At 39.3% G+C, this 121,896-nt stretch overlaps 2 protein-coding genes across 3 annotated transcripts; one reads left to right on the top strand and one right to left on the bottom strand.

The window, feature by feature from the left end:
* Positions 1 to 1,327: 1,327 nt before the first annotated feature.
* Positions 1,328 to 114,578, bottom strand: LOC134527862 (vacuolar protein sorting-associated protein 53 homolog). Of its 2 annotated transcripts, XM_063360841.1 has the most exons (16): positions 114,354 to 114,578; positions 110,321 to 110,506; positions 108,778 to 108,992; positions 104,355 to 104,475; positions 100,725 to 100,870; positions 54,132 to 54,347; positions 48,799 to 48,961; positions 45,423 to 45,616; positions 44,625 to 44,849; positions 42,885 to 43,034; positions 35,526 to 35,651; positions 26,247 to 26,325; positions 22,683 to 22,831; positions 15,450 to 15,605; positions 12,761 to 12,917; positions 1,328 to 12,501 (listed from the first exon to the last, which is right to left on the bottom strand). In XM_063360841.1, the coding sequence occupies exons 1-16, from the start codon at positions 114,435 to 114,437 to the stop codon at positions 12,349 to 12,351; spliced, it is 2,520 nt and encodes an 839-aa protein (XP_063216911.1). In that variant the 5' UTR covers positions 114,438 to 114,578; the 3' UTR covers positions 1,328 to 12,348. The 2 variants fall into 2 exon arrangements, with proteins under 2 accessions (XP_063216911.1, XP_063216912.1); XM_063360842.1 differs by lacking the exons at positions 108,778 to 108,992; positions 110,321 to 110,506; positions 114,354 to 114,578 and adding an exon at positions 105,780 to 106,416.
* On the top strand, positions 18,676 to 21,327 carry LOC134527864 (piggyBac transposable element-derived protein 3-like). The gene is made up of 2 exons (XM_063360843.1): positions 18,676 to 18,712; positions 19,113 to 21,327. Exons 1-2 carry the CDS (start codon positions 18,685 to 18,687, stop codon positions 20,813 to 20,815), a joined length of 1,731 nt encoding a protein of 576 aa, XP_063216913.1. The 5' UTR covers positions 18,676 to 18,684; the 3' UTR covers positions 20,816 to 21,327.
* Positions 114,579 to 121,896: the final 7,318 nt, after the last annotated feature.

Raw genomic sequence — 121,896 nt, 5'->3', positions numbered from 1 at the left:
CAGCTAAACTCAGTCTTGTAAAACTAATTTATCTGATTGATCTGATTCATCTTGTCAACTGTTGAGGGCGGGCTATAGATGGCCACACTCCGTCTCCAGCCTTTACTGGGAAATCCCCTTCTACAGGGGTGGGCCTGCTTGGTTTCTTGCCCCTGTTTCAGTGTGAGAATGGTATTAGTGTGGTTGAATACTCACTCGGAGAGTTAGTTGCCTTGGTGGGACTGGTGCAGGTGCAGTTGTCATAAAGTATAGAGTTTCCCCTCATTTTTTCAGTCCAGAAATGAACATTCGAGAGTTACATACATTAGTTTATTCCCAGGATGCACAGGCATGGGCTACAGCCTCCCCTTACCCACTGGTCTAGGACCAACATACTTTCCCTACTGATACGTTTTGTAGCTAGGCAGGTCCTAGGTCTGACTATAGTCTCTTGTCACTGCTCTACAACTCTCTCTGCTCGCTACTATGGCTGAGGCCAGACACGGTTTGTGCAAACTTATGATACTCTTCATGCTGGATGCTGCCGCGGGCAGTCAAACGTCTGTCCTGATGGCTCGGCTGCTGAAAGCTAACTCGGCTGCCTTGTGGTGTCTTGCCCAGGGCTGGTCTTATTTACCATTTCTGAGGGCTAGTGTATGACGTAGGAAAGGGTGGGTTTTTTATAATCGCCGGCTGCTTCCTAGAGTTCTCAGATGCACCACAGTGGCCATGCACACTCGGTCTGCCTGGTGGGAGAGGGGAGGGTTGTTCCTCAGCACGGTTGCCCAGGGCAACCAGAGATGAGTGTGGCCATTCGACAATGGGCGATGTGATCCTGGACAAATGTCGTGGGCTATCTTGCCCATCTGCCATGGCCCGCACACATATTTACGAAGAGAGGAGCTGACGGCTTAGTAACCAAAGGCATGCTCAGCATGTAGCACATCACAAATTTAAAAAATGTGTTATCGCACAAACACTGTTAAAACCAACATGGCCTCTTTCGGTTCATTTCTTTCCCCTAACTATAAACTTTTAAAGCCTTACAAGACAAATCACATTTAGAAACAGTTAAATTTTAAGTACTTTCAATATTAAGAACCAAAATTATGGTTTCTTCAGGTAATTTGTAATAAGAATTCAGTGTAGGTATTTTTAAAAATGTCTTCCAAAAAAATTGTTTGTAAAATCATTTTGTAAATGATTCTTTACGCTTCACAAATTCCCCCCCCCCCCCCCTCCTTTTTTTTTAAATAAAAATTCAATTTATACTTTCGATGTGTTTGAAAGCTTCAAATACCTACCAACAAATATTAATGGGTATTACATTGTTATGAAAAATACAGCATTTATTTTTTTTAATATAAAAATATAATTTAATACTGACAACATTCACACAGAATGTTACAAACTTCTTGACAAGTAATTCAAAACTGCAGACATACAACATAACTCGAGACTTGAGACATATTGCTCCCGAGGACACGCTGGAGGATCAGATTCATGAGGTTCATGCCCGTCTAGGATCCACACAAGCACTGGCGCTCACACTCTGCTTCAGCCACCATGGGAAATTGGGACTACTGAAGACAAGCTGTAGTGAGCGATTGTGACACAATTATTCAGGCAAAGTTTTACCGTATTTACCTTAAAGTAATAACATACTGGATATAATGTGAACCCAAACTTTTTGATGAGTTAGTGAAAAAGACATTGTTTGGACTTGTGATGTTTTTAAATTTGTGTAAATATGTTGGGACTTTGAGATATTCCTTAAATCAAGACTGTGTTTGAACTTCCCGCGCTACTGGCTGCGGTAGCGCCACTAGCTGGCAGTGCCGGCAACTAGTCAGTCTTTGTTATCGCGCCGCCGCGGTAAGTCGTTCCGTCAGGAAGATGGTGTTATCAGTCCACAGTCAAAACATTTGGTCCTCCGGGCCGGATCTTGCCGGCGTGTTTAGTCTTTCAAGAAATAGTTTCGTAGGTGTTTAGTTTACTTCGTCGGCGTGCGTCGATATGCGTCGTTCAGTTCGAGTGTGGTCCGTTGACGTCTGAAGTGCATTGATCATATTTGTTTTGTACTCTGATGCAATTAACTTGCTCGTGTAAATGCATCAGACGTGAAGCACCCTATTGTTGTGTTTGTCACGGATTTGGAAATTATCGTATTTTTCCTGAGTGCGCCGCGCCGCGCCGCGCCGAGACTTTAACCTCTCCTTTGTATTACGTCGCCGTCCTTTATCATTGTTCAGGGTCCGTGACCTTTCCCTTGTTTGTCCCCTCGTCTCCTTTGGCCATAGTGTCTCGTCGCTGCCTTTGTCCTTTAGTATCCCATCGCTGCCTTTGTCCTTTAGTGTCCTGTCGCTGCCTTTGTCCTTTAGTGTCCTGTCGCTGCCTTTGTCCTTTAGTGTCCTGTCGCTGCCTTTGTCCTTTAGTGTCCTGTCGCTGCCTTTGTCCTTTAGTGTCCTGTCGCTGCCTTGTTCGCCGTACCCCGCAGTTGCCTTTGTCCGTTGCATGACGTCACAGTTCTTTGTTTCAATGAATAAAGATTACGTGTTTTGACACAATAACAGTACATCATGGCACACGTTCGGTCGGCGTTATTGCGCCTTAGACTTGCTGAAGACCGGGTTAAACGTGCGGCGGACCTTGCACACACTGCGGCGGGGGACCCGAATAAAAGGGGCCTATTTCTTGCAACGGCTCGTGATCTTGCTTCAGTGAAAACTGGTTTTGATGCAGACTATCTCGCTGTGGAGGCTGCAGCGGACCCAGCTACGGGTTTCGATCCTGAAGCCCATGTAGCTCGCATAATCTCATTTGAAAATTACTATTATTCAGCGATGGCCGCCGTGGAGTCCTTCACTATTGAAGAGAGCGCTAGAGACTTAAAGGAGCAGACAAAGAGTATTTCATCCGGGAATTCTCACGTTGCTCTACCAAAAATAGTGCTGCCACATTTCAATGGCAACCCTAGGGAGTGGATGAATTTTGCCAACCTGTTCACCACTCTTGTGACAACGAATGCCAACCTTACTGAGGTTGAGAGACTAGTGTACCTCAAAACCGCACTAAGTGATGAGCCACTTCAGTTGATTCAGTCGTTGACAATCACAGACGTGAATTTTAAAGTAGCCTGGTAATTACTCACTGATCGGTATGACAACAAACGCTTAATCATATCGGTTCATGTTGAAGCCCTTCTGCAGGCACCCTTTGCATCTGCTAATGCACCAGCATCACTTCGACATCTTTTAACGGTTATCACGGAAAATGTGGCAGCATTGGCCGCACTTGATGTCCCAGTCAGTCAGTGGGATTTAATATTGCTTCCTATTCTCTGCAAGCGATTAGATGTGGTACTTCAAACCCAGTGGGAAATGACACTCACCGGTCAAGACCTACCATCCTTGGCCAAGTTCACCGAATACCTGGAAAAGCACTGTCGTGCTCAAGAGGCTGTGATATCATCCAGGGGAAAGGTACCAACAACACAGATCACTCGGCAGAAAAATTTCCCCTCTTTTGCACCTGTTCGTAAGTCTGTTCTGCCTAAATACCAAAGTGCAAATACCTTCCTTGCCAAATCAGAGACACACTCCTGCCAAATGTGCAGCAGTGCTCACTCATTGTTTAAGTGCTCTAAATTCAATCAGCTTAGCCCAACAGAGAGATACTCTGTAGTCAGACAACCTAGACTATGTTTTAACTGCCTTAGATCATCACATCAAGCAAAAAACTGCCTCGTGGGTTCATCTTGTCGCCATTGTGGTTCGCGTCATCATTCACTTTTACATTTTGAGGACGAAACTTGTGAGGATGAACAAGGTGATGCTGCTCCCGACTCTGCAGAGGGACAGTCGACTGTACACGACGTAAATCCAACCTCAACATTATCCACTGTCACCTCTTGTAGTGCTGTGCACTCAGTGTCAACAGTCCTGTTGTCGACAGCCCAGGTTCAGATTCATGACGTGCGTGGAAACCCACATACGTTTCGGGCCCTGCTAGACTCTGCCAGCCAGGCCAGTTTTATCAGTGAAAGATGTTTTCAGTGTTTGAGTCTGCCTCGCAAAAATGCTCACCTACCCATAGAGGGTTTATCCAATACACCAGTGAATGTTGCCAAGTCTTACACTTCTTTGGTAATTAGTCCAGTTGGTGAAGACAGTCCTCGGTTTACTCTCGATGCCTTCATCCTTCCACGAATTGCTAATAGCTTGCCCAGTGTTCAGTTGCCTTCTGACACTCGTCAGTCTGTTATTCACCTCAAGCTAGCGGATCCCTCATTTGATATCCCTGGTGCTGTAGATTTGCTTCTTGGAGCCGACTTGTTTCCACAATTATTGACTGGTGGTAAGTTAGAAGGCTCTCCCATGGCCCTCAACTCAGTACTGGGATGGGTCCTTATGGGAAAAGTGGAGACAGCATCTTGTAGAACTGCAACCTTTGTCACATCCATGGTGACCACCATTTCCCCCTTGGAGGAAGTAATGAAAAGGTTTTGGGAGCTGGAGGAATTTCCACACACACACTACCTCTCCCAAGATGACACTGTATGTGAAGAACTGTTCAAGAAAACACATTGTAGAAGTGCTGAGGGGCGGTATAGTGTTGCCCTGCCGTTCAGGAATCCTGAACCCGAATTGGGAACCTCTCGATCCCTTGCATTGAGCAGGTTTGAGCGTTTGGAGAGGCGACTGAGTGACAATGTTCCACTTCATGGAATGTATTCAGATTTCATGAAGGATTATTTGATGGCAGGCCACATGGAAAAGGTTCCAAAGTCACAGATTGATTGCTCTACTTCCTTTTACATTCCTCATCACTGCATAATCAAGCCAGACAGTTCAACCACCAAACTTCGTGTAGTCTTCGATGCATCAGCCAAAGGTTCAACTGGAGTATCTCTCAATGATGAACTGCTCACGGGACCCAAGCTGCAGCAAGACATTGTTAAGGTACTAAGTAACTTCCGCCTTCACCCAGTGGTGTTTACCGCTGACATAAAGCAAATGTACAGGCAGATAGGTGTGCACAGAGAGCATCAAGATTTTCGACGAATTGTGTGGCGGTTCAATAAATCGGAACCAGTTGAAGATTATCGACTGAAAACCGTGACGTATGGAGTGTCCTCAGCACCTTACTTAGCAATTCGCACCCTGCATCAACTTGCTGCTGATGAGCGGGAACAGTTTCCTACTGCTTCAAGGACACTCTTGTCAGATATCTATGTGGATGATGTTGTGACGGGAGCTGACTCAGTAGATGCAGCCTTGGAACTTCAGCGAGAACTCATGACACTTCTCGATAAAGGTGGGTTCATGTTACGCAAATTCATGAGTAATAATCCTGTGCTCCTAGAGTGGCTCCCTCCCAATGCTGTTCAACTGCCAAGGCCATTCTCCATGGACCAAGACAGTGAAGTAATAGTAAAGGTATTTGGGCTGCAATGGAACCCACTCTCGGACACCTACTCGTACAATGTCCAGGCTAGCTCTGAATCACCAACAAAACGTTCTATCTTGTCTAATTTGGCTCGCGTATTTGATCCTCTTGGTTTCCTGACACCCTTGACCATGTTCGCGAAGAGCCTCATCCAGGAATTATGGCTGAAGAAACTGGATTGGGATACAGTTCCACCGCCTGAGATTGTAAGAGTGTGGGAATGTTTCAGTAAAGACTTGCCACACTTGTCGTCCCTTACAGTTCCCAGACATGTCAAAGGCTGTTCAGATTGCTCTTATGAACTTCATGGATTCTGTGACAGCTCTGACAAGGGTTATGCAGCTGTTGTGTACCTGCGTGTGAGTTGTAAGGGTGATGTGAAAGTACATATCTTGGTTGCGAAGTCAAAGGTCGCACCTGTCAAGGTAGTTTCATTGCCTCGTTTAGAGTTATGTGGTGCTTTAGTGTTGGCTCGGTTGCTGCAGCATACTCTGGCAATTTACAAACACCATATTAAGCTTCAGTCCATAACTGCCTGGACTGACTCCCAAGTTGTTCTGGCCTGAGTCAATACTGCGCCACATCAGTTGAAGACTTTTGTGGCAAACAGAGTAAGTGAAATTCAAGACTGCACTGAAACCTCCTGGTGGCGACATGTACGTTCCGAAGACAACCCAGCAGACTGTGCCTCTCGAGGCTTGCTTCCTGTAGACTTGCTGAACCACTCGTTGTGGTGGTGTGGTCCACAGTGGCTAAGACATCAACCCTCTCAGTGGCCTGTCCAAATAGCATTTGATGACATGGCACCTGATTCAGTGGTGCTAGAGAAAAAGAACCTCACTCTCATCAGTGTTGTAACACCTCATCAGTGTGATCAACTGCTGGAACGATGTAGTCGTCTGTCAAGACTGCTTCATGTAACGTGCTACGTGTTGCGATTCATTCACAACTGCCGTGCCAAGCAGGCGAAGTTAGTAGGTCAGATTGGTACTCATGAGATAAAAGGGGCAATGATGTTTTGGGTCAAACGAGTGCAAGCTATTGTTTTTGAGGGTGATATTACAGCTCTAAAAAATGATAAGTGTACATCCCCACAGCTTCGTAAACTGGTCCCATTCCTCGATCCCTCTGGAACGGTCAGGGTGGGCGGTCGTTTGCCTCAGTCTAGTTTGCCCTTTGAGCACAAACATCCCATTCTGTTGCCAAAAACTCATCGATTCACAGATCTCATCATTAGTCATTACCACGAACTTAACCAGCACCCTGGACTACAAACTCTGCAAGGCATTCTCAGAGAAACCTTCTGGATCATTGCAGACAAGCAAGCAATACGTCGTAGTTTAGGTCGTTGCCTTAAATGTTTCAAGGCTAGACCCTCTACTCAAGCCCCATTAATGGGTGATCTCCCAGCCATGAGAGTTCAACAGGTGAAGCCCTTTTCCAAGGCAGGAGTGGACTATGCGGGTCCCTTCACCATAAAAATGGCACGTATTCGTCGACCTACCCTATTAAAGGCCTACATGTGCATCTTTGTATGCTGTACAACTAAGGCAGTGCATGTGGAACTGGCATCAGATCTGTCCACTGAAGTTTTCATTGGAGCTTACAAGCGCTTTCTTGCTCGCCGGGGCCGATCATCAGACATTTATAGTGACTGTGGGACAAATTTTGTCGGAGCTCGCAATCATTTGCAAGAATTACAGCAGCTGTTGTCGTCATCAGAACACCAGAAAGGTGTTACAGAATCTCTGCAGCCACTTGGAGTGACATGGCATTTCAACCCCCCGTCTGCCCCGCACTTTGGTGGGCTATGGGAGGCAGGGGTGAAGTCCTTCAAGACACACCTCAGGCGAGTTATTGGCGAGCAGGTACTGACGTACGAGGAACTGTACACGGCCTTGGTGCAAGTGGAAGCGATCCTAAATTCAAGACCACTATGCCCACTGAGTTCAGATCCAAATGATCTGAAGGCTCTCACTCCAGGCCATTTTCTAACCCTTGAACCCTTGGTCGCGCTGCCTGAACCCACCTTGGAAGCCATCCCCATTGGCCGTCTGCAGCGTTTTCAGCTGGTGGAACGTCTGCACCAAGACTTTTGGAAGCGTTGGCACCAAGACTACCTCCACACGCTGCAGCAGCGTGGCAAGTGGTCTCGACAAGACAGACCTATGGTACCAGATCAACTAGTGCTGCTCAAGGATGACAGGATCCCCCCCTTGCAGTGGCGTTTAGGACGCATCATTCAACTGCATCCAGGAAATGACAATATTCCTCATGTTGCGACTGTCCGCACCTCTAATGGGATGGTCAAGCGTCCTGTTGTAAAACTTTGCCCCCTGCAGTGCCGGCAACTAGTCAGTCTTTGTTATCGCGCCGCCGCGGTAAGTCGTTCCGTCAGGAAGATGGTGTTATCAGTCCACAGTCAAAACAGACATTATGGAGTGTAAACCATAATTCAGGTACATAGACCTACAAAATTATTTTAAATAGTAAATTTATTCCAGATTTACTTGAGCTTTTCTGGTACCCCTTTCGTCACTAGAGTTAGTTACGTGGCCTCTCTTCAAAAACCATGTGGCAGTAAGAAAAGAAAAAAAAAGTGAGCAAGTCTTTCAGTGCTTGCTTGTGATGTGCAATGTCTAACCTCTGTAACGAGCAAACTCACGTGTTCTTATGTTGCAAATACACTTATACTATAAAACTTAGGCCTCGGACACGAAATTTAACGTAGAATTCTTATAAATAATGCAGAGTGTGATAAATATAAGCAAATTGTGTTTCCAACTACATTTTATAGATGCAAATCACACGTAGTTTCTGCACCCGCTGCTAAAATTTGCTTTTGGAGCAACTACGTTGACTGTCGAATCATTCAATTTGCCGAGCAAAATTTTTTTTTAGCTATATAATGAAATTGGTTCAGATAAAAGCGAAAAAGACTTGAAAAAATACTAAATCCTGGTTATGGGCCTTATTTTTGACAAACAATTATATTAAAGTACTGCCCATCTTGTTAAAATTAATTTAACAATTAATATATAAAGTTTCCCTTTGTACTTCTAAACTTTGGTTCATCCAATACATACTCTTGAAAGCACTCAAGGGACTTGCATTACACCTTTAGCTTAATTTCTCTGCTATATAATGTTATAGTTACCGCTGAAATCTCATAGTCGCTCCATGCACGAGAAGACTTCACGCCAGTTCACAGCCTTGCACTTAGAGGCGATACCGCACTAGAAACACCAGTGAATGTTGCACTTATCATCCCGCCTCACTATCACAGTATACCCCTGACTAGGCGGGCAAATTATTGTATTTACCATCATAAAAAAAAGTAAACAAAGGTGTTTAGCAAAACCCAGACTTTTTCCTCATGTAATATTTCCATAAAAACCAAGACAAAATTTTTTTTATGTGAATTCCTAATAATACACAACTTTGTCTTGCCAATTCTTCAATTCTGTGGCAGAATTTCTTGAACAGTAACAAAGGCATATAACCTATGTACAAGATGCTGTTTATTACATAATAATTCAGAGGTATGTTCAGACACAGAATTCAGTCTCACTTGCCATAAAATTCAACTCTGCTCAAACATACTTGGCACAACAATACAACAAAAACTGACCAATACAATATAAATAAAGCCAAGATTATATGGTTTTATGCAAAATCACGAATTTTTAAGTGAAATTCACCCCAAACCACGAAAAATGCGAAATATTTGCTTATCACAAAATAAGACCTTAATTTTGAATTAAATCTTAAACTACCGACCATTGGTTCGTAAGCATCTCTTTGTAGAAAAAATGATCATCATCCCACTGCAGTGTGGTTAATGCGTTAATGATTTGCCTATCCTCAAAAATTAGAAAAGCTGAGGTCCGTGGTCGGAGTTAGGTTAGGGTCTGTTCAATTTACTTTGTTAACACGCTTCTCTACCAGAGATAACGTACCACTAACAATTGACAGTTGAAAACTAAATTTAACAGGATACCAAACATAACAGTGTGAAGATTTTCATCAGCACTGTATTTGCTGCACCATTCGCAAAAAAAACACAAACGAAAACTGCAAAGATAAAATAACTATGTTAGATAATAAAAATAAACACTTACATTAATAAAAAACTTATTAGATTGACTTTCCCTGTATAACAATTTCAAGCATTGGTTTTTCTTGAACAATTTTTGTGGTGTTAGCGCACGTGCTGAAAAAGTGATTTTTTGCTTCAACTCCAGTATTTACTATTTTTTGGTATCTATGGGCTTTGTTTACAAATGACATGCATAAACAAAATATACATTTTTTAATCATACCAAAAAACAAAACTACTGCAGCATCACATGCGGATGAGTTTAAGAATAAAGATCAGTATGTCAGTGATTGAAAAATACATTTTTTGTAAATATTGCAACTGATTTTTGGAGCATGAACGCAAGGAAACAGTAAACAAGCAAGCACATCATCAGTGACAAGCATGTAAAAGCAGAACGATCCTCATTCACTCTGAAACGACAGCTTTCTATCCCAGAAGCAGGAGTGGCACAAGTATGCACAAAGAACAAAAAGATTTTGTTCTCAAAACTGTTGAAGCCTTTGTAGTTGCAGGTATTTCTTGAGAAACTTGACAACAGGAAGCTGACTGCATGGACGCAGAAGCATGCAAGTGGTGCTGGTGATCTTCCAACAGCAGATTGGATGATGAAAATGTACATTCCCCTACTTAGAGGGAACAAAGAATATGAAATCATAAAGCAGCAGCTCATGGGACAAGTAGTAGTCATACTAGCACATGAAACTACTGACAATATCTTGTTTAAAATTTTGGGACCAGGTGGTGAACAAGGGGCTTCTTGTGTCCTTGATGCAGCCAATGCTGTTTGTTGTTCTCTGGCAGTGATTGATATGTGCTCTAAATATGAAGTTAAAGAGGAAAACATATGTATTTGCATATGTTACAGGCAAGGCCAGATTCATGATAAAATCTGCTGGCACCCTTGAAGGTGAATTTGGTGATCATATGTACCACATACAATGTTGGGCCGATAAAGCAAACACTCTCGGGCAGAAATGGAATGAACTGCACCTCTTGTTTGCAGGTAAGATGGCCTTCCTTAACACCAGAAACAGGAGGCAAGCATACCTTGAATTCCTACTCCAGAAACACGGATAAAAGAAGGCTCTGGTCAGGTTTTTCCTGAGGCCTGTTGTTACACGATGAAAAACGTGGTGTGTATCTGTTTCATACCTCGCACCCCATCTGCATGACATTGTGGAATTATTTGAGCAGCTCAGTGAAGAACACTGGTAATAAATGTATCAAGGGACGTCAGAAGGAAGAGTTGCAATTTCTTGAGGCCACTCTGATATTTGTGGCTCAGAACTATAACATCTTTGTAGAGCTGATTCATTTTCTTGAAGGATCAAAACACGTTAATGCTCATCAGCTCTGTACAAAATTGAGTAAATCTCAAACTGCTCTCGACGTTTTGGCTAAGAGAATATTTCCTGAAAATGTTGAAAACATTTTTGCTGAAAAGAAAGAGCCGTTCAAGAACACAGCTAAACTGTCTTGTAAAACTAATTGATCTGATTCATCTGATTCATCTTGTCAACTGTTTCTGGGAATCTGTGCTATAATGAATCCTCAATGTAGGAAACTTCATGTGGAAGATAAAGAATTCCAGAAACATGTTGGAAGATGCAGAAGACCTTTGTAGCAACAGGTTACATAATGCTCCAAAACCAGGTTTCCAAAGAGCAGAAGAAACTGCATGTGAATCACATAGACATGGTGGACATTCTGTGTAGAATGAAAGCGGATTATCCTAAATTCGCAGCTGTTGCTTTAAAGTTAATAGGATACCTGCAACTAATGTGGACTCGGAAATATTGTTTTGAAATATTCCGTAGTTGTTAGTGACAGAAGAAGATCTCTGAAAACAGAGAATGCTGAACGGTTGACATTGGTGGCTTTCTCATGAACTAAAGTATATTGTACAAAAAGAACAAATGTTTAACTGTACTTTCAATTTTCATTTATTTATGACTTTCTCCTCAACTCAGGAACATTACAGAAGAATACTAAATGTTTTAGTTTTCAGTTTTTGTTTACTCTCATCAACATATATTGTTTATTAACATGCATATTTTAAGTGCTTGTTGAAGCATTCAAGTAACACAACTTGTGCTTAGTGTGGACATGTTATTACATGTATTTTAATTTTTTATGACGATAAAAACAAAATCCACAATTCTTAATAACAAAAAGTGCTTTTTTATAACACCATAAAATCTTGGCTATAAATATGAATGACCCAGTTAATGGCTAATCGATAAACGATACACGATGAGCATACTTCTAACCATTTTATTTAAATTCCCTGACATACCATACAGTTCCCTGACTATCTGGAATTTTTCCAGAAATTTAAAACTCGTCTAGTCTAGGTTTTTATCTGAAACTATATATACTGTATGAAAAAAATCACTAAAGGAAGGAGGTAGCACCTACCGAACCAACAAGTGTTCCCAGCAGAAAATGTCACGTCATCTCATGATTGTGAAATCTTTTTGACTCGCAGCATGCTATAGTTTCCTAAGCGATGCCTTGCCGCAAGGTAGTGTAAGCTTTGCTAACTGAATGGGAGAATGAGTCTTGTACGCACACAGTTACAGTGCATTCACTTATCCCAATAAGTTGACTATTAGGCCAGGTGGGAATGGTGGCGATATCAGAAGCGCAGTACAAAATGTTCAGATGCCGGCATGCACTAATAAACTAGGAAGTCTCAACAGCATCGGACCATTAGAGGGGCAGGTGACATGAGGATGGAGCACTGGTGGGGTAACAGGAAGCACCCCCACGGGACTGCGACCCTGTTCGCCCTGGCCAGAGGGCAGTGGTCGGGATGGCTACAGCCTCTTCTTGATGAGCTTCTCCAGCTTCTTGATGTGGCTGGACTCATGTTCAGGGCTGCGCACCGCCGTGTCATGGCCCGCGCCCATGCCCGGGCGCTCACTGCGCAGCAGGTCCAGCAAGTGCGCCTGTTCGCTGCGGCGCAGGCCCTGCTGGCACAGAACCATGCATCAGGACAAGCCTTCAGCTTCCCTACAACTATTTTCACCTCCAACAAAGCACCACGCTACTGTGGAAACACCCTAATTGTTTGTGATTAATTTTCCTATTTGAGTGTCTGGCTGACAGCAAGACATCAAGAGATAAGAAAACACAGAATGGGGAAAGTATCGCCGGGGCCTGAAACGAGGAACAAGCCCTGGAACGATATCAGGAACTGGGGCATGGGCACACATGGCGGCAGCTCACCTTCATGTCGAGCACCTTCTGGAACTCCTGGGCATCCGACTCGGGCAGCAACTTGGCGTACTGGTCGACGAAGGCACGCGCCGGTTCCGTGGGCGCCATCACCACCTTCAGGATCATCTCCGCCTTCGTCATGCCCTTCACCACTATCTTCGTGAAGCTGCGCACAACACGAGTCACTACTGTAGCCGAATCATGTACCCAACACCGTTTTCAGTACACACATATTATGTACTTACTGTGTCCAGTAAATTCCTGACTTCTCTAGGTCTATCATAATTTTTTCTCTGATCAAGATACATGTAATGTACCCACAGAAAACAACCCATTTCCATTTTTGTGCTATTCTCTAACATTGCTATAGTCACACCACACTTATGGAATCTTCAATGTGGTTAGAAAAATTATTAAACAGTATCAAAATTCCTGGGAACTATGCAACAAGTGATATTTCTTACATCATACTCAGAAGCACCATTACAGATGGATCTCAACATTATGAATAGAAATGTGACAGCTCAATAATTTGACACAACAGTATTGCAACATAACAAAGACTGAACCCAAAAACAACATGCAAGACACAGTTAACAGGTTACTGATACAGGATTATCATTTGTCAATTTTGTTTCTCAGGTAAAACGGTAGTAAAACCTTGTTCGCACAGCGCTGTTTAATTGACTACCTCTCTATTACGACCCCTTTTCGAGGAACAATGAATAATTTATGTCAAAAAGACCAAAATTTGAATGAAATCTACCAAAAATTCATTTGGAAACATGATGCTCTCTGTTTCTCATTGCCAGCACTGTAGAGCACAGGACGCAGTAAACCCCCCTCCCTCTGACTAACCCTCTTCTCCATCCTACCCCAGATAACAGTTCCATTGTGCCACATGTCTTCCAGCCATACGCCCGGTGCCCAGCAGCCAACTATTGTGATATCGTTCGCTCTTGGACACCCTACCCTCTCACTGATTGCTTCTGTTATTACAATTTGGATTTACTCTATTTTAGATCTCTCTTGGTTTTTGATCACTGTTTGCTGATGACTTATTGGGTTTTTTGTTTGATTTGGTGAACGATTCATAATTTTTTTGGACAATTTAGTGAACTTGGTGATTTTGTCAACTGTTGTTGACAACCCACACATTTTATTTTAAAAAATATATACAGACTTCTGATTTGTGTAAAATGACTATAAAGTAGGGGTGTGCAGGAAACAAAAACACTTAGTTTAAGTCAGGTTAGGGGGAAAAAATTGTGAGATCTCAAATCAGAATCACTAATATTTTTTTTATGTTGTGCAGGGTAAAAAAATTACAGAATATATTTGGGAAATTTTTTATGGTTAATCATGTTGAGGGTTTTTACTGTCCACTACTTTCAGAGACGTAAATTGAGAGAAAATTAATACAAAAAAAGACTTATTTAACATGGTTGGTCAAAGACATAACTGGGTTTCTTAAATTTACTGAGTAGAGAGTTAAAATTATATTACAACTGTCAGCAAACTGATAAAAGGTGTGGCTGGCTGATAGTTGTTTGCATTCAAAACATTGCACAATAACTTGTACCAATTCTGTAGAAAAAACATGTGGCTATAAACTTAAGGCATAAGTACTCTGTTATCCTGATACTCTATGGCATGTTTTTCGAGCACATATACACATATACAACCCCCTAGTGTTATAACTGCCACCGGGGATGTTTATCTTGACAGCTCAAGAAATTATCTCTTCCCATGAGTTGACAAAAAAAAATGTTGCTTCATTCAGAGAACAAAAACACCTTTGCCCCTTTTACACAAGCCTGACACACACTGCACAACTGGCTGCTGTCCTCCCTTGCTCCCCCCCCTCTCCCCCTAAACTGTCTCGCCTGCTCACAGAGTGATGGCAAGGCGAACCTTCTTGACCTCTCAGGCACAGTATATAGCTACGATCTACGTCTAATAAATTAAAATATCAATAAATATTCCTTTAATTTGCCTTATGAAATTTCTCACTAAAATGCACTGTTGCACCATGCACCGAGCCATGCTTATGCTCGTTTTGGTAACAGTTGGTGGTCCAATATGTTTTTCATAGGTATCTTTCCTTTTCGGAAGGCGTCTGCTGTTAAAACAAATTTATATTTAATTTAGAAAACTTGTGAATTTCGTGCCAGAAATGACTAAACAAAGACTTGGTGTGAAGAATGGTACATTTTGACATATAGGGGTAGGGATGAGTCAATTGGCCCAAAAAGTTTATTATGCCACCCCTATTAAAACCAGTGACGTAGCCAGGATTTGTGTATAGGGGGTGTTAAGAAGCATGGCCCCTCCGTATTAAAGCTGGGGGGTCCGGGGATCCTCCGCCGGGAAAATTACGATTTTAAGGTGTAAAATAGTGCTATTTTAGCAGTTTTCCATTCTTAAATTTAAATATTGTAATGGTAAAAATTTTATTAATTTTAATATGAAATTTGTTTGAGTGATGAATAAGAAATTAATTAAAGATTTGGAGCTAAGGGGGGAGGGGGGGGGAGTTGAACCCCTAACCCCCCCCCCCCCCGGCTTCACCCCTGATTACAACTCTATTTCCGAAAACCATGAAGGGTGTTAACAATTAAGTTTTACTGCAATTTGTTCTGCAAACAAACACAAGTTTGAAGCCAGCATGCAGGGAAGGAAGGGGAAGGGCTCTCACCTGGAGGGGGCCTTGCGGGCGACCTGGGAGCCGATGGTGGGCAGGTCCAGCAGCACAGTCTTCAGCATGTGCGTGTCCAACAGCAGCTGCTCCGCACCCACCGTGCTGATGGGCTTGCACTTGTAGATGTGGTTGATGAACTTGGGGATGAACGAGCTGCAACACCATCACACGGTGGTGGGGCAACGCACTCCCATAAATGCATCGTCTCACACCGCCAGCATGCGGCTCACCACAAGCACATGCCTGGCCTGTGCCGTCGTGAGTCGCCACATCTGCGGACCTTACTGTCGACAAGACTTAGCCCCACCGGTCACGGGTCGGACACAAGTCTTCCTTTAATTTGAAAATCCGATTTGATTTCCAATCAGCACCTCAAATCCACACCTCCAACTTGAATATCAAGAACTCCGGAGTGTACAATAAAATAATACCAGGGCAAAAACAAAAAAAAAAATAATAATAATATTTAACCTTTTTTCACATCTTAAAAATATAAATAGTTCCCACTTCTGTTACTTGTCCAAATGTTCCCTGCAGTGCTTAGCAAACATTCCGAGTGCACTGTACCGGGCAGCAAATTCAAAACATTAATCTGTGAGTTTCTGCAGGATAAATGCAGGCCAAGTAAAATACATAGGTATTATAGTAATTTAATTCCTAATTATTTTAAAACCCGGACTGAGTTCCGGAAACTACAGCTGAGTCACGCCAGTAGCTTCAGGTCAGTTCAGTTCGAAATTCACGAACATTGTACTCGACAGGATGAAAACCAACAAGTATTTTACTAAAAATACACTAACTACTAATACATTTGTTTGATAATACTGTACTTTGAAATATACATGTTTGTGATTAAACTAAAGACTAGGCCTATACATATTTAATTCTGCTACAAATTAATACACAGTAAGTGGTTTGTATCCCTTACACTTGATTAATGTTAGTAAAAATCATACAAGGATTAATAAATAGCACATAAATTTATGTTTATAATTAAAAACTAGTGATATCATCTTTCATTAGATACTAGCAAATACCAGCGGCTCTGCTCGGTCAATTTCAGGGTATTGCTGATACGTGATACTTTACCATAGTAAGAAACATATGTTGTTAAATTCAGTTGATTTTACTAAATAAATATACACAATAAAATGACAGGTAAATATAAGATTTAATTCATAATTAAACCATTTAAGAGTGACATTTTTAAAGTGTTAGTGTGTACATATGTTTAATTTTGAGTTTAGATTAAGTTCTCAATCTTATAGCTCTCATTTAAGTGTATTCAAGAATATATTTTACCGTAATAACATCATCCTAAATTCCCTTTAATTTTGAAGCAGCCATGGCACTTTTTCATTTTGTTTAGATTATGTCATTTTTTTACTCATATAATTGCATTTACTTTGGTCAAAGTTATCCTAAGAATACATAATTAAAGATTTTCACCTTAATATAGATACCTATATTATTTTAACAATTTTTTTAATAATCTACATAATTCTATAACATTCTGTAACATTATAAAATATTCTGTATCATTCTACAGAATTCTATAACCTTCTGGAACATACTCCAACATTCTCAAACGTTCAGGAACATTCTGGCCAGTCATGGCCACTCCAGCACTTGATTCCCAGCTGCTTCCCCAACTTCCCATAAGTTCATTGGTGCGATGCCCTCTTTTGACACTCATATTTTCGAGCCAAACCCCTGCATTTGCAAACCAGATGGAGGGCTACCATACCATATAACCCCAATGAGCTGCAGGAGTGTTTTGCGGAGATATAGCGGAACACACAGACAACCACACTTACATTTACTATATATACTGATTAAAAATTTCCTTGTGTTTTACTTAGGTTTCTCTGTCTTCCAGATTGTACCTGTCCGAAGGAACCCTGCCTTAAAAAAAAAAATAGCGGAATAAAATTGTGAAAATAATACTGGAATAAACTTTTTTCTTGGTTGTATTTACAAATTTTATTTCGGTTATTTGATAGTACGTATATGTGCAGATGTTGAAATGAAATCAAATATAGAAAAAGAACCAGATTATACATTATTCTTCAACATGAGTAAGTTTCTGCATGCATTATTTATTTTTACCTATTCTTTATTTTATTACATCTTAAAAATGACTTAACAAAAAAAAAACCAAGCCTAGACTCAAAGGAATAACTACGAAACTCAGCTCGCCTACACTCAACTAAAAAATTTGTAGACTTGTCCATCTATAAAATTTTCCTTCAATATTTTCCCTAAATTGAAAACTATGTGTTTGATGATTCAGACTGGACATGAAAAAGTTACAAAAATATCACAAATGCTGTTTCTCATTACTTCCTTAAAAAACAACTTTAGTCAAAAGGATTTTTGAAACGTGTATCTTGAGGTATGTCAAACATTAGTGTTTAATCTTCCAAATAGTTGCAAAATCATCACCGATCACTGATGCAACTGTTCGAGAAAAAATGAGTCTCTTGCATCCTTTCATGCATCCTTGTGGACTTCAAAAAGTTTGTGGTGATTATTTTTTTAAATAAAAAAAAATGTAATGATAGTCTTTTGCTTAGCCAGCTAGCTACTGACTACACCCTTTTAAGTTCATCTTTTACCGCCAAATAATTAACTTGAACAGATAAAAATTGAAAATGTCCTGAAAATTTAACGTGAAAATTTTGTAAATGCAATAAAATTCAAGCTAAATAAGTATTTCTTTGTTGATGCACCAGGTTGGATTAGCGTTTAAAGAATTTAGATATCCTTCCGTGGCTAGCTTCTCACGGAATGCATCCTTGAAGTTACAGGATGCCTTAGTTATGGATGTGCAGGTAAAGGACATATCATTAATATCCTGAAACAGCTCAATTTTTATGATTCTGTACACAGACTCTATTTTTAAGATTTTCTGTAAAACTAATAGTATTCTCAGTACTGGTGTAGACTTCTGCCATTATTTTTTCAGCACTCTTAAATTTGCCACAGTAGTATTTAACATATCAATATTTCCACTAAATGATTTAACATAAATACACTCCACTTAACCCTTTCGGTCACCATGTCCACTGGAATGGACACAACATATTTAAATTTATTATTGTTCTTTGGCAATGAATGATTGCCTGTGTTTGCATGTCATGTGTTCTCTATGGATTACTTTTTCACTCTTTTACGTCATCTTTGGCATTTTGCTTCTTCTTCTATGAACTATCTTGTTTTGATTACTGTCATGGCAGCCTCAACAACATCAAAGTCTGGTTAGTAATATTTTTATTTTTTCTATTATTCATTATGTTATATTTTTGAATGCTAATATTTTTTTCCCTGTTCTAGATTAATCAAAGTTATGATTTATATATTGTTAATAAAAGTTTATTGACAAATGTAGGAAATTATAAGGTATTAATTAATGTCCACTGGAATGGACATTGTTACTAGAAATAGGTTTGAAAATGTCATGCCCAATTTGTATATATTGTACATAGTTTATTTTTTATGCATTTTCAGTTATTTAAATGTGTGTTTATATCCAGAAATACAAACCTTTATGTACTGTGACACCACTTATACATTTACATGCTTGATTTATAGCCATGCAGTTTTTTTCCTGCCTATTTTTCACATTGTTAGCTGTAAATAATGGTTATGTTATTTCAGAACTGAGAAAAAAGCTGAGTACAGCTGGCCTTACAGTAGACGAGATTCTGTCAGCTCTAGAATGCAGTGACATATCAGAAATAGAGGACTTGTTGAGCGACGACGAGAATGAAAATAAGGAAATGTTTTTTCCGGCATCTCAGGCCTATCGCAGACGAGAAGGGGCAGCTTCTCCAGACCCTGTTGATGAAGACCAGGCTGCTGAGGAAGAAAAGGCTGCTGAGGAAGAACAGGCTGCTGAGGAAGAACAGGCTGCGGATGAAGAAATAAACAAAACTAATCATGCGATGCAGGAAGCTAATGCAACACATTCATCTCTAACACATGATAGGTTACCTTTCATTGCGAAGGAGAACATCAATTGGAAACCTAGAGGCGTTCTCTTTGTCACTCCCCCAATGAATTTTGATGCAAGCCACACATATGAAGAGTTGCTAACACCCTTAGAGTACTTTCTCCGCTATGTTACAGACGAAATGTTTGAAACTATGGCAATGTGTACTAATATCTATGCTCATCAAAGTAATTGTACAAATTTTCAGTGCTGTGATGCAGCAGAAATAAAAAAATTTGTTGGGCTCCACATTATGATGGGATGTTTAGGTCTTCCAAGAACAAGATTGTATTGGGATACAGCTATGGATATTCCATTATTCAGTACCATGATCATCAACAGATTCTTCAAGTTGCGCTCCAATTTACATTGTGTAGACAACTTAGAAAAGGAAGAGAGCAATACGGACCGTTTCTGGAAGATACGGCCACTTGTAAATACAATTCGTAAAAGATGTCTTGAACTTAAACTAGAACACCAGCTTGCTATTGATGAGAAAATGGCTCCTTTTAAAGGAAAACTAAATGTTCTGCAGTATGTCAGAGGAAAACCTAACCCATGGGGAGTGAAGATATTTGTGTTATCTGGCAGGAGTGGACTCTGTTATGATTTCTTACTGTATCAAGGATCAACCACAGAAATTGATACAGTGTTATCTTCTAAATTTGGCCTAGCAGCATCTGTTGTTTTGCATCTAACTCAAAGAATAGATACACTAAACCATCACTTATTCTTTGATAACTATTTTTCTTCCTACAATCTTCTGAACTGTCTGAAATCTAGAGGCATTTGGGCTGCATGTACCGCGAGAGTTAATAGGTTTGCAGCTCCCCCTCTAATGTGTGACTCTGAAATGAAGAAGAAAGAAAGAGGATACTCAGAAGAAGTGCTAAGTGAAGATGGCGTTGTGATGACCAAATGGCTCGACAGTAAAACAGTACTCATGGCTTCTAACTTTGTTGGGAAGGGAGATATGGATAAAGTACGCAGATGGGATAAAAAGAATGCAACATATGTTTACATACCTAGACCTGAAGTTATCAGACTCTATAATAATTCAATGGGGGGTGTTGATAAACTTGATTTCTTAATTAGCCTCTACAGAATCAGCACTCGTTGCAAGAAATGGACCATGAAGTTGATTTTCCATTTCATTGATCTAGCTATTACAAATGCCTGGCTTGAGTATGTCACATCTGCAAAACAGAACCATGTACCTGCCAAAGAAATAATGGACTTGTTGCATTTTAGGCTCAGAGTATCGGAAGCGCTAGTGAAATGTGGAACCAAAAAAACTGTTGTAAAAGGGGAAGACCCAGCAGCAGTTCGCCCTTTGAGCAAGCTCCAGAGATCAAAAAGAAGCGCATGAGAGAATCACGACCAATCCCAGAAGTTCAACATGATCAATGTGGCCATTTTCCTGAATATTCAACAAAAAAAATAAGCAGGTCGCTGCAAGAAGATTGGGTGCATGAAAAAAACATTTTGGAAGTGTTCCAAATGTGACGTGTCCCTGTGCTTACAGAAAGAACGTAACTGTTTCATGTTGTTCCATCAGTAATATTCTATATATGTGTTTTACTTCTTCAAGAAATACTCAATTGGTATTGCAATTTATAACAATTGTATGTTTTTGTAACTTTTTAGTTTAGGACCTTAAATCAGAAAATGGGACTTACTGTAATAATGTCCATCCCAATGGACAATACATAATCTATTAGAGTAATTTTGGCCATCATGATGGACATGCTGTAATGGACAAATTATTATTGTGGTATTTTCTGTAAAAATATATATTATATCTTATTACTTTACTATTAAAAAAAATACCCTCAAAATTTTTTTTATGTCTTTTTGTAAAATACTGACCGAAAGGGTTAAAATGCTAAGCATTAATTTTATTTTGGATCAGGGGTGTAGTATGTTTTTTTAACACTTTTTAATGAAAAATTGTGCATGGCTTATTCTGGTAAATGCTATATCACAAATGTTGATGAGTTTGCCTTCAGATATAGGATGATGTCAATAGTGTAATCAGCACACCGTCAGTAAACCCCAAACTACATGCACCTTAGAATCAAATACATTTGGCGTATTAAGACACCTTTAATAGAGAACAGATAATATGGTAAATAAAGATAAACATATAATACCGAAATACAAGGCAAAACATGAAAACACGAAATGCATTTAATTAAACGATCTAAATCTGTCTATAAACATCACTAGGAAATTCCAAAGGAAAATGGTCTTCCAACATTACATATTAATGGTATTGTAATACTGTATTTACCTGAATATAATGCAATGATTTTTACCAAAATTGTGGAAAATAAAAGTGGGGGTCCTATTATAATCACAAACTTGTATCTTGCGATAGAGAACAGCTTAGTTGAAAAACTATATGCTCTGCCTGTAAACTGCATCACATATACCACTATAGTCCTGGGCTTCCTGAGTCACTGAACAGGCACTGGGAGTGCAGGGTGAGGGAGGGAGTGCCTTCCCCTTCTTTTCACGGTGGCTGCTGGCTGCCTCTTCTCCTCCCAAATGACTGAACTACAGCCATAAAACCCTATTTTTTCTAACTACGGCTTGATGTTTCAAAAGAAACTATGTAAATCACTCTTCAGACGAAAGTGACACAAAAAAGGGTGTAGTAAATATGGAATACATATAAAAATTTTAATAATTTTCAAGGGCTATGCACTTAAATTACAAGTTCCAATCCATAGCGTCTTTTTTATAAACTCATTATCAAAATGTTTCGGGTCACATTTAATTCAGACGCATTATTTTTGGGTAAGTACGTTATTATGACAGTGTCAAAAAGTAAATTTCAATTTCAAACAATTTCAGCATCAGAAAGAAATTATATCCACACAAATGGTCACATATATTTTTGTTTGACTAGGCAACTGTAAAAAAATTAATGTAAGTTAATGATCTTGTTTTGAATCATAAATGTGTTGTGTGCTACAATGAGCATGTGTATACAATGTGATAAGTTATACATGTGTACAACATTCATAAAGATAAAAACTCTGGGAACATATTTTTAAAAATTCTTAAATTTTTAACAAAATAACTGGTTAAAATGTACAACCCTATCACAATTTGGCTCTAGCCACTGACTGTACGGCGATCACCATCATCTGATCTCAAAAATGCAGGAGAAAGGCCTGTCCTATGCTACCTGCTAGCTCGTGCAAGCCAGAGGTGTGGGAGGCACTCACTTGGCGAACTTGACGCAGAACTGGGTGAAGTACTTGCGCGACGACGCGAGGTTGTCACGTATGCTCGGCACGGTCTGCTTGAGGTGCGATGTGACGGCAGTGACGTAGCCGCTCTGGTCGCCCACCGTGTCGATGTTCTGCCAGGAGATCTGTGACACAGTAACTCACAGATAGTTTACCCTCTACTTCAGTCAACTCACAACTTTACAACATAATTATAACTATCATACCAAGTGACTTTCATACCTAACACACATGTTACTTTTAGTAATTTTGTCAAATATTTAACAATATCACCACTATGTTCTGAAAACTCCAAACAGGTAGCCTATTTTAAATTACACATTACACATTTTTGAACATGTTTTTGCAATTAAATATTACATCCAAACTGACTATTTTATTTTTCATTTATTACAACTCACAATAATTGACTTGAAGTATAACCAAACACAATTTTGCTACTACTGAGTTTGCAGTGAGGTATAACTTGATATAAAAAACTGAGAAAAATGGTTTACCATTATTTTTAAACTTTGTCAATTTGTTTAACTAATTATTACCTATAGTTCAATTAGCTTTCAAGAGTTTCATAAATGACACTTAAAAAAAACACTTGGACACTATGGTGTCTAGTTTATTTCAAATAAAGTTTAAAGAGCAGCGAAATGTTGCTGTACAAATAGAATTTAGCCTTGCTAACCGAAACTTTATAGTAAACTCCCGGTATACCGCGCCCCGATAGATCGCGGAATCGGGTATATCGCGGGTCAAACCATGTCCCCCAATCAGAAATTAATAATAATAATAATAATAACAACAACAGTAGAACCTCGTTAATTCGTGATGGTCGGGACCGAGATAATCACGGATTACCGAATTTCACGGACTAGCGATTAAAAGCCCGGAAGGTCTTGTCAAGCTTCTGAGACACCGGCGTGCAGCTGGGTTAAGGCCAAGGTCATGTGACGTAACATCTACCGAGGCTTACTGCGCCTTGGTAGCAGATGGATAAAAAATAGTAAACTCTCCATTATTCGTGTTAATTGGGACCCGCCGATGCCCGGATAATTAAAATCCTGTAAAAAAAAAGTAATAAACACGGATAATCCGTTCACGGTAAGGGCCGTCTTCGAATTAGTCTCGGCTTAAAAAAATACGGCACTGCCTAGCCATTAGTTCACGGTCATTTACAACAGCCGAAGAGAGAAAGATAAGATTGTGCTGAACTTGCACACATAAATTTTGGGTAGCCCCCCCCCCCCCCCCCCCCTTATCAAAACTTCGTCCAGCCGAATGCCAGCCAGACACGTCACTCGCCAGGCGCCTGCCGTGCATTGGCGGGTGGAAACAAACAAAGGGAGACGGGAAGCAGAAGTCAGGACATCCCCCTCAAGTTTAAAGAGTGACAAATGTGACAGCTGAAAGGGGGGCGACACAAAGAGTCGGTACAAACTTCGTTGCAGAGTTTGGCGGCCCATGCGAAGGCTTGCAGTGTTTGCCGGCCGCCGGCCCGCGTGACGTTAATTTTAGGCGCTGACAATATTTACTTCTCTTTTTTTTTTCTGCACTTTTAAATCGTCCCGGATTATCCGATTCCCGAATTAGCGCGTCACGGATTAACGAGGTTCTACTGTAATAATAATGCAATAAATGGTTGACAGCCGATTAGGATAATTTTGCGTTGTCACTAACAAACTAAGCAACGGGCAGAAAAAAGCCTAGGCGTAGAAAATGTCCGCAGTGAAATTCTAAACAAGATATCTCCGTAAATAATTCCTCTATCTTGTAGTGTTTTCAAATTATGGTCCAATCCAGCCCAGTGTTATTTTCTGAAACACTAGTTCTTAACATTTTTTTTAACCCACAAATAAAGCATCGGCAGGGGACCCGATAAAGCCCACCGTCCAGCGACATTATCCAGCGTGACTCGGCTGGGGATTGATTTTGGATAGGTTTGGTTGACGGCAAGCGCTGGGAGGGGAGAGGCGAGCCGAGAATATGCGACCAAGACACCCGGGTAGACGGGAGGAGTGGACTATAAGCGCCAGAGATGAGAGGGGCGATTAAGCCGAAAGGGGGGAAGTCTGGTGACCTTGAGTAGTTCACTCATTTCCGTCGGCACACTTCTCGTGGTCACGTGTGTTGACAAGCGGAGACATATAAATGTTTTGTTATAACTTGAACCTACATACGTAATATTATTCGTTGTATTATACACGTTCATCTTTTTACTTTGGTATAATGTTTTAACATTAAATAGTAAAGTAAATCAGCTAGCGTATTTTTAATCTTTGCCGAGGAATTCCCAGTGGTCCAATACTTACGTGAACCATACTGTACCACTTTTGCCGTGAGGTAGTAAACAAGCCCCGGAAATGTTTATGTGTAGCGGCCTCCCGACCTTTAACCAGAGGCTGGGGAATATAACACTTGCCGATCCGAGCCACACACACTCAGCAACTCGACACAGCGTTTGATGGAATAAGTAAAGACAACGTTTAACAGACTTTTTAATACGGCGCCACTTATTGCGCTAGAATTATTTTGGCGCAATTTTTGTATCCCACATGTGACCATTTATAATTTAATGTAAGCATGGATAACAAAGATTAGCCACTTTACACGATAGACGATTCTTTATTTTATATTGTACGAATGCTAGAATCGTTTTTCACGTATCTGCTGCATACTTCTGCAAAAGACACGCTATCTGTAAGTACGTAAATCTAGAATTTTTATTTTGTCAATCAAACTCGGTACTTTGCGATTCATATTCGGTTTGAAGTATTACTATGGCCTTTCTATTTAGAAGACTTTGACCACAGAATCGTGTGTAACCGCACACACTGCCCTTACTTTGTTACGGACACTCAGACGAAGCAGATACTGTGGCTGACACCACGAGACTGGCAGCAGCTTGTGTGCCGCACGTGTGTATGGCGGCGTGTGGCGCGCTCGTAGGCCGTGCGACAAACTGTGCGCGGCATGCGGAAAAAAAAATCAACATTTAATATTTATCTTTAAAATTTATTATTTTTATTTTTTCACCCGCGTTTAGTGAAAACTGCGGATGCAAAGTCCGCACAAAGGCGGGCCGTCTATACTGTGCGTGCTTGCCGACCTATTAGAACACAGGCGGTGTTTTATGACTTTTGACCTTGGTCACATCGAAACATCGCGGTTATGCAACAACGCGGGTAAAAGTTATGTCCCCCGACAACCGCGTTAAATAGGGAGTGTACTGTACGTGAATGTTCTTAATTCTGTTTTATTCTGAACGGTAATATACTAAAGCAAAATACCACATATATTCGACTAAGAATTTATTCGCACTCAATTCAAAAATGTTACTATTCGACTCAGAAATATTTGACCACCAAAATAAACTATTCACACACCCCTAAAAAGCATAAATTAATATTGTAACATCATGTATGTTAAATACTGTACAATAAGAACAAAACCTTTAACACTAAAATGTTCAATTTTAAAAAAATGAAACTGACCTAAATCCAAACCATAAATGTTATCTACAGCATTAGCTAAGGATAAGAAACCCACCTTGTTCATGGCCAGCAACGCCGGCTCGCATGCCGCCTCCAGGTCCTGCACCAACAGCTGGATGCAGTTCGAGATCACGCTGCAGAGAGAGGCAGACATTGCAACCAATCAGTCACAGCCACGTTGGCGAACCACACCAGCGGTTCAGCTCCCATGCCTCAATCTGGGTTTGGGCACTTGCTCAGGTCGACGTTCATGGACTGGCGTGACTACAATGACTGTTGCATCTGTAAACTGTTTATTAGTGATCAGCCAATCTCCAATGATCTTGAATCTGAATAGCTAAGATTACTTTGAATCTGCTCCTTGCATTTGAATCTCTGTCTCCAAGGTAAAAAAAAAAAAAAAAAAAAAAAAAAAAAAAAAAAAAAAAAAAAAAAAAAAATGGTTGTCTGTAAAGTTGGTTTACGGACGATAGTTTAACGTGACGTCATAACAAAACATTGATGAAATGATTGATCCAGAAGAAAATGAAATATCCAATTCGGCCCGAGACTGAGCCGTAATAGGTTTTTACAACCAAACCATTTAGGCATTAAAAATATTATATTCTTTGAGGAAGTAATTTTTTTTTTAATTTTTCTATCTTTTGTATAATAAAATCTACCTCTGCATACTTTTAAGAATAAAATTGAATCATTTTTATTGAATTATCACTATTTTGTATGGATAAAAAAAGGAGTGACATTTTTGTGTTGTCATCATTTGTGGTTTTTTTTTTTTTTTTTTTTCATTCTCTTAGAACATTTTTCTTTGTTTTTCTTTGTTTGTTGACCATATTCCTGTTTCGGAATATTTTGTGGTGTTCATATCCTTGTTGACAACAGCAATTGTTTGCTTAATTTTGTGTGTTTTTTGTCTTTTTTGGGTATTTTTATTTATTTATTAGTTTTTCTTCAACAGAAAAAGTTCTTAGCAATGGCGTATGTCCAAAAACTTACATCAAGTCATGCACTCCCATTGCACAAATCTTTTAAAGATAACATTTATAATCTTCACATGAACTAAGGAACATTACAGATGAATACTGAATGTTTCAGTTGCAGTTTTTTGTTTAACTTACTCTCATCAATGTATGAAGTAGGGGTGCACGAGTAGCATATTTTAATTCTGAGTCGAGTCGTGCAAAAAATACAGTACATATTTCAAAGTCACTTTATGGTTTGGAATTTTCCTTGTACGGTTAAGTAACAGTAAATAGTGGCACAAAAGTAAACACAGTACATAGTATCTCATGATGGTTTTTGATTCAACTATCATAGAGCTAACTGCATAATAGTTTAAAATCCCTACATAAAGTATTAAGATTTACACAAAAATGTGTAAGCAACTAGTACCTGTTAGTAAAAAAAAATAGAATGAACTGTGTCAAATTATATTATGTAGCACAAGGTAAATAAAATACATTTGTCTAGTTGCTTTGCAGTTAAAGACTATATATTTTGGATATTAATTTGGAACATTAAAATGAAAATAAATTTTCACCCAGATATTTATTGCTATTTTAAATATTCAAGTTCATCATAAAGGCTGTATGTACAATTTATGCTCGGTGGGTGCAGTAGCAGTGCTACATTTAATTTGCCCAATTATATATCAGGCTATTTACGGTAACTATGGTGCAACTGTGGTAGTCATTGTGTTTCTGTAATAACTATGGTACTTCTACAGTAACTGCATTTATTTTTGATAACTATTATGTTTGTGTGGTAACTATGGTGCTTCATCCGTGTTTATTCGTCACTATTGTTCATTTGTCTTCACTTCACGTACACCATTATTATTTTCAGTTAGGCTGATGGTAATAGACGTGTATTTCATACGTTTATTTCTTTTCAATGATGCACAGTATAAATACTATTTATGTGGAAAAGGATATTTGAAGCCCATTTTAAGAAACAGTTGTTACTGCAGCAAAACTGCTACAAATTTTTAAGTATGGTGTTACATAGAAGTTATAATTTCTATGTTTGTAGTATAGGTTAACATAAACAAAATAATAATGATGATGCACTAAATGACCACAAAAACATTCAAACAAAAATTTATAATCATAAATGCATAAGAGATTATATTAAAATATATACAAAAATATATATAAAATCAATACTCATCACTAGCATATTCAATACTTAATCATGAATACTGTTAATAATAATGAAATGGTGGGAGAATACAAGTATCTCATGCTAAAGTACTTAAAAACAAATACTCTTATAATCAGTTCTATGTCAACTAATCACATTTTCTACTAAACTGTGTTGTACTAGCTTCAAAAATACTAGGTAAATAATCCTAGATTACTCCATGTTTGTATTAGTGATGTTTCATGAGTGTTTCATTATTTCCCTGGTTAACAAATCAAATTTTTTGAGCTTTAAAATTAGGCTTCAGTCGAGTATTTAAAACTCAACTCGACTGGAAGTTTCGAGTACTCATGCACCCCTAGTAGGAAGTATTGTTTTATGTACAGATTTTAAGTATTTAATTTTTATTGGTGATAAAAATGAAAACCACTATTTTTAAAAACCATTTTATTTTCTTATAACACCATCTCACATTGGGTCTAGCTATGTAAAACAGCTTAAAAAATATATTATTCTTGCCCTGTGATGTCACTAAAAATTAAAATTACAGCTAAAAAAAAAACAACCTTTTGGCACAGCCTAAAGGCATAGGTAGATTACAAAGTACCTTTTCCTTCTGGAAATGTTCTGGTAACTTCTGTAAACATCTGGACAATTTTAAGAACTTAATGTACATGACATCCTATATGTTCTACAATATACCAAATTGAACGATAAAACCTTTTTCTCATATTCCATGGAGTAAAAATGTTCAAAATGTTTTGAACTCACATTCAGCATTGAACAGCTTACATCAAATTTCATTTTAGGCTTACTAATGTAACTATGATTTTTTTTTTCTCTTTCAAACACTATTTTTGATCCCTTGCACTAATACGTCGTTGTATAAAAATTTTGTTTGCAACAAGTTGACGTCGACTGGGGCTGCGCCTTCCTTAAGCCCGATGTGCATCACGTCTCGCCCGGTCCCTCTCCTCCCACCATCTCCCTGTTTCAAACCGCCCGCCGAGTGAGTGTGTGTGTGTGCATGCGTGCATGTTTGTCCACCCTGCAAGAGGCGATTGGAGTCTGTGCCACGCACCCCTATAATAATACTGAGGGCTACTCGGCTGTGGATCCCGACAGTCTCTGATGGAACTGGGCGCCACCACGTGTAAGGGCACGTGGACCCCGGCTAAACCTCTCTCTCAGGGTGTGACGTGACCCGAGCGAGGCGAGTTACCAGCCCTATTTCTGTTGCTTGGAGTATTGACTGACCCTGCCTAGCCCGATCTTAAGGCGCTGGGTACGCCTCACACCTAGCTATAGTAAGGAAGTACCACGTGGTCAGTAAAGAATACTCACAGTACTAGATTTTATGCCTTTTATTCCTTCCGCCCGATCTCACATACATGATTACGTTACACTGTTAAAATGCCGAGGCACGGACCAGATTAGATGAAGTTAGCTCACTCTCGTGGCTACACACAAAGTCTCTACGTAGGAAGATTAGTGAAAGTCTCTAAGCGAGAAATACGATTAGTTAAACAGCCCGCCGGTTGAGAGACGCCCCGGGGATAAAATGAAAAGGTTTTTGGAGATTACTTTACATGCCAGAATTACTCGATCAAAGTTTAGCAAGAGATGAAGTCCCCGGGTTGCAGACGCGTGCGCTCCCGACCGGTGGTGATGACGGACTCACTCGAGCGCAGCGTCGCTCGCGCTAATATCGTGCGCCAGCGATTGCGCCACGCCCGGGCAGGGTTACTCAGCGGCCTCGTGCCTCGACGGTGGAAGAACACAGCAGAAAGTTCTTATACACTAAGGTGGCTCTTTCGAGACCTTTCTAGCCTTGTCCAAGTCTGTGCCTGTTCGGGTTCGCCCGGGCAGCGTCCCTAACTCCGAACAACAGCGACACAAGTGACACTGATGACACACCCAGCACTGGGACTAGAGAATAAGAATTATAAAGGAGTGTATATAAAATAAATTCAGAAAAGGGGCGTCGCACTGACTCGAAATGCCTCCTTGCATCCTGGCACACAGTTTTAACACACACTTCCACACACGCCCATGTCCGTCGGTGGTGGACAAAAAAAAGGGGGGGGGGGGGGGGGGGGGGAACGAAAAGAGAGGAAGGGAATGACATCTGGCCAGGCTCAAGGGGGCGGAGCCCCGGTTGACGTCAATACTTAAATTTAAATAGTTTGTAATTTCATATATTTTATTCAGCTTAAGTAAGGATTGAGCAGCTCAATGCGCAAACACTTTCAGAACGCACCAAGACGCGGGAAGTTTATGTTTAGAACTTAATTAATAATTGCCAATACAAGTAAATGTTATTTTTCTGTAATAAGTAATTGTAATTTATTATTCAATGCTCGAGAGGTTCTGTTGTGTTATCAGTCTCATCACGTAAATATAAACGGCCTAACGGTAATTAAACTGCTTCCTGCCGCCATGACACCTAGACGACCGCCAGTCTATCTCGATCGCCACCCGGAGCAGGATGCAGGGCCCACTATGGTTACTTCTCGTGAGTTAAGGAGCGTGCCCACCGCTGAGAGTGGGCGGCTAGGCCAGATTCTAGTAGTTACAGGGTTGCGAGCCTCGTCGCAGTTGGGCTACATCACGACCCTGAGAGGTGATAGCCGGGTCCACGTGCCCTATATTTAGTCGACGCTCACACACAGTGTGACTCTTTTCAACCCCAGTGCAATAGCTGTGTTAAAGATAACATTAAAATTGTTTAAAATAAATTCAAACAAATTTGATACTAAGGAAGTTTTGAATTATTTTTATTTCAACCCACCTTTTTATGGTAATAGTTTGTTTCATCAAAAAATGTTTCAGCCAATTCATATTGTTTAGAATTTTTGTCAAAAACTGTAACAGATTTTATATTAAGTCTACTAAAAAGTTATTTTATTTATTCTTTTTTGTTCAACCCATGAATTTTACAACCCCTAACAATAATGGTTGTTCTTATAAAAAAAATTACTTAGGATGAAAGTTTAAGATTTTTTTTTTCACAATAAATAATAATGGACTTAATAGAGTACATTATAAACGCTCAATTCGTTTATAGATAAGTAAATTGATTTTAATTAACTTAACAAATTATGTACACAAGTTATATTTCTCGAATACGTGCGAGTGAAGCCTAAATTTTATTTCTTTTATGATTTAAATATCAGTAGGGAAAGTATTGATTGGTTATTCATTTTTTCTATGGATTTTATAAGTCTGATATTGTCACGGTCTGAAAATTTCTTTACTTTTTTTTCTTAAATTAATTTTACTTTTGTATCTCGTCGGGTTAACGTGTTGGTGTACGTGCACGTTTCCAGGCTCGGCCGGTTGATTTCGACACACGGGTAGCGGAATATAGGTTGCTGCAATGGTAGTTTGCAGGCACCTCGGGCTTTTTTTCGAGGCTGCGTGGTTTGCCGATTCTCGCGGGCCGCTGGCCAGGGCTCACCGAGAGATTGCACCACGTTGTTCCAAAAAACCAGCTGCGCTGCGCTAGTTTCTTGTTTGCCGTTTTGTTAGTTCTGCCACGCGAGGCTTTTGCGTACTCGTTTCGAGGACTCTGTCCTGATTAGTGTTGCCATCTTGCGTCCGAGTTTGGAAACGTGGGCAGAAACAATCAAGCAGCGTGAGAGGAGAGGGGAAGTGGGGAGGTAGGCTTTCACAGCCAGGGACTGTGAACGTGGCTCTTTTGTTTTACCTTGTGGAGGGGGTCGGGCACCTCTCTCGGCTTTTTGTTTGCGCTGCTGCTGTTTTTCGGAGTGGCCTAGTTTTGTAGTTAAAACCTCCTTTCAGGGAGGGACCTAGGCTTTTTGCCTGGGGACCTCTCTGGAAGGCGGGTCCACGTCGGTTTGAAACAACTTTTCTCCGTCTCAAGTCAGAGGGTAAGTGGTTAGTCATGGCTCGTCCGCCACAATCTTTTCCCGGGCGGTCTCCGTCCCGATTATAAATTAAATGTTGTAGTTTAAAGTAACTTAGCTTTTAGTATTATCTTTTATTCTTTGTTTTTGATAATGTAGTTAAAGGTAAACAGACGCAGTACCTGGTTGCTGCGAGTAGTTATGTGCCGGGTTGTAGCACAACTAATCTGAGTGGGTGCTAATGGCTAGCGGGCAGCCATGTTATGTAGTAAAGCGTGCTTAGTGAGTACACTGGAGTAATTTAACGTATTGTTTTTTTTTTATTCATGAATCTAATTGTTAACTTATTTGTTATTCATTTATTTGTTAAACATTTCCCAGAGTTTAATTATTGTTATCCTAGTATGTGGTCTAGTAAATAAAATCTGTACTTGAATGATTTAATAATGTTTCTTTTCAGTGTATAAATCTTACCCTACACTCCCTGTATGGGGAGAAGACTTGGTCTCGGGTACAGGAGCTCTACCATCTTAATCAACCCCCAATGTTATAGCTTATCTATTGTTTTATGTATAGGAGTACGTGGGATGTCTGGCGGAGTCCCGCCACAATATTTCAAATTTAGCGCTGTCATCTTCTTCCTTTCTCCTACTAGGTTTTTTTTAATATAAATTGCTTCGTCGTTGGTTGTCAAAATAATTAGTTTTTAGTTAAAACGTTTGAAGGATTCTAGGCTTTTTAAAAAAGATCTCCGAAGAGACTAGACATATATTCAGGTTGAACGGTTATTTTCTCCTGAAATACTATAAATTGATTCGGGACAACCGCGGAGTGCGTTCTATAGATGACGACGACGAGTTTATAGTAACTTCTGCACTTTTAGTGACGGAATTAGGTAAATTTCCGAACATCAAGAGAACATTCAACCACATCGGTCGTTACGGTTGTTGGTGATTAACTATGAGAAAGACATTTAAAATCTTCGGAATGACTCTGGAAGGAAGACGTCTGACGCTTCTAGCGTTTGTCAGTGCCGACCTTGACACCCGGAGGACGAGTCCTTGCCGTGACGACATCCCGCTATCATCGGACGTGGCCGTGTCTTCTTCTGCGAGCAGACCGTTTGGTGAGGTTCATCTGTTCTGGTATTACCACTTTCCAGAGCCAGAGGGACGTCAAGTCGCTGCGGAACGAGACGTCGAATTCGCTGTAGCATTAGACATTCTTTTCAGTTTGAATCCATTGCCTACCCGAATCCAGGAAGAGTCCCAGTAGTCCTGAACCATCGCTTGTGTTCTCCGAAATACTAGTTTAGTCGGTAGACTGTTGACGGTGAATTAGACCATTCTCTACACGCAAAACGTATGTTGAAATACAACTAGTTAGGAAAGGCTATACTCTTACGTACTAAAAGAAAGTTTAACTCTCACAGTAACATTAAATTATAATTCTAATTTAAATGTTAATTATAAATATATTGTGACTCTGGTTACTGTGTGAATTAAACAAAATTAAGTTCTAATTGTGCGAAAGATCCTTTTTCATTTGTCTAATTTATAAGTCAGTAGTCTAAAGGCGCCCTTAACATATAAATTTATACACCGACTAAGGTTCGCTGTAAATAGCACTGGCAGTCAATGGCAGTGAGGTATTCCTTAATAGAATCTGGATACTAATACATCAAGTCATTGAGGAAAATATTAGGTACCAGACGATTAGCATCTACCAACGATAGCTTATTCGACGGTCTTAGTAATTTCCATACTGCCAGCATATCTGTTGGCCCACCAGATGTGTCAAGCCAGAAGCTGAGGCATTTCAAAATTGGCTACAGCAGTTTGAGGTGGGTAGCGTACACACAGAACATGGTACGAGAATTATTATTTTTTAAATTCTAACTTTGCTTTTTTTTTTAACCCTTTTGCAGCAATGGTTCATTTTATCAAAAACTTATTTTAGACATAAGATTTACAAATAATTTGAATGGATTAGTTGGTGTGCCTACTAAAGGAAATATTAATTTTCTTTTGTGCTCCAACCCTTATTTTTTCCATCCTTTTAAGTTATGATTGGTTGTATAAAAATTTTATTTAGACAAGAGTTTTTGGTATTACTTCTACGATTTTATAATATGTTAAAATGGATGTGATACTTTGCATACTATGGGAGTTATAGCGATTTTCCTGTTTTCAAAAACTTTCCCAATTTCTACCCCTTTAGTTTGATTTTGCCCATGAACAAACTCGACCAAGATTTTCCATTACTAATTTTTATGCATTAGTTTGGAAGTGATTTGGGAAAAATTAATTCAGTCATTTTGATGGAAAAAATGTGATAAATATAGATGTTAAATATATCTATAAACTTTTGAGTTGACTATGATTTTGGGGTCTATATGCATGAAAACAAAAACTATATAAACATTTAACCACCATGATAACGGTTACAAAGGGTATTATTTCTTCGAAATCACCCAAAAAACTGTAACTTCCTAGACGACACAGACCTAATCCCACTTACACATGGATAATATACGAGACAAAAATTCTCGTTCATTACCCAGCAGTTTGAATAAAGTCAAAGATAAAAAGTCTATTAAGTAATGAGTAAGGATACATTTTGTTGATGTTGTGAGACAATTCATAATACTATTATAATTTGTTGCAGTATAATAAATTATCTGAAGTGAAATCTCTGAAAAAAAAATTCATATTTGAAATTGCAGAAAAACTACTAGAGATTTAAACAAATTTTATTAGTAACTCCTAGGAGAGGATAATTATGGTTCCGAGAAATAACCTTTGAAAAGATGTAGACGAGGGTAGGGAGAGGTGGGGATGCGCTATATCACTTGTGGAAAGTGTCTGCTCCAGGAAAAGACCTATTGGGGTTCAGAGAAGTGACGATTGGTATTGTGTGTAGCAGCTCACTTGTGTTAAGTATCCTGCTCCCAAGACTCATTGGGGCTTGGAAAAGTGTCAATGGGTATAGTGTGTGGCAGCTGCCATTGGAACATGTTCTGCTCCAGGAAAGGGCTCATTGGGACCAGGTTATGCGACAAGATGTAAAGAGGGTGAAGGATCGTTTGTGGAAATTGTCCTGCTCCAGGAAAGGCCTATTGGGGCTCAGAGAAGTGACGATTGGTATTGAGGGTAACAGCTCACTTGTGTACAGTATCCTGCTCCCGGGAGAGACAAATTGAGGCTCAGAAAAGTGTCAAGGGGTATAGAGTGTGGCAGCTCCCATTCAAACATGTCATGCTCCTGGAATAGGCTCATTGGGACTAGGTTACATGACGAGGGGTAAAGAGGGTGGCAGCTTACTTGTGGAACATGTCCTGCTCCTGGGAGAGGCTGATCTTGTCGCGCAGGTTAGCGTCCACCTTCTCTTTCAGCTTTTCCTCGAGCTGCTGGGTGGTCTCCAGGCAGTACTCGGCCGTTGTCAGGATGCTATGTCCGGACAACAATAACCCAAGTCGCAAGCCATCCAGGTCCAACACTTTACACACATTCAATACCATGGGCTGCGAATACCTTGTCAACCAAATTTATCTACTTTTAAGAACATTGTATTACAACTTTTCTGTTTCACAACAATTTTTCAAAATAAGAAAAAATTAAACGTATTACAATATTGATGTACTATTTGCAGGAACTTACCTTTTCAAAGATTATTTCAACATGATTTGTGAGAATAGTCGCTAACTATGTATTTATCTTTATTGTGCAAAGAACAACTGCAATGAAGCATGCAAATTACAAAAAGCAAGTTAGCAAATGGCAGCTGGGAATTAAAGCTTTGTAACTTCCAGCAAAGTACTGTTTATTTCGTTATAATTTCATGACAGATCTACAGTTTGGTTGATTTTTCATGAACTTGGTGACTTCGAGACTATAGACACCTTTTGTATGGTCGCAAAGCATTCTAACACGTCACTCCGGTATAGCGAAGGTCATGTATTTGATCCCTTCACCCAAACATTACTAATTAAAATTGACAATGTTAAGTCTTTTAAAACCATTAAATAAACACTTTATCAAATCATAGAACTAGAGATAGGCATGTAGATTCTTCTGTGCTTCGATTCCACAGATTCTACCTGGAATCGGAACCGTCAACTCCCAAGCAGTAAGGAGGAACTGTACCATATAAGGCATTGTATATTTATAGTGGTAGGTTGTAAGAACTGTTGATAATTTGGATGCAAAATAGATTCACATAAATTGATTCTAGCCACAATTTTTTATTTTCCGACCAATAAACTCACAAAGTGTACGCAACTCACCTAGCACTAATATACCAAAAAGGCGATAAATTATTTTAAGGTTAGATCACAACCACAATCACCTATATTAATCCGTTTTACTACTAACCAAAATTACATTTTTGTACCAAAATTACATTTTTGTGCTTGCAGGGAAAACATTGTAAACTCATTTCAATATACTAATAACAGCTTTATTTCATTAATACAACATAAGCAATTTTTCTCTCCATTTGCTAAAATTATATCGTTTACTTCCAATGTCAAAGAGCAATCATGACACCATGTTGAAGTCAATAATTTAATCCAGGCTGGCCTACCGTGTTATTCATGAATTTTTTAGTTTAATTTTTTTAGTTTTTCATATACAGTAGAACCCCGATTATCCGCGACTCGATCATCCGATTCGCGGATTAACCGGGATTTATGTCCATCAAGTCCAATTTTTTAATTACATATAACCAATGATTCAACATGTATGTAAATGTTCAAATACTTTGCAAAATGTATGTTGGGCAAAGTATTTTGACTCAGTCATGTTTATATACACAGAAAGTTAAAAAAATACTATTATATACATACTATTTTTGTCTTCCATGTTACGTGAATAGATTATACACTGGTGCGCGATTCCATGTCTGCATTACCGGACTGTACACTCCCGCGCAAAGCATTGCCGTGCCACAGAGATTACCCGGCGCATGGAGACAGTCCATTAGTGTACGTTTTTGAAGCGTGAAGGTGGTGATAATTTTATGTATTGTAACGGTGATCTGCATTCCGACGGATTATACCGTAGTGTTGTGCGGAAGTGTTGAGCATAACATTTCATCATGTCATCAAATGAACAGAAAAGAAAGCGAGTGGTACTGTCAATCGAAAGCAAAACAAAAAATATAGAAAGATTTCAGAGTGGAGAAACGATTGCAAAACTTGCGACTGAGTTTGTTGTCGGTAACACAACAGTGCGCGACATCATAAAGCATTAGTTTTCATGAATAGCAAGGCTAATTTATTTAATGTGTTCCAAAATTGTGCAGGAAAATATACTTTACGTAATATAAATGTGTTGAATAACACAGAACTATATTAACTTGCCATAGCTGATGTTTGTACAACAGCCAATAGTGTAGACAGACCTGCGTACGCATCCCTTCCCCCCTTGTTTGGCTAACTGTATCCCAAGGCACATTTGATGTTTACAGAAATTGAAAAAGACTTCGTGGCATCGTGCTCGACTTTTTTTTTTTGCCTGCTGAGATTTTGTGATAACTGAAATTTACAGGCATGCTATTCAAGACTGGGGCAGTAAAATTCACATCGCACTAAATGAAACCGCGCAATCTGAAGACGTGCTAAGTGAGGGATAGGTGTAGTTATAATCGTTATAACATTGAACTCAGAAATATCATTTTTCTACTATAGAGGTATTTGAGAAGCCCTCAATAGAAAGGAATTTTATGTTTATTATTTTACTTCTTACCTCTATGACTTTGTCTTAGTCCTGTTATGAATTATATTTACCAGTATTGTATCTCTATGGTCAGGTCAATTTGGTTTTACTCTTTAAGTATTTTCATGTTTTATCTAAGTAATAATTTTATGAAATGTCTTTGCAAACATTTGTTAAACGGCGACGAATAGGAAATGAGCTTACACCTTTTAATATTGTTTTTGGGTCATTACTGAGGAAAGAGTATATGTGATTGGACGCTCGACTGCGCATATATTTTATTTAAAGAATTTAGTATTTCCAGTGTGATTTCGGAGAGTGTTCAATAGAGAAAGCTTTGACTGTTTGAAACAAATTGGAACTTGAGTTTCTGTTCTACTATCATGGGAGAAGGATTAGAGAGAAAGAGCTCCGTGATTTAGTCATAAATGAATGTAAGAATATCACGTAAAACATTGGTACGACGACTGAATAGCTAGAATCTACGTGAAATTGATGATTTTATAATAAATACCGGAACTACACAATGAAGAAGAGGTAGTTACCGATGTTCGAAGCTCTACTAAAGAATCGACGACGACGATAAGTTTTGACTAACAGCATAAATAGAACTGGATCAACGACGGATTAAGAAGAAAAGAAGAAAAGGAATATCAATCTTCGAGATGGAAGGAGTTCAACAGCGGTAGACGGCATCGTAGACGGTGTACCGGAGGACATCATCCTTCTAGACGACTCCAAGTGACCGACGCCAGTCCTGCTGGAGTACCAGCAGCACGAGAGGAGGTGCATCGAGACGGAGACCCAACCAGCGACATCGGAGGAGAGTGAGATCTAACCAGCAACATCGGAGGAGAGACAGGGGTTCGGAGAGGTTTTCCACAGCCTCTTGGTATTGTAACGACGCGACGAGGTTTGTTTGCCCCATCCCCGAATTAACAAGAACAGCGAGAAGTTACCTGTCCTATTTTAATGGCAAGATATCTTAAACTATGATGTTTACGATCAAGACCTAATTTGAAACTCGCAAAAACAACTTAATACTACTTAACTACGTAAAGACTTGTAGCTTGTACATACTGGACCTGGTTAACTGACATTGATCAGTAATATGTACGATATCAAAGTTAAAATCTGTTAAAGTCATTAATTGTCTTGAATGTTTAAAGAATAGCCCCAGGTCCAGAAGTCTTGAGACAGTTTGATCTACCGAAAGAGACTGAGCTAGTAAAAACAAAGAAAAGACTAATTTGCCAGTTAAAATGTGTTTCAATAATATTTAAAATATTGACTGATAACCAAACTATTATTCAGTGATACAATTACGTAAAACGTAATTAGTTCTGAAAGACATTTAAGTATAACGGATATTGAAATTTTGTTTAATGAAAAACCTATTTAAACATGAATAATTGTCTCAAAGGTATTTGTATGTTGCTTGCTAATCATTGACTCTGTCACTTTTCATGTTACAGTTGGATATGTTGCAAAAGAGTATTGTCACCCATACAACCATGATTTTGACCCTAGTAAAAAGTTAAAGTTTCATTATATTTTATTTTTCCGATTGATAACCATACTTACATATCATGTGTATGTTAAACCAGATAGACAGAAATATTTAGCTTGGATTGTCTTGAAAGAATAATTAGTTTTTATTACACTGAGATCAGCAGTCATAGATAATTTAATGCTTTTAAACCCACTACTTATATTTGTTGATTTTAAGGTCAGAATACTTACACACAAAGAGAAGGAGACATACTGCTAAGGAATTATACGACATTTTATTGTTTGGTATTCACACTGAGTCAAACTACACCAGTACATACAACTTGAGAATAATTTATTTTCCCTATCAACATAACAAGACATATTTTAGTTAATATTCTGTAGAGGTTAGTAGTTGTGTTACATACACAATCACAGCACTAGTACTTTATAGAGTTTTCACGGCGCCCAACTAGACCACATTTTACATTATAGATATTGGCATTTTAGGAAATATACTCCATAGAGTAATTCTGAAAATACTTATAGAATTTTTGATCACCCAACGGTGGCACACCCTTTTGAAATTTTGGTCGCTCATCCTTGGAGCTGTCTGAAAAATAACAGAAGAAAAGGGAAAATTTTGAAAACACTTCACTACTTATCTCCAGTTTTACGAAAAAGTTGCTACCCTCCATAATTAACAATCCTAGGCCATGATGGAGGTGTCGATGTGAACAATTTATTACGTTTTAGCTGTGTTTTTCTAGGGCTTATGCACTGTATAATTATAAGATCTAGAAAAATGAATAACTACAAATCTTGCAAACTTATTTGCTACACTGGTTTTGTACATTGCCGAGTTTTGTTACATCTAATTAGATAGTAGTCACATACGCGACTGCACAAATGTGACCGGCCCCTTAGGCTGCCCGTATAAACACATGGTTTTGATCTTACTTACAGTGTTTAATTTTCATTGATATTGTTTCGTACTGAAACTGTTACCAGATAACATGAAAGTCAAAAATGATAGCCGGACGTTCGATGACGCCGGTACCAGATGAACCACTGAGTCTTTCTAGGTGGCCACCAGGATCGCTTGAGTTAATGGCAACAAAATGGCACCATATTTGAATTTTGAAGCGTCCAACACTTTTGATTAGTTAATATAAATCTAGGGTAAGCACTATTTACAAATCAGCAGATATAAATGTTAATAGGCCGTACAAACATGAAACTGTCTTTAGTACATAGTTCTCGGACATGAGCACTTTTCTTATCACGTTTCTAGGCCTACTTACATTTAATCTGTAACAAAGTTTACTGTGTTGGAGGGGATTCAGTTTCCTAGGCGTTGTGAACGTAAAAGTAATGTGAATGGTATTTATTCTTCTTTAAGAATTTAACATAGCAATCAAATTTTCTGTAATCTGCAGCGACAAAGTTTTTAAAACACATACGTATGTGAGCTGAGAATTGTACTTGTGCAATTGTCACTGCAAATTTTTACTTTGCGTTATTAAAACGTTCTTTTTTTTAAGGTGTGAATTTCTGTTTAAGGCATAAAACATGAACTCTTTCAATACGGTACAAAACAAAATTGTACCATTATTTGAACGCTTAAAAGGAAAAATATTAATGCTTCCTTGCGACCATATGTAGCATTAGGCAGCGTCTGCTTGCTTTGTTTCCCACAGTTCATACCTCTCCTCGTGGGTCATGCGACACCGTGACGTCAGAGGGAGAGTACCTCTAGTTGTCAATTGAAGAAATGTGAAATGGACCCATCCCTACATAAAACTATTTGTAAACAATAAATTTAGGCATGTGCGAATATTCAAATTTTTTAAAACGAATAGTTTATTATTTGTATTCAATTTGACATAGCATACCCCATGAGATTGTCATTTAACAAAGTTCATTGTTAAGATTAAGTCATTTGTATGATATAACTACCGTTTTGTTTTGTTTAATGGGACTTAATAATCAAAAACATGAGCAAAAAGCGACATTTTAAAGTTGCTACAAGATTTAAAAGTTATCTTTTTTTACTGTCTCGATACGCAATAAAGGAAAAATCGCGAGAACAGTTCAAAACACAACGTATTTGCAACATTTTAAATTTGAAAAACCAATTTTATTTGCATTTGTTTCATCACACATACCACAGTGAGAAAAAAAGAATAAATGTCAACAACCATGGACTAAAACACCACAAACACAGACACTCCATTTCAATGTTCATTAAAAGAAGTGAACACTATAGTTCCAATGGCGAATAAATCAATAGTCACAACTGATCTAACACTACATGACACAGTAGCAGCTTACTTGCTGTATATATATACATGATGAAACACACACTGGTACTCAAAAATATAGTAATAATAATGGGATAAATATCAGATGAAATTGTGTTAATAATATTACTGAACTAAGACATAGTTTACCTGGCTGCGATTAACAACGAAAAGTGTGAATAACCAGGGTTTGAATATGTGAATAACTTGGCTTTGAATATGTAAATATGAGCTAATTTAATTATTTTTTTTGGGAACACAGCGTTAAAAAAATTAAAGATTTTTATGAAATTGATAGGATTTCTCTGTATTTTGCGGTCAACTAAAATGTTCTGGATCAACATGTTCAATAGCATGTTCTGGAAAATAACGCAATTAGGAACTGTACAGATATGAAATGTTAGTTGTTTTGTTAAATTAGGTTAGCTGATTAGCTGCATAATTTAAAGCATAATATATCTTTCAATATTGAAATATTTTAACTAAATTTTACGTATAATTATTGTAGCTGACTTAATTTAACCAACCTTTCACTTTAGTATTATTATTTTAATTTTACAGAAGTCACTACACTGCTAAATTTCTTTTTCTTTCCTTATAAATTTGTTTCATGATGTAAAATTTTTTTTTTTAATAATATTCCAAATCTTTTCTTAGTATTTGAATTCAATATTTGTATTTGAGAATAATTTGATACTTGTGATTCCAAATACAAAACTGACATTCGCACAGGCCTTAATAAGATAAGTACAAATACATAGCAAACCAAATTTGAATTTTTTTTTCAAAACACTTAAATTAAATTATTTTGGTAAATTTTTTTTATATTGCAGGATAATTTTTTGTATAGTAATAAACAAAATGACATTTAATACAAATCAGTTCCACTAGTTGCAGGAATATGGCAATTTTTATACCAGAAAGCTAAAAAAAATTTCAGGGATAATTCCAAATGATTTATGTGGCCAATCTCTACTACCTATTTAAATTAATATGTAACTATAAACTGAAGTGAGGCATCCAATAAAATAAAATGTAAGTTAGCGAAAGTCTGCTGGAAATTAAAGTTTTGTTAAGTTCCACCACCGATACAGTTTACTTTGGGAATTTCCACGACACTAGTGACCTGTCCGTCCGGGACGACAATCGGGGATGCCCAGGGTGCACTGACCTGCAGACACGGCTCTGCTCCTCGCCAGTGTAGCGCGTCACCTCGCCCTCCTTCAGGAAGCTCTGGAAGTTCTGCATGATGCCCGACGTGGAAAGGTCCCGCGTGATGTTGGACACGCTCGCGCCCAGCGACCCCGAACTGCCCGCGATCCTGTGAGCACGCCCACACTCCCTTGCTCCTTCGCTCACACCACATTCTTTACTTCACTTTCCTGCCATCGCAGTTTAAACTCTGAATGCAGTGAACCTCCTTGTAACAAAACATCATTACAATAAACTGTTTGCTAATCTGTACTGTTATGTTCCATTACTAGATATTAATATATGTATACAAAACACTAACAATCCCTTATTTAAGTACAACATGATCTTGTAAACATGTATTGTTTCAAAATATCAAGAATTTTATTATTATTTTTCTAGTACCAAGTTTTATTGCATAATTGTCACACATTTTATACTAAAATCAAGTTCGAAAAGTAGGGGTGTGGCTTTTATGCAAAAAAATTATTTTTGTTGAGGTAAAGTTATTATTCATAAAAACAAAATTTATTCATGGAAAGTTTGTTTATGTATACAAAAGCACACTAAACAATTTAAATTAATAAGTCATGCAATAAAATCATATTTTGTTCCACTTTAAATAGAAAAACGAATGTGAGCCAGAACTAACACATAACTATTGTCATAGTACACACTAACTACGAAAGAGTGTGGGCTATCAAATGTAGTTTACTTGGCACTAGACAGTGTGTGCACAATGCATGAAATCGGTGAGCTATCGATATAAATATTGAACTACATGTGCGCACTTTGTATGGGCATCAACGTAACCAAACATAAATGATGCCAACTAGTGCTGGCTACATTTTTATAAGCAATACACAATGGTGACAAAGATTAACTGATAAAGATTATTACATTTGAAAAAGTCTTTAAAAGAAAATTTACACATAAGACTACTTTGTATTTCTGTTAATTAAATAAGTAAGCGGTAATATCAGAACTAAAAATCGATTTCAACTTTAAAATACATTGTTTTGTATGGGAAAACCAGTTTATTGGCAACATGATACATGGACAAAAATAACATATATGTATCTACTTGGGAAAATGGTGGGACTGAAACATTTGACCATATTGGATGGAAAATCATATTGTGCAGGTACATCTTTAACATGCATTATAATTACTGTATTGTTTCATTATTAACTAACAAACTGCCTGACAGAAACTTGAAAACCGATTGCTGTTGCACAGTGCTTTATCAAGTCATGTTTACTACCTAACAACGAGACCAAAACTATCATGCAATGTTTACGCAAGATTTTCTTCTCTAAATATTGATGCCCTTAAATAATAGTACCACGATTATGCCAGTGCAATAATTATGCGATAAAACATGGTAGTTATGCCCTTCTTTCTGTAATTTCCTCGTGTGATTTTGTGTTTATGTTGTACTAGTATTTTGGGATTGTGTCTACCATTTAATAACATGTTAGCCATGTCACAAATTTAAATCATTATACACATCAATAAATAATTATAAATAAACAATTAAGTAACTTAAAATATAAATATACAAAATCCTTGTCAAAACTGTATCCAATAAAAGGCACTTTCACCAGCATAGAGCAAACATTTTTTTTCTGTTATAAAAAAAAACTGTTGTGTATATTTAATGCAGCTTGTGGCCTCTGAGGTAACTGGCCTGGGATGGAGCGGTGACGAGGACACTCACTTGGGCAGGCCGCCCTGCAAGAGGCGCACTGCGTACTCGCGCAGGTACTTCTGGAAGGTGGCGGTGAGCCCCAGCATGGGCTGGCCAGTGCTCAGCTGGATGCACTGCACCATGCACTTCTTGTAGAACACGAAGAGGTCTGCGCACGAAGCCAGCACCGCGCCGCCGCCCTCTGGCCGCTGCCGTGCATCCACGACAAACCGCTCAATCAGGTCGCTCAGGTTCCTGTGTGTAAGACACACATGCACTCACACCAACCTTGTCATTACAATACCCTTCTCCGTACAGACACACAGTCATTTGTTTTACAGATACAGTAGAAACCTATTTAATACTAAATTATCTATACAACTTTTAGTGCCAGCCAAACAGTTGCAGCAGTACATAGACTGACCTCAACTGTACATAAAAAAACATAAAACATGACAATCTGATACCAACCAAAAAAAAAAAACTAGAACAAGGACATGAAAATCGACAGAACTATACTACACATTATTCTTGTAGTTAAATGTGTTTAACAATGTAAATGTGTTTAATATCTTACTTTGAAATATGTTGTCGAAAGCTAAATCTTTAAAAGTGGTAAAACACGATGAAACATGAGAAGGATTATGTGAAAGGAATTGGCGACACCACCCAGCCAGAAACATTCCAGCATCTGCGTGAAGTGATCTGAAGAAACCAAAATCTTAATTGATGGATTGGACTTTGAACCTGGATATATCCCAGATATGACACCCAACGCTTGGTGCGGCCACGTATCCCTAAAACCAGTGACCGCAGAGGGTGGCACACCTGTCCAGACTGTCGATGTAGATGTAGAGGTGCGGCTCAAAGCACTTGCTGATGATGCCGTTGAATGGCGAGATGAGCGGCCCGTCCGCCGCAGGGCCCGCATCTCCCCTTTCCTCCTCCAGCTCCTCCCGGAACGGGTTCGTGGAGTCCCCGTCTGCATCGGGTGCATCGAACGGGTTCACTGACGCTGAAGCCTGCGAGGAAAACATCCGAACACAAATGACCAGAGACCATACCGCTTCTTGGCAACCCTACAAACATATCTGCTTCCTGAGTCTCGAACAGGGGCTCAGTGTGGCGAGGGCAGTGAATTCCATCCCAACCAGCGGCATGACTCGCAATTACGACCGTGAGTCAGCACACAAGTGGTGAGGGACCCACTGTAATCTTAGAAGTACCTCTGGGTACACGTGTGCAATGTAAAACCCTGCTAGTTAAATTGAATTCTATGTCAAATGTGTTTTGGACCATCGTTAGTGTAACCAGCACTAGAAGACTCAAACAATGGTAATAATTCAGCCATCAGTGAGCGAATCCTGTGCAGATAAGAGAAATACAGATGGCATCAAACACAAGTGGTAGTCAATGAACATTTCGCCATCCTTTGGGTGTGTCTAGTGCTGTGGAATCTATTCTGGTAGTCCAGTCATATTAGTTTTTATTATTTATTTATTGTCTTGTGAACAGATATTTACAATTTTCTTAATCAATTTTTTATGGGTGTGCATTAATTAAATATTCACCCAGCAAATAAAGTTAACACATATTATTATATTTTATAGCGCTACAGGATGTAGGCACTATGCTGCTCTGGTCAACTAATGGGATGCAAACACACATGCTCTCTAGGTGCTAGGTCTAGGTGACATGTTAGTGGTCAGATTTAAGTAAGATGGAGTGCTGATGTGACATTTTGAACAAATAAAGATGTCATTTATAAGGACATAATTGTATCTTTTTTGCAATGGGAAATTATATAGAGGTTAACTGAGAACCAAATTTTAAGACCAAACCTACACACAGGAAAAAAGTACAACATACAAATCACTCATGTCTACCAAGTCACAGACCTAAAACTTAATAACTATTTTTTGACATTTTTACATGTATTTTTAATTATAAATAAAAAGATGTACACTGCAAATATCATCAATTGGAAAAATAAATTTATTATTTTCCACAAAGCCTATTTTAAAATATAGATTGTATTACAAACTGCATGCTTATTACATAAATATTACAAATACTTGATATTTACAGTTAGATTCAAGAGAATTCACAGAAATCTAATACTCTATCAATTCTAACACTAATTTTCTACAGATCCTTAGTTTAAGTATAATAAAAGTTCATACACTGCAGTAGTTCCTTTAAACAGTCAACCCTGACATGACAGTGCTATTTAGCAGATTTTGCACACAGACTGTACTGGTCAACCTTGCATTTATTTGTCTGCTTCAAACTTTAATAAAAAAAAATTGGTTCTCTGTGTCTTTATGAAATAAACGGGAGCCTCGCTCAAACAATGGTGTGACTGTGGTATTCAGCATTTTATTTTTATGTTTTGCTGAACTAACATTTTTATATTTATTAAAACCGATCATTTGCTAGCCTGCAAATGTAGGAAGACACAGAATTAGCAAATCTGTAACTCAATAAGTAAATGCAACTTAAAAAAAAAATTCTGGGTAAGCCTGTGTACAAATATCAGTGATTTAGTTCAAATTGAATATGAATACAAATATAAATTATTCATGAATACAAATATAAAATTTGAATAGGAATAATGAGAATTAGAATCTCATTAAAAACTTTTTTTACATCATTAACATTTTATGGAAAATTAGACAAATAATACTAAAGTGAAAGGTATGTTAAGTAAGTCAGCTAGAATCATTATGGAAAATCTTTGTTAAAATATGTAAATTATGAAATAAATTTTTTTAAAATTATGCAGCTAACCTAACAACCTAAACAACCAACTTTCATTTCAGTTCCTATTCCCCTTATTTTCCACAACCTGCTACACTCAGTGGCGTAGCAAGCGGGTGGCAGGGATGGCCCATGCCAGGGATGGCCCATGCCAGGGGTGCCGGTGCAGGGGGGGGGGGGGGGGAGGGGGGCGCCATTTTCAGTTCTGGCCAGGGGTGTCAGTCACCTTAGCTACGCCACTGGCTACACTACATATTGATCAAGAAAATTTTCACGAACCACAAAATACTGCGAAATCAATTGCAATTTATTTTACAAAGAACATGGATCTTTTTTTTAAATGTTGTATTTCCAAATTAGTGATTAAATGAGCTCATATTTATACATTGAAACCATATTTATTTACAAGTTTTTGTTGTTAACGGCAGCCAGGTAAATTGTATTTTAAATTAGAAATATTATAAACACAATTTTTGCTAATTTCATTTGGAATTTAAACCCATTTTCATTTTTTATATATTTTTTTGAGTCACAACATCAGTTTCATAATATATATATACAGCAAGTAAACTGCTACTGCATCACTTGTTAGATTGGTTGTGACTATTGATTTATATGCCATTAAATTTATGACGATTGCTTCTTTTAATGTCCATCTCACTGGAGTGTCCGTGTTTTGTGGTGTTGTAGTACATGGTTGTTAACGTTTAGTTATTTTTTCCCACTTCTCGTGAGTGTGATGAAAAGAATACAAAAAAAAAATGTTTTCAAGTTTGAAATGACAAATATGCCATGTTTTGAATTGTTTACGTGATTATTTCCATTATAGTTTAGTAAGACAGTAATGCAAAAAAAAAATTGAATACTTGTTGCATGTTTAAAACTTTGCTTATTGTTCATGTTTTAGATTATTAAGTCCCATTAAACATCAAAAAAGGGTATTTATATCACACAAATGACAATTACAGCAGTGAACATTTACATATGACCAACTCAAGAGGTATGCTATCAAAAAAGGGTATTTATATCACACAAATGACAATTACAGCAGTGAACATTTACATATGACAAACTCAAGAGGTATGCTATGTCAAGTATTGTAAGCAAACAAATATTCATTACTTCGAAGTGTTAGTATTCGAGGTTGAATTGAATACGAATAGTTTATTATTCGAAAATTCAAATATTTGCACTGAACTAATTCTGAGCATTTAAACCAAATGATTATAAATTAAGACAATATTAGTAACTTATAATCAAGTATGTTTGGTATTTATACATAATAAGTTTCCCGTACAATTTATAGATTAAAAACTTACATTTCATGGTTAGGAATGTTACCAGATAATTGTTATAATATATTCTCATATTTGAAATAGTTTTCATGAATATCTGTAATCGGAAAGCCCGCTGAGACAGAGCCCGGACTGCCAACCAGCTGTACCTGGGCGTTCCTCCCCGGGTTTGGGTCGACGTCGTCGAGCGTGGCACCGGTGAAGCGACGTGCCAACAGGTTCTCGAAGGTGCACGTGCGCTGGATCGCAAACAGCAGGAGCTTCACGTCGATCTCGGACTTGCGCTTGGCCATCAGCTTGGCCAGCTCCTGCCTGCCGGCAAACCACCCTCCGTCGAGATCACCAGTCGACAGGAGTGAGGGGGCAACGAGCCGACCATCGACATAATGAATGGTTAGGGGGGAAACGGGAGTACCCTGAGAGAACCCACAGGCTCATGGCAACGTCTGCCAGGTATACCATACATGGAAAGGATTGAAAAAAAATGAACTAAAACTCTGTCTCACCCAGAATGTTAGGTTTTATCCTCCTCAATTCATGCTGTGAACACTAACACATCAAGCACATGTAGCGAGGGTTGTGGCTTCGTTGCAAACACCCTAGTATAACTTGAATAATGTGTGTGTACCAAATTGGTACCCATCTGTTTTCAAAATAAACAGAGAAAACATTATTTAACAAAATTTTTTATAATTAGGTATTAGGTAGCAAAGAAGAAACGAAGCACACATACATCTGCTTCATTTTGATGAGTGCTCTCTACAGCTTTGAGGACCCCAAACCATATATAAACCAGGAAAAGCAGTGGTTACCCACCAAAGGAAAGTGACCTTGTTATCGACCAATGAGAATTTAAAAAAATGCCTGATTATATGTAGGTAAAATAATTGTGGTTCCAGTAATGAAGGTCTCAGTCTCGATGCATCCAGTCTCCGACGTGAGGCAGCAAGCTCACACATGCTACACACATCTACCTCATATTCCAACACAATATGTGGATTAGATGTGTGTGCGCGCGTGCTCCCACGTCTGCTGCGCTGTTTCACTGTAGTCCGTCCTGCACCCAGCACCAGAGGGGCTGGCCCGGCCTGGCGATTGCTCACAACATATCTCAATATATAACGATAAGATTATACAGTGGTTTATGATAAAATAATAGCAAAATGCATGACAAAGCACCATAAAGCATGTAAGTTATCATTAAATTAATCAAGATTTCAGAAATAGTTACACAAACATTAAAACTACTTTTTTTTTCACATACAAAATTAATTTTCATTAATTCAGAAACCAAATCATAAGAAATATTAATTTTACCTATTTGTGATCTCATATATCTTCAAACTTTTTTTTTGTTACTGATACTGCCAGGCATACTAATAAACATTCAAAATGTTTTCCAACATTTTTTTTTAATGTTTTGAGAAAAAAATGATGTTTCAGACACACTTATTACAAATTATTTTATTCTAAAAATGCAGAAAATACAAGTTCATACTACAATATTGTGAAGAAACAAGTATTAAGAAACATTTTGTTGTTATTCATTAAAAATTTATCTTTCTTTATAATAAACTAAATGCTTGAATACTAAGCCAATCAAACGATAATTTTTTTTAAATAAAAATTTAACTGAAAATAAAACCATAAAATTTCTGTCTAACTGTACTGCATCCCAGCTAATCTGAACAACTTTGAGTTGAATGACTGAAGTAGGGTTTCACACCTCCCCAACATCAGAATCATAAGAGATGATGTGGGGTAATGTGCTGAGGAAATAAACAAGAAACATCCATATGAAACCCACCGGCTCACAACCCGGATCAGTAGATGAGTAGTATAGAAACTCAACCACCTCGACCCCTTTTTAAAACTACCGATAGTAAATTCTTTTAACTTCTATACAATAATAAACTAGATTACAGCCTGCGCTACATCTCCTTCAATGAAAATATATCAGGACAAATTATTTCATATTTTAACACATAAAAGACAACATTTAGCAAGAATTCAAAAGTGTTAAGATTAGTTGTAATGGCCACTTACTTGACTGAGTACTGAGAGAGTATTCATTTCAAATTATTAAAACAATTTTGTTAATGGCACGTATCAAAACAACTATTAAACTTGAGCTAAGTCAGGCGAGTAGCTTCAGCTCGATTATACTCAAACATCAAGTTCATTGTATTTGGCAGGGCGAAAATCATCAGTATTTTTAAAACTATAACGAACATGAAGACATGTATCACTGTTTTGTAAGCATTTTACATAAAAACCTCATGTTTACAATTTCCCACAAAGCTATTTTCTTAAAAGTGTATATATATATATATATATATATATATATATATATATATATATATATTACCGAGTAATTCTACGATAATTAGTAAGTAATTTTAACATACTACTTCACGGATGGTAATAATCCTTATAAAATGTGAATCGACGTGTTGCAACGTGTTGGTTCATGGTAAAAGACGAGATAGATTAGTATTCTACTAGTGCACTAAACGAGACACAGCTATACAGCCAAGATCAGCTGTGTGACTTAGAAACCGATCTTCAACTTCAAGACAACCAGTACATCATTGGAAAACAAGTCCTTCCTTCGAGGAAGGAGGAAGGAAGTGAGGGAGAAAGTGACTTCACCTGATTATTCCTGAAATCCACCTGCAGTTGGATCCTTTTATGGACCACTTTGCTGAGCTACTACCTGAACCCCAAAACCAAGAGTATGATCGTGGTTTGTGACTTGTGTTAATTTATGCGTGTATCCATCTGAGACAAAGAGTCTTCGTTAAGGAACATCAAGTATTTCTGGTAGATATCACAATCTTCTAAAAGTTACTGTCTGTTTGTTTTTTTCAAAGATCATATTGCACTATTATGCAGATGAACCTTAGGTAATGCCATGTTAGTTAAACCCATGCCATCTTATGTGTTAACATCTTGTTTGAACACAATCATTTAAATACTAAATGTTGCTCAGTTATATAATTAACTATTTAACTAGACGAGATTAGAGTTTTACATTTTACTTCACACACTGTTTAATTGATTTCTATTCTTTAACCTGAGTACTTTAATCTGGAAGGTCCAGCTCTTCAAGCATTGAGTTAAGCCTGAGCATGCACTTATATTTACTATTGAATCAAAGTATCTTAATAAGTAAATATTTGAGATAAAATTTTGAATAATTAATAATTGAGATGGTGTTTGGTATTGATTGAATCCAGCAACATTTAGTATCATTATAATTCTAAGGTGAACTCCATCCAATTGAAATGTAAATTTGTTTATAATTATATTGGCCATTTGTTGATGACCCATTGAAGGGATGGCATGTTGTCACATAATACTACCAATGATGTGTAAATAATAAATCACATTTGATTTATTTGACACATTCCTTTCAAGTTGTTTATTCATGGTGCTCATTCCCAGTGTATTGAAACTTGGTGTACTATTTACTAGATATAGTTGTTAATCTTGATTTTATTTCTTCCTTACGTACACACACCATAGTTTTACACTATTTTATATATTTGAATTACTCAAGTATAAAACAGTAATTGATTTGAAGCGAGCGCCGCTTCTCAAGTCATCGCCGCGTCATAGCCTTCCTTCCCCTCTCCCTCCTTACCCCCTCTCCAGCTGAGTGTATTGTGTTTCCCCCTCCATTTTTTCTTAGGCCCCCCGCCGACGATTGGCGATCGCCACGTCATCTATGCGAGGGTATAAATTGATGTGTTCGTGGGCCCTCGGGTCTCTTCTGCTAAGTTTTGGTTAGGGGCAGCTGCGGTCTTCTCCGGCACCGGAGCCAGGCTATACAACTATATACGTTTTGATAAAATATTTGTTTGTTCTGCTATCACTCAAAACGTTTCTGTTTCAATTGTCCCTTCTAGCAGGGATATTACTATGTCTTCGACGAGTGCGGCTCACACTGATTCTTTCACTTAATAAAGGTCAGTGTGGGGCGCACGAGTGCAATTTGGCTGTATCCTTGTACTACTAGCCACGTTGCAGATTTTTCTACCACTTAAAATGAATTAAACTTTGAGACAGTAACACTACACTAGATGTCCAAACAAGGACCTGTTGTAAAAAATTGCATATTTTGATGAACAGGCTTGTGTGTGCATGTGTGCATGTGTGCATGTGTGCATGTGTGCGTGTGTGTGGGAGAGGGGGGAGTTAGTCTAAAATGTTAATTGCGACCCCCCCCCCCCCCCCCTGCAAATCAATCTATTCCAGAGTAACCATGAGGTGTCATAATAACAGGGTTTTACTGTAATGAGGACAGAAAAAGTTTTTTTTATTTAATTTATAACTACCGCGTTTTCTCGTATAATCGTCGCACATTTTATTCTAAAATCAAGTTTGAAAGGTAGGGGTGCGACGATTATGCGGAAAAAAAATTTTTTTGTTAGGTAAAGTTATTCATAAAAACAAAATCAGTTCATGGAAAGTACGTTTATTTAAAAAAAAAAAAGTGGAGTATACAATAGCACGCGAAACAATCTATATTAATAGTTCCTTAAACAAAAACCTTTCTTCAACTTTAAATAGAAAAACCAAAACTCTAACGCGAACGCAAGCCACTTGAATCTGACGTGAACTAACGTGTCGTAGTACACACTTCCCACGAAAGAATGCGGGCTATCAAATGTAGTTAACTCGGCACCTGACAGAGAGAGCGCATTGCATCCAATCGGCGAGATATCGATATTCGACTACGTGCGCGCGCTCTATATGGGAAGCAACATAACCAAACATGAATGATGCGCTGGCTACATTTTTATAAGCGGTACGCTGCGGTAACGCAGACAATCAGATAAAGGAAATACCGTTTAAAAACATCTTTAAAAGAAAATTTACACGTCAGACAACTTTGTATTTCCGTTAATTAAATAAATATGTGTTAATGACTGAATAAATATTAGATTTCTACTTTAAAATACATCGTTTTATACGGAAAAGATACCTACACAAAGTGCTTGGCATCTACTAGCGGGACCAAAAACATCATGCAAAGTTTATGTGAGAAGTTTTTTTATCCCAATTTTGACACCCTAAAATATGGTTGCCACGATTACGCGCGTGCTACCATTATGCAATAAAACACGGTAATAATTTTTGCATAAGTCATTACTTCTACAACTACTAGAACTCTACTCAATAATTATAGACTCAAATAAAAGAGATTAAAACTGATTATTCTTAACCTTGGCTAGACTTTACTCAAAATAATCGTCAATCTCTACCAAAAAAAAAAGGAAAAATAATGGTTTGGGACTAAATACGAGTAAATATGATATATTTAATATAACTTTAAGTTTATTGGTAATGATTTTTGTTGACACCATTTATCAGACAGTTATTTTGGCCAATTTGGAGGACTGGACATTTAAACTGAATTACCTGAAATCAACTATAAAAATATGTGTCTGTTGAGCATGCACAAGGAGAGAGTCACCTGGTGAGGTTGCAGAACTCGATGGTGATCCTCTGTGACATGTCCCAGTCGGGCGGGAACATGGGGCCGAACTTGTCCTCGAACTCTAGCAGGTGGCGTTTGAGCCAGGCGTAGCGGCGGTCCACCTTGTCCAGCCACGCGGCATCCTGGGACTCTTGGAACAGGTGGTGATACTCGGCCAGCTGCAGTCCCACGAACCATTTGAGCAGGTCCCGCCTGTGCCAATGCCACAAGCCCTCTGCTCACTTGCCACAACAAACATCACAGTGGCCAGCCACACCCACAAACAGTGTTCCCTCACTTCTCCAGGGATTTTATAATATCGTCACGTTTCACCATTTTCCAGTGCCGCCTAATTAAAATTTTTAATGTTTATTGTTCAGACTCTGGGTGGGTGCCACAGCTGTGAGGTGGTGCCACTTGGTAACTGGGGGTATGAGGCTAGTGTTGTGTGTGCTGTGCTGGCACCACAAATTCCTGTGGTGTTTGAATAGTTGTACGCACGATTCAACAAACTCCTGATGGTTTTCGGGCCGTGCTGTGACTCAAGGTGATTGATGCATGGAAAATATTATGACGAAACTAATTTAACATTACATAGTTATTTTTGATTCTTCTTTTTAAGTAAAAAATATAAAGTAGTTATTTTTTACATAATTTTTTACTAAGTTATGCCCTTCGAAATGTATTTAATTTCTTGCCAAACCTACAATAAAATGAGAAAACGTCAAGAATGTTAATCTTAAGTTTAGTTCACGTAATGATTGTACAAATAAATAGTCGAACCAAGAAAGGGATAAAAAAATTCTTTTAGTTGTTATATTTGCAGTTAAGTTTTGAAAATTTCCACGATTCATTGCTAGTCTATTTTAGTAGATATTTAACAAATGAATTTCAATGAAATTAAAAAGATTCCTAAAGGCACAAGACTGAGTTATGTACGTATTCTCGTATCCTTTTGGTTTTGACACGATCTGACTGAAAACAAATATACAGGAGTGATAGATTTAGCACTGCATGTAAAACTTTTATTGCCGAAAAGAATGTTCCTGTGACGTGGCACTGAGGTTGACACTTCTTGGAACTACGTAGTTAGGCGGAGCTCCAGGAGGCCACTGCAAGGCGGTGGAAGGGTGATATAGGTTTCGGGTGGGGGAAGAGGGAAGAATGGTGTGAAGAGGGATAGAATGTCTGTGGGAAGAGGCACGCGGTCGAGACACGTCGCGCCAGTCAAGGTCACTCTTTGTAGTTGACGCATCCCTCGCTCACACAAAGAAATGATGTTCCCATGGAGAAAAAAGATTGTGCAAGTAAATTCTTTTTACTGGTTACACTTTGAATTGAAGTAGAAAACTAATAAAATAAGTCTAAATGTGTTTTTTTCATAGGACTTGAAATCACACACTTCTACAGGATCTGAAAATAAAAATACCCACAAATATTTTGTAATGCAATGAAAAATTTATTTTCTAATACAATAAGGAATTCATTTTTGTACTCTTCTGTGGATTTCCTTACTATTGCTGTCAATCAGGCTAGGACAAAATAAAACTAGTTTAAATATTTCTGATTTCACTCGCATGAGTTAATATTCTAACAATGAAAGCCACTTTTTTAAATTTATTTACTTAAAAAAATACAAGTGTTCTGTGATTGTGCGCGCAAAGAACCACATTGATGTCGACTGAAGAGCGTATCGGTGATGCTTGAGGACAAAGTTGTGTCTCAACTGTTCGAAAGCACACTGTTAGGAAGGTTACTTATTAAGTTTTGGAAACTGTAAATTTAAGTTAGTAAATACGTTTAATGTTGCAGAAAATTCATGTCAGAAGTAGGTATACAAAAGGTGGACTTAATTAATAAAAGTAATATAGTTAATATTGTCACAGTGTCATTATAAAAATAAATTTACTGCAACTTGAATGCATATTTATTCATTCCCAAAGTCTAAGAACAAATATAATTCTAAAAATAGTCACTGACTCTATAACGCCAAAGAGATATGTATACTTTGGAAACAAAAGTATCATTAAGCACAAATATTAGCCTACTCCATTGAGATGAGTATAAAAATAAAAATTTTAAGTGAAACAATACAGTAACATTTAAAATAAGTGGAACACGCCTTAGTTATTAAATTAAAATGTATGTTATATTCATCATTTTTCGATGGGTGCCTTAACACTTTAACGACGATGGAGGTCGAATACGACCGCTCAAGCTCTGTCTCTGGGGACCAGATCGGTCGTATACGACCGCCACGCACTGCTTGTGCTTACGGCCGCACTGAGCCCACACGACCGCGCCTAGCTTAGATACAACCATTAGGAACAACCGACCTGGTCCCTTGCGACACTGCACAAAGTTTGGGTTCTGAAATTTTTTGTTCTCTTTGTTTATATGAACCAGTCAATAATTTGATAGTTATTTTGTTTGTTAAATGTCTATATGGTTTTTTTATTATTTTTATATAATTTTTTTTTGTGAATAAAATTAACATATTTTTACAATAACACTTTTATATCATGTACCAAGTATTCATGTTGATGTTTGAATTTTCAAGCTTTGACTTTGAAGGTCAGATCGGTCGTATACGACCGCTACACACTGTTCGTGATTTCAGCGACACCAACCCCACACGACCGCTTCATGATTATATACAACTACTTGGAACGACCGCTGTGATCCCTCGCAGAACCTCACTCAATTTGTTTTCAGATTTTTATTCTAACTTTATTTTTCTTATTAATTTATTATATTTCTTTATATTATTTTTATTATTCTTATTACAATAGTCCTAAAACATGGAAAATATGCAATAAAACATTTTCCCAGTAAAATAATAGAGTTCCTTTAGAAATTAGAATTGTTACACTTCTTTTACAAATTTTTTGGCAAAGCTTTATGATTACAGCAAGAGAGATGTCGGAAAAATAATTTTTATCACATTTAAAAATATGAAACACGATCTTTGAAAGTACATTTATAGATCGACACATGAAAAAATAATGCATGTAGGCCTAGTTCTTAAAAAAGTACGAATATTATCACACGATAACAATTGTTCAGTTGCGATGATATGAATGGAAACATTCCAAACAGAAATGTGGTTCAGCTGCACAATCTCTGCAGAATCTCCCTTGGAGCACTTTGCATAGCATCCTTTGCAGTACTTGCACACTTTGTCAAATTTACCAGGTTTTTTGTCAAACCTATGCGACTGTAAGGATCTGCGTCTAGATGTTGGAGGTGTGGTTTCACATACTTCTGTCTCAGTGGGCTTCTTCAACAGTTCCTTTACTATTTCTTCCTTGAAGACAGTGGACAATTTTTTGGTTGCACATAAGTTATATGTTATCTGCGCATTCAAAAGTGCAGTACCAAAAGGAAGTTCAACAGCAAGTTTGTGGTACCATTTTACTGTCAATCGATGATTTGCCTTTGTTGTAGTCTAAGATCATTTTTGGCTTCGAAATTTCCTTACCATTTTTTTTTAAAAACTTCCATTTCAGTTGTATGCTTAGTGGAAATCATGAGTACATCACGTTTATCTTTCCACTTGAAAATAACAACACCTCGCTCATTTTCTTTGGCAATAACTTATACTTTTTTCAACTGTTTACAAATTACTTCCTTCGGATTTCTTTTTCGGTTTTTCCTCAGAGTTCCCAAGAGATGATTTTTTCTATCCAGAAGACTGTTCACAAGTTATAAGCTGGAATAATAATTATCAGTAACTATTGTTGTACCAGCATCAAGTAGTCCTTCAGATAATTTCATTACTATTTTCGTAGGCACCGCTCCACTTGGATCTCTTTCCTTCCCACAGTACACACGCAAATTACAAGTATAGCCGTGTGCACAACACAATTTGAACAACTTGATCCCATACTTACTGGACTTGTTGGGGATATACTGTTTGATCGCTAGTCTCCCTTTGTATGGAACTAATGACTCGTCGACGCACACTGTCTCAGATGGCGTGTAAATTTTTTGAAAATTTGCTATCAGTTTTTCAAACAAAGGGGAAATCTTTGTAGTCTGTCACTTTCGACCTGATCCTTGTTATCTGAAAAGTGCCATAGTCTTAGCAGCATTTCAAATCTGTTTCTGCTCATCACTGATGGAATCAAGTCATTTTTGTATAAAATGTCTTGGCTCCAATAACTGCGTATCATTGGTTTTCGAACAAGTCCCATGTAATAAATAATTCCAAGAAACGTCTTCATTTCTCTCACATTATTTGGGACCCACTTTGGTGTTGATTTACACTGTCCATTACTGAAAGTTTGCTCTGCGTATATATTTGTTTGTTCGACCATCATTTGTAAAATATCTTCACTCACGAACAATTCAAAAATCTTGATAGGTGTGACGTCTTCCAATTCCTCACTTACAATAGAACATAGACCAGACTGTGTGCTAAAATTGAACTGTTTATTTCTTACACTGGGATCAGTCCACTGATATTCAGGCATAATTGTAGGTTGACTAGTAGACATTCCGGCCTCAACAATAGCGGATTGGATATGGGTAGAGGTTGATGGAGCAGGATCACCGAATGAAGTTTCAGAAACTCCGATGTTGGCACTAACACATATTTTCTGTTTCCCCCCCCCCCCCCCCCCCCCCCGGGAAGGGGATCATCACTTTCTGAACAACTGGATGATGAATCATCTCCAGAAACATCGAAGTCAAGATCGTCCGATGCATTGTTGGTTGTAATGGTGTCATTTTCAGAGCCTAAAAAAAAAATTACTTACAATGTTATACGCAAAAGAAAAGTAATTTTAGGAATACATAATTTGGCAGTAACGGTAATGTAAACAGCTGTTTACTGACCAATGCTGCAAGCTGTCTAAACTACATCTCAGTCAACAGTCCCTTTCAATGTCATCAAGATTACCAAAATGTAAATTTCAACTTCTAGCGAATAAGAGAAGTTAGCTGCATGGTAATAAAAATGCTGCAACATTACCTGTATTGCCAAATTTTCCTCTTATAATTTATGCAACTTACCAGAATCTGAATACAATTTACATTCTTGAGCTAACTTCAGAATGCGCTGAGTTTGAGATAAGAACTTGTCTGTCATGTTGACTTATTTACACATTATGCACTCACTGGTAGAAGTTTGAACACTTTTATAGAGAACATTACATGTACTAACTAGAACGAAACTAAAAACACTGATTTGGGGACAACATTCATTTACATACTGAATAAAAAAAAGTGATAAAGTGGTCATGTTTACAATTTCCGGTTAAATTTTCAAGACAATGAGAACGACTGTGTAAGTCAACTTTTTTGTAAGCTGGTGTATCACTTCGCTGTCTATCTGCAGATGAGACATCACATAGGTAGTTTGAAGCCTGGACCAGCTAACAACCTGACACCACAAATATTATGTAACAGTCAGTGTCGCTGTGGTCGACAGAACCAGATAAGTTTCTTTCGGAAACAGTATACCATTACGTAACTTTAGAATAAGAAAAAAATGAGAGGGAGATGAGAGGTTGAACATTGCCGTGAGATATCAGTGTTCTCCGATTTCGTTCAGCAGAGCCTAAGAGGCCAAATGTCACGAAAAATGAAGCAAAATTACATATAAAATAACAGAAAAAATTGCATTTTACTAGTAACAAACAGATTATGCCGAAATTTGTTCGCTGGTCCAGACAAAAATATGAATATGTGTTCTTGGTCGTTAAAATGTTAAGCATCTTACGAATAACTATGCTTATAATTACTAAAAAGGCTTATATTTAGAAAGTTTAGCTCTAAATGAAAAACGGTAAAAACTTGTCCCTCTTCGGGAATATAAGTTTGCATCTCTAGGAATCTTTTGAAGATATTTTAAATTTTGTACTTCAGTCCTTACCAAAATCTTTGTTTATATATTTTTAAATATGCTTATAATTTTGAAGTTTATAATTTGATTAGATACCCATTTAATTTTTGTATTTTATGTGTGTGTGTTTGTATGCCTGAAAATATTTTACGCAGATTTGCTTTTTTTGTAGTTACGCCCTTTTAGATTTTTATATTATATTTTTTTCTTCTGTGGTTAATTTCTTTCTGTTGAAATTATCGGTAAACAGCACAAATGAACTTAATATATTATATACTAGCGACCCGCCCCGGCTTTGCACAGGTGCAATGCTGATACTAAATATAATACAGAATGTCTTTATATACAACATTCACAGCTTTTTTGTCATTAGACAATACAATCATGTTTTCTTTAGAGGTTACTTTTGAAAGAGCGATATATAATCGGCCATGTAAAAAACACTCAACACTCAAATCTAAGCCAGCAATTTTTAAAGTTTGACTCTGGAATTTATTAATGGTCATTGCAAAACATATCTTTACCGGAAATTGTAGGCGTTTAAATTGGAACGGTTAATCCGATACTAAGGTAGTACTTAAGGTACTTAATTGGATAAGGATTAATGCTGTATTGCTTAAAATCGCTTCGTAAATAAGCCATTATTTCTCATAAAAAGTAAAGGATAAAAAATGGATATTGTGGGTTATCCCTAAGAGATAGACATATACCATTGTGGAATTTTTTGTAAACCTTTTTAAGGTGTACAATACTGTATTCCATTATTTTGATCTATCTAGTAGGGTTCAGCCAGCGTTTGCAATGTAAGCGCAAAAAAAATGTGTTTATTTACATCACATTAGAAACCTCTAAAATTTTGAGTGTTTCTCTACTATATTATGCATGTATTATACATATAAACCTTCCTCTTGAATCACTCTATCTATTAAAAAAAACTGCATCAAAATCCGTTGCGTAGTTTTAAAGATCTAAGCATACATAGGACAGACAGCAGGAAGCGACTTTGTTTTATACTATGTAGTGATGTCAAATTTTTTTTTTATATTTTCATACTTTATGGAACTCTTCTTCCATTACAAGAATAACTGAGGGCCTGAGAACAAAAACAAGCTAAGTACAGAATACTCATTTCTAGTAAATGGTTATTAGCGTTTATAGTTCGGTCAATTTAGACATCCAAGGATACAAAAACTTGCACCCAGCTTCAAATTGGTAGGATTTTTCAAAACACCATCATAAATGAAATCTAAAAAGTCCTCATCGATTTGACACCAGGAAAAAAATTTACTTGGGGTCAAAGTTCACAAAAACGGGTTTTTCGCGATTTTCAGAAAAACTGTAAGTTTTATCATAAAATTAGCCCAGACAAAAATTGTAGATCAGATAATTATCTATAAAAAAATCTAAATACTTTTTTCCCTAAGAGCCACCATTTTTGAGATATAACGATTCAAAAAGTATGCTGCGATTGACATTTTTCAACTTTGTGTGGTAAGCTAAGTAATATCAATTTACTACAAAAAGAGTACATTCTTTCCTGAAAGTACGAAGTGGGCCGAATGAAACAATTTATATTATAGTAAGTATCTTTTTCTAAATTCTTGAAGGGCATGTTTTCAGAAGTAAAAAATACTGACGTTACCATCACATTTGTAGGGAAAGAATTAATATTTGAAAACAAAAATTTTTAAAACAATAAAATTAATGGAAACTTTTCGCTTGTACAAAACCTCTGCCATCTAAAATTACATCACCATCACACAGAAACAGGGAATTAAATCACTAATAAAACTACAAAGGTCTATGATGAATCTGCTCAAACAGCCAGTTCTATCAGTACAAAAAATACCTTCATAATTAGTTAATACATATAACTTTCAACAATGTCCAAAGCTTCTTAAATTACAAATTTGTTATGCAAGAGATATTACTATGGGTTAAGAAATATTACAGTATGCATGTATTCAATTTATGTTTAGGTTAATAAAATAAAGTGCTTTCATTTTTAATTCTTAGTAATATGTGGCTGTGAATATATATATATATATATATATATATATATATATATATATATATATGAACACACATAGTTTTGTACCTGTTATTAATTATTAAATCTCATATCTCCAAGTGTATTGGAACTTGTGTGCTGAAAACTCTTTTATATTTTTACTACTGGATATGGTGGTGATAGGTGTTGAATGTGTGTGGATGTTTAAATGTAAATAAACAGATAATGTGTTGTTTTGTTTACAAACACAGCTCTGGGGGTGGTATGAAAATGACATGTCAATTCATGAGTGGCATCATTACCATGGGCAACCGGGGGGGACGGGGGGGACACGTCCCCCCAATAATAAAAGTCTTCAATTTTGTCCCCTCCAATAATATATTTAGTTTCGTAGTTATATAAAAAATATGATTTCTGTGATATAACACATATGTTGCGCATGGTGCATTTAGTTCAATCGTGGTAATGTGAGCACTTTTTAATTTGATCTTTGTGTAAAATCAAAATCAGGTCCGATACCGAAGCGCGCCCATAGCAGAAAGCCAAGACAAGTCGAGCCGATTTGATCAATTGCGCGGCCTTCCATTTGATAGCATGGGTTCATATTACTGCCGTCTGCTGCGAGCCGAGCAAGTGCGCGTCCTGCTTTAGCGTTTCTCACTCCTTTGTCCCGGACAGCTGGCTAGCTTAAAAACTGTGTAGGGGGTAAAGGGTAGTCGCCAGTGTGTCGCCGTACTTCATTGTGAGTTGTTAGAGTGATGAGGCGGAGCTGTGTGCGCATGCTTTGTCTGTTGTCATCGTGGCACTGGCACAACATATGAAATGTGCAGGATTAGGGTTCTAAAATTTCCGGAAAAATTGAATTCAGGAAAAAAACCAGATAAAAAACAAAGAAAAAAAACCAATTTTTCCGAAAAATTGGAAAAATTGGAAGAAAATTATAAATTCAAATTTAACTTATTAAATATTAATAATTATTGAAACTAATTTTATTGTTATAAATATTTAAGTAGGCTATTATGTTTTTATTAAAGGAAATTTAGTAGTTTTGAGTTTTGTTTGTTGGCAGTTGGCCAAACTTCTTTATAAGACAATCACTTATGAGAGTTGAGACATTGTTGTAAGTGTTGGGCCTACAGCAGCAAGATTGTTTACTTTCTGTTTGGAAATTAAAAGAAGTAAGTATATTACAGTACAGTGGCGTAGCCAGGATTTGTGTATGGGGGTGTTAGGAAGCATGACCCCCCCCCCCCCCCCCCCCCGGTATTAAAGCGGGGAGTCCGGGGGTCCTCCCCCAAGAAAATTCGGATTTTAAGGTGTAAATAGTGCTATTTTAGCAGTTTTCGGTACTTCAATTTAAATATTGTAATGGTAAAAATTTTATTAATTTTAATATGAGATTTGTTTAAGTGATGAATAAGAAATTAATTAAAGATTTGGTGATAAGGGGGGGGGGGGGGGGGGGGGGTTGAACCCCTAAAACCCCCCCCTGGCTCCGTCCCTGTTACAGTATACATTCGAATTTTTAATATTTTTAATTGATAATGATATATTTTGGAAACAAATTACAACAAGTTTGTCCCTCCTAAAACCAATTGTGACAGCTCTAACAAAGTCTGAATGAGACAGTGCACTTGTGTCTGATGTTCCACATTTCATCTCTGAGTTATGTAAAGAAGTAATATCTTCAACTGCAGCATCACCCTTGATGAAAAGCGAAGAAGCCAAAGTTGTGAAAGTACTGCAAAAACGCAAAGACATCATTCTGAAGCCTATACACTATGCTGCAAACTTGCTCGATCCAAGATACAAAGGAGTTATGCTAGATGATGATGAAGTGCTGTCCGCCATAGATTTCATCACCAAACTAACACTGAATCTTGGATTAGATGTAACTTCTTTATTATCAAATCTTGCTGAATTCAGGACATGAACAGGATTTTGGTCAAGAGATGTCATATGGAGCACAGCAAAACATGTTACACCAGTCAAATGGTGGCAGGGTTTGTGCACTACACAACCTCTATCTCACATGGCAGCACGATTATTGTCCTTACCACCTTCATCTGCAGCCTGTGAACGAAATTGGTCTCAGTTTGCTGCAATTAATTCTAAAACTAGAAATCACACTGACTGCAGATAAGGTACAGAAGCTAGTGTCTATCAGAAGTAACAATTTAAAGAAAATACTCTTAGGCGGAGGTATTTTCCTAATGTACATCGTCATGTGCCTGTCAACCAGAACATGTTGCAGATGGACAAAGTCAGGAGGAGGAATCAAACATTCAGAGTCAGACTCAGAGTCATCAGAATTGGATCTAGAGATACAGCCACAGGTGATATAATGCCTAGGGCCTAACCTACCTACTGTCTTGAGTGCCTACTAAACGAATTGTATGTACATGTACATTTATATATTCAGTCTTTTTTAAAAGTGTACTTACAATATATTAAGAAACAATGCTGAGCACTATGTAACCATGTTGCTATAAATCATTTTCATCAATGTGAAAGTAAAGGGTTTTTATATCTATCTGTCTATTTATTTATGTCAATCTTTATTTTTTCCAATTTTTTCATAAAATTTGTGTACTGATGAAAATACCAAGTTTACGGTGTTTTTTTCCGGCCTCAAGAACCCTATGCTGTATCACAAGGGAATATTACTGCTTTCTTCAGTAAGAAACATGAACTAAAATTAGAATATTTAGGAATGAAAAATGCCTTAAAACCACCTTTTTGCACCTTCAAACCCCAAATTTTCCTGGGGGGGGTGGCGGACCGGACCACCAGCTTTTTTTCCAGGAGATGGATATTCCTCAACAACTAAATCAATTGAAGTCCCCCCCAAAAATAATATATTCTTGTGACGCCCATGTCATTACTAACCATTAACTTTATTATCTTTGTCTTTGAACATGGCGCCAGTAAATACTCGATCAACTGGGGCACTAGCCAGTAGCGCAACCGGCGCTAGTTTGGAGGACCTACCACTAGTAAGTGTTGGGGTGCTAGATCAGCAAGGGGAAATAGTAGAGCAAGGGGAGGAACAATCTGTCGGGGACATATCCACAACACCTCCGCCAGCAGGGGAGAGTAACCAGGATCTAGCGTCACTAATTAAAGAAATGTTTGCGGTACACCATCAAAAGTTGGAAAATTTCAAAGCAGAGATCAGGGGGGATTTTGCAGAGTTTCGCTCGAGGCAGGAGGTTTTGGAAGAGCGGTATGCTGGTCGTTTAGCAGAAGCGGAAAACCAAGTTTCCAGCCTAGTCCAGGAACAGGTGGCCATTAGGGAGCAAATAGCCAAAGTGGAGGAGGAAGTAAACACTCACCAACTTGATGTCAAAAACATAGAACATCAGCTGACATCCCTAGAGGGAATGATGGCCAGCAGCCGAGGGGAAGTTTTGCTTGTTAATCAAGAGCTAGAGACGGCTAAAGCAAAACTATCAAGCGAAAGTAGGTTGCAGGAGGAAGCCATGGCACAAACTCGCAATGAGATGAACCAGTGGGGGCGAAAGATAGACGGGAACGAAACCAAGATAGGGAACCTCAGTCAAAAGTTAGCCACGATAGAGGGAGAACTTAGTGCTGGGGGGTGTAGTGGAAACGGTATGTGTCGAAATAGGCGTCTCACACAGCCATATCAGGACCGAGACATCCCTAAATTTTCGGGGCAGGATAGGGTACACCCAAAGAAGCATCTTGGCAAACTACACGAATTTTTCGCAGTTAATGGGTGCTCGGAAGATGAAAAACTTTTTGTGGCAAAGAGATCCATTGTGGGGACAGGTGAGAATTGGTTGAGGCTAAGTGAAAACCGCATTACCACGTTCAAAGAATTCGAAAAAGAATTTACAAGTGAATACTGGGGGAAAAGGGTGCAAGGGATAGACCGAGCGAATCTGTATCAGGGGAGATGCGTGGCAGGGCAGCTAGAGGCCCATCTTAGCAATGTAGTTGAGCGTAGTAGGTATTACGATACAGCGTTCAGTGAGGAGGAGATAGTTACTCTCGTGTATTCACAAACACCTGAACATGTACAAGAGGCACTGGTAGGAAAGGATATATCCACTGTTGAGCAGCTGCGCAAGGTACTTAAGGAGTTAGACCGTATCAATGCTTGGAGAGAGCCACGAGGTGCGTCTGGACAACCACAGAGTTTGGGGGTTGATAATTTTTGCCATGGCAAAGCAAGTGGGGGGTATCAGAGCCAAGGTGGGTATTTTCAGGAAAAGACCAGCAACAGTAACCAGGACTCCAATAACAGCCACTGGGGAACCAGGCCATGGAAGGGAGGAGGATCTGGTAATGGGAGGGGGCAAGGTAGCTGGAGATACGGGAAGAATGGTAGTGGGCCAGTAGATGGGGATGATAGAAAAGCGGGTGCAGGACAGGGAGAGAGGGGTGAGAAAGAAGGTAAGATAGATGAGAGAGGAGGCAACGGCGACCACCGTTCTAATGCCCAATCGGGAAACGAAGTGGATCGTCGAGCCTAGGCAGTCAGGCTAGGGCGATCGAATCTGTTGAAGGGCCGCTAAGTGGGTGTAGGCCTATTCACATGGCTGCTGCAATCTTCACTGATGATAGAGAATTTTTATTGTCTGAAGGAGCCCAGAAACCAAATAAAGTATGTGTGCCTGAACTAATGTGTAAGATAGGGGACCAGGAGGTGGCAGTCCTTTTTGATTCGGGATCGGAAGTCAGTGGGATTTCCGAACAGTTCCTAGCAGAGCTAAACAAGCAGGGATTCTCGTATCCCATACTGCTCGTACCTCAGCTGACGGTAATTGGGGCCACCAGGGGTAAAAGCAGAAAGGTAAACAAGCAAATCTTTTTGGATTTTCAGTTAGGGAGAGAGACCTACCGTGCAAATTGTCTGGTTATACCCAGATTAACCAAGGAGGTGATACTTGGCATTGACTTCATGCATAGTCACAACATAGTTGTTAATTTTGTTCAGGCTAGGATTTTCATTAAAGGAGACCCTTATGCTATGGTGAGGAGTGACAACTGGTTGGACCGGAGTCCGGGGGTATTGAGGGTACAGTGTGTGGAGGATTGGAAGGAGGGTAAATTGGAGGAAGAACTAGGCGAAATGTTAGAAAAGGACCCACAACAAATTCAAAGGGTCACCGCTACACCTTGGGAGGAGGAGGTGAAGCATATGTTAGAGCGATGTGAGGTAGGAAGTGAGGAGGAAAGGATGCAGTTAAGGGGACTGTTGCTTGAATTTAAAGATGTTTTTCGGGGAGAACCTGGGCTGACCACCAAGTATGTGGCCAGAATACCCATGAAAGATGACACGCCATTCAGAGGTAGGAGCTACCCGATCCCTTGGGCATGTAAGGATGAGGTTGAGAACCAAATTAGGCAGATGGAAGCTAGCGGCATAATCGAAAGAGGGAACAGTCCTTTTGTAAACCCCTTGGTGTGTGCTAGAAAGAAAGATGGGAGGGTGAGGCTATGTGTAGATTCAAGGGCATTAAAAGGCAGAATTGTTCCCGATAGGCAGAGTCCAGTGGAGCCCAGCCAATTGTTCACTGCGTTCTATGGATGTAAATACATCAGCACGACTGATTTTGTAAAGGGGTACTGGCAGGTGCCACTGCATGTCAACGATAGAAAATACACAGCTTTTCTTTACAAGGGGCGTGTATACCAGTTCAAGGTACTGCCTTTTGGTTTACCTAATAGTGTAGGGGAGTTCTGTAGGGCGGTGGATGCTTCCTTAGGTCCCGAATTAGAGTCCAGAGTTCAAACCTATGTGGATGATGTGCTAATTGCAACAGAAACGTTTGGCGAGCACTTGGAAATTCTTGAGCAGTTGTTGTACCGACTAAGGGAGGTGAATTTAACCTTGAACGTATCCAAAACAATGTTTCTAAGGAACGAGGTGATTTTTCTAGGTTTTAGGTTGAGTGCAGAGGGAATAAGACCGGACCCGGAAAAGGTGAGGTTAATTAGAGAATTTCCGCGACCCAAAACTGTCAAAGAACTGCGAGGATTTTTGGGATTGTGTAATTTTTACCGAAGGTTCGTTGAACGGTTCTCAGATGTGGTGGCACCTATGTTGAATTTACTTAGGAAGGATGGCGTTTGTGATTGGAATGACCAATGTGAGAGTAGTTTCCACAGGGCAAAAACCCTTTTCGTGGACAATTGTGTAATCCGGCACCCTGATTTCACCAAGGAATTCTACATCAGTACAGATGCCTCCAGCTATGGATTGGGTGCAAAGTGCTTCCAGCTAGGGGAGGAGGGGGAAGAACACCTGATAGCCATGCTGAGTAGGAGTTTGAATGCAGCTGAAAGGTCCTATACTGTTACGGAACGGGAATGTCTGGCAGTAGTGTGGAGCCTCGAGAAATTGAGAAATATAGTGTTAGGCAGTAAAATCATAGTGCAGTCCGATCATCATTCACTAGCTTTCTTACAATCATGCAAACTGATGGGGAGCCGTCTGACTAGGTGGTGCCTAGCTCTGCAGGAGTATGACTTGGAGATTGTTTACGTCTCGGGCAAGGAGAATGGGGATGCAGATTTACTAAGTAGGACGATAATAGAGCAAGGGGAGTTAATTATGGAGGAGAAACCCCGAGCAGGACCCATTATGGCCATTATTAATGTGGAAAAGGATGATGAACTATTTAGGAAGTTCACCAAGTTAGGGGAGGCCCAAAGGGAAGATGAAGTCTGGGGCATGATCATAGGGGTATTAGAAGATGAAAATAAAGATGTCAACCAACCACAAGTCCAGAAGCTGCTTTTGTGGTACTGTATAACGGGTAAAGTACTCTATAGGAAGGATGATTCGGGAAAATGGAGACTATGTATACCTAAGATATTGGTCAACCAATTAGTATGGCATCTTCACCGATCCACTGGACATTTTGGGAACAAAAAAGTATTTTGGTTAGCAAGTAACAGCTACTATTGGTCCAATATGGAAAAGACAATTAGGAAAATAATTAGTAGTTGTGACATTTGCCAAAAGGCGAAATACCCTAATCGTAATTGGGAAGGTAAATGGGAACCGATTGTTCCATCAGGACCGGAGGATCTTTTAGCTGTGGACCTATATGGCCCACTGCCCAAGTCGAGGGGAGGTGTCCAGTACATTTTCGCGGTATTAAATGTTTTTACCAAGTTTGTGCTTTGCTATCCTTTAAAGAAAGCCACGGCAGCGGCATGTGTTGACAAGTTACTCAATCATTATTTTGAAAGAATGGGTGTACCTAAGAGAATACTGAGTGACCACGGTACCCAGTTCACTGCGGATGTTTGGCGCTGGGAGTTAGCCTGGAAGGGCGTTGATGTGATCTATAGCTCTGTCAGGCACCCGCAGGGGAATCCGATTGAGCGTGTTATGAGGGAAATAGGGAGATTGCTACGCACCTATTGCCATGAGCAGCACAGCAAGTGGGCTGAAGCTGTACCACTATTAAATAGGTTTTTTAATGAACACATTCACAGCAGTACAGGTTTTTCACCGCAGGAACTTACCAGTGGCAAAATTCAGAGGGACAGTCTAGCCCTAAAATTTAAGTTTCCTAGTGGGGAGGAGGATCAGACTAGTGACAGGATTGAGGAAGTCAAACTGAAACTTAAGCATGCAGCATTGAGGAGAGGAATACAACAGAGAGTTATAAGCAGTAACTTCAAGGTAGGGAATTTGGTACTGCTGAGAGTTTGTGGGAGAAGTGATTTTATGTTAAAAGAGATGAAAAAACTGGGACTGCTATATGAAGGGCCGTTCAGGATCACTAGGGAAGTAGGAAAAAATGTCTGGGAGATTGGACACTTGACTGGTGGCGGGGGTGTTCGAGGTAGTTTCAACCAATATTTGTTAAAGCCGTACATCAGTGAAACATAAATGCAGTCATGTGGCGCCATTTTCAAGCTGATTGGAGTTTCGAGAGTTGTTTCTTGTTATATTGTTTGATTTGATGTTTGTCGTGTGGTTAGTGATGTAACGGGATAACCTGCATAGCATGTTGGCTTTAAGCAGGAAATCTCTTGAAACATTTTGGGACTCTCATGAGGGGGTTGTTGGTAAGAGCCAATATGGGTTTATTTTATTGATGGTTGTGTACAAGTAGATTTGTGCTAAGGGTATATTCTTGTTTGTTTGTTAATTACAAGTCTGTAATTTTGTCTATTGGGATTCTGTGACTTGTTATTAACAGTGTTAGAGAAAATAATTAAGTAAAACTGAACACTTGTAAATGGCTATCTTGTTTTGTGAGGTAAGTGGTGTAAAAGCTGGAAGGAAGTAACTAAGGGAGAATTGGTTGCCGGCTTGCACATACCTCAGGCAAAAGTTAAATTTGTTTACTCAAACTCCATTTAACTTGGGGGGTTGTAAGGAGGTTAGGCACTGACCTACCCTAACATTGATTCTTTAGCGTGGGGTTTTGAGAAGATAAAAAAATATTTATTCTTGTGTTATGTTTTGTATGGAAATATTTGTCTCTGCATTCCTTAAATGTTTTCTATAACTCTTTTGTTTCTGTCGGTGATTTCTGGCAGAGATGATTTATAAATTTAAGTTTAAGCCGGTTTTTGGGAAGAAGGAGTAAGGAGGGGCCGTCCAGCTGGCGCCAGGTGTTTGAAAGTGTTGTAGTGTGACCTAGTTAGCTGTGATTGGCCAAGTGACGTTTCACTTTATTTGAGACAAAATCGCTGTATGCTGCCGCCATATTGTGCCGGAACTATTTCTTTATAGGTTGCCAGAAGTTATTGTAAGCTGTTAAATAATGGTAAAGTAAATGTATTTGTGGTTTAAAATCTTGTATCTTTTTTTGTTAAACTTATTTTATTTTGAAGTGTATATTTGGTTGAAGTAAGTGCAAATATTGACCGCGGAAGGATATGGAACTTTGTCTTTGGAGGGAGAGGGAGGCTTGTAACGGTGATTTTGGAAGTAGCTGTGAAACAGGTGGTGAAAATAAAGTTTCTCTTTGTAGTTGGGCGTTATTAAATTATTACTGGAGAGTTACCCACTACAACGTGGGATGACCTTTTAAGCTAACTGCCTTTTGCATTAACATATATTCTTAAGTTTTACAATTCTTAAAATATTATTATTTTTTTAACTTTATAAATGTTTGCATTTCAACAATGTTTCTTACAGCTTAAAATCAGTAGTTGTATTTTTCATAGATCAAGATTAAAAAAATAGCATATATTGTTCATTACAACAATATAAACAATGAGTTAAATATTCATAATGATAACATACAATCATTTATACATACATATGTATATATTACAATGTAACAATTATTCATATACTTGTTTAATTATGGCTTTAACATGCTAACTTGTTGAGTATTGAAAATACTGTTACATAACAACAACATAATATTTACAAAGTTATTTACATGTACCTTTCCTTAAAGTCTATGGAAGATAAATACATACTTATTTTGCTGCTCTCTTTTCCATTTTTTTTTTCATGTTTATTTTCTGAGCCTCTTCCTCGCTCCAGACGAGACAATTTTTTTATTATTTTCTTATTTTCTCTTTTTCACGGCCATGCTGTAGGTATTTTCTTCTACGTGTTCCTATCTTATAATCCTTGGTATTTCCTCGTAGGCAATAACCTTTCATATACCAATACTAATTCTGATCCTACAAATTCTACAGACTTCATGTTAAAACTCATCTTCCTATTTGTCCTAACCTCTCGAAAGCCCCTCGTTGGTCGTACAAAAACTGAAGAGTCAGCTAGTGTAAATATTGAAATTCTTTGATGTAGTTAATAATTTAAGTTTCTCTAGCCTACCTCTCTCAGTTTTAAGAATTGTGTCTAGAAGTTTGTGTCTGAAAGTCAAATTACAGGGTGTCAAAAGTATGTTAAATCCTAATCTCGTGACTAGACCTTGTAATAACGTGTAAACAAATTTGCCTTTATATAAAGTAAATATTTAATTTTTTTAATATTTATTTTGTTTAATTACACTTTATTCCGTATGTTTATATTTGTAATCTATGGTTGATTCAAACTGTAAATTTCTTTGGTTATCGTTTTGTCTATGTATTACTCTATGTTAATTTTTATTTTAAATTATTGTCAAGGCTAGAATAGCAGTATTTTTTGAAACCACTATTAATTTAAAGATGAACAACGACAGTAATGGGTAGTAATTTTACTAGTTTTGTTTTATCAACAACCTTAAGAAAGTCGTTTATTAGTAACGGGGAAAAAGATTCTTTTAGAACGAATTGAGACTCGATGAAGGCAACATCTAGAAACGCAACGATTTCGACATTAAGTTAGAATTGAATATTTATAGAAGAATTGAAACTGTTTATTAATGCCAATATTGACGGAGATTCTGAAGGAACTAATAAATTTAATCAACGAGGATAAGACTCATACGTCAAGAATCTAAATAATTATTAAGAAGAGAAGTCTACGAATATCCAGATTCAAGAGATCGTCCAATGACTGTAAATTGCTTGGAAACTACAAAGAATAAATGCCGTTGATCATCCTGAAGAAAGAAGAAACCTGTCGAAGAACGAAAAGTCGCAGTTCGAGCCCGGGAAGGATGACCGTCGTGCAGTCCAGCCCAGTTGCAGCCCACAGCCCGAAGGATGGAGTCGTGACGGCGCGTATTCCTGCCGCCCGTTAGAGACCGGAGGAGCAACACCAAGTTCGCAGTCCTGATTGAGGCGAACCAAGGATTCTCCGAGAACCTACACGTCTCGTGGGTATCCTGCAGCAAGGTTTGGTTCCTTACCCCATCACCCGAAGACTTGCTGATTAAAGAAGTACCCTAACGAATTACGATTTAAACCAGACAAACATTTTTCACCGAACTAGAATCTTTTGTGTTATCGAACATATTCTTTGTATAGAAAGACCGTGTACTTGTTCATCTTTAGATTTATCTTTCAAATCCCGGAATCGCGATCCCGAACTAAATAATATTAGATAGTATAGATGGAACTTGATATTGAAAGAACATGTTGCTATTTTGTTTGACGGGTACTGCAAGTTACGTACCCAGTAGTCCACGCTCTGCCGGACTGAAGTTAGTAAAATAAATAACATACTAATAATTAACACTTTATCTTAAAGAGAACTTACTCAAATGAAAGAATTGTTAGAGGCTTTGAAGTCGAGAGTAATAACAAATTCCATCTGTATTTTAAAATAAATTATTTTAGTTAAATTTATTTATATAAAGCGTGATTAGTGCCTGTCTAAGTGTATTGTCACCGTCTGCATAAACATTACACGCAAATATAAATATTACATTTGAATTTGTTTACACGTTATTACAAGGTCTAGTCACGAGATTAGGATTTAACATACTTTTGACACCCTGTAATTTGACTTTCAGACACAAACTTCTAGACACAATTCTTAAAACTGAGAGAGGTAGGCTAGAGAAACTGAAATTATTAACTACATCAAAGAATTTCAATATTTACACTAACTGACTCTTCAGTTTTTGTACGACCAACGAGGGGCTTTCGAGAGGTTAGGACAAATAGAGAGATGAGTTTTAACACGAAGTCTGTAGAATTTGTAGGATCAGAATTAGTATTGGTATATGAAAGGTTATTGCCTACGAGGAAATACCAAGGACTATAAGATAGGAACACGTAGAAGAAAATACCTACAGTTTTTGGCCCCCTAAGTTGAAGCTCGAGTAACGGTAAACTTGCAGTTAACACTATGGCAGCAGAAGAAAATAGGACAACGTACTTCCTCAGAGGAAACAAGGATAATATCGGTAGCAGTTCTAGTTCAGACGTAGATGACGAAGTGAGATTAGTGACCGAAGAAATGGAAGCGAGCACTAGTTCAGCAATTCCTAGCGAGGTGAACACATCGAATGATCATCAGCCGTGTCAGGAGGAAGAAATAGCATCCGAGGTAAAAGAATCGCAAACCACTACCATAGAGCAATTGTTCAAATTCTTGCAGCAAGAGAAAATTAAGGAGAAAGAGGAACGCGAGCGTAAAGAACAAGAACGCGAACGTAAAGAACAAGAACGCGAACGTAAGGAGAAACAAGAACGCGAACGTGAGAAACAAGAACGCGAGCGTAAAGAACAAGAACAGAGTAATAGGTTAGATAATATTGCCAAAATTTTAAATACTGCTTTGAATAAGATTGCAGCAGAAACCGATCAAATTCGAGCAGAAGTAACACAAACACAACAACAAATGGAACAAAGCTTTTCTGTAGTGGAAACACGATTAGAAACAGTAGAAAATGCCATACCTCGCATACAAGCTAACATTAATGTTACTTTACATGAACATCAAAATAAATGTAAGGAAAATACAGTTGTAATAATTCAAAAGGAACTAGATCAGTTACAAAAGAATCTGGAAGGTAAAGTAAATAGGGTAGAACTTAGGATAAGTGATGTAGAAAAGGAAATGGGACTACACACTCATGAACTACGTATTAGCAAAAAGGAAACCGTTAGTGTAGCTAGTTCTACAGATATTAACACTGAACCAAACACCTCCAATAGAAATATTTTACCAAAGACCACTGATCCTATTTTAACATTACACCACCCTGCCAGAAAATGATTAGATAATGTGCCAACATATACTGGAAAGAGTACAGAAAATCCGAAAAGATTTTTGAAACAATTTGAAGAATATTGTATGGTATTTAATCTTTCAGATGGAGAAAAGTTGAAATGCGTTAGTCATTGTTTAAAAAACACTGAGTATTTTTGGTGGGAATTACTCAGAGACACCGTCACCAATTTTAGTAATTTCGAGAACTTATTCTTGCAGCAATTTTGGAATACCAGAATTCAAAGTAATCTCAGGATTCAACTACACTCAGAGAAATTCGAGAACAAGAAATTTCAAAATTTAGAATCCCATATCAGTGATATGTATGAAAGAACCAGATATTTAGATTGTAATATGGAAGATGAGGAATTCATTGCCATGATACTATCTCAATTGCCGTTAAAATATCAGTTGCAATTGACAGGACGTCAGTATAACGGGATAGTTGACTTTAAAGAACAACTGTTAACCTACGATGGACTGGAAAAATTAATTCGCTCTCACAATCAAAAAGAATTTAGCGAACGTAAGAACGCAAGTCAGTCGGCACCGTTATATCAGAATTGGAGAAATAGGAAAGACGACCAGCACCACGGACCGAAACCACCGCAAGTTAATTCGTTGCACGTTAAATACTCTAATGATAACTGGAACAATAATAGTTATCAGGGGCGACGTCGGTATAACAATTACTGGAACCGACGAAGATACGAAAATCAAAACGGGAAAAGACAAGATAGTCGAGAACCGGAACGACCAGATAGTCCACATCAGGAAGGGGCAGTTTGGTTTAAATCCAAACAATTACATTCAGAACACGCAGATAACCAATTTATAAGTTCTGCGGAAACAGCACCTAATTCATATAGAGTCGATGCTAGAAATTTTATACCATCGCGAACCAAGGATTCTCCGAGAACCTACACGTCTCGTGGGTATCCTGCAGCAAGGTTTGGTCCCTTACCCCATCACCCGAAGACTCGCTGATTAAAGAAGTACCCTAACGAATTACGATTTAAACCAGACAAACATTTTTCACCGAACTAGAATCTTTTGTGTTATCGAACATATTCTTTGTATAGAAAGACCGTGTACTTGTTCATCTTTAGATTTATCTTTCAAATCCCGGAATCGCGATCCCGAACTAAATAATATTAGAGAGTATAGATGGAACTTGATATTGAAAGAACATGTTGCTATTTTGTTTGACGGGTACTGCAAGTTACGTACCCAGTAGTCCACGCTCTGCCGGACTGAAGTTAGTAAAATAAATAACATACTAATAATTAACACTTTATCTTAAAGAGAACTTACTCAAATGAAAGAATTGTTAGAGGCTTTGAAGTCGAGAGTAATAACAAATTCCATCTGTATTTAAAATAAATTATGTAATGTAATGTAATGTTTATGCAGACGGTGACAATACACTAATCACGCTTTATATAAATAAATTTTCGTCATTCCTACTTAGTTTTCCACATTACCGACAAAACCTTTTCTATGATATGGTAACCATGTTGTCGCTAAAGTTTCGTTATTCTGAGGTGACGAAAACGCCTGCGTTTCTCCTTGTATTACTTCAGTTCCTCCATTTGCTTGTCTCGGCGTCCATTTTGTGTTATTACTCTCTTCCCTCGGTGGAATAGAATAATGTGTATTTCCTCCTTGTTTAATCTTATAGTTTACACTCGTAAACTCATTATCCCTCTGCGATGGTATAAAATTTCTAGCATCGACTCTATATGAATTAGGTGCTGTTTCCGCAGAACTTATAAATTGGTTATCTGCGTGTTCTGAATGTAATTGTTTGGATTTAAACCAAACTGCCCCTTCCTGACGTGGACTATCTGGTCGTTCCGGTTCTCGACTATCTTGTCTTTTCCCGTTTTGATTTTCGTATCTTCGTCGGTTCCAGTAATTGTTATACCGACGTCGCCCCTGATAACTATTATTGTTCCAGTTATCATTAGAGTATTTAACGTGCAACGAATTAACTTGCGGTGGTTTCGGTCCGTGGTTCTGGTCGTCTTTCCTATTTCTCCAATTCTGATATAACGGTGCCGACTGACTTGCGTTCTTACGTTCGCTAAATTCTTTTTGATTGTGAGAGCGAATTAATATTTCCAGTCCATCGTAGGTTAACAGTTGTTCTTTAAAGTCAACTATCCCGTTATACTGACGTCCTGTCAATTGCAACTGATATTTTAACGGCAATTGAGATAGTATCATGGCAATGAATTCCTCATCTTCCATATTACAATCTAAATATCTGGTTCTTTCATACATATCACTGATATGGGATTCTAAATTTTGAAATTTCTTGTTCTCGAATTTCTCTGAGTGTAGTTGAATCCTGAGATTACTTTGAATTCTGGTATTTCAAAATTGCTGCAAGAATAAGTTCTCGAAATTACTAAAATTGGTGACGGTGTCTCTGAGTAATTCCCACCAAAAATACTCAGTGTTTTTTAAACAATGACTAACGCATTTCAACTTTTCTCCATCTGAAAGATTAAATACCATACAATATTCTTCAAATTGTTTCAAAAATCTTTTCGGATTTTCTGTACTCTTTCCAGTATATGTTGGCACATTATCTAACCATTTTCTGGCAGGGTGGTGTAATGTTAAAATAGGATCAGTGGTCATTGGTAAAATATTTCTATTGGAGGTGTTTGGTTCAGTGTTAATATCTGTAGAACTAGCTACACTAACGGTTTCCTTTTTGCTAATACGTAGTTCATGAGTGTGTTGTCCCATTTCCTTTTCTACATCACTTATCCTAAGTTCTACCCTATTTACTTTACCTTCCAGATTCTTTTGTAACTGAGCTAGTTCCTTTTGAATTATTACAACTGTATTTTCCTTACATTTATTTTGATGTTCATGTAAAGTATCATTAATGTTAGCTTGTATGCGAGGTATGGCATTTTCTACTGTTTCTAATCGTGTTTCCACTACAGAAAAGCTTTGTTCCATTTGTTGTTGTGTTTGTGTTACTTCTGCTCGAATTTGATCGGTTTCTGCTGCAATCTTATTCAAAGCAGTATTTAAAATTTTGGCAATATTATCTAACCTATTACTCTGTTCTTGTTCTTTTCGCTCGCGTTCCTGTTTTTCACTTTCGCGTTCTTGTTTTTCCTTACGCTCGCGTTCCTGTTCTTTATGTTGGCGTTCCTGTTTTTCACGTTCGCGTTCTTGTTTTTCCTTCCGCTCGCGTTCCAGTTCTTTACGTTCGCGTTCCTGTTTTTCACGTTCACGTTCTTGTTTCTCACGTTCGCGTTCTTGTTTCTCCTTACGTTCGCGTTCTTGTTCTTTACGTTCGCTTTCTTGTTCTTTACGCTCGCGTTCCTCTTTCTCCTTAATTTTCTCTTGCTGCAAGAATTTGAACAATTGCTCTATGGTAGTGGTTTGCGATTCTTTTACCTCGGATGCTATTTCTTCCTCCTGACACGGCTGATGATCATTCGATGTGTTCACCTCGCTAGGAATTGCTGAACTAGTGCTTGCTTCCATTTCTTCGGTCACTAATCTCACTTCGTCAGCTACGTCTGAACTAGAACTGCTACCGATATTATCCTTGTTTCCTCTGAGGAAGTACGTTGTCCTATTTTCTTCTGCTGCCATAGTGTTAACTGCAAGTTTACCGTTACTCGAGCTTCAACTTAGGGGGCCAAAAACTGTAGGTATTTTCTTCTACGTGTTCCTATCTTATAGTCCTTGGTATTTCCTCGTAGGCAATAACCTTTCATATACCAATACTAATTCTGATCCTACAAATTCTACAGACTTCGTGTTAAAACTCATCTCTCTATTTGTCCTAACCTCTCGAAAGCCCCTCGTTGGTCGTACAAAAACTGAAGAGTCAGTTAGTGTAAATATTGAAATTCTTTGATGTAGTTAATAATTTCAGTTTCTCTAGCCTACCTCTCTCAGTTTTAAGAATTGTGTCTAGAAGTTTGTGTCTGAAAGTCAAATTACAGGGTGTCAAAAGTATGTTAAATCCTAATCTCGTGACTAGACCTTGTAATAACGTGTAAACAAATTCAAATGTAATATTTATATTTGCGTGTAATGTTTATGCAGACGGTGACAATACACTTAGACAGGCACTAATCACGCTTTATATAAATAAATTTAACTAAAATAATTTATTTTAAAATACAGATGGAATTTGTTATTACTCTCGACTTCAAAGCCTCTAACAATTCTTTCATTTGAGTAAGTTCTCTTTAAGATAAAGTGTTAATTATTAGTATGTTATTTATTTTACTAACTTCAGTCCGGCAGAGCGTGGACTACTGGGTACGTAACTTGCAGTACCCGTCAAACAAAATAGCAACATGTTCTTTCAATATCAAGTTCCATCTATACTATCTAATATTATTTAGTTCGGGATCGCGATTCCGGGATTTGAAAGATAAATCTAAAGATGAACAAGTACACGGTCTTTCTATACAAAGAATATGTTCGATAACACAAAAGATTCTAGTTCGGTGAAAAATGTTTGTCTGGTTTAAATCGTAATTCGTTAGGGTACTTCTTTAATCAGCAAGTCTTCGGGTGATGGGGTAAGGAACCAAACCTTGCTGCAGGATACCCACGAGACGTGTAGGTTCTCGGAGAATCCTTGGTTCGCCTCAATCAGGACTGCGAACTTGGTGTTGCTCCTCCGGTCTCTAACGGGCGGCAGGAATACGCGCCGTCACGACTCCATCCTTCGGGCTGTGGGCTGCAACTGGGCTGGACTGCACGACGGTCATCCTTCCCGGGCTCGAACTGCGACTTTTCGTTCTTCGACAGGTTTCTTCTTTCTTCAGGATGATCAACGGCATTTATTCTTTGTAGTTTCCAAGCAATTTACAGTCATTGGACGATCTCTTGAATCTGGATATTCGTCGACTTCTCTTCTAAATAATTATTTAGATTCTTGACGTATGAGTCTTATCCCCGTTGATTAAATTTATTAGTTCCTTCAGAATCTCCATCAATATTGGCATTAATAAACAGTTTCAATTCTTCTATAAATATTCAATTCTAACTTAATGTCGAAATCGTTGCGTTTCTAGATGTTGCCTTCATCGAGTCTTAATTCGTTCTAAAAGAATATTTTCCCCGTCACTAGTAAACGATTTTTTTATGTTTGTTGATAAAACAAAACTAGTAAAATTACTACCCATTACTGTCGTTTATCTTTAAATTAATAGTGATTTCAAAAAAAAATACTGCTATACTAGCCTTGACAATAATTTAAAATAAAATTTAACATAGAGTAATACATAGACAAAACGATAACCAAAGAAATTTACAGTTTGAATTAATCATAGATTACAAATATAAACATACGGAATAAAGTGTAATTAAACAAAATAAATATTAAAGAAATTAAATATTTACTTTCTATAAAGGGTAAATATTGCCTTTATAACGTGGACAGCTGTTGCGCGCAGGCGACAGGAGAAAAAAAAAACTTGTCGTTTCTATTTACATTTCTGGAGTATACATTTCATATTGTATGCTTCATCTTCCTTTCACTTACAGCTGATTAAAACGACGATTCATAACTCCGCCGTTCCGCTTCGGAATCGTGCGTTGTCTTCAAGTAAATTTGAATTTGCAGTTACGCCCTCGGTGGTTTGAAGGCCACTTCTCATAGCAATCTGCTATTATGGTGTTGTAGAATTTCTTGATATAAGGAGTAGATGGCTACTTGCAATTGGCGTTGCAGCGTAATACCATCGCGACACAAATGCTTGTCTTGTCACACATATGTTTCAGCTTTCTAGAGAAATCCACATCCTCCAACGATCGCTACTACACGTAGATAGTTATCACAAACATCTGTCTGCGTGTGTTACACGTAGATAAATATTCACAAACATCAGTGTGTGTGCTAGTGGTGTTAAAATTTGCACTTACTGTGCTGGATTTTACAAAACACAGGTATGTCTTCTCCTTCCATTACTAACCATTGCATGTCTCTAGCAGTGCTTCTTAACCAAATGTGCTTGATTTTGTTTACACTTGCAGGCTTCAGCGCATAACACATTAGGCATTCTCGCAGGATATTGCAGGACAAACAGTTTCACCAATAGGATATGAGTGGGGGTATTCCTTGTAGGCTCTAGGACGAATCAGCTGTTAGCACATTTAGTGTACACATATAGACAAATAGTAAGGATACATAGAGCGTGTAAGTTCATTGCTGGGTACTTCCGACTAGTTTCGCTTCGGTCTCTGACACTACATATCAAACACTCGGTTTGACAAAACATATGCAGTAATAGTTCTCTGGCTACATGTCCAATGACACTGCATTTTTCCCATATTCCGACGGTAGTGGAATTCAGCTTCACTCATCCGCAGAAAAAAATCGACTGGTATTTACCTTCAGTCGACACACACATAGTGTCAGGCACACTTCTGCGCGACTCCTCGGCGCATCGTACTCCAGGATAAACATTCATACACACAAGTAGCATATGCTACGTCTCCAAACATGAGACAAAAATATTAATTAAATTAAATTTCTTCAAGCTGACTACACTCTTCTATAGCCTTCGTAGGGATACTCTTAAAATTCCTGGCGATATTAAAACTGACCAGTGACTGGTTCCTTGTACTCGCGTAGCTGCGTAATGTTATACCTGCCGATAACTTGATTAGTTCTGTCTGCCAGAGTATAGCAGTTTTCATTCACTACTTCGGTAACGATGTAGGGCCCTGTGTATAGTAAACACAGCTTCTTCGTTATGAATTCCCACTTTATACTTATCGGTGCGGTCTTCTTCAGCACTAGATTGTTGACCTTGAAACATTTGCATTTTGATGCGGGCTTCTTTCTCTGTCTAATCGCTGCTTCGGACACTAGTTTTGCGTGTACCAGCTGTCTCACTTCTTCACATGTAGGTAGGTTGTCCTCTTCTGGTAACTCGTCGTATCTGGGTAAATAGTTAGGATTGATAGTCACCGTTCGATTTCTTTGGGGGTAAAACCTGTTGAGCTATGTACAGTGTTATTTAGAACACATTCCACATAAGGCAGTCTGTCGCGCCAGGACTGCTGTGCCTGGTGACAGTACATTCGGAGCAAATTCCCTAGAGATTTCATTTGCCTCTCTACTGGATTGCTCTGAGGGTGTCGGGTAGAGATAGTAGTGGGAGTGGCGCCTAGTTTGTGGACACCTTGCTGCCACACATCACTCATGAACTGAGTGGCTCGGTCGGACAAAACTACTTTAGGTTTTCCAATCTCCTCTGTGTACTGTTTCAGTTTATTCAGCACTGTCTTAGCAGTTCCATTTACGATTGGATATAATCGTGTGTACTTGGAAAACACATCGAGGATGACAAAAACATGCCTGACTCCTCCCTTCGACACAGGCAGTGGCCCAAATAAATCCAATGACCCCAGCTGTAGTGGCCACTCTGGTATGATTGGTTGCAGCTGTCCATGTAGGTTTCTTGTGCATGTTTTGCCTTTTGGAACAGATCACAGGATGACGAAACTTGCGTAACATTCCGAGGCATGTTTGGCCAATACAGTTGTCGGCTGATAGCTTCATACAGCTTACGTCCTCCAACATGCCCTAGGGCTAGGTGTATTTCCCATATTAACTGAATTCTCAGTTTGGCTGGCAACACTGGTTTCCAGTTATCATCGTATATACTGCGTTTGCGAGAGTGTGCAAACAAAGTACCATTACCAGACACACAAAAATGCTGGTGAATCCTATGTTCTTTAGGCTTCTCAGTCAGCTGTTTACAAATGCCTTGGCAGTATTCGTCTTCACTCTGTTTTACATGCAGGTCTTTCAGTAGGTGTTTCAGCTTAGGATTCTGCTGGATAACAGCTGCAGCAGCAGGAGCCACAAGAAATTCTCTTGTTTTGTTCCTGGCAGTTGCACTGGTTAGATCAATTTCTTCCAATCGACTGAGGCAGTCGGCTGCTGTATTTTCTGTTCCCTATACAGGTATACACTGGAGTGTACCACTCTTTCACTCCTTGGTTTTCCCCTCTGCCGTCGAATCGGGTCATGGTGCGGGGACTATCAACCGTAACCCTCTCTAGTTTAACAGGTTCCCAGTTGTCTGTCGCCCCTGTCTTATGGGTGCAACAGTGTGGTTGTTTGCCCACTCTCCACCATTAGCTGTGTTGGCGGGTGTTGTCTGGAATGACTCTGCCGCAGGGTTCAGAGGTTCATTGCGGGCAAAGTAGCTCAGCTGTTGTGCAGTAAATGGAGGTGGAAGTGATGACTGGAATGAGGCTGTATTTTGCTTGCCCCCTGGAGTGCTGCTAGATGAGCTTGTGCTGCAGGCATTCACTGGAGCTGCAGGGACTTGTTGGTGATGTGGCGGTCGGTTGTCTACTTGTCTGTTGCTGCGCTGCATCACAGACGATCTTCTGTACCTCTTGGAATCATACTCGTCGTCAGAGTGATTCCTGCGCCGGTTGAAAGTAGACTCCCAAGGTAGGCCATTTTTCCGGTGACAGTGATCGGCGTCGGTCGCTGTGCCAATCTTCGTCTCGGTGCGTGCGGCTCTCCTCATTATCACTGTGATATTTCTTATTGGACCACCAGGTTTTCTGCCTGTACGGTGTCACATTTTTAGGTTGCCAGTTGCTGTAGTACTGGAAACTCCTCTTGTACGGTCGCTTCTGGCGTGGAGGCTCCTCCTGTCTTGTCCACTGCATCATGTTTACAGCAGCTGGTCGGTTGTCATTCTGCTTGCTCTCTCGTGACTGCCAGTAATTGTGCACCGGCTGGTGCTTCTGGTAAGACGAGCTTTTACCAGGTTCCTCCTGTCTGGATTGCGAGCGGTTGAGCTTCTGTAGCTTATCCAAGAGCAGGAGCTGCTCGCGGAAGTCGGTGACATCCCGATAGGTGCGGCCGCTCAGTTGGAGTTGGTAGGCTAGGGGTAACTGCATGGTCACGGTAGCGATGAACTCCTCATCTGTCATGGCTAGGTCCAGATAGCGTGTTCTCTCAAACATGTTTGACACATGGGCTTCCAGTGTCACACTACGCTTTGGGTCATAGCATTCTGTATGCAGTTGGGCGCAGAGATTCCCCTGAATCCTAAGATTCCAATACTGCTGCAGGAATTGCTCACGAAACTGGCTGTAGGAGCTGGTGGAGTTGCTCTTCATCTCTCACCAGTAAAAAGCATGGCTCTTAAGAGCTGTGCTGAGACACCTCATTTTTTCTTGGTCGGTCAGGCTGAATGTTCTGGCACATTCCTCGAATTTGTTCAGAAATCTCACAGGATTTTCTGTCGCTTTGCCAGAGAAGGATGGCATTGCCTCCGACCAATGGCGTGCTGGATGGTGCATCAAGGCCGCAGGATCCAAGCTTGCCATACTAACTGGTACATCCAGAGTCTGCCGGGTAGCTACAGGTGTGCTTGGTGCTACTTCCTGTTTTGTGGGCTCCTCGGTGGGACTGTTGTTGTTGGTCGCTGGATTGGTGTTGTGGGCAGATCCCAGCTCTTGCAGTTGCCGTTCCAGCATCTGCACCTGGGTCTCCATTCTCTGTTGGTGGCATTCTACCCGTTGGTAGAGAACAGATGCATTGGCCTCTGCTGCCCTTGCTGCAGCTTGCTCGACCTCACTGCCGATGGCATCGAACCTGCTGTGTAGAGTAGCAGTCGTCTCTTCCACATGTTCAAGTCGGGCAGACAATCTCAAGGCTTCAGCCTTTAATACTGCACGACCATTCGCACACTGTCGTTCCTCGGATGCAGTTTCCAACAAGGCAGTAGTGCGAGACTCATACCCGTTGACATTAGTCTGCACTTGGGTGACATGATCTGATAACCTTTCCAGTGTGACTTGTTGTTCCTGGAACTGGGTCTCTAATCTGTCTTCCAGAGTACTGAAGTCAGATCTCAGGCTTGTGTGTAGAGTGTCCAATTTGGCATCCATGCTGGTCTGTACAGTGTCAAATTTGGCCTCAATGTTGGCTTGTATGGTGTTCATGTTCAATGTTAGGTTCAGCATCATTTGATCCAATCGACTGAAAAGATCTGGTTGTGTGTACTGGCTTATGGTGGTGTTGTGTACAGCAGCACACTGAGGAAATGATACTGCAGCATCTGTTGCTATCCTGTCCAAGGGTATGCTGACAGACATTGGTGTAGGTAGGCTACTTGAATCAAGGATGGGCAGAACAGCTGATTGTGACAAGTTGCTAGAAGAGGGTGCCTGTGTAGGAGCCATGGGCTGCTCCAGCCCTTCACCTGCCCTTGTTGGAGATATGGTTAGGTAATCCATTACTCCCTCAGGTGAACACCTGCCTCCTGATGATGCAGTCAATGTGTCACTATCTGTGCTCCTCGATTCTCTTTCATTAGCCTCCTTAACATTGGCTTCTGCCCTATTTCGCAGACTGTAGGTAAACGTAGTTGGTCGTGACATGTTGTATTAATATAGGTATCAAAAACACAAAACACTTTAAAACAAACAACAAACAATCTCGTCTTACACTCGATGGCCCCACCGTATGGTCGCCACTCTCTAGTTTTACATTATTATTGGACTATAAAATTTTATTATTGCTTTCAAATGAGGTATTGGTGACAATTTTAAAACACATAAAAACATGGGACAATAATGTCAGTAGACAAATAAAAACACACTATGTAGTTATGTTGTTTGGAAAACTGCAAATATTTTTAATAACTTTATCCCTCACTGTTACACAAATATCCCACATAAATAAATTCAACTTTAGTACAAATACAGGCAGTTTGGATTTCAGAATAAAAACTGTGGCAGTGATAGATTAGCTTAACAGATCATCCTTAAATTCGTAATTTCCGGAGGTATGTAGGGCACACACATAAACCAAAAGTTTGTTTGTCCTGATAGATTTTATGTCAACAAATATTTTCACCACTTGAAAGTTTTATTTTAACTGGTTAGTCTATTTATAATATGCCGGCTAGCTAGTTCAGGGTGAGCAGATAACTTTAAAAACAAGACACCTGGGGTTAGACGAGATAATGAAGTTTGTAATAAATTAAAAAAATTAATGTTTATAAAAATTGTCACAAATTTCTATTAAGTTCCTTAGGGTTCATTTATCTATAGGGTCATAAAAATCAGATGTGTGTTTTGGGTAGCAGTGACAATTAGGGAAAATAACAAGTGTCACAATAGCGTAACTTACGGTATCGGCAACAATCGCAATTTCTATCCACAATTAAATAAAATTTTACATATTTCCCTAAAACATTTTCTACACACGTAACTTTGCACATTTACTTGTGTCATAAATACACACAATCCTATTTACTTTCAATTGTTATATTTATTTAACAAACTATATTGGCTTTAACTTTGAGCGTCCTTCGGTCTTCAAAAAGTCCCCAACATTCTTTCGATCGTTACCAGCCCGTTCAAAAACGTCCATATGGCGCATTCCTATTGGCCCGTACGAATCGTAAGATTTAAGCTTCAAGTCCAAAACAATTACACAGAATTACAACAATAACCGAAATATTACATGTTTTTCAAAATAAAACTTAACCAAGGAAAAATACGTGTTATTAAATGTTGTAATAAAAAAATAAGTTTTTATATGTATTGTTGCAAACGACTCGGTCCACAGAGTCATAAAAAGCATTCACATTGATAGATTTTTTCTGTTTATAATCAAATAACATTGACACTCGATACTGTTTTGTAATGATTCACAATATTAAATTAAATGTTTGCAAACGTAAATATAAACAAACAATCTGGGCCTATGTTTCGGCACAGCCTGATGAAGGTTTATGCAATGTTCACACCCCAGAGCAAAATAAACGTTGAAAACAAAATTTATGTGAAAAATAAAAGTTCCAAGTAGTTCTTCATGGGTAGAGCACGTTCTTATCTTCGGACCACTGGGGCACCATGGCGCATTCCAATTCTAGACGTTGGTTAGTTCTAAAGGAGCTGTGCCGATTCCCGGAGTAGCGAGAAAAAAAATAAGGGGCAGATGTGCAACTCCAAACATGCACCGCCTTACCTTGTGTCTGCGGTGTCAGATGTCTACCTCCGGTCCTCAACAGGATACTCTGGGCTGTGTGCTGGTCTGCCCGGACGATGTCACACGCAGTTCAGTCCGTAGCATAAACAAAATCACAAAGTCCGTAACGCGGACATCGCGGTAGACACGTGAGGCTCGCGGTGTGCAAAATTCCCGAACAGTTCAGGATAGTCGGCGAATAGTCAACTGCATAAACCGGTACAGGAACGACGGTCGTTTCGCGCGATCTTCAGCGAAACGTAATACTGCGCCGCGCGGAGTGACGCGGTTCGACTCCCAGTGACCCCAGCGACTATTTTTTTTTTTTTTTTCCTAACCTAACTAAAAACTAAGTGTGTTTAGGAGGGGTCCGGGTTAGGGAGGGACCTAAGTGCGTCTCAGGCCGAAGCCTATCACGCCTTAGTCATGCTGGAAATAGCCATGCAGGGAGAGGGTCATATGCATCGTGTGCTAGGAGGGGATTGGCCAGCCATGGCAGCGATTGTTGCCATGACTAACTCCCCTCACTCTTATCTCTAGTCTAAGCTACTAGTTAAGTTGGGCCCAGGTAAAACCTGCATAGACACAGGGAAAACCCTGGGCACTTTCATGCGGGATGCAAGTTTGCATGCATTAGTGTAGGAGAGTACAGGAGATAGAGGATGGTCTGGATGAAGAGTTGGCCAGAGTAGAAAGAGTCTACCATGCGGGGGTTGGGCACTTGGACTTGATGTCCGCCTTGATTTTTGATTTTGTCCACCCAGCGACTAATCACCTACTCGCCGTTATATACTAACTAATCTGGGGTGCCAGTAACGGCGCCATTCATTGGCCGCTTCATACGTTCAGGCGGTAAACGAACCATAAAGGTTTTAAAACAATTTTCAATAAGTTTTTGCGCATCTATAAAACTCCGAAATTACTTGAATTTTAAACAGTGATATTACACTTTAACGTATTTTTAGTTGTTTTCCAAAATAATAAACGATGAATTCAAACAGTTTCAGCGACCATCAACGATCACACGACTGGCGCGCATGCGCCGACACGAGTCTGTTCCTCCCCTCCCGCGCTGCGTCCACCGACCACAACGTTTCCCCTCTCTCAGTCCAAACGTAAATAAACTGGGACCCTATTGTTGAAATGTCAACTACTGAAATTTGATTTATAGGACTCCAAACACTTAAATAAATATATATGTGTACCGCTGTATCGGTACACATTTGCCGCTTACTGTTACAGTTCAAACTTACTGCACGCTGCTGTGCAAAGAATTTTTAAATGTCTACAGCTCTATTGCGTTGAACCGACGGGTAGGATGAGAGGACAGCGAAGGTCGAGAAGATCTCGACGTTCTAGAAAATCCCGGAGAACAGGAACAAGAGATGGCTGCAATCAAAAGTAGGTGTGGTTTTGGTGACGTACAAACAGCCAAACAGCAGGCATCGGAGCTGCCAGATGACACCTCGGCGCCTGGTCCAACCTCCGAGACGCTCCCGTCTCGGGATCGCTCCAGCTCATGTTGATCAACGACGCCAGGGGACGATTCGCCCCCAGCAGCTGCCAGCGGCTCTTCTACTCGCCACGCAACGCTGTAGCAAGGCACGCCGATGACTTTTCCCCTAACATCTTGCTAAATTCACTTCTAATCTTTACAAAACGCTACTCTTCAGTTCTTGACGCTCTAGTCACAGCAGACCTTATTGACTTATACTAAATCTCAAAAACTAAGTTACTGCGGCAAAATTCATTGCAGCTCAAACAAAATGGTTTACTGACATCAAGATTTCAACAATACTGCTGATATTATATACAAACCAACTAACTGCAATTCTATTGAATCCTACAGTTCTTAAGCAAATGTCGCTAGAAGTTGCGTTACCTACATAACAGTCTCCAAGATAACTAACTCATATAGCTTTATAGATTTAAATAAACCTGAAATAGTAGTATAAAATATTCTCACAAACGTATTTAAACTGAGCCTTCAGGCATCCACAAGACAAAAACTAGTTACATTGTTAAATACAACATTCTTTTGCATGGTTAAAGACACAAAATATGAACACATGAAATTTTGATTTAGCATTAATGTTTATATTTATGTACAAAAGGTAGAGCAACAGCAAAAGTTCAACAATAAATGTCATAAAATATGTACATAGCTATACACATAAAAACTAGAGAGAAGAATTAAATAAAAAATTGGTTGTCTGTAAAGTCGGTTTACGGACGATAGTTTAACGTGACGTCATAACAAAACATTGATGAAATGATTGCATACTTTTATGAATAAAATTGAATCATATTTATTTTAATAAATAAAGAATAAATACTTGAAATTATACTAGTAATCAGATTTTTAAAATGCAAGAATAATATTAACCTTTATTGCCGAAATTGTTGTTGTAATAAGCAATGAAAACCACATTAACTTTTCACTTCACTTTATAAACAGTCGACGAAACAGTTGTCGACGAAACAGTTCACATGTAGATGACTTGTAATTAATTTTAAAAACTAGCGTTTAGCTATAAAGTTTAAATATAATTATGAACAAGTTTTCATACAAACTCTCATCAAATATCTATCATCAATTATATGAATCACCATAATTTTTTAGTCAATTGTAACATAACCTATTATTACTGCACTCGCTGACAGCGTAACGGAACACAGCGTAATGGAACAATGAGCGTAACGGGACACATCGTAACGGAACAATGAGCGTAACGGGACACAGCGTAACGGAACACTTTTTCGTGCGTGCAGCTGACTTTCATCGATTTATTAGACGTCACGTCAAAAAAACATTCTCGTGTGTTGACATGAGCGGAATGAGATGTCAAACAATGAGGAAAAAGGAACGGGTTGTCTGCGCGGCGGCAGACGTGTTGGGGAAAAAAAATTATCTTCCCCTCACTCGCTGACTAACCGACGCTTCACCTGACCATCATGCAGCTCGCGCGCCGAGGGGTGAAAACGAATCAATTCCCCTCGCGTGGTGGCCAGCTGAGACTATGTAAGTACGTGCCTGCCGCAGCCCGGCACGAAATTCAAACCACTGAAACAACCTCGTGATACCGCATCAGCGATAACTGCCCTCCTTACAGGACTAACAAAGACCCAGCTGTGACCACCCTCGGGCCCCAGAACACAACCAAACAGTAGCCCAACGCTACTCTCAACACTGAGGGAAAATAACCAACAAAGCCGATCTCCCAACGCGGCTAAAACGGGATTCGACGATACCAGATAGAATTATAACAGCACTCTAGGATCTTCGCTGTAAGAAAAGGTACCCACACAATGCTACACTACATACGTACACACGGAACAAAACTCATCGGAGGACACAACACTGCACCACACACGGAGCACTCGTCACGAACAATTATTGTAGCAACAATTCAGTGCCACTATTTGCTGCGCGTTCGTTTACACACAAAAAACCACATTCTCGCGTACTCCCTTATGTTGAAACGTTCGCAGTTCTCAGACAGGTTAGACACCAACACACTCCTTACAGGCAGGGCCGGCGCGTCCATATAAGCGAACTAGGCACCCGCCTAGGGCGCCAAGTAGCTGGGGGCGGCGCAGCACGACACATAACAGATGATATAATATGTTTAACGATTATTGAAACTAGATGAAAATAGATTTTTGTAACAGTTTGGAATGTTTATATTGATATAAGTAATTATTTAAAGTCCATGGTGACCTGTTTATTATTTGTAATAAGTAAAAAAAGTAAAAATAAAAACACAAGCCTGCTTACATTTAATTGTTGACAAAATCTTAGGCTTATGTGATAAATTTTGAGGCAAGGAATTTTTTTTTTTCGGGTCTCCGGTGGGGCCCTGCTTACAGGCGACTACACAGCTCACGCACTGTAGGAAAACAATAAAGCGGGAGTGGAATACACATCACTCGTCACGCTTAGACGCGATGGGCGCGCACGCCGCTATCGCACACAAATTAATGTCATAAAATAATCTGAGTAATAAACGCTTTCAACACAATAAACACTAACACATGGCTTTCATGCATAACCCACACGCACAAATGAACGCACTGACACAGTAAACAGTTATAAACACTTTTCACAGATGACATAGAACTTTACGCTACTTCGATGACGGGCTTCTTATAAGCCACATTGTATCTTCCCACCACTTCTTCCGAGTCAATGCATGCAAGCGTATAGCAATTTTCGTTGGTCACGTCCGTGACACGGAAAGGACCGGAGTAAAGAAGACAGAGCTTCTTGGTGATAAATTCCCACTTCTTACTCACGGGTGCTGTTTTTTTTTTTTGAGTACCAGGACACCTACTTGGAAGCCTGATGGTTTTGAAGCTGGCTTCCGGCGCTGTCTCGCGGCCACTTCAGATATCAACTTCGCTGGCACAAGCTCGTGCACTTCAGCACAGCTTGGTAGGTCGTCTTGCTGGGGTAGAGTGTCGCAATTCGGTAAGTAGGAGGGGTCAATCACCTCGGATCGCGCCCGGCAAAGGACTTCGTACGATTTTAAGCCCGTTGCCGAATGAGTGGTGTGGTTAAAGACGCATTCCGCGTAAGGCAACATATTGCACCACGACTGTTGTTTGTTGTGACAGTAGGTGCGCATACGATTACCGAGCGAGCGCATCTGTCGCTCGACCAGGTTGCTCTGCGGGTGGCGGACGGATATTGTTGTGGGGGTAATGCCTAAATCCCGCACACCCTGTTGCGAGATCTGACTGATGAACATGGTGGCTCGATCGGTGAGGATCCGCTCTGGCTTGCCCATTTCCTTGACGTAGCTCTTAAAGTGTCGCAATACCGCCTTCGAGGTGGCGTTGCGGATGGCGTACAGTTTCGTATGCTTACTGAAAATGTCGATTAAGGCAAATACGTGCTTGGCGCCTCCTGTTGATACCGGAAAAGGACCAAACAGGTCCGCTGATACACACTGTAGAGCACGAGTAGGGATAATGACCTGTAACACGCCATGCAACTTAACTTGTGGGTGCTTGGCTTTCTGGCAGATATCACATGACGACGTCACACGCGTCACATGTCGTGGCATGTCCGGCCAGTACAACTGACGGGACAGCGCGTCGCACAACTTGCGGCTCCCGACATGTCCTAGGACTTGATGAACTTCCCAGATGAGGTCTGTCCGGATCTTGACGGGGAGGACTGGTTTCCTTTCCGAGTTGAAACTGCCTCGCCTCTGCGAGTGGTAGAATAATTCGCCGGTCGCCGACGTACGGAAGCGACGATGGATTTGGTGCTCCGGCGGCCGCTCCTGCAGAAGGCGAATGATGCCACCACAATAATCGTTCTCGCGCTGCTGGGTTCCCAGGTCTCTGAGAAGTTCCCTCCGGGGGGTGTTTCTGCTTCAACCGGAGCAGCAATTCCTCGCTCATGCACGACACTTCGGCTCCAGAGTCAATTAACACCTGCACGTCCTGGCCGTTAATTTTCATTGACATTTCCGGACACACGATCTGCTTGTATGACACGTCACTTTCCTGCTCGTTGTACAAAAACTCACGTTCACTATCACGTAAAATAACAGTACACAAAAATTTCTTATAACTAAGACATGTATAAATCTCATCGCCATAATCTGCGGACCTAACTCCTACCCCTCTGTCGTCAACCTGGGTCGCGGTCCGGGGCACTTCGACCTCAACCCCTCCTTAGTTTAACAGGTTATCCTACCTAAGCTGCTCATGCTGCGCAGGAGATCCTACTTATACTGTTGACCACGCCTGTCCTCATGTCGCGTTGCTTCCCGGAGTTAGAAAGATGGAGTTTGAAAGATGGCGGCGGCTGGGTTGAGCGGTTCGTTGCGGGCAAAATAGCCCTGCAGGGGCGGTACTCCGTCCTGCTGTACGGAACTGTATTGTTGCGCGTGGCCGTCCTTAGCCACGTGGTGCAACTTGGCGTTAGAGTCGGTGTCACTATGATGCGTGGACTTCCTTTGTTGTGGCGCGTTTCCGGTTTCAACTGCATCCTGCGGGTCTGTCACCTGGCGGCGTCGCTTCGAGCTCTCGTACTCGTCATCCGACTTAGATCGACGTCTGCGTTCACGTGACCGTGACCTACGTCTGTTACCCCATTGTTGCTGTCCCTGCGAGTTCTGACTGCCCTCGCCATCCCTATTGTACTTGGACTGAGCCGACCACCTCTTGTTGTTCCGGTTACCGCCTTTACCGCAGTACTGACGGACTCCACGCTGGTTTCCATTGTTATGTTGTTCGTAGCCAGCCACGCGCTCCCAACGCAACATGTTGACAGGGGCCTGACGGTGGTCCTATTGCCGATCCCGCTGCTGCCAATAATTATTGACAGGCTGTTGCTTCAGTGTGAAGGGCACTCTGTCCGTACTTTCAACGGCTTGCTGTGGCTTAGACAGCGTATCCAATCTGTCCAACAATAGCAGCTGCTCCCGGAAGTCAGCGACATCCCGGTACGTGCGTCCAACAAGCTGTTTTTGGTACTACAGCGGAAGCTGTTCCGTCACAGTGGCGTAGAACTCCTCGTCACTCATGGCGAGAGTAAGGTAACAGGTCTTCTCGTTAATGTGTGACAGGTGAGACTCCAAGGACGGGCCGCGCCTGGGGTCGTAACGCTCCGAGTGCAATTGCGCCCGCAGGTTGCCTTGGACCCGCAGATTCCAGTACTGCTGTTGAAACAGCTCCCGGAACTGCTCGTAGGACGAGGTGGAAGGGATATTAACCTCCCACCAATAATAGGCGTGAGATTTCAAAGCTGTGCTCAGACACTTCAGTTTATTGGCGTCCATTAGTCCAAACGTTCGGGCATATTCGTTAAATTGACTAAGGAAACGAATGGGATTCTCCCCAACCTTTCCTGAGAAGCTTGGCATCGCTTCCAACCAATGCCTGGCCGGGTGGTGTAGCAACGCCGCGGAGTCCAACAATGGTGTGATGGCTGGTGCACTAGTCGGTAGGGGTACAGCATTCTGTGTAGTCACCCTAGATGCTGATGGGACACATGTAGGTGGCTCCTGACGACCGCTGCCACAGGTAGCGCTAGGTTGTGGCGCGCTACTACGCACAGAATTAGTACCAAGATCAACTAGGCGCTGCTCCAATTCCCGGAACTGGCGATCAGCCGACTCCATTGTTGATAAATCCTGCGCTGTAGTTGCTCGTTCTTCGACATACGCAGCTCCACTGACCAATGCATCTGATCGGCTGTGCAAGGTCGCAGCCGATCCTTCGATAACCTCCAGACGAGAAACTACCTCCTCGCGTAAGATGGCATGATTAGCTACGCAACTGTGTTGTATATCCTGCCGCTCCCGCGTAGCAGACTCTACACGACCCTCAACAATGTCCAGACCCTTTGTAAAATCGTGCAGACGAGCAGTGAGTCCCGCGACTTCACTCCCCGTATGGTCAACTCTGACAGTAACTTCTTCCCAAAGTAACCCCATGTCCGTCACGGCCGTGTCCAGACGTGCAGTCACGTCCGTAACGTCAGTCCTAATGCGGTTGATACTGTCCGTGACCTCAGAAGAAACTGCTTCCAGTCGCGCTGTGACAATGTCAAGGCGTCCGCCCATGTCCGTCATGGCAGTGTCCAGACGTCCAGTCGTGTTTCTATTTATGTCCGCCGTCGCCGTATCCAGACGAGTGCTAACACTCAGGTCAAAATCTGCCACAATCGCGTCCAGACGTCCGTTCAGCTATGTCCGGACTGAACTTACATCGATAGCTAGCTTCATAAGCAGCTACTCTAACCTGTCCGTCCCTGTCAAGGCGGACGCGGACTCTGACGTACTAGTGGGTACCGTAAAACGGGGTGAATAGGATCTGCAGGGTGAATAGGATCAGCAGGGTGAATAGGATCAAATTTGAGGAAAATGTAAATGATTTCATAATTAATTGAGCAATTATTAAAAATAAAAAATTGGTTATGGCATTTGAAAGGAAAAATACCGTAGAACATGAAAATGGTGTAAATTCAATTCAAAAGTTGCAAAACTGAATAGTTGGAGGGTTGGCAACAGTTGCTTTAAGTATCAGCTAATTAGATAGCCTCCATAACTTTAGTTGTTGTGCAGGTTAGGTGATTGGTATCAGTGTGGCTGTATCAGTAATTAATAGTTGTTTGGTGCCAGAAACATTGATATAATCAGATTTGGTGAGTATAATCTCTGTTATTTTTAATTGTTACTTTACAGGTTTTTGACCTGATTATTGTAAAAAAGGGGTGAATAGGATCATGACTGTAATTGTGCTGAATAGCAGATTTGAGTTTTAATATTGTCTGAAATTGTGTGTCAACTGTTTTGTTAACCCGATCTGTCAATAATCTCTCCACAAACTGCAAATCTTTACTTACACCATTTAATATTTGCATTAAATATTTAAAAGTAAATTTTAATGTTTTCAAAATGTCTTCTTACCTGTAAACAAAATACTCGAAACTGAAGGCACATTGTTTTAATACCTATTTATTTTGTTATTGTCAACTGCTGTCTAATTACAAAATTTTAAATTACATTTTTAAGTTGATTATGGACACTAATTTTCTGACACCTGGCAAATTGATCTGTGTGCCATATTGGTAATGGCATGCGACGGCTGACAGACCGACTTGTGTGAATAGGTTAATTAGGTGCCAGTTAATAATTCTGTTTTATATGAGAGAAGGTTAGGTTTCGTTAGGTAGGTTAGGACAATGTAATAATACACATTTATGTTAATTTAACTTATAGTTGTAGTAATATTATTGTTTGTTTCAGTGTGCGGCTGCTAGCCATGCCAAGAAATTATCGACCAGATCCCCGTACGAAGAGTTACGTAAAAAGGTCAAGTCATGAAATTGAATTGGCTCTTAGGGTTATAAATCGTGGAAGGTCAATCAGACAAGCAGCGAGAGATTTTGACATTCCATATAGTGTATTACATCGTCACTACAAGACTCCATCTCTAAGGCCACAAGGAGGACAAACATCCCTTTCAGCTGAAGAAGATGATGTTATTGTTTCATGCATCGTGTTATGTGCTGACTGGGGATACCCCATTGCGTCTTTTTGTGAAAGGATATTTGGACCGTAAAGGGAAAAATGTAAAGAAATTCAAAAATAACATCCCTGGTCATGAGTTCGCAACAATTTTTTTAAGAAGACATAAGGCAAGGTTGAGCCTTAGATTGTGCCAGAACATCAAACGAGCACGTGCTGCAGTTTCCCGACCTCTACTGAAGGAATATTTAAACAACCTGGAAATGGAAATCTGCGACATTCCTCCCAGCAATCTAGTCAACTTTGATGAAACTAATCTCGCGGACGATCCAGGGAGGCCCAAAGTCATTGTTAAAAGGGGATGCAAGTATCCAGAGCGAGTGATCAACACATCAAAGTCTGCTACATCCATAATATTTGCAGGTTCTGCTGATGGGACATTGTTGCCTCCCTATGTAGTTTATCGGGCTAAGCATTTGTATTCAACATGGGTTGAGAATGCACCAAAGGGGACTCGTTTCAACCGAAGTACATCGGGCTGGTTTGATAGCGAGTGCTTTGATGACTGGTTGAAAACAATAGTTGTGCCTTATTTTTCACAACTACAAGGTAAAAAAATTTTGCTTGGAGACAACCTGTCCTCGCATCTTTCGGTTGAATCTGTTAGAGTTTGTGATGATAATGACATTAGGATGATATTCTTGCCTTCTAATTCGACGCACCTCACCCAGCCACTTGACGTAGCATTTTTCAGGCCACTGAAAATTTGTTGGAGAAAATGTTTGAACAACTGGAAAATGGGACCAGGAAGGAGAGAGAGCTCAGTTCCTAAGGATGTTTTCCCGCGATTGTTATCTCGGCTAATGCGTGACATCGGGCACAATGCTAGCTATAACTTGAAGGCAGGTTTCAAAGCATGTGGCATTGTGCCCTTTGATCCAGCAAAAGTGCTTGACCGAGTGCCATCTGCTGAAGAAAGGACAGAAGCACTTGGAAATGACGTCGATCAATCACTAATTGAAGTGCTTCAAGAAATGAGAGGAAAACCAGAAGCTAAACCTGCACGAAAACGGAAGTCCAGAATAACAGTAGAAGCTTGGAAAAGTGTTTCATACCACTATGACGAAGACAACTGTGAAGTTAGTGATGAAAGTGTTGATGATCCAGATCCTGAACCCGACGAACATTCCGACGAACACACACTGTTACAATTGTGATTCAAAATTATGACTACTTCTGGTCCTGTCACCATCACAGAGGCTGGAAATAGTAGCCAAGACGTTGAGGATGTAAGCAACACCCCACTTCTTCCAGGTGGTTTTGCAATTATCAAATTTCAAACAAGCAAACGAGTGAGGAGGTTTGTAGCACAAGTTGAAACTGTAAACGAGATGGTGTTGACTGTAAAGTTCCTCCGTAAACGAACTGGGGAAAAAGGACACATTCTTCATTTTTCCAGATGTAAATGATATTTGTGAGATCAGCAATCAACAAATTGAAACTCTCCTCGTTTTGAAAAGAACACAAAGAGGGCAATATCACTTCCGCTGTGACACAACTTCTTTGGAGTGATTGACTGCACAATGTTGATTTTGTAATTTAAGTTTTTGGTGCCATATTTAGTAAGCAACTATGAGTTCATGGAATTATTTCTGTGCAATGTTATTTGTTAACGGTTTTTCAAGCTAGCTATCTTTGCTAGCTTTGTTTGCTACATTACGTCAGTTTTGTATTTTTCAGGATGTGTGTTTGTAAAGTTGATATAAATAAAAATTTTAATTAATTATGTTTAAAACAATTATTTATGTTTCCAATTTGTTTCCAATAAAATAATTTATCTTTACTGTGATCCTATTGGTCCCAAAACCAGTAGAATGGGTTAAATCACATAACACTAGTTGGTGATCCTATTCACCCCAACTTACGGACTAATAAGATCAGAGCACTAAAAAAATATATAAATATATATGCCATACATAAATGAAATTCGGAACATACATTCGAAACTAGAAGCCAAAACTCAAAGAATACAATAGTCATATTTGAAAACTACTTTTTTTATGAAAACCTACAGCCATTCAAAGTTATAAAATGATCCTATTCACCCCGTTTTACGGTACATCTGTTGGGTTGTATTCCTAAAATAATAGTGGGAGTCTCATCCTCGGGACTGGAACCCAGAGTAGACCTCCCTACAGCCACATCAACTGTGTGACCGTCGGTACTCGCAGCCGTCATTTCTGACACCAACAATGGCGAACACTCACTCCCGGAGGGAGCTGTGTCTGTGTCACTATCCAAATGTGAGCTTTCAATCAAATTCTGTTCCTGTTCCGGCTGCTGGCGAGACATAACGACATAGATATGATAACACTACGACAAAGCAATGTCAACAATAGCCGTAACGTGCTGATAGCTCCTCAGAATGTATTCCAGTAGCTGCTCCTATAAGGCCCCACGTTGGGATGCCAGTTTTTGTGCTGAAAACTCTTTTATATTTTTACTACTGGATATGGTGGTGATAGGTTTTGAACGTGTGTGGATGTTTAAATATACATAAATAGATAATGTGTTGTTTTGTTTACAAACACAGCTCTGGGGGTGGTATGAAAATGACATGTCAATTCACGAGTGGCATCATTACTAACCATTAAAGTAAATATTTATGTTGAGTAATGAAAATGCTGACGGGAGACTGTGCTTGCTGACTTTAAATAAATAAACAAGCTTGTGACCAATTTATATTTATAATTATGAAGATTGATGACAACAAAAGTAATAACAATTATTTTAGAAATTACGTTCGAAAAACAGAACCAGGTAATTATATAGTCTATTGTTTAAAGTCCTCAGAAAAAGTAAGCTGTGACTAGCCAACTACACAAGAAAACAACAGGAGTTAGGATGTTCTTAAGTCCAACCATAGCCTGAGGAAGGTTTATGCAATGTTCACACCCCAGTGCAAAATAAACGTTGCCAACAAAATTTATGTGAAAAATAACAGTTCCAAATAGTTCTTCAGGGGTAGAGCACGTTCTTATCTTCGGACCACTGGGGCACCATGGCGCATTCCAATTCTAGACGTTGGTTAGTTCTAAAGGAGCTGTGCCGATTCCCGGAGTAGCGAGAAAAAAAATAAGAGCCGATGTGCAACTCCAAACATGCACTGCCTTACCTTATGTCTGCAGTGTCAGATGTCTACCTCAAGTCCTCAACATGATACTCTGGGCTGTGTGCTGGCCTCCCCGGACGATGTCACACGCAGTTCAGTCCGTAGCAAAAACAAAATCACAAAGTCCGTAACGCGGACGTCGCGATAAACACGTGAGGCTCGCGGTGTGCAAAATTCCCGAACAGTTCAATATATTCGGCGAATAGTCAACTGCATAAACCGGTACAGGAACGACGGTCGTTTCGCGCGATCTTCAGCGAAACGTGATACTGCGCCGCGCGGAGTGACGCGGTTCGACTCCCAGTGACCCCAGCGACTCCCAGAGAAATCACCTACTCGCCGTTATATACTAATCTGGGGTGCCAGAAACGGCGCCATTCATTGGCCGCTTTTTTTTTAAACAGTGATATTGCACTTTAACATCTTTTTAGTTGTTTTCCAAAATAATAAACGATGAATTCAAACAGTTTCGGCAACCATCAACGTTGTTTTCCAAAATTATAAACGTTGAATTCAAACAGTGTCGGCGACCATCAACGATCACACGACTGGCGTGCATGTGCCGTCACGAGTCTGTTCCTCCCCTCCCGCGCTGCTTCCACCGTCCACACCGTTTCCCCTCTCTCAGTCCAAACGTAAATAAATTGGGAGCCTATTGTTAAAATGTCAACTACTGGATTTTGATTTATAGGACTCCAAACACTTAAATAAATATATATATATATATATATATATATATATATATATATATATATATTGTTACGATCGCGCTTGGCTGCAGTGCTTGGCGTGGCCGCGCTCATTCGGCCTGTCTGCGCCCCCTTCCACCCGCATCCTCTCCCTGGTATCTCGTGTCATACTATCTCGCGACATCCTGACCTTCGCAGCGCGCACCTGCCTCAAATCGAGTTGCGTAAAAGAGGCCACACTGCGGCATAAAAGGACTCAGACATGTTTATCGGCGCATTTTGTGGGAACCCGATGCTGTTGCGTTTATCGGCGTTCTTTGAGCAGCCGCCGCGTCCTTCGACAGGACTCACGACGCGTTTCTGGACATTTCGACGGCGAAGGTCGCGCGATATCTCGGAGACATACCCGATTGTTCTGGACGGGAACCCAAGGGCTATATAAGGAGGTAGGCCCGAGGACAAGGGTCAGAGTGAGAGTCTGAGTGAGTGAGTGGAATCGGGAGTTCTCCCGCGGCGGAGTTTCCGGGCGATAGTGCCGCGGGTGCGGCAAAGTGGCGAAGTCCTTGGATGAAGGTTCCAGGGCAGGGAGTGAGTGAGTTCAGTGGAGTCGGGAGTTTCCGGATGATAGAGTCGCGGGCGCGACGGAGTCGCGAGTGAAGTTGTGAGCGAGTCGTCGTGTGGGATCTCGGCGAAGGGTGTGACGGCGGCGGCGGCAGAGTGCGGCGACGGAGTCCCGCGGCGGAGACCCACGAGGGGTGCTGCGACGAGAGTTGCGCCGGAAGTGCGGCCCAGCGAGGTGTGTGAAACGAGTGACTGGGGAATTGACATTTCATTACGTGTAATTAATTATCTGCCAATTTAGAAGATTATTTGTAAGTGACAAGTAGTGGTAATAAATAAAACTGTGTGTGTGATAAAAATCTTTAATTGGGCTATCCTTTACCAACCCGCGGTAAATCGTAACTATATATATATATATATATATATATATATATATATATATATATATATATATATATATATATATATATATATATAAAAATATGTGTGTGTGTGTGTATGTATATATATATATCTCTGTGTGTGTGTGTGTGTATCGCTGTATCAGTACACTTGGGGTACTAATTACTAGATCTAGTTGTTAATCTTGATTTTTGTAGTTCTGGAAACATTTTTCGCAACAAAATATAACAAAGGTTTTTTTTTGCCCCTTCTTCAAGTTCACGAAAGTTTGCCGAACAATGTTTCACTAAATAATAGAAGTATCACATAACCCTGCAAATAACCACAACAAAGGCTCACTTGACTTTTGGGTCCAGTATGGAGACCACGAGGCATGCCTCCGCCAGCTGCCTGTTGGGGGAGAACTGCTTCGCATTGGGTCCTGTGAATGCCTCCTGGAAGTCCCCGGTTATCTGGTGAGCCAACTCCAAATGAATCTGATGAACCTGCAAAACAAATCCAAAAGATGCATCAGGACTTGCCACAACAGTTCTTTCAAAAGTTGTCTGACAAGCCAAGTATTCCCTCCAAGACCTCCAAGTGCGTCCATCGAAATCTCCACTACGAAAACGCTGTCGTAACCACCAACAGATACAGCTCTCTCTCTCTCCGCTGCCTGACACAGACTGCTATGAAGCCCTTCCTACTGTTACAAACCTCGACATGTTCAGCACGCAAAGCGACTTAAGCTGACCCCAAACCTTAATCTTCACCACTGACAAAACAACCTGCACTTTCATCTTCAAGGGAATGAAAGTTATCAGCTATCCACATCCCATCAACAATCCTCTTCATTGATAGCAACAAACACGAACTATCGTTCAACTACTTCAAAAACTCTATGAATGCTGCCTATTGCATGCATTTTTCGTCCGGGCACCCAGCAATTCCGGACAGTTAAAAAACTTCAATCAGAACTGACCGGACCTATCTTCATTAGCTCTATAAAAGACAGGATGACATTGAAAGGGTGCATATCATTTTCATGTTTATAACTGAATGCAAAATGAGAATGGATCCACCAGCTTGATAGCAGAACTTTTTTTGATAATAATGTAAACTATGCAATATGTGATGACATTTCTAATTTTCATTCATTTGAATTCCTTTCAAGCTACTAAACAAACTTTCAGCATAGGCCTTTATACAGCTATGGCTTGTTTAGCTAATTGCTAACCAGCATGACTTTAGAACAGACACCCACTCCATAGACTAACACCTCCATGTTAGCAGTAGCACTGCAATTACCCCAAAGTATTTTCCTCCCTGTTTCTGAATTCATAACATATATTAAAATCCTGAAAGCAAAAAATTGTCACAAATATTTAAGTTGTAATTTTTTTTTGTGAAAATCTTTTTACTGTCTTAAAGAGTTTCATCAATCACATTAACACCAGGAATATTGCTCTGAAAGCTAAAATATTTCATTAATACTTGTGCAACTGTCTACGAGTTATAACACCTTTAAGCCTCCGCGGGTGATCATGAAACCACCCAAAACATGCTTTGCTTCCAGAAAAAACCATTATTAATATAAATTTTTTAACGAATATAGGCTAATATAACTAAAATTACAATAACATAAAGAAACAGAAGGGAAATTTAACTATCAAAGTAACCTTTTTGTTAATAACGTGTTTTATCGCATAATCATCGCACATTTTATTCTAAAATCAAGTTTGAAAGGTAGGGGTGCGACATTTATGAAAGAAAATTTTTTTTTTGTTAGGTAAAGTTATTCATAAAAATAAAACCCATTCCTGGAAAATACGTTTATTTAAAAAGTAGAGTATACAAAAGCACGCCCAACAATTTAAATTAATAAGTCATGCAACAAAAACATTTCTTCAACTTCAAATAGAAAAACATAATCTGTTACCCGAATGCGAGCCTGAACTAACACATAAGTATCGTTGTCGTATAGTACACACTTACCACAAAAGAGTGCGGACCATCAAGTGTGGTTAACTCGGCACTAGACAGAGCGCGTGTTGCATGCAATCGGCGAGATAGCGATATTCTACTACGTGTGCGCGCTCTATACGGGAAGCAACATAACCAAACATGAATGATGCCAACTAGCACTGGCTACATTTTCATAAGTGGTACACTGCAGTGATGCAGACGAACAGATAAAGGTTATAACATTTAAAAAGTCTTTAAAAGAAAATTTACACATCAGACAACTTTGTATTTCCGTTAATTAAATAAATACGCGGTAATATCCGAATAAATATTATACTTCTACTTTAAAATACGTTGTTTTATATGGAAAAAACACTTACACAAAGCGCTTGGAATCCAACAGCGGGACCAAAAACATAATGCGATGTTTATGCGAGAAGTTTTTTATCTAAATTTTGACGTCCTAAAATATTGGTGCGACATTTATGCGATAAAACAGAGTAATCTTTATCTTATAGACCTGGAGAGTTTTTTTAAACCTCTTACCCGTGGCAAAACGACTAGGAAACTGTATGTTTCATAAATGGGCAGATTATATACAGTAGAATCTCGTTATAGCGAGCACGGTAATAGCGAGAACACGGCTATAACGAGGTATTTTTGAGGAATTTACGGCGTGATCGCTTGAAGCGCGCTTTTGTTATTTGTCTGCTTTATCTCCACCCCTCTCGCTCGCCACTAGACATCTTGCTGTTGACGCCTGTCACATTCTTCAGCCTTGCAGTCGCCACCTAAGTGCGTGGCTTTAAAAATAGAATCCCATCCTTTCTTTCTTTTATCAAACATCCGTTAGTTATCTGCGCCGTCTGCCGTGTGTAGACAAAGTTTGAGATTGGAACAAAAACAACGTAAGAAAGTATCTTTTACAAATTAGAAATATGTTTTTGTTTTTATAATCGCGTATTTTCACGTTTTTTTATTGTTATCTTAAAAGAGATAATATTAAAAAGCCGCTCTAATGAGATTTAATTGTTTCTTGGTTAACAAAAACTATTAATTATCAAATATTGTTAATTGTTTATATTCTATTTTTTATTATTATTTATGCGACGTCATACTGTACGCGTACGCAATACGACTCGATTCGTTGCTGCAACATAGCATGTTATGCGGTATCAGAAGTAACGAGTAACGTAACGATAGTAACGAGTACTAATTGTTATAGTAACGAATACATACGGGTACACATTTTTTCGTTACTTTTACACCTCTAGTAGGCACTAGGTACCGTATTTATTTCCGAATCGCTAGGGCAGTTTTCTTGTAACTTTTGTTTCGGTCAGTTGTTGGGGTATCTGTCCGGGAAAGGGGTGGTGATGGTTTGAGTTTAATCCCAAATTTATTTTCTAAAAAAGTTGACAGGTTTCTTTAAATGAAAAAAGTATTGTTTTCCAGCGACTATTTCGTTTGAGGCGTACGTGCGTTGCCGCAGCCGCACTCCTGCAAGGAATTAAATCGTCGCGCTACACTAGCACCACCTGTTAGCAACATCCCGAACCAACATGGCCGCCAGCAGACTGCCCGCGTCGACAATAGATAGCAGGACAATGCTGTGTCGGCCGCGGGCCAAGATGCTATACTTACGTGGCGTGGCAGGGTATTCTGGTTATTTTGACGCAATCTGTGATCGAATCCGTACTTATGGGGCATCGTTTTAAAGAGAATCCACACATCTGCTCACAGAAATTAAGATTTCGTTAATATAACCTGTTATTTTCCAATTTTACAGGTTTAAACACAATTTTTATGCTATTTTCGGTTAATTTTAATTTTTGGGGGCCAAAATTTGTCCAATTCGGTTATAGCGAGGACACGGTTATAGCGAGGATCAAACCCAGAACCGTGACACCTCGCTATAACGGGACTCTAGTGTATTTAGAATTGAATCATAAAAATTAAAACATTGCTGCAATGAGCCTGCAAACACTGGTCCGTATAATTAAATTAACAATTCACTAAACAAACCTGTTCTGATAAATGCCTGACTTGCGGAATGCTGTTGTAGTTCTCAAAGTGCTTCACCACCTCCATGACGGCCTGGAGAGGCATTACAATCTCTCCATACTGCCGTTTCTTCGTCAGCGTCCTACATAACACATAAAAATTAGCATAGACACTACAAGACCCTGTCAAAGTTTTCAACACCAGTTTGAAGACATGCAGGAATTTACAATGAATGATTCTTTTTTTTTTTTTTTTTTTTTTAACTTTCATATCACGAGGTCATTTTTCTGTATCTGTATCTGTACCTCAAAGTGTGTCAAAAAAAAACATATTTTTTAAGAGAACAGCATAAAGAATTTTAAATATTACCTCACTTGTATACAAAAATATTTTCTGCTGAAAATAAGTGAATTTTTTATATATATTGTATATCTTAGTGTTAAATGCCAACAGAAAGAGCATCAAATGGTGGTAAAATTTATGGTTAATAGTGCATTTTGCCCAAGAGTGGAATAAAGTCTATTGCTTCCTAGGTACAGGTAAAATAAACAAAATTAAACATACAAAACATATCTACTATGTATTCATAGGACTGGTCTTCATTTTTATGTCAGAAGATTAAACCTCTTCAGATAATTTAGGGTGGCCACTCTACCTGGAATTTTAAATTTTTTGTTATTTCCAGGTTTTAAAGGCTCTGAATTTAAAAATTCCAGGTCTTTCCTTACATTTTTTAAAAACAAGTTCCACTGGAAAAAGAAGTTGGGGTATTTAAAAAATTTAACAAGCAAATTTATTTATTGATGTCATGCATGTATTACATTCAAAACAACCACTAGAATTTCTCTCTTCTTTTTAATCTCTTGGAAATGCTTCTTTTCACTCTGCATACTCATATAAGATATTCCAAGAAGACAATAGGAGTAAAACAGCAACTTAATTTATTTAGTAAAAAAAAAAAAATTGAGAAGTTAAAAGCTTAATTTTCTGCAAAATGATTTTAAAAGTTAGTTTTAAAGCATCCAAATATTTCTTACAGTTTTCTTAAATTTACAATTCATATCACAAAATGTTATAAATTTCAGTCATTCACTTTGAAGGAATAGAATCTTTGGTTATATATGACTTATATGCACACAATATATATTGTATAAGAAAATGTTTAGCTAATAAATATGTAAATTAATAGTTCGCAAAACTACTTCTATATTAAGACACCTTTTATGTGCTCATGTATATTAATTCTACCTCTTTCTTAGCTTCACAAAGCAGTTTAACATTTTTGTGACTAATGCCTCATCTCTCTAGCATGGCATTTCTTCTCTCGTGCTGCGTTTTATTGCAATTGGACAATATTTTCACTTTTCTTTCATGCTATTCACATAAGCATAAGCAATTCATGCTGTTTGCAGCAAGGTATTTGTGATTTTAACTGCTTGAACTCACCCTGCATTTATCACTGCATCATACCCTTCTCTTATAGCACCATCTGCTAGTCTAGTTCCTTTCTTGTTCAATATCTGTTAGTTTTATTCTGCAGTAGAGCCTCCAGTCTTTGACATGAGGAATCAAAGTACAGTAAACTCCCGATTATCCGTGTCAATTGGGACCCACAGATGCCCCGATAATTGAAATCCTGTAAAAAAACACGGATAATCTGTTTTTAGTTTAAGAGCCGCCCTTGAATTTAGGTCGCCACATATATTTGTCTTGAGTAGAATTCTGAGCACAAGTGAAGTCTTTGTGTACAGTTTCTTGGCTTATTGGAATGCAAACAGTATGGCACTGTGTTGCAATGCAGTTTTTCTCTGTCTGCTGGATAGGTGGCAGTCACCCTCTTCTCTCCTCTCCTACTCCCCAACCCACTCCGTGTATTTAATTTTTTCACCCCTCTGCAGCAAGTTATTCTTTCTTGTCAGTTCCTTGTCCTTTCATAAAACTAGCAGCAGGGAAACTTGTGCCACACTGGAGGAATATATCAGTAGCACTTTAATACACCAATTCTCAGAGGATTGATTTTCACAGACCTATCAAAGTAAAGTTTCCATAAATCAAAGATGGATGCAGCAATACAAATGCATCTTGCGGAGCCATAGCTGCAGTGTTAATCATGAAATGTTGCAATTAAAAGCATGGGAAATAAATAGCACGAGAAAACAATATTGTTGGCGTTAAGAAAACCTGTCGTGATAGACACATAAAGATTGCCTTCACATACCTTGCTAGTTCACGTTCACTGTCATTTACAGCAGCCGAAGAGGGAAAGTTAATTCAACACTGGCTAGTTTTAATTTTCTTCCCCCGTGTTCCTTCCTCTAGCCAAATGCCAGCCAGTCTTGTCACTAGTCGGGTGCCTGCCCAGCCAATAGGCGAGTGGAAAGTAACATAGAGGCACATGAAAGAAATCAGATGGAGGCGAGACGTGAAGCAGTGTCAGGGCATCCCCTTCTGGTTTGAAATGTGACAAATGTGACAGCTGAGAGGGTGGAAGATATGATGGGTCAGAGCAATCAGCCGGCCAAGCGCGAAGAAGTGTGCCTGAGGGATACCATCTTTTTTTTACAGCTTCAAAATACAACAAAATAATAATTAAACAAAATCCAAGCACAGGGAACCCAAAAACCGGATAATCAGGGGCCCCAATAATTGAAACTTAACTGTAATAGTTTTCGGTCGTGTGTTCTGTTTATTATCACTGGTGGTGAAAATCTTCATATGTAAAAGTAAAAGTAAAAAAACGAGAGAAGACAGGAAATAAATTGAGTAGACTTCAAACTTCTATGGCTTATCAGACTATCACAGGCAACTCATAGTGTTATCTTAACATGTGTCATGTATCTCACATTGCTGCCAAGGTTTACGCAAAAATGGCATAAGTGACATAGATCTAGGCACGGCGTGTTATTTTTCAACAAAGCTGAAGAACTGTTCTCAAAAGGAAAAGACACACAGGACTCAAAAATTGGAATAAGCTCTTTTGAACTTGGTAGACAAACAAATAATTCCCAATGGCTTTAAAAAATTAACGAGTTTCTCATGGTTTTCCAGCCACTAAAAATATTACATGCTAATTATAAATATTTCCCGATTTTCACGGTCGGTGGCCACCCTGTGATTTTAACATGAGATAAGTGGACAATCTCTAACTATTTATATTTAATGTGATGCTATAAACTGTAGTGTGGTAACAAAAAAACAAACTGCAAGTTAGCAAACACTGCAGGATTTACCTTTCACTATGACAGCAGCGTTACTGTTTATTTTAGGACTTTTTCTTGATATAAGTGACCAGTCCTTTAGTTTGGTTATGATTTCATATCCAGTAGGCATCTGCCATAATTAGGATTTTAAGATTACAATAATGGTTTAGAGGTCATTACAAAGGCTCAACTGTTTCTATTTTTCCTGCATTGTGCCGATTACAAGATGTAAATTATTTGCATCTGGAGATGATTTTGGAACTGAATCAGTGTACTGAAATGTATTCTTGTATGAAGTTATTTACCAAACAAAGATCAAAGTCAACACATAATTTGAGAATGTAACTAAAATATCATAAAACTGGTTCATCATAAAATAAGCAAATTTACAATAAATTCTTATTAAAAAAATGATTCTAACAGCAAATAAGCTTGATTAATTATATCATCAGACATTTAAAAAGTGAAGTGTTATTTAAATATTTAATATTTGAGGAGAAGTACTGAACTGTAATACATATGTGTACTTTAATGTAAATAAATTGGTACATTTCAAATACTAACTCAATCCATTCCTACCAAATAAAAAACTTAGGTAACACTCAAACTCATTAAACATAGGAATTAATGCTACTACTAAGAGCACTCAGTGTCTCGTGAGTGCGAGGTCAGTAGAGACATTGGGTCAGGTTTACCGAACCTGAGTTCTCTGGAACAGAGGTCTGGCGTTTAGCAACAGCACCACCCCACTTCATTAAAAATAATAACTTCAGGCAAAATTATTTCAGACCAAGGTTATAAAGGGAAAATTATTTAAGTCAAGTGACTTTAAACCAAATGATGCTAAATGATTAAAAGTAGAGATTAGATTCTATGGTTGTATTTTGGCCAATACATTTTTTAAAACACAAGATTTTTATGTTATTGTTTTTATTTTTATGAATTATTTTATTCATAAAGATAGCATATTACGAAAAATATTTGATACTAAAATTTTTTAATGATACATAATCCAAATAAACAATGTAATTTTGACTGATATATGTTGTAATTTTTACAATATAATAAATTATAATAAACATGTCTATCAACTCAGAAAAAAAATTCATTGGCAAGTATACGCGTATTTTAAATATACTAAGATCATAATGTAAAAATTGTGTTACTAATCATATAATCTTACCCCTAATTTATGCCACATGATTATAAGGAAGTGTTCTATAACCCAAGAGCAGGAAACTCACTGCAGGTACTCCACGCCGCCCACTAGCATGTGCAGGTGGTTCAAGGTCGTGATTGCTGATGTGAGGTTGCGCTTGGCGCAGTCCAGCTGCTTGATGTCGCGCGTGATCTCCTTCACCGTCTCCTCCGACTGCTCTGCCTTCTGCTTGATGTCGCGCACGTGCCCAAACAGCTCCCGGATCACCTTCTGAGCCTCCTCCAGGGCCGCGCGTCCATCCTACGACGCGGTGACGACACACGTCTACATGCATTCACACGCTTGCCTTGGTGCTCTCAAGCAATGTCCATGCCTAACAGCCAATCAAGGTAAATAACACAAACAAGAAATAATGGCCAACAATTGACAAAAACAGTCGGTGCATTCTGCGGTTCGGCACCCATTAAGCCGTTCTCTTTCACATTTTCCGGGTAGATTATGGCATTTGTTGACTTTAACAGCCAAGTTGAGCCACTAAGCTCTCCATGTTTTTAGTTCACTTGGTGTTATAGAGTGACTAATTAATTAAAACATTTCTTAAATAACAGTGTACCTACCACGAATTATCTCTTTTTGGTATTACTGCTTTAACTATATTGACATTCAATATTCTAAAAACCACTCATGCAGCATGGAAGTGGTCTCGAACGAGCCAGATTAAAAGCCTTTACTGCATCAGAAAGCAAAGCCCATCTAATCAATTGTGATTCATTATAAATTTAAGAGAACATGGGCCAGCACGATTGCTTGTTACAGAAAATATTGGTGAAGCTGTTAACTCTCAGTATAAGGCTGGTAAAAGAATGATGAGAAACAGTTTATCCAAATTACTGTATACATACGTTATTTCTAATTTCATTATGAGGTAAAAACACAAAGTTTTTAAATGTACATTGCAAAACCATCCAGAACAGCATTGTGAACAGTAATTTTCAGTTCAGGCAGGTTAGCCTACATGAGGCCATTAGGTGGTCTTACACAACTTTTATTTAATACAGTTAGAACCAGCACTTCTATTGTAACAGTGTAGCAATTATAGACAGGCATCACTTTTGTGACAAGTACTTTAGAAAACTGATACTTAAACAGCTGATTACTGTCGAGCAATAAACAAAACCAACATAGTATCGTGTAACACCCGGCTAGAATATTTAGAGAATTAAATATTAACTAAATCACTCACCACTTTGTAGTGTATTTCAAAAGACACACCCTTAAAGAATGCCAAACACTGGTTATCTAGCACCTCTATCTGAACAGTGTAAGCAATCCTCTGATACCAGCAGGAGAAACAGTTTGAGATAAAGGACAATTAATAGGTTACTGAGCAATGAGTCACAGACACAGGATGAAGTAACTACATGTTGTCACAGTAACATGATACCAGTGGCGCCTTAATCAGCTCACAAGGAATTCTACCGGGGTTGTCGAATGTGGAACAAATACAGCAAAAAGAATTATGATACATCCATCATCACAATACCTCTACAAAGAGATTAATTAATAATCTGCTCAGTTACTATCAGATAAATGCACCAACCCTGAACACACTACTGTCCCACACTGACCTGACCCACGTTGGTCTGCCCCCGGACCACGGCGCGGATCTCTCCGTCGATGGAGTGGATCTTGCTCGTCATGCCGGAGAGCACATCGTCGATGCCTGACAGTGACTGCTCCGTCGGGAACAAGGAGTTGATGTATTCGACCGGGTTGAAGTCGGGCTGGTCGAGCGGGTCGTTGCTCGGCAGGACCTGCAGAGGGTAGTTTTTTGGCCTGGCACGGCTGTACATAGGGGCTTACGGCTACACAGAAACACTTGAGTCATGCCTGGGTGGCCACTGAACATCCTGCAGCGATTTGGGACTAAGGAACTGCCTCTCAACTTCCTGCCATCATGGTCTTTAAGACAATGAGGGTTGTGGAATGTGAAAGTAAACACACGGGCTCACTGCAATGTCGCGATGTTTCCCATTTGAAAAGACTCCACCAGGAATCGAACCGAGTGATCTTTGTAGGAAGCAAGTGGTTCTGCCACAGGGCCATTTCTGCTCCTAAAAACAAGGTCTGTGGTTTACTGATATGATACTGTGTTGCTTGAATTTATATTCTATCACAAACAACTGCATAAACCCAGAGGAAAAGTGTTTGTATTGATACAAAAAAACCATAAAATATAAAAATTAGCTTGGTTGAATGTTTTAATTTTTTGTTAGATACTCTTGCTGTTTGAGGGAAGAGAGAGGAACCAAAACACCTAACTAGTTTCAAGAGTTTCTGGGCCATAAAAGTTTTGTTTAGATTTTTAAATTTGGCATTGTTAGAGCATTAAATGTACACAATTTAGTGAAATGCTTAAGTTAATAGTGACTGACAGTTACAAAATGTTTCTCTTGTGAAGTCCCTGGCATTTAGTATTTAATCAATTTTTCAAAAAGGCTACACCTACATTAACAATGTCTACAGACATTACGTTATGGTTTATGAAAATCTCTTTCAATACATCATCTCTGCCATAAGAAAGAGAAATTTTCAATTAACAGACAAAAGAAATCAATACTTCCTCGCTATCCTCCTTAAAGGTTCGCAACTTTGCCCTGACAAAGCACTTGCTGTATTATAGACCAAAACACTGCTGCAGCATACATACACTAGATATTTAAGCTAGATGTCCCAGCAAGGGTGGCGACCCTCAGTTTTAAAGCCTGAGCTCAGAGACACAAAGTAGTGGCACAGTGTTGGAAATATTGAAGCTCCCCATGTTCTCATGCAAGTGTGTTCCTGCCGTGGGTTGCCTCTGCCTTACGCAGTGTGGATGGTAAAGGGACTCCAGGACGTCCAGTGCTACAACCGCAGGGTGAAAATTTTACATGAGATAATTCCAGAACTGGCCGATAATTTGAGATTAGATTAAAATATACACCTGCAATTGGGGTTTCACTCTGTGGCATTTATTTTAGCTTTCTTCATAAGTCCTTTGCACCACTCACAACCAATAACTTCCCCTCAAGACCAAAATGAGTGTTCTCCTACTTCTGTCTCTACTCTGTCTGTATTGTCTACTCATGATCTTTCCTCTCTCTGTGCAACCATCTCCCAGCTTTCCCCAACCCCCTCCCATGATCAGCCTCCTTCCCTGTGGTGTTCCCACCCCAGCTCCTTAATGATCTGCGTGTCTCCCGCTTTACTGCTGCATGCGCTGCACCTTCTCCAGTTCTCATTTCCGGCCAACCCAGGACCCTCAGTCCGGCAGAACAGTCCATCTAGTGGGTGGACCAGTCAGATTTGGCTCATGTCCAAAAAACTAGGGCACTCGCGCACAATAAGGACATAACACTATATTACAATTGTATTTCATTTCATTAGCAAATTTTGTGCCGGATATTATATGCTAGGTTTTACCTGCTATCCTGAGAAAAATATTTGTGGTTAAAATATATGCCCAACTAGCTTGATTGTATAATTGTCACTCACTGGCAGTTTATTTTCATATCTCCACATAAATAATTAAATGATAAAAGATGTTCAACTTTGGGCTGAAGCCAAGCCTTACATTATAATCTCTCTTTGCACGAAGTCATTTTGCATTACAGTTTCTAATAACTTTGCTGACACGATGTTGAGCCCAAGTAAAATATTTGTAAAAAATTTATTAGTACAGCAGAGTCTTGATTATCAGAGTTAATGATGATCACAGCACCCTCGCATAAGCAAAATCTCGGATGGATGTCTTTCAACAATGGTTAGATCATTTTCTACGTTCTCAAGCAAATGTTCCAACAGTCTTTGCAGTAATGGCACTTCAGGTCAGGCCAGATAGTATGGAACCTTGGTTAATCAAAGCTCTGATAATAAGATCCTACTGCATTAGCACACTTAAAAAGATTCCTAGCAATACTGATGACATAAACATGGCAGCGTCGCTTACATCATCACACCCCCTATTCTCTTATGAGACACGAGAATAAAAATTGAGAATTGAGAAGGAAAACATAATACATTTAATTTTTCAACTAAATACATTTCTTCTTAAGGAATTACTTTTAAGTGTTCTAGAATACCAACCATTTCAGTGTTTAGTACAATAACTACCTACCAGAGTTTTATCTTTTTGTGTCATAAGGAAAACTAGAATCCCAACATTTCAAATTTCTTTTGCATTACTAACATTTTTGCTCTATTGTCAGTTACAATAAAAATTCCAATGTAATTTAGTGCTGTAATTTGTGTTGCCACTTCTACACGTGTGTGTGTGTTTCAGTTTGTTCATTTCTTTCAATATATGCAGTTTTAAATCTGATCTTTGTAAAATTTTTCATTACTGAACTTTGAAATATGGGGAAGGTTACTATCTAGGCCTATGTGAGATTTAGAGATAATCACCCATGTCCCGTATCCCTTAAAGCAGTATTTCCATACATTTCTACAATGAAATTTCCCTATTATAGAGTTGGAGCTTTCTTCATTTCCATCGCAATCACTGTAGCATTGTTAATACCTTCAACATCTCTGGCAATAACCATTTGGTTGTTAATACTTTCTTTATATCCTGGCAACGGCTACTGGATTGTTGCCTTTCGATTTCAAGTAAATGCAGTTTCCCATTCGACTTGCATTCGCTTTGAGTACAGGACACATGGGCAACCACTTTTGTGTGGCAGGCATTAACTTAGAAACACTATGATTTTCACTAGGCAAACCAACTATATGAGGCTCGCTCAGGAATTGGCATGGCAGAGTGTTTGTTGAAGCTTCGGATGGATCAATGGAAAGCTTTCAAATGGAAGGTAAAAAAAATATAACTGAAACATACCTATTTGTGAAATTGTATTTATTCTATCTTAACATAATCTACTGTCAAAGTACATGAGATTTTGAGAAAACCTATTTCCATCCAACTAAATCCAGCCCCTTTATGAAGCATAAAGCCTGGGCAATGCCTGGTACTTCAGTTTCCAGCTGGTAGATAGAAGTAACTGTGCTCACTCCAGCCACACTCCGGGAACCAGAGTGGCACATAATGGTTAATAAAAAAAATTGCAAAGCACCTAGTTAAGAAATGTTGAAACTTTGGTTCTCATAAAGTATTAGCTTCTGAGAAGAAGAAGAAAAAAAGAAGCAAATATATCATGCAACAAAATCAGCTGCATTAATATTAAGAATTTAATACACAAAATGTTAATACTTAACATTAATGAAGGTAACATAACCAAACCATTTTTACACTTTAAATAATAGAATTTTTTCCCAGAAGTAAAAACTCCACACATTTTCCAAAATAGATTTAAAATTTGTCAATGAATTAGAGATAATATCCTTTCAACGACGTGACAAGATAAGAGTGAATCAGTGACGGAACGAATCAGGGAAAATTAAGTATCTACCCAATCAATAACCGATCTAGAGAGAATGATCAAACAATTAATAACCAAACTAACCACTGTTACTCAGGTGTAAAATAAGGCCTCGCATGTTTCAAACTAACCTACTACTGTAACTAAGCTTGTGAAGGTCCGTTATGGAAATTTAAATTTTAATCACACAGAAAAGGTTTCAATTTATTAAAAAAAGCATTTAAATTACTCCTACTCTAACGCATACCCTTTCGATAGCATTTTGGACTTCTGCAGGAAATGTAATAAATTCAGTACTTATTTCGTCATCAGCATTTTCAACATAATCCATCCCGAAATATTTAATTTTCTATGTACAATAACCTGTACATTGCTCTAAACCGACGCAGTGAAGATTAATATTAGTAAACATAAACAAGACGAAACAGTGTTGCCAGCCATAGCACACACAATTTGGGTACGATCACCAATTCAATTGGTTACGTTCGGAAATTAAACAAAATCTTTTTGGGATCAACAGTAACATAACTCGTAGACAATATTTCAAAACGTGTCCAAACAAAGATGGTGGCCAAGCCAGCATTATTACATGATAAGTAAGTGAACCTTTTTAATTTTTACATTCGCCAATATTTGCGCCATGTTGGATATAGGCTCTAAACAATGACTGAAGTGTAGTATTGACAGCGTGGAATTAGTTTTAAATGACATTGTTTAACAAAGTTACTGTATTTAACGAAAGAGATTTTAATCCACACTTACTAAACAAAATTAGACATGATCAAGAAACATTTCCGCAATGTTTTCGGTGGAACCATATGGCAGAAGTGAGGATAAAAAGTGAATTCAACTACGTCACAGCAAGCTGTCTCACTGCAATTCCAAACTCCATGTCCAAACCCAATCCCTGTTAGATAACAAAAAAGCAAACATTTTAATAAACTGTGCCCTGCACGAGAAAACTGATTTCAATGTATTCTAGCCGCCCTTTGGAAACCATTGATATATTTGCTTCGCCAAAAATATTAGTGTTAGATGCACTATTGCGCGATTAAAATTTGTAATTTTAATTTTCTCCAGTAGGTACTTTTAAAGTTGCGATTATTTCTTGTTATGACTACTAGAATGTACAAACTGTATTTCAGAATAGTTTCCCTAACATAAAGGTTCATTTGGCTCACCAATACTGATGTCGTACCGACCATGGCCTCTAAGCCCGTGCTCCGCACCGCTAGTACCCGATCTCATTTTTGGAGCGCACCCCCAGGCCAGCGGGAATGAGTCAGGTGAGCGCCTCGGGCGTGACCCCAATAGACGTAAAGAAACTTAAGGGCACGGAACCCCAGGGGCTCGAACCCATAAAACAATTAAGGGAAAAGCCATTTGGACAAAATTACTAATTACCAGACATTAAACACGTGCGTCGTAGCCACTCCGTGCGAGCACCACACGAACGGAGCAGACAACAAAACCTCATTAACATTCACCACGGTCACTGGCCGTAATTAAAGTGCCCGTGACAATGATTAAGTCGGAAAAAGGAGAAATCCCACTAAAACAATTAACAGTGAGACGATATGTTAGTAAATTTACAGTCGCCAACTTGATGCCACAATTCGAATAATTAAATACTCTGAAACAATTGTTAAGCCTAAAGCACCGAATTACCAGGAGCTACCATTTAATTGGGCGCCTGGAACGTATTATTAGCTTATAATAGAGCAAATTAAGTTAAATAATGTAAGTTTTTGGCGCCGACTCACAAAAGAGGTAGAGGTAACACTTTCCCTCCATTGCGAAGCGGCCATGTTCGGCAGTCTCCAACCACTCCGCGCTGGGTCAAGACATGTGTCCGTGAGCAGCCTTTCACTTTGTTTCACCGATCGGTCATTCTGCAGTTATCTTAATACTTAAACATTTTCTTTTATTTCACAGCTGCTCACGTCAACTCGGCGTGTATTTTGCGGGCCCGGGCTTATCCCGACCGCCTTCGTTAGTATTTCCGCACCGCATCGCGGACCACGCCACGTACAGCACTGACCGACTCCAGCCAACATGATTTCGATAAACCGCCGCGCATATGCCTGCCGGCTGCAACCACAAGTAAGTGTAATTTAAGGCTTGCTCACTGAGCCACCCTAAGACTTTCGGCACTGGCCGTCTCCAGAATGCTCGCAACCGTGTCCCACGAGACTGCCGCGGCGAATTCATAGTGTGATATTAGTGTCGTGTTTTGTCTGTAAGTAACGTATGTTTATGTAACTGTTTCGCATAGTGTTTGTAGCTGTTCTGCCACCACGTAGAGTACGCATAGGGAGTACCGCATACCCATGGGTACCACCGGAGAAGACCGTTAATTAAACATAAACCAACAGAACCAGTGTCGCTTACAATTATTTCGCGCCACCCCCTCCTCCACACGGCCGAGCGGCCTCAGGGGATATCAGGGTAGACTTCAAGCCGCGTACCTGGCAGGGCACACGGGGGCAGAGTACCCATGACCCACCATCAACGGCCTAGTGTCTCACTAGCCTGCCCCCCCCCCCCCAAACCCTGGACAACAGCAGCACCGCGACGCCCGTAGCGCCCGTCAGGTACTTCCCGGGCCCTCTACAGAGGCCGGGTGATGGCAATACATGTGGTAAGACCCCCATTATAAAAATTGAGTATGTATGAGTTAATTGCGCTAGATTCATCTGGATGAAATCAACAAAAAAGTAAGCTCTGCACATACAAGTAATTTTGGCAACAGGATGGCAACAAATAGGACACCAAATTCTGTTTCCTAAAAATAAGGGACTGGCCATGTCCTATCATAAAATAGGAATACAGTTTTGAATTCACAACATATTTCTTTTGTTTTACTAACCATATATAGTTACACTTAAATTAATTTAATATAGTTAATTACAAACACAAAACCAGCCTGACAGGTCCGAGCTGAAGAAACTCCACCGCCCCACCCACCCCCACCCTAGGAAACCTCCGCGGCAAGGCTATATATGTGTGTGTGTGTGGTAGTAACCCAAAGACTCCCATCGTGCAATATGGTGGTTGCACGTCGATAGCTGTAAGGGAGTGGAAGATATGGGACACATGCTTGAGTTGAATTTCATTAGGAAAAAGTGTACAAATAAAGAAAAAAGTGAAAAGTAAAATGTAAAAATTAAAAAAAAAATTATACAATGCCAAATCGTAAGAAAGGATTTTTCATAATGTTCTAGCACAATCAAGGTCTGTGTGTAAGTAGTGGAGGATTGCTATTGAGACTATTTAAGGCGAAATATGATGTACATGCTTCAGTTGATTTTTCATAAGAAAAAGTGTACGAATAAAGTATAATTATTGTGTATTTACCAGACAACAAAACACCTAGGCTGGTATTAATAGTCGTGTCTTGAGCAATCTCTTGAGTCCATCATGGCGAAGATCGTCTTGTTTCTTAAAACAGCGAATTTAATATCCATGTTTCATAGTAAGTTAACAATATAAGTTTTATGAAGCTCTTTGCTCAAGCAACAGCATGTTTCTTTCGGCTTAGCAAAATTTTTCTTTTTTCTAACCTAACTAAAACTAAGTGTATTTTGGAGGGGTCCGGGTTGACATCGTACGGCCGAAGGCCACCCCAAAGCCCGACCTGCACCCGCCAGTACTCGGCTCCGCTAACGGAAAGCACCCCTAGCCATGGCCCACCTAAGTCAAGTGAGCGGACCGCAGCCCAAGGTAGAGAATAGCGAACCATTTTAATTACACATGCAACGCACTCCCCGTGCCAACAAAATTCCCCACACAATAATAAATTAATCAGAAACAAACAAAAGCCCCTAACTAATAGAGTGCGACGTAGGAGTGCCCGGGTCACTCACGTGTAGCTTTCTACTAAAACAGCTGTGAGTGCAACCCTTGCGGCCTTCAGCCTAAATTCAGTACCTAGTGAAATGTGTGACGTAATGCAAACCGCCCCAAATTAGCATTATCATTCGCCACTGGAGTAGTTATCAAGAAACAGACAGTCTCCAGCTTGACTCTAATATTCAAAATTATTTTAGACAAACTTATTAAATGTCAATTCTAAAACATATATAGATATTAAGTTAATCATTAAGTTTTATTGTATGAATTTAGAGCCACTTGCTTTTTATTATTAATGTAATTTTTTACGAATAACAGAACTTTAGAAACTCTGGCGCGAAAGGGAGCTCACCCCTCCCCTCGCGCCAGGGCCAGACGCCAGTACAGCGCGACTCGCGGACCCGGACGGACGCACATCCCACGGGGAGCAATCCTTTCTTTGTGTTCATCGAACGTCCATCTGGTAATTATAGTCACAACCGAAACCCTTTTTTAAATACTCCCCATGTGCGCCCGGTCCTTTTCCGGTGTAGGGCCTATCCCAGCCGCGTCAATTTAACACGCCCCACACAAAGCATTACGTGGGGCCGTGCAGTATACGGTACGGGCCGTCTCCCGCCACCCCAGAACTTTAATTAATCGTCCAGTGCACAGGCACAGGCTACATCCAATCGTAGACGTGTTTTTAATTTAGTAGCGAGCCGCGGTCCACACAGGTGGGCCCGCGCGTCGCAATTTACCAATTACGGGATTAGTCGACTCTAATCGAACACTCTCCCTCAACTGTGACTGGCGTGAGGGCTTAATAAGTAAACACACATAGAGGCACGCAGGTGTCCCTCTCAGATAACGTGTGGAGTGTAATTGTGTATGTAAGAGCACCACAGGGTGCCGTTTTGTCAAGTGTAATTGTAATAATAGTGTAATCAAAATTTCTACATGTTCCGACGCCTCACTGGCAGTCATGTACCGCCGAGTGGACCTCGCGCCCAATGTAATGAACCAGTGTAAATCGTGAGCAATAAAACGTCCACCCCGCACCTCCCGTGCACGACGTGCGACCCGTAGAACAACCAGAACAGTGTATGTAAATTAACCTAAACAACCCAAACCTAATCAGGAAACAAATTCCATCTCCGCCGACGGTTCTAGCGGGCCACGCTGGGGCAACGAACCCACGACCATCACATGTTTAGACACCGAGTTAACCTGGCGCCCCCCCGGAACAGAAATCTCTAAGAAAGCCAGCCACCCCGCTAGGACTTGCGCCCGACCTCGAACACGAGACCGCGGCGGACGGCAGGTTAGGGAGGGAACTAGGTGTGTCTCAGGCCGAAGCCTATACGACTAGTCATGCTGGGATTAGCCATGCAGAGAGAGGGTCGCAAGCGCCCCTGGTGGTGAGTGGTTACACTGACCACTCACTCCGCCGCCGGTCAGCACCTAAAAAACTAAGAAACTAAGACAGAAAAAAAGATAAATGACTTACAAACTAGGCATTTCGTTACAAAATATGCAAACACCCAACTCAGGGATGGACCTGCAGTGTTTAAGATAAAACTAAAATAATAACTAAATATTATTTTTTTATTTATTTTTTATTTATTTTTTATTTTAGAAATATATATTTTTGATGACTATTACTTAGTATCTAGGACTTATTACTAATTTACAAATATCTAATATTTACTACTATACTACTAGTTAAATATAGAGGAACTGTCATATAAAGTTACAGGTGAATTAAGTCAAGACCTATTCGCATTTTGGTATTAGTTGCATGCTTGCAATTCAAAATCCCATGTTTTTCAGAGACACAACCGGCACTGGAGGTGAAGCCTGCCAGAGGGGCCATGCCCATCCACATAGGGAGTCAGCCCTAACACAACAGGCAGTGAACTTCTGGGAGCCAAACCTACACCAGTGTGCTTCAGACCATTTTGAATTAGCAGAATCTATTTTAAGATTTCAAGAACATTGAGCTATATTAGTTTTTTATATTATTATTATTATTATGAATTTAAGTTACCCAATTCAAAATCCCATGTCTTTCAGAAACACAACCGGCACTGGAGATGAAACCTGCCAGGCGGGCCATTCCCATAGGACATAGGGAGTCAGCCCTAACACAACAGGCAGTGAACTCCCGGGAGCCAAACCTACACCTGCGTGCTTCGGACCATTTTGAATTAGCAAATTATTTCATTTTAATATCTATAATTTTAAAGTTTCAATTCGCGGGAGAATAATTATACAAAACAAACTGCGTCGCGCTGATTGGCCGATCGCTCAGCCAGCCACAGCACACTACGGAGGTCTGTGTCAAGATTGAATTTGGCATTTTATATTTTCCATGCAACTCTGGATCTTGTTCGCCCAGCGATGAATTATATGGGTTTCTGCTTATGGCACATTTATCATAGATCTTTTGCGCAGTTCGGAAATAATAATGTTTTAAAAGTTCGAGTTTGGACTCTCTGTGCATGGCCCTGACGGGGCAATACAAAGGTGCATCTGTCGCAATACGAATACTCTTATTCTGAATTCTCTGTAGCTTGATTAAGTGAGATTCCGCTGCTGTTGCCAACACCGGCGCTGTGTACATGATTATTGGTTTTATTAGCGCATTATAAATTATTATTCCATTTTAAACATTGCTACCTAATCGACTGCTCATGACGGGATAGAGGGCCATGAGCCTAGTGAAAGCTGTTTTTATTTTCGCCTCTATGTGAGCGCGCCATATTAGTTTCCTATCCATGTGCACGCCTAAATATTTAACCACATTTTTGTGAGGAATTTGATCATTGAAAAGTGTTAGTCGTGTCCTATCTTCGAGTGGTTGGAGATGTTTACGCGTAAAAACTATAGCTTCTGATTAGGTAGGGTTTACCTTAATTCGCCATTTTGTGCACCACTGTTCTAATGAATTTAATGCGGTTTGCAATCTGTCTGCTGCGAGTTATAGAATACAAGATCTGCTCAACAATACCGTATCGTCCGTGTAGCAGCCAAACTGAACTGATAGGTGTGCGGGCTTAGGCATATCATGGATATAAATATTGAATAAAACCAGCCCCAAAATGCTGCAATGTGGGACTCCTGCTTTAATTATTTTTAAATCGAACTGTGCTCCTTCTGTTGTGACTCTAAACGATCGATTTTCTAAATACAAGGCCAGTAATTTAATATAACAATCGGGGAAGCCAGTTTTATATAATTTATAAATTAAGCCTTCATGAAGTACTCTATCAAACGCTTTTTTTATGTCCAAAAATGCTGCGAGATTATAGCTATTCTGATTGAACGCAGTTATTATTTGTTCTGCCATACGGACCAGTTGATGCTTTGTAGAATGCTAGCTGCAAAAACCAAATTGTTCGTCCGGCAGTACGTTATTTTTTTTTAATGCGAGCATTTAGTTGCTGCAGAATTATGCATTCGGCTACTTTTGACAATGTACTCAGCAGACTAATGGGCTTATAATTTTGGGGAAGTGTCTTGTCTTTTCCGGATTTATGAAAAACTATCACATTTGCTTCTTTCCACTGCGATGGAAAATACTGTAGTTTAAGTATTCCATTTGTTATTTGAGGTAGGTATTCTAAAATTTCGCCGGGCAGTTTCTTAAGGACTACTGCCTGAATGCCATCGTTTCCCGGTGCCTTACGTGGTTTCATATGCCTGAGAGCCTGTTTAACTTCCTGAGATTGAGTTAAGTAAGGTTTTGAAGTTAAAGGCTGATTAAGTTTAATTGTAAGGCCTCTGTATATTCCGGCATTAAATTGCGGATCACAGGGTTCGATATTAGGTTGAAAGGCTAATTCAAGGGTATTCGCGAAGGCTTGTGCCTTGTCTGTCGGTGTAAAAGCGAACCCAGTGCGAGTTTGTAGTGGAGGTATTTTATCTATCTTCTGGAGGAACTGCTTTGTCATACT

Source organism: Bacillus rossius, chromosome 1 (assembly GCF_032445375.1).
Source record: "Bacillus rossius redtenbacheri isolate Brsri chromosome 1, Brsri_v3, whole genome shotgun sequence".
Taxonomy (NCBI): Eukaryota; Metazoa; Arthropoda; class Insecta; order Phasmatodea; family Bacillidae; genus Bacillus; species Bacillus rossius.
This window is presented reverse-complemented; position numbering and strand designations above follow the sequence as displayed.

Bases quoted from the DNA above. Each gene is read 5' to 3' on its own strand.
- LOC134527862 (XM_063360841.1), bottom strand. From the start codon at position 114,437: ATGGATTATGTTGAAAATGCTGATGACGAAATAAGTACTGAATTTATT. The intron at 100,871-104,354 runs GTTTGTTTAGTG...TTTGTTTTGCAG, and splicing joins TCAGGCATTTATCAGAACAG to GTTCATCAGATTCATTTGGA. The intron at 54,348-100,724 runs GTGAGCCTTTGT...GCATTGGCACAG, and splicing joins ATACTGGACCCAAAAGTCAA to GCGGGACCTGCTCAAATGGT.
- LOC134527864 (XM_063360843.1), top strand. From the start codon at position 18,685: ATGGCAGCCTCAACAACATCAAAGTCTG. The intron at 18,713-19,112 runs GTTAGTAATATT...ATGTTATTTCAG, and splicing joins CTCAACAACATCAAAGTCTG to AACTGAGAAAAAAGCTGAGT.